The following is a 133,048-nucleotide window of genomic DNA, read 5'->3' as shown; positions in this document are numbered from 1 at the left end:
TTGAGTAACTGAATAAGGAAAAAAATATGGATCCCAACTTTAGCCTGTACTTTGGGGAGATATTTGTTTAAATTGCTATCAGTTATCCGGCAGCTCCTCAAAGGCATATCTCCGTTACTTATCTGCATCAACGACATTTCTATATCACCATGACCTACCTAGGTTCCCATCCGTGAGATAATGTTAATAAAATCAAATACATGCACGAGGGCAAAAATGAGAGAGAATAATTGAATAAAAATCAAATACAATACAAAAGAAAAATGAATGAAGTTACAATTTTGCTGGATATACTGAATTTAATCTTAGTGGTATGAAATTAAAGCCATCTGCCAAGAAATTAGATCCTTTGGCAGTTTTTTTCCAGCACCGGGCAATGGAAAATGGGTTTTACCCACGGTGTAATGCAACTGTGACTATTTCCAATTCATTACACACTTCTCCTGAAATTCAGCCAAATGCTTATGGCCAAGATACTTGCTCGTGAGTCTGATAGTGCCAGAAAGGTAGGTAATGATGTCAATCTACATTCAACGTGATTTTTTAGCATTCTAAACATATATTTTAACATTTAGCATTCTAAACATATATTGGAGAGTCGGTATGTGAAGGAGGACTCTCTCTAACTTCTACAGGTGCACAGTAGAGCATGCTGACCGGTTGCATCATGGCTTGGTTTGGCAACCTGAGCGCCCAGAAGCGGAAAAGACTACAAAAAGTAGTAAACACTGCCCAGTCCATCATCGGCTCTGATCTCCCTTCCATCGAGGGAATCTATTGCGGTCGCTGCCTCAAAAAGGCTGGCAGTATCATCAAGGACCCACATCATCCTGGCCACACACTCATCTCCCCACTACCTTCAGGTAGAAGGTACAGGAGCCTGAAGACTGCAACGTCCAGGTTCAGAAACAACTTCTTCCCCACAGCCATTGAACTCAACTCAAACAAAACTCTGAACATTAATTGCCCATTATCTGTTTATTTGCACTTTATCTGTTTTATTTATTCATGTGTGTATATATTTATACAATGATATATGGACACACTGACCTGTTCCGTATTCATGCCTTCTATAATTCTGTTGTGCTGAAGCAAAGCAAGAATTTCATTGTCCTATCTGGGACACGACAATAAACTCTCTTGAATCTTGAATCTATTTGGACATCTTCTTACAACAACTGCCATTTGACAAACACAAACAAAACAGTTCTCCATAACATAGCACATTTGCTTGGAATGTTATCTAAAGAACCACATTACAATCCGGAATCTTCTTCTGGACTATTTGGAGGCATTTTTTTTTAGGCTGAGGTTGTCACACATTTGAAAGACACTCTTCTGCTACAGTTTACTGCCATACCTCAAGAAACAATGTATTCCCAAAATTAGGTTTATGAAGGTAATGTGCAGGTAAACTGATACTGCAGGTAAATCTCAATGCATGGTCTGCTTTGCATGGGGAAGTCATTTTCAGCTCCTGGCCTCAGGATCTTTCCAAGCAATGACCAAATACTAGATCTCTATATACGGCAATATCAGAAAGGTCATCGATGCTCCTGGGAGACATCCTGGGAGACATCCTCTAGTTTACTTTAAGTGAGGAGAATGTAGTTGCATGTGTCCATGGATATGCTAGCAATTCCATTTCAGCTAAATCCAGGTGTCATCTATTGCAAGAAAGCGAGGAATGAGAGATGGACTATGTACAGATGACAGAAGGGTGGACAACACACTGGATATCATCATCAGTGTTCTGGAAGTGGGAGCTAAGGGGAGTTAAATGGTTAGCAACAAACCTAATGTGTTCACTTATGCCCTACTGGGAAGAATCTGCAATCATAACCCAGTCCAACCTAATGTGACCAGTTTCACATATGTTACAATTGGTTGATTCTTACCCGACCTTCAAATTGACCTAACAAACTGGTCAATTCCATAAGGTTACGTGGGATATCTTGAGTTGGAGATCCTCTGATATTTTTGCCAATGATAGCCACTATTGGCAAAGATAGCATAATTAAAAAATTAAAAGCACCAGTAAAAATAAAACAGCTAGCCATGCATTTCATTTACGAGTTACAAAACCAACTCCTGCCATCTCCTCCCCACCTAAACACAAACCACAGCTTCCAATATTAGGTTGATTGTGCATACACTATATTCCAGACTCTGAATGTAAGTGAGTTAGGACAAGGCAAATGCACCATTGAATGGAAAATTGAGGAGACTGGTACATAAGAGATAGCAACAGAAGAAGCAAAAGGTCTTTACAAACCTAGTTTGCCAAATATCATAACAATCACTTAAATACTTTCTCCAGTGACAATGTTCTCCTCAAATAACTTGCAATGCTTTGTCTAGAAAATCCATTCATTAAGTGATATGATGAAAGGGATTGAAAAGTGCAATGTTTAGCAATTAATCGCCAGTTGGAAGAGCTAAATATGCTATGCAATAGTGGGAATACATTGTTCTTTGCCTGTGAAATTTGTTCTATTGCAGGCCAAAGTTCAAGGCTATCATTTTGCTGCATTTATTATTTTTCACTAAGAATAATTTATAGGTAGAATTGATTTCAATTACTTATCATTAAGAAGTTGGGACAAGTATACTGAAAATATACTAAACCTGTATCTCCACATTTAGAGCAAGAACAAAACTCTAATTATTTGGAAAAAATGGATGGGTTAGATAGAAGAGAAATTCATTTAATTCAAATTCTGCAACTGAAGAATCATGCACATGAATGTACTAAGTCTGCTTCGATTAAAACCATCTTATCTCGTCATGGCACACAAATTTCACTCAACAATTAGGCAATTTTTATGTGAAATTCACAGCTCTTAGATTCAGCTCATCAAAGGTGCTCAATGGCAACTTCAGGAGAACTCCCTCATTTATATAAGAATGATTCTACTTTAATTCAATGTTTCTGTGAATTTGTATTTTGATTCTGTTAGTATACATATGCTAAACTATGATTGGGATTGGTATTTGATATCGGTTTATTATTGCCACATGTACTGTGACACAGTGAAAAGCTTTGTTTGCATGCTATCCAGTCAAATCATACTACACACATGTAGTATGAATCAAGCCATACACAGTATAATAGGTAATGCAAGGAGAAAGATAACCAGTGTGCAGAATATAGTGTGACAACATTATAGCGTTACAGTGAAAAAGTCTAAGGTGGGCTTTTAGATTCACAGGGCAAAATCTTGCAAATACAAAACAAGCTTTCATGTCGAACCATGTTACCATTATTAATGAACTCAATGAGTTCATCACTCACAAACATTAATAAGAGTCGTTTTCCAATAAAATCATGTATAAAAATCACCAGGCTGTTCACAATGACCTGCGCCAATCAAAACTTGTCATTAGAACTGAAATGCACATTTGTTTTAATCCAATTAATGTATAGCTTGTTGTCAGCTTAATGAAGATAGGAAGTTTCACCATTCAGTCCAAACAAAGTAGGCAGCAAAAGAGTCTTAAGTCCCCTGGGTGAGCCGAAGACCCTGATTAGGCCATTCTTCATTCTAATCCAGTTCCTCCAGCTGGCTCCAGGTCATGCACATTTTTCAAGGGCCAATTCAGCAGTGAATCCACTGTCAGTTTGCACAGTACAGTTTCTAAATTGGCCCCGAGAGGTAGGCATCGTTTGTGTCAGAACTGAATCAGGGTGTATGAATTTGTCAAGTTTACATTAACTATGAGCTTGATAGTACAGGCATAGATCCTGTTCCATTCTCTGAGTGACATAATAAATGGAGCACACTATGTTAATTATACAGCTGCTGTAACCAGTGTGACACAACTTCCTAATACTATAATCTAGTTGTAACATCACATAATCAAATTTTACACCAGAACATTTGTTCAAATCAGAAAACCAAAGTAAGCAACTGAAATTCAATCAATGATACCTGGAGGGGACAATTTATTAAATTACCACTATTCCACCACATAAACAGCTCATCCTCATTAAATTTATGAACAAAGCAAAAACTAAATATTGCCTTTGGAAGAAATTAAATACTAACCCACATTATACCAAAACAATTGTCTACAAATAGTCTGAGAGATCAGACTTACTATGCAAATCAAACCAAAATGGAAAGGGTGGAGGGGGGGGATTCAGTGCTTTCATAATTTATGTCTAAACCTCTTGCAAAACTGAAGCAAAAGTGAAATGAAGGCTAATCATAAAATATTTTACAGTATTTGAACAAATAGCAGCAAAGTAGACTGGGGTCTGCATTAGAAAAGAAAGCGGTGACCTCCATTACACAGTTTAACCAGTAGTTGTAAATTTATTTGACACACATCCATAAACTGCCAGACAATACATGAAGTGAAAGATAACAGGGTTTAGTTCAAGTTTATTACTGACTGTAAAAAGAGATCAATTATTCAAAAAGGCTTACAGTCAATTATTCTGAAGATCTTACTGCCAGGTACTGTTAATATTTAAAATGTGGTAAAAATGTCTCATCTTCAGCATATTGTGCTTGTAGCACAAAAACTAAACTATTTGTTGCGGACCAATATACTATCTCAAAATAGTTATATAATATTTATCATACAGTGCCTTCCATAATGTTCAGGACAAAGACCCATCATTTATTTATTTACCTCTGTATTCCACAATTTGAGATTTGTAATAGAAAAAAAAATCACACGTTGTTAAAGTGCACATTGTCAGATTTTATTAAAGGGTATTTTTATACATTTTGGTTTCACCATGTAGAAATTACAGCAGTGTTTATACATAGTCCTCCATTTCAGGGCACCATAATGTTTGGGACACAACAATGTGATGTAATTGAAAGTAGTCATGTTTAGTATTTTGTTGCAGTCCCGCCATCCCAGGGATCAATCTCGTGAACCTACGCTGCACTGCCTCAATCACAAGGATGTCCTTCCTCAAATTAGGAGACCAAAACTGTACACAATACTCCAGATGTGGTCTCACCAGAGCCCTATACAACTGCAGAAGAACCTCTTTATTCCTATACTGAAATCCTCTTGTTATGAAGGCCAACATTCCATTAGCTTTCTTCACTGCGTGCTGTACCTGTAAGCCAACTTTCAGTGACCGGTGTACAAGGACGCCCAAGTCTCGTTGCACCTCTCCCTTATCTAACCTAACCCCATTGAGATAATAATCTGCCCCCTTGTTTTTACCGCCAAAGTGGATAACCTCACATTTATCTATATTATACTGCATCTGCCACGCATCTGCCCACTCACTCAACCTGTCCAAGTCACCCTGCAACCTCCTAACATCCTCTTCACAGTTCACACTGCGACCCAGCTTTGTATCATCCGCAATAAATCATATTTTTTTTTTCTCAGCTGCATGTGATCATTTAGATATTCCTGCCTAGTCTTCCTTATTAACTTTGAACATACAAAACATTGCCATTAGGAAAGAGCTCCAGAAAATCCTGCACCCACTCAAGCCATCCTCCCCCCCTTCCCTCCGACATCGACTCGGAGCGATTGCAGCTCCCTTTTTTTTGTTAACATCCTTTGGGTGTTTATTTTTTAATTTACCCCTTACCATTTCTGTACTTTTTCGATAGCTACCATGACCCATTTAATGTCATCCTTCGCCCTGCTCCTGGTCTCGGCCCGCACTGATTTGCCGGATATTCTGTGTGTGTGTTTGTTTGTTTGGCGGAGTCTGAGGGGAGAAGTGCCGGCACCAAGAGCGAGCGAACGAAAGCAAAGATCATAGAACGGCATAGGTGACATTTCGGGTCGAGACCCTTCTTCAGACTGACAGTCGAAGGAAAGGGAAACGGGAGTTATAGGCATATCTTCCATTCGTTTAGCCTTAGGACTGTCTATATCTCTTGTTCCTCTTTCCCCTGACTCAGTCTGAAGAAGGGTCTCGACCCGAAATGTCACCTATTCCGCTCTACGATCATTGCTTTCGTCCGTCTGTCCGCGCGTTCGCTCGCCCTTAGAATAAGTAGCGCAGGATAAAGCTGCGAATTCACGCACAGGATGTGTTTGCAAGAGAGAGAGATCTCACGACACTTGCACATCTCCGTTTATTCCCCCTTCACAGGAATGTTGCATTTATTTTGTAGGTCAAACACAGTTTTCTAAAAACAAAGTGTCTGAAGAAGGGTCCCGACCCGAAACGCCACCCATTCCTTCTCTCCAGAGATGCTGCCTGTCCCGCTGAGTTACTCCAGCATTTTGTGTCTACCTTCTTTCTAAAAACAAACCCTGGTCCTGCAATGTATTAAAACACACAAAAAAAAATTTACGTTTTTGTATCATTCGGGTCCCCCCCTCCACCCGTCCCTGGAAATTAGTGTTTATTTTTTTGTAATAAAGGAGGGAGAAGGGTGAAATCGCTCAGTAACGAGTCATGGCAGCTATCGAAAAAGTCGACCCGAAATATCACCTATTTCTTCTCTCCAGAGATGCTGCCTGATCCGCTGAGTTACTCCAGCCTTTTGTGTCTGTCTTCGGTTTAAACCAGCATCTGCAGTTCCCCCCTGTACAAGGTATGTGCCGTTTTAACTGAAGTCGGGTCGGGTCAAAGATAGGGTCGGGTTTACTGAAATGGCGGAAGTTACGCTCCGTTGCGCACTACACGTCAGTCCATTGGATTTTGCAGGGGTGGTCTATCTTGCTCTGCTCTAGGATCTTTGGTATAAACACAGCTGTAATTTTTACATGGTGAAACCAAAATGTATAAAAATACCCTTTAATAAAATCTGACAATGTGTACTTTAACCACATGTAATTTTTTCTATTACAATGAAATTATGGCTAATGCAATGTGCTTCTGAAGCAATTCACAACCAAGGTATTGTCGTATACTGATGTAAAAATATGGCAGAGGGTTCAAGGTACAGAATTATATCTGTTATATAAATTTTCAACAATATAAGCGATTGTTTAAAAAAAAATTACCATTATTTTCCAATTCATATGGCTTGATCACACTTTCTTGGTGGTCTAATCTATTGAGTGCATCTTAACATCATAAAATAGTCATGCAATCTATCTGCATATCCTCACTGAGAATAAAGGAACATTAGACTTGACCACTGGACATCTTAGCTTTGAATAGAAAATGGTTATAAAGCAGTGGCAATTTCAGTTGACTTCACATAATTATCAATTATAGCATGCTATTATATCTATTGAACAGATCCTAAAATTAAAAATGCCTATTGAGATATGACTGTATCGTAAAAGAACTTGGAAGTCATTAAATGGTAAAACATTAATTGATAATCATCATTTCAGATTGTTCATAGATTCAATTCAATCAAATAACCCTTCGGCATCTCATTAAGCACAATTTTGAGTTTTAGTTTAGCACATCTCACATGCAATTCCAAAATAATTACAGACTCCTTAGATGCAGTGAGAATACAGTATTATGTTGCACTGGTTTTACCTTTATTTTAGAGTATAGGATTAGTCATTTAATGGACCAGCTGTTGTGAAATTCACCACACACAGTACATATTGGCACAAGGATATATCGGAATAAGTCCTGGAAGCATGAAAAGGCTCTTTAAAAGGCTCCTCAGTTTTCACTGGGGAGATAATTGTTGGGGTGACAAAACCTTCAGGGATTTTTTTTTATTTGTTCACTTCTTTGGAGCTGAGTGTCAACAGCAAGGCCATCATTTATTAGCTTTTCATAATTGCCCTCGGGAAGCTGGTGGTGAGCTGCCATCTTGAATCAGGGAATGCTGTTGGACAGTGTTCAGGATTTTATTTCAGTAACAGTGAAGGACCGGAGAAAGATTTCTCAGAGTGATGGTGTTCCTAGTATCTGCTGATCATGTTTCTTTTTGGCGGCAGAGGTTATGATTTGGGTGGCTGCTGTCAGAGTAAGCTAGGCAAGTAACTGCAAACCAGCCACTGTGCACCAATGGCAGAGAGAATAAATGTTTGGATGATTGATGGGGGACCAATCAGGAACAAAACTTTGAACAACAAGTTGAGCTAGTTGGTAACTGTTGGAGCTGCATCATCCAAGCAAGAGAAGAATATTACTTAACACTCCTGAATTATGCCTTGCAGGATATGATGCATGACACACTTCCATGGTATTTACATGATGGTTCAATTGAGTTACGGTTTAAAGTGACCCCAGAATGTTGATGAGAAGATTCAGTAACAGGAAGCCCACTAAATTGCAAGGAAATTAGACTTCTTCTTGATGGAGACAGTAAATGCCTGGCACTTTCCAAGTATGAATGTAGCAGTAGCTATGTTTGGATGTTGTTTAGATGTTGCTGTGTGCAGGAATGGAATGTTTAAATGGGTGAGAAGTTCCAAATGGGACTCATGCAAAACTGTTGGTGCTGGTTTGTTTGAAGAAAACTAAAATTGAAGAGATTATTCAAAATATCCTACACTTATTTATTGTTTATGTCTGAGGATCTCTAAAGCAGATATAGAACAAGGTATTAATTCAATAACTTGACAATATTCTGAAGATACATTTTGCACCAAAATAAAAGGTAGAATATTTTTCACCAATTTCAAAATTACAAGGGGCTGTAGATAGACTGCAAAAACCACAAAACAATGCAATGCGGAAATCTGATTTCCAGGTGCATATCATTAAAAAGGGCAGTTCAAGTAATTGAGGGAGTTTTGCATTAAATCAAATTGACTAGATAGTTGACTTGCTACAAGAACCTAGCTGAGATGCAATTGAACTATTGTGTAGTCTTTTGGAAGGATATAGAAACTTTGAACCTATGGATTGTAGTTACAAAGATAATGAAGAAATTGGACATAGCAAAATTACAAGAGATACCATGTTTTAAGGTGATCTAATAGAATTTAGAATATAAACACTGGATGGTAATAATCAGATAAACTGTAATAGAGTGATTCTAGTGATTGATGGGATCATATAATGACTCCAGGACAGAAAATCACGTACAAAATATAAAGGGATTTGGAAAAACTCTCAATGGACAGACAGAAATGCTAGAATTTAAAATTTTCTGCTATAAATTATTCTATGAACGGCTATAAATTATTTTAAAATGTGTTTCCCAAAAGAGCAATATTAAAAGATTATGGGAACAAACAGGAAATTGGGATTAGAATTCGAATAGGCTTGTGCATGTGAAATCACTATTGCTGAAGCACTGATAGAATGACGCGCTTATTCATTAGCTGCTCTTTCTAATACAAAATCATATTAAAATGTGTCTATTTTCCTTGATTGCAAATTGAGAAAAGGCTAGCATTTATATCATGGCTTCTATGTTCAAATCACAGCAAACCCAATTTGCTTCAGGCCTAAAGAAACTTGTTATTATAAGAAACTTGGCAGACAATTTGTACACAGCAAACTCCCACAACTAATAATCTGAAAAATGGATAGTGTTCTTTTTTAAATCAATGCTGCACAAGATATATGCATTGGTCAGATCACTAGACACAACTCCCCTGTTCTATTCCACAGTAGGAACTTCTACATCCACCTCGAAGACAATCAGGGTTTTAGTTTACCCTCATCTGTCGCACCATGGAGCACTAACCCTGCAGCAATGTGTTGGAATTGATTCTTATGCCTGTCCCACTATCCTTAAGGGCCTGTCCCACCTAGGCGATTTTTCAGCGGACTGCCGGAGAGTGTCAAGTTCGCGGCACTCGCCTGAAAAACCGGGAACTGGAACGCGACTGTCAGTGGAGCACACATACACACACACAGACAAACACATCGCAATGGCGGGGGTGCAGGGAAAGCGGGGGGAGCGCTGTCTGAAATTTACACGGTGCAAAGCCAAGGTGATACAGACACACATCGGCGATGAACAGGAAGGTTAAGACGGCACAGTGTACGGTAAAGGGCCTGTCCCACTTACGTGTCCTTGGCACGCAAATTACACAACCTCGTGGTCGCGTTGAGCCGAGACGGTCGAGCGAAGGTCGGGCGCGATTACATGCGTCCGCACAGCCGTCCGGAGCGCGTGATGTCATTTGAAGATGGACACAAAGCTGGAGTAACGCAGCGGGGCCGGCAGCATCTCTGAAGAGAAGGAATGGGTGACGTTTCGTGTCGAGACCCTTCTTCAGACTGATAAGAAAGGTCTTGATCCGAAACGTCACACATTGCTTCTCTCCAGAGATGCTGCCGGTCCCGCTGAGTTACTCCTGCATTTTGTGTCTATCTTCAATTTTCTTGGCCCCGCTCTGGGAGTAGAAGTGGGGGGCGGATCCGGACCGCAACGGACGTGAGCTCCAGGCCGAGTTCGGCGATCGTTTGCCTGCTTCTGCTGCTGTTAAAGGTGAGACGTTGCGTCGCGCCAGGGTCTTGGGCCTGTCCCACTTTGGCCGTCAGTTCCGCGACAGGCCGTTGGCGTGCGAAGATTTCATTCACTGCAAGAATTGTCGCGCACAACTACATACCCCTCCGCGCTTCTAAGTGGGACCAGCCCCGCGCGGCCATACGGTGCCCGTACGCCTCAAGCGACCACGAGGTCGCGTAATTTGCGAGCCAAGGACGCGTAAGTGGGACAGGCCCTTAAGTCCTTTAAAGAAGGGGGAGGGGGGGAGGGGAGAAGGGGGGAGAAGGGGGGGAAGGAGTGGAGACACTTTTAAGAAGTCAGACAACTTTTAATAAGCCAGAGATACACAGCTGAGAAGTTCGGCAGGCATTTAACATTACCGGTCGATTCTCCTTGGTTCTGAAAACTCGTGCCTACGCTTTTTTTCCCCCAATGAGCCAATGAAAATGCCTGGTCAGCAAAGCTGATTAACTAAAACAATCTACGACTAGCTCGACTACCTATACCTACATGACGACCCCACTACAACTGCACCTACGACTACAAAAGTACTGATTTTCTCCATGGCGACCAATTTTTGGTTGCAGAAAACTTTTCAACGTGTTGAAAATTTTGTGGCGACCATACTGGGCCGCGATTAGTTCCCAGAATGCGGGAACTCCTCGCGACCATGAAGGAGACTCACCAGAGACCACCGGCGACCATGTGGCGATCATGTGCCGTGCGCTGAGTCCCCTGCACTTGCCTAAAAAGTCGCCTAAGTGGGATAGGCCGTTTAGACTTTTACCTTCAACTTTCTGACTCAAATACAAGAGTGTTACCAATTAAATTACATCTGATACAAAATAAATGTGGCCATTTGTTCAATGGTAGAACCTTGTCGTGCTCTCCATTGTTAAAATTGCTCTCGATTCCATACATTCCTGGAAGGTAGAAAAAAAAAATCTGGTTCATTATCTTAATCCTAGCCCTCAAGTCCTCCACCCTCATCCACTACAACATGCAAGCAGTTCATGAACCTGTTAGCACTAAGTATGAGACAATCCATTCTGCTGCCTCCGCTGTCCCCTGGAAGCTACAGATAAGGTCAAAAGATTTTTAAAAAATCTTCAATCTTGTGAAAATATTGTTTTGCAACCTAGATAGTCTTCTTTGCAAAATGCTTGGAATACATGGACACGGGCCTTCTCGTCATTATCGTCCTTCACTATAAATTAACATTTTCAGCCAGATTCACCCTACGAGTTTGTTGGTGCAGTTATTGTCAACCGGGCATCTTCGCCGATGCCACAAGGTACATAAAATCATAAGAATTGATAGAGTTAATGCAGAGTCTTTAACCCAGGCTATGAGAATCAAGAACCAGAGGACATTGGTTTAGCTGAGAGGGAAAGATTTATAGGAACCTGAGGGGCAATATTTTCAGTCAGAGGGTGGTGTGCATTTGGAATGAGCTGCCAGTTCAGGCAAGTACAATAACAACAATTAAAAGACACTTAGATAGATACCTGTTTAAGAAGGAACTGCAGATGCTGGAAAATCGAAGGTACACAAAAATGCTGGAGAAACTCAGCGGGTGCAGCAGCATCTATGGAGCGAAGGAAATAGGCAACATTTCGGGCCGAAACCCTTCTTCAGATACCTGGATAGGAAAAAGTTTAGAGAGATATGTGCCAAATGTGGGCAAATGGGACGCTTAGATGAAGCATCAAAGTCAGCATGGATGAGAAGGGCTGAAGGACCTGCTTCCATGCTGTAAATAGCACATGGAACAGTACAACAGAGGAACGGCCCCTTTGTTCTGCAATGTTGATGCTGAACATGACACCCAGTTAAGCTGATCTCATCTGCCTGTACATGATCCATATCCCTCTATTCCTTGTACTTCCATGTGCCTAACTAAAAGCCTCTTAAACGCCACTATTGTATCTGCCTCCACCACCACCCTTGGCAATGGATTCCAGGCCTTCACCACCTATAGAGCTGCATCATGACTTCCTGACTTGTATTCAATGCCCAAGCAATGAAGGTAAGCATACCATTAGCCTCCTTTACCATTCTATCTACTTGTGCTGCCACCTTTATAGTGAGCTATGAACATGGACTCCAAGATCCCTTGCCACATCAATGCTGTTAAGCTGTATACTCTTTCCTTACATTCAACACCTCACTCTTGCCATTTCTCCACCCATTTCTGATCTATATCCCACTGTATGTTCTGACAGCATACCTCATTGTCTGCAACTCCTCCAACTTTGGTGTTATTAGCAAACCTAATTAGTGTGACTATGACATTAGTACGTGTTGCATTGATGCTTTGTGCCAATATTAGGATAAGATATTTATTCTTTCTAGTGATCTCAAAATACCCCACTTGATTTACAAAAAAAAACATTTTTTTTGTGTGTGTTTATTTCAACTAACCCTATTATTAAAAAATCAAATCAATGATCTCTGCGTGGCCTTCCAGGTACAAATGGGCTGACATGCTATCTTGCAAAAGACTACACTTCAAATAATCAGCTGTGATGTAGTGTGGGATATCCTGACATGAAACACATTACTTAATTATTGCTTCCACACTGGTAATTTAAAACAACAATGTCTTTGGAACAGGGTTAGGCTTTTCAGTCCAAAGATTTCTCTTCACTCCTTTGTCAGCCACTGATACAAAGCCTTTTTCCATGAAATTACCAACTATGAGGAGCAGTGGTTTTATTGTGTCTCCTTGTTCTGAAACTCTTAATGAGGGAATGAGTAATTTCCCATAATAATTCCTTTTATTATTTTAAATTATTATCAATTGGATTAGTTCCTACACTCACTGCCAAGAAATTTAATCTGAATTTATCCAAGCTATTATCCTGACCAAGTTAAATTACTTTAAATATTATTCAGATGACTTCTTGAGGTTTCTTCAAATATGCCTTTCCTAAGGGACACAAAATTAAAAATATTCCAAATTAATTTTGGACAATATTTCAAAGTTAGAAGGAAGGTTTAAAATGTAAATTTATGCCTTGGCACTAGTTCAGTAAATTCATCTTTTGAGAAATAGGGCAGAACAGACGAGGATGATCACAATTTTAGAGACTCGACCACATGTTCTTTGTGCTTCAGCAGTACAAGCTTATTTTCTAGCTCTGATGTTTACACATTTATTTGAATGTTCTCAGAGCAATATGATGTACACTGGTTCATCAACAGATTTGATATTCAATTTTATTTAATTAAAAAATACACATTGCATTTTCACATTTACTATAATAATACTTTAAGTTTGTCAATCTTATTTAAAAAAATACCTTAGATAATTCCAAACCTGTATAAAATGTTTAGTACTTATTTGTTATAGCTAAATTCCACCAGGGATTTCAATCTGAAAGGACTAATAAGCAATTAACGAAAAAAATAAATGATGAAATGATGACACTCAATTCTCCCTAATTCATCTCTAAATGACTAGTACTTCAATAGCATGCAGTCATCTGGTACATTTACCTGGTTTACATAGTATTCAATTTCCCAGAAGCTGCAAAAAGAATCAATGACAGCAGAAAGGCTTTTACTCTGCTAAATAAAATTTAACAGCCGAGAGATGACCGAGTGCATTTCAGTCCAGCCGACTACTACCAGTTATCTTCTTTTAGAAGGGTGATGGATTTTCCTGCAGTATAAGCAATAGGACAAATTCCCCCAACGTATTAAAACTGTAAAACAGTTATGTACTGGGCATTGTGTCTGCACACTTTAGGTGTAAACATGATTTTGCCACATAAACATTCTGCACTTCGAACTCAAAATGAAGCTACAATGCACAAAGCAATTTCACTCATTTTCTAAAATAACTGGAAAATCTATTCATACCAGGTACCAATTTTGTATATTTTCTGGTATGAATTCCTTTATTGCTGGAAAAATTGTAACTGACTAAAAGTGAACTACTTTCTGTTGCTCACTTTGTTCATCGATAATTGAAAATTAATCAATTCACTTATATGTTAGCACACTGTATTACAACAGGCAAAGATTCCAACGGAGCCGAGAGCAAAAACACCTTATGTGCAATACAACTTGATTGTCATGAACAAATAGCACATCTAAAGTTAACTTTGCATCACATAACTTCAGATTAATTACTATAACTTCATAAAGACACAATAAACAGATTGTCAACAATTCTAATATATCTTCACTCGACAGAATAACACATGTCTCTGTAAACAATATTTTCCATTAAGCAAGTTCTTCAGTTTTAAAAAAAAAAGGTAAATTAGTGCCTAAATGGAGATTGACATTTAGAAATTGTCTTCCAGTTTTCAGCGTAAATACCTATGTTGATACAATGATTGGAGTCGGTTATTTCATTTCAAAATGCCTCATGTTTAAAAGCATCCCATATTTAGGTCTAGAAAACCCATGTTCTTAAAGTTCAAGGCAAAAAATTCATTCCAAAAACAGTGATTACACAAAATCACCTCCCTCTCGAAACTTTTTCCTGTAAAGTTCTTATACTCTTCTTTAGTCTTTGTGTGAAGACGTGATGGATCCTTCCACAATAGGTATTTGTAGTTTTCAGCAGCTCTTTTTCAAGTGGATATAAGAGTGAATGGATGGGATCTTCTCCAAAAGGGTACTGTAGAGATATTAAGAAAAACATGACTTAACAATACATAAATTAGTTAATTTAAGTAGCAACTAAATCTCAAGTTAGAAATAAAAATCGAATGTCATTTGATGACTTACTTTTTAGATGCAATCAAATTTTCTCAGGCTTGCAGAAATTCAAAAGTAGCTGACTGGATGTTATGGACATCAGTGAGAAGATAATGTCAATAACAGTTTTTTAATTTATCATTGCTCAACTTATGAACAGTGAAATATTCAAATATAATAATCTTTGTGCCTATACTTCCTAAAAAGTGGAATGAATCTTGCAGTGGCTTCTTGTCACATTGTGGTCCAGTGTGGATATTGCCATAGTTGTCAAGGGTCTAATAGAGGACATACAAATGTATAACTTGACTGAGCAATTGGCTGATGAAAAGCAAGGAAGGACACAAATAGGACAAAGAAAGAGGTGTCGCTGAGCAGCATCTGTTTAAGTGCAGCTAAGAATCAAGGGGCAGAATCCACTAGTGGAAGTTGTATGCAGGCCTCCATAGCATAAACATGAGGAAATAACAGAAGCATACAAAGTTAATAATCGTGGAAGATTTTAATCAACAAAGATTGGTCAAATCAAATTAGAAGTAATGTTGTGGAGGGTTACTTTATGTTGCGTATAAGAGAGGATTGTCAGAATGTTGAGAAATCAATTAGGGAACAGACTATTTTAGATAGAATGAAAATGTTTTTGTTTTATCTCAGATCTATGTAATGAGAGGATTAATTGATGATCTGGCCGTTAAGTGGCCTTCTGAGAATAATAGGTATAATGGAAATAGACATTAAAAGGTATGATAGTATGCCAGCTATCAATACATATCTAACAAATTATAGATACCCCTTTCAGGTAATAATAGGAAGTAATTCAGCAGTGGCCATTAAATAATATTTCATCAAAGGAAAAGGTTTGTAATGTTGCCAGTAAAAACATTAAGCCTGACAAATGAAAACATCTCAGAATTTAGCAAAGGACAACCAAGACATGACTAAAGAATGAGAAAGTAGAATACAAGAACACTAGCAAACAACAGAAAAACAGATTGCATAAACTTCCATAAGAATCTAAAATGTTATGACTGGCTGGGGTAGTGGTGGAGGCAGATACAATAGTGGCATTTAAGAGACTTTTAGATAGGCACATGGATATGCAGAGAATTGAGGGGTATTGATCACGTGCAGGCAGATTAGATTATATTATCTTGGCATCACGTTCACAGACATTGTGGGCCAAAGGGCCTGTTCTAGTGCTGTACTGGTCTATGTTCTCTGTTCTAAGTTAAATTGTCTTCTCCTGTTCGTACTCCCTCTAGCTCTACAAATTGCCATTCTCTAATAATTTCAATCTTCTGTACTTGACTCCGCCATCACATTTTGTATTTAATCTCTGCTGCCATCGGCCCAACACACACTGCCTGAAGAAGGGTCTCGACCCGAAACGTCACCCATTCCTTCTCTTCAGAGATGCTGCCTGGCCCGTTGAGTTACTCCAGCATTTTGTGTCTACCCCAACACACACCTTCCACTTTGCTCCCTTCAGTTTCCTCCACACCCTAAAACTGGTTTTGCTTTTCACTTTTCCCTGCTGACTTGAAAGGTCATCAATCCAAAATGGTAACTACCTTTTTCAAAAGATGCTGCTTGACCTGCTGAATAATCCCAGTTCTAATCAGTTTTACCTGTTGATTCAAAGTGTTTGCCTAAAACAACATTAGGTACACATTAAAAAAACTGCTCATCATGAACAATAAGTAAATTATGGGACTTCTTTCACCACTTGTTTTCCATTCCCAAATTATCCCCAGGACTTCGCCTTTAAGTCTTCAATACCTTCTTCTGACTAAATCTAGGGCGATTTTGGAGTTTGTGACAATAAACTCACAGTGAATATGCATATTGAGGATGCTAATAGATAGATAGATATAATAGATAGATATAATTGATATAATGGGATTAACATCAGTAACTAAGAATTGTATTTGCAAGTCAACAAAAAAAAAGGAAATGCACTTTTTTTTCCCGACATCCCTGATTTCTGTGCTCTTTCCTCCCTTCATTCCATCTCAACTTCAATCTCTGTGCTGATCAAAAGGCTCTTTGGGGCACTAGCCTAGGCCTGGACAGATTCTTCTGCAGCAGATTCACACTGCAATTAAAGACTTGTTATAGGCATCATTGACTGTGTGATTCTTTGAAGTACCATCCTTCCCAATCCTCCATTCCAGACTTTACTCTTGAACCTTTAGGATTTTGAATAAAGCTGATGCTGTGAAAGATGTGATATTTGAGGTTGGGCAAGAAGGAAGTTCTCCAGCCTCCTGACTTAAAGTATGATAAAAACAAATACGCAATATGTATATTTTCCTTATTGATCTGAAGTATTACCATTAGACATTAATGGTCAATATTTAGTAATGGATAACCAGCAGGGCCTGTCCGACCCAATGAGACGATTTTGCTCTCAGTGTCATTTGTCATATTATACTGTGTAGTTTACAGTACACCTGCCCACAACAAGCCTCACGCAAAACACAACCCTTACAATTGATATTCCTAGCCAGGGCCATTGAAATATGAGGACCAGGTCAGATGGTGAAAGTAATATAGGCAGTGGGAAGACATTAGGAACAACAAAGGCTATGATATGCATTTGCATTAAATGTCGCCCTGATGAAATAGCCAACCTTGAAAAATAAAACTTGAGAGATAGGTTCGGGATCAACTGAAACAGTTTTTAAAAAACATCAATAGTGAAATGGTGAATTATGCAATACTCCGAATAGTTGTGTAATCGTAACTCAGGAATGCTTGGAGATGGAGGAGCAAGAATCAAGCTATGAGTAGAGTTTCTATCAACTAACTTGGTTAGAAGTTGATCACAGCATTGACACTGATGTTAGCATCAGAATATATAAAAAACAGGATTTCAAAATAACAGAATTTAAATCTGGCACTCTGCAAAATGATAGTGTGACAGCACTGTGGTTAAATTAATGACTGGTGATTTGGAGGCTTGGACTAGTTTCACAGAGGCACAATATCAAATCTCTCGATGGCACGTGTGGAAATTAAATTCAGTTAAATAATAGGAATTAAAACAAACTGGACATTACTAATAACCACAAAATTATAAGATTGTTGTAAAAACCCACCTGGCTCACTAATGTCCTTAAGGGGAGGAGATCGGCCCAGTTTGGCTTATGTGTGACCCCTGAGCAACCAATGTGACTGACTCTGAAGTACCCTTCAATCTAGCCCAGCTAGCTATTCCGTTCATTAGCTGTAAAAGAGGACAATACATTCTGGCCTTCCTCCCGATGCCCAGACACCAGGCAATGAATAAAGGATAAACTGCTTCTTGTTATTATGATTGGGGAGTTTGTAGTACCCTCACAGTTTTCTCATCTGACGTATTAGATCATACTGCACTATCGGTGTACCCATAATGAATTAATTGTGTTTATAATTAAACCCTCTAACTTATTTTGTATTAGTTAATAATAACTATAGTTTGTGAATACTAACTATTCACTATCCCTTTAGGATAGTGGGCCAAAGGAAATATGTATTTATCAATTACTGACATAAATTCCAAAGGCAACTTAAAACATGAAAAACTTCTCATCACTTCCAATTTCATCATAGAATTTAATGAGAACTTCTGCTGCAATACAAAAAAATACCATAGACACTCAATTGACCTTGCCACCAATGAAGCTGGAGTTAATGATCCCGGTCTAAATAACAATTAATCTTTGAATGATCTCAATTAGACTTTATAGTCTCAAATGGACACAATCTACATTCTGGCAGCAGAAGAATTCATTGCATTTTGCAGGCTGTAATGTTCCTATCGTAATGAAATAGCAATCATGAGCGAGTAGAATCAGTTATATTTGTTACATACACCTTAGCTGATAAATCCATTGCAGGTTATTAGGACAATTGCTCTCCTCATATTTCTATGCTCCTGAAAAAAACTCTTTAATGTTTTAATGTTTCTATTGGACTGACCTTAATGCTAACATCCACAGAATACAAAATAAGACCATCAAGGAAATTGCATTGAGTGATAAAAGCACTTTATATATACAGCTTTATGATACTCACAGGACACTGCAATCAAAGTTTTATAGCAATACACTTCCGCTGTAATCAATACAGTCTCAACTTCTAAATTGGAGATAACTTATCTTTTGTTGTAGCAACTGCTGTCAATGAAAAGGCAACCATTGATTTGCTATTATTTAATTATATAAATTTAAACAGAATTTTAGGGTTTTTATTTTACAGCCTGAAAAGATACTGATTTTCAAAATCTCAGAGCAAGCTTATTCATTTAATAAGTCTCTTGTGATTACTCAGTAAGACTTCAGAATGTGTGTGTGTGGCTTCACTTCTGTGTATCTGATCATCTCAGCATTTTTGAAACAACTTTGAACTGCTAACTGTGCTGTGTATAGAACTTACAGTTATAACCAAAATAAATGTTTATCATGATCACTAATACCAATTATGACTTGGAAATATATATATACTTGGAAATGCTTTAGAAGCTTCCATAATCCTACATGACACAGGTGCCCAAAATTGAGCTCTGTTGAACAACATTGGATATAGGGAAACATGTATATGATCTGCTCAAGTCAATATTTTGACTGAACTTCTACATCAATTCCACTTTAATGTCTTGTCCTCATAAATGCATACTCATTCTAAGCTCCAGAGAATTATAAAAAGCAACATTTTAAAGCAGCTGAAAATTTGAAACAAAAATTGAACTTGTTGGAATTAATCTGCAGGTCAGCTGCCATCAGTGGAGAGAATAAAGAGCCATTTCAGAGAATAAAGAGCCATTCTAATCAAGCCTCTGATCTAACCTATTGTTCTTCAATACCAGTATATCTTTCATTGGCAAGGAGACTAAAAGTATATATGGTATAAATGTACTAATAATCATGTCCATCTCAAAAAAACGCTGCAAAATTGCAGCAAAACATCCTTCCTCTTTTAGTTCAGTTCCTTGGAAATAAAGACCCTTTTCTCTTCTTGCTGTTTACCACAGGTTACAGCAGGGTACATTCCCAAGTGAGACTGTGAACCGAGTTCCCACATGACAGAAGATGCCTACAGCCCTGCAGTAAATGGCAAATCCATCCTCCTAAATGCTTGTTTGTATGTTTATGTCGGGCATTTGTAAGGTGGGGAGGACTTGAACTTGATGTTAACCTTCTGTAATTCATGTGCGTGCAAATCTCAGTACATGTGAGTGGAAAAAATTAATATTCATCATTTCCAAAGTCAATGTTTACACTTCTCCACATATTACTACACCCACTTTTCAGCTTAATTAACTGGCCATATCTTTTGCAGCCACTATATCCTTCTCACAGTTACTTCGTCAGCAAGATTAATTTTTAGCTAAGTTTGAAGCAGGGTCTCATCCTTAAATGTCGCCTTTCCATGTCCTGCTGAGATGTAGCCTGACCCACTGAATTATTCCACCATTTTGTGTTCCACCCAAATTCGAGCATCTGTGGTTTCTTGTGTCTTCATCGTTAGCAAGTTGGATATATCACCAGATCCCTTCATGCTCGTCATTGATGGATATTAAATAACGGACTCAAGCACCAATCTTTGCAGTGTTCCATTTAAAGTTAAACAAGTATTAATTGATGTTCTAGTGTTTAGAAAGGTTAATGGATGGCATTAAACAACTAGTGGAAGGAATAATCTTATTATATAATTATTTATACAAAAGTAAATGAGTACAAAAGGAACTCATAAGTGCTGCACACATGAAGGGGATGGGAGCTTTATGTGTACACAATAGCTTATTACCTGCCAGAGTGCTGGCTTTAATTGATGTAACTTTGCTGAGGACTGAAAAATAAAAAATGTCCCTAAGAGCATTGGACTAATTACAAGGGCCATTACTATTGATTTTTAGAGAAAAATAACTACTGCTACATCATATTTCAATGCTGGAAACCATTGCCTTCCCAGACTTAAAACGTGTAACAGAAGCCAAGTAAATAACATCGTGCAAATGAAAAATGAATTCACAGAGCAACACCAGACCCAGAGGCAGTCGCATTGCATAAATTTCACAAAAATGCTTCATTGCAACTATATTTAAGTATTACACTTATTGTGCATCAATGGATAATATCAAACAGAGAGAATAAAGAGCTTTAATTATCTGAGGCTACATCTTGAAGATGCAGTACTTACATTTTTTATTGCTTTGTACACAGCTCTGAAAGCTGGCTGCTTTTCATCATGGTAGACTCCTCGATTTCCATGAAGAACAAAGATGCCTTCTTCCTCTGCTCCCATACAGTTGCTGCCATACATACAATGGTCTGGGCGATAATTCCATTGGCATGGAAAAATAAAAAGACTTTCTGCAATAGAATAAAGATAATACCAAATTATTGATTGTGGATGATCAGCCATGATCACATTGAATGGTGGTGCAGGCTAGATGGGCCGAATGGTCTACTCCTGCACCTATTGTCTATTGTCTATTGCATTCTACAGGACTTGTCATTGCTATTTTATGTTTTGTTTTTTTAAAGAAATACAAATCTTTCAGATTATTTTTAATTTGATATGTATCAAATATTAAAATATTCTTGTAGCTTATCTGCATTATTTATTTTTGTCATTCAAATTAAAATGCCATAAAAAATTCTCAACTCAAATTTCATGGTAAAAAAATTACATGAACAATAAATGCAGAAGACACAAAGTGCTGAAGTAACTCAGCGGTCAGACAGCGTCTCAGGAGAACATGTACAGTTGTGCAGAACTCGTTGATTTCATTAACTTTGCCTCGAACTTCCACTCTGCCCTCAAATTCACTTGGACTATCTCTGACAACTCTCTCCCCTTTCTTAATCTCCCTGTCTCCATCACAAGAGCAGATCATCGACTGACGTTTACTACAAATCTCCCGATTCCCACAGTTATCGAGACTACTCATCCACCCTGGCTCTTGCAAAGATGCTTTCCCTTGCTCCCAATTTCTCTGTCTCCGCTGCATTTGTTCCAAAGATGAGGCTTACCATTCTAGGCCATCTAAGATGTCTTCTTTCTTTAGTAAACATGGTTTCCATCCTACTGTCATAGATGGATCCCTCACCTTCATCTCCTCTGTGTCCCGGAATTCTGCTCTCGCTCCCCTTCCCCGAGACAGAACAAAGATACTCACCTTTTACCCCACCAGCCACCACATCCTACACATCATTTACCGACACCTCCAACGATCCCATCACCAATCACATCTTCCCATCCCCACCCTTTCTTGCCTTCTGCAGAGACCGCTTCCTCCAAATCTCCTTGGTTCACTCATCCCTTTCCATCCAAACCACCCCCTACAATTTTCCCCTGCAACTGCAAGATATGTAACACCTGTCCCTATACCACCTCCCTCACCTTCATCCAGTGACGACCCCAACAGTCCTTCCAGGGAAGACAGAGGTTCATGTGTCCATTCTCTAACCTTATCCACTGCATCTAATGTTCCCAATGTAGCCTCCTGTACATCATCGCCGACCATTTCGCCAAACACTCACGTTTGGTCCGCCAAGGCCTACTGGATCTCCCAGATGATAACCATTTTAACTCCTCTTCCCATTCACATACTGATCATTCTGTCCTGGACTTCCTCCATTGCCAGAATGAGGCCACAGGCAAACTGGAGGAACATATGGGTAACTTAAGGCCTAACAGTATGAACATTAAATTCTCCAATTTTAGGTAACTCCAAAACCACTCTTCCTTCTACCCCCAATCCCCCCATTCTCCACCTTTCACTCCCCCTGTGCCACACGTGGAATCGCACCTATTTCTCCCCACTCCCTCCCTTTCCAAGTACATTCCTTCCTCTAACCTCAGTTTGCAACTCTTCAATCTTTTGTCTCATACTTTCTGTCTTTTCATCTCTGTCCTTTGTCCAACTATCTGCCTATCAATCACACCTCCCGTTCACCTGTATCCACCCATTACCTGCCAGGCTTTATCTTGCCCCACATCTCTTCCAGCTTTCTTTCTCCACCAACCCCCCCAAAATCAGTCTGAAGAAGGGTCCCATACTGAAATGTCACCTATCCATGTTCTCCAATAATCCCTGACCCGCTGAGTTGCACCAGCACTTAGTGTTTTGCTTTGTAAACCTGCATCTGCCATTCCTTATTTCTAAATGATAGAGAATGTAACCAAGAAAGGGAAACAAGAAATTTACCTGGGTTGTAATAGAAAACAATATTGAGTAAATCTTGGTCTCCCCAGGTGATGTTGAGTTTGTACTTTTTGAAGAGAGGTAGAAGTAAATCTTCCCATTTGAGCCGTGCAGTTGTCATATCATTCTACACAAGAAAAAATACTAATTTTAATACTACAATCAATTGCCCCAGATGAACAGCCGAAGGTAACTTGCAATAGAAACATATATACTTTCAAAGAAAAATACCCATGTCCCCCACACAACTAAAGCACTCTAAAATCAAGTTACAAGAAACAGTCTGAAGAAGATTTCAGTATGAAGGAGGGTTTCGGCCCGAAATTTTGCCTATTTCCTTCGCTCCATAGATGCTGCCTCATCCGCTGAGTTTCTCCAGCATTTTTGTCTGCAAGAAACAGTTGTCCGTTTGCCAACACAGCAAACAAATCTCAGATGGAGATTTTCAGTTGGCTTCATATCAACTGCTGATTATTTAGGACACCAAAAATATCGCAGCCTTTCATCATCAAACACACTATATATTGGTCCAAATGCTTGAAGCACAATTTATACCCAGTTTACACTAGCATGCAAACATCAAACAAGACAGAAGTGTGCATGTATTAGACCATAAACTGTCAGCATAAATTTGGTAAATTCTTTGTTTCAGACAGTTCAGCCGAAAGCAATTCCTCTCTTGGTTAGATTTATAAAGATAAATCCCCCCTCTCACTCTGCTGCATCATATTCTTTTACCCCGCATGTGCTTGTTCAACTTATTCCAAAATGCAAATATGCTACTTATTTCAATTACTCTGAAGAATCACAGTCTACCTAGTTACTAGTCTTCCAGTTACAAAGTATCTCCCTAACTCTCTGGTAACAATTTTCTGGCATTTATTTCCTCAGGGACCCAAATTATGTGATGTCTTGCCCTTCTCTTTTCTGAGAAAATAACTTTTGCTTTTTGGAATTTTATCGCAGGTGAAGACAGACGGACAAACATACACACATATGCACACCAACAGCAGCGGCGGCTGCAATGCGGGTGTGAATAAACCAATTATGTACTCTATTTTTCTATTTCTTTGCACCAGCCTTTATAAGTATCTGCTACTGCATGTATAGCTATTCATTGTTCATTTCTGAATACGATTGGTTCGATCGGGCAATTTTAGGCTCTTACCCCATTATGCAGAAAAATCTCAAAAACTTCAAACTAAGAGGACTCCTAGACAATGGAAGCATTCAAGCAGTAAATATCAGAGCCCTAAAGATGTAAAATCACAACCTAATTAAGCCAACTAGACTTCTGTCCCACATATAATGGTAGCTCTCTTCATTTCTCATGACATGCACTGTAAGGACATCATATTAGGCACAATCATAAACACAGACATTTTTTCAAGTTCATTCTAAATATCAAAACAGAACTTCACTTGAAATTACGGAATGTCTCGACCACAACTGGAAGTACTGTACTATTCAGTTGAAGGATGGTTTTGTGAAACTAAGGATTAATGAAAAACTAAAAGATTGACGGGGTGGATATTTAGAGCGTGGAGTAATATGTGCAATTTTGGTCTCTGTAAAGAATATAATTGTTTTTGACATAGTGGATCAAATATTCACTTGATTAATTCCTGACCCAACGTCCTTGACTTATGACAGGAAAGCTGGTAGGGTGGACCTTTAACAGCTCGAAATATGAGAGTTTCCCTCGTTAGAAAATCTAGGACAGAGTCTATGCTACTTAGTCCAGAGTGGAGAAATACCTTCTTTGTTCACACGGTTGTAAATCTCATACCTGGGGGCCTGTCAATGCTCAGTACTGAGCACAATCTATTAATCTTGGTGATAAGGGAAACAATGGGAATGGAAACTGGGCAGAAGACAGGACGAGGCAGAGGAACAGGATTACTCTTATTGAATGACAAAACAGGTTTAAGGGCTCATATGGTCTACGCCTGCTTCTGCATAATTTTAAAACAAAATTTCCACCCAGACACTGTAATTTTGCAATCAATAGAAGCTGGAAAGCATATAACGTGATGCAGCTATGAAGTAACAATTGCAGGTAAACTATTAGATGCAGTTACACAAAATTGCTGGAGAAACTCAGCGGGTGCAGCAGCATCTATGGAGCGAAGGAAATAGGCGACGTTTCGGGCCGAAACCCTTCTTCAGACCTGTACGACCATACCCTTACCCAGACTCGATTGCCCTCCAACTGTACGACCATACCCTTACCCAGACTCGATTGCCCTCCAACTGTACGACCATACCCTTACCCAGACTCGATTGCCCTCCAACTATTAGATGCAGTTGGTGTTTTGTAAGGCCTACATTCCAAATTGGTTCACACGCTGAATGGCTTTGAGTTTAGATAGGCTAGATAGTCAGAACCCTTTTCACAGGGTGGAAATGACAAAGGCTAGAAGACATACTTTAAGGTGAGAAGGGTAAGATTTAAAGGAGATGTGCAGGGCAAGTTTTTTTTTTACACAGAATGTGGTGGCAGCCTTGATAGTGCTGCCAAGGGTGGCTGTGGGGGCAGATGGAATAGTGGCATTTAAGAGGCTTGAAGATAGGCACATGGATATGCAGGGAATGGATGACTATGGACCATGTGCAGGCAGGTGAGATTAGTTTATCATGGCAACATGTTCGGCACAAACATTATGGGCCGAAGAGCCTGTTCCTGTGTTGTACCGTTCTATTTTCTAGATGTGTCTCCAATTCCAAGAGCAGTGGTTGTTAAAGTTTTAGCTTTGAAAGGGATAATCAAATATAACAAAGTCAACATGCAATTCTTCAGAATATCTAACTGTCCATTTTTGCTGATCCTACCATTCAGGGCACTTAAAATTATCCAAAACAAATGCCCAAACCACTATGCTAATAAAAATGCTGATGCAAATATGACAACTTTTACAATGTCTTTTGATACATGATATTTCATATATAAAAAAATGAAGTACATGTTATTGGAATGAATTTGGTAAACCACAAGTGAATATGAAAAATATTCCCTGATACACCACATAGATTTCATCACAAAAATGATGAATGAACTCCTAATTATACATAGCAGGCTTAAGTTTCAGCAGTGCTGAGCAACAAATCTAAATCAACAGAAAATAACTGTTGCAATGCTGCAGTCAGTTTCCCCGTCGTTATAAGCAATCATTTATTCTACTTTAAGTATGTTTTAGTGTGAAAGCAAGCCAATTTAAAACTAGAAGCTTGTGACAGATTACTCAACAACTAGTTTTTTTCCCCACATTTAAATTGAAACCCAAGCTTTTTTGCATTAAAGCCCAATAGCGCCATCATATGGTTAAAGCGACAATTACTAACAACCTGCAGAATATACTTTCAAGATTTTAGATTGCAGGTATTAATTAAGAAAATGTCTTCTGCGGCATGATTCTCTAATTTAATCATGAACTATATTACTCTCCTGTAAGCGAATTAATATCAGCTGGTATTTCAAATAGTCTGTTGTTTAAATTATTATAATGTTGTGCCCCAAATGGAATTGCAAAGACTTAACCCGAGCTAAAAAAGGTCAAAAAGAAAACAAGGATATTGGCAAGTGCAATATCATTTAGGTTTACCTATCTTAATCATTACTCTGTGATTGCTGCGGGAAAGTGGGAGGGTGTGTGGATATTAGATTAAAACTGGAAGGCTTTGCACTATTAAATATATTTCACACTGCACCTCCAACTTCCTGACGCTTATTGACACAAAAACATTTGAAAGATGTTTCTAAACAAAGATTCATACAGTCAACTGAAGCCAAGAATTAGGTTCAGTGCATAAATTTTATTGATCAGCTGTATTTGGGCGATTGATTATGTACTTCATTAAATTAAAACTTTACAATATATGATTTATATCTCATTCATAAAAATCAACTAAATCATTCAATACCACAATAATTAATGCAATAACAAACTGTGGACTAACAGTGATTTAATAGATCTCATGCTTCACTATCATTAACTCCAAATATATCAATTTGTGCTTCCTACACTCTTCAAAGGACATTAGGATAGATCAAACACAATATACATAAAATATTGAGACACAAGGAACTGCAGATGCCAGAATCTTGCAAAGAAGACACAGAGCTGGAATAACTCATCATCTGAAGAACGGTCCCGATCTGAAACGCCACCTATCCATGTCCTCCAGAGATAATGCCTGACCTGCCGCGTTACTCCAGCATGTTGTGTACGATGCATAAAATATTGCAGAATACAACCAAAAGAGCCCATATGTGCTTACTTTAAAATATTTTTTTCGAATTCGGGTCATGTTCATCAACATTACTCCAGAGTTGACTCCAGTTTTCCCATAATATGGATGCCTGGCAAAGCGGTTGTACCAGCCGATTCGCAGTTCCTCGTGTTCTGGGGCCATTCCCCCAATTTGAGTTTGATTAAAATCTTCAAAAAAAGCCCATATGTCATCCATGGGACTAAGGAAAAGAACATCAGTGTCCACGTACAGCAAGGAATCCACGTTCTTCAGGATCAACTTAAAAAAAACAAGTACACACGAGGAAAAACCATTAGGCAAAGCAGATGTAGTTTAATTAGCATAGCATGGATCTACACCCAAACTGATTGCTCAAGATACCTCTATTTGGAACAGATCACGCTGTGCAGTCAATATTTTCAGTTCCAAGTGTTTTAATACCAAGTAAGTTTACGTATTTTTACAATGTAATCACCCCATCATTTTTTTAGAAAGGATCATCTCATGATTATCACACTGGTGTCTCTGGATGCGTCAGAAGTAAATTGATTGATGGGATTACATTAAAATTGCAATTCAACTTCAAAATTACATGGGTGCAAAGTACCTTAGCCCTGAAAAGAATATGAATGGGGATCGTTTTGATCATTAAATTGATAAGCAAGTTATTTTGAGTTATCTAGTTGTTGCGATGGATTATAATTTAAACCATGCATTCCGAATGTATCATCACTTCTAAGCTCGTCTCCCAGGACAGAAAATGACCTGCATTGACTCCAGTGCTCTGGCCTCCAAAGTGGCTGAGAAGACCATTAAGGTACTCTCAGACTCAGCCACATGTGGTGTTTGGTTGGGCAGATGGGAAGATAGTTCCCAGTTTCCAAGATGGGAAGATAGCTCCCAAGAAAGTAGAAGTTTTCTCTAATTTACACTGTGCTCCCAACAAATGGATTCAAAGTTCTCGCCATTCCAAATGCTCAGAGTAATTTTTGAGCATTCATGGACCAATAACACCCACAGGTCGAACAGGACCTTAAACATTTTCTCAGAATGTTTTGAGACCACTCTTGAAATGAATTGTTTCATTTATTCGCCTGATAAATTCTTATCATGTAGATGTTTGGTGAATTGTGACTGTTTCAAGGGTCAGGCATGCAAGTAATGCGGGCTGCCCATTGGAGCCTACTGAATAGGATTACAGCCTTGATACTAGAGACATTAAGCTGATAAAGAAAAACAATGGCATTGGTCTGCTGATCCTACCTGCCATGGGCAGCCATTGCCGCCCATGCATACAGGGGACCAGGGTTAATTGCACTCTAAAGACTAAGTGAAGATACTGGGTTTGGGTTTTCAATTTCAAACCATGTTTCCTCAGGCAGCCAAAAGTTTGCCCACTGAAGGCTATGGCAAATTTCATTCATTCCTGCCTTTGTTGAGAGGTGACTTTCAAGATATGGTTCACTATTTCTAGGGTTGTACTGTGGATCTTTATATTGTGCTGGGGTATGGCGCTTAGGGCAAGTGTAATTTTTTTTTTCCTTTGGGGGCACCCGGCCTTTGTCATTAACCTGTTTTGGCCTAAACCCTCAATGGACCCTGGAGATCTTGGCTTTAGTCAATCCTAACACACTGAATAATCTATATGTCGTGAAAACAGAGAATTGCTCTACCTGCCTTCTTTCCACATAATCTATTCCACTCATAAACTGTTCAAGGATTTTCTGTTGGATCTTAGCCTGCAGATTCTTCTGGAAATAACTTTAACCCTATCCCACCCCTTCCCCAACACGTACTCCCAACTTCCTCTTAAATAATTCTTACAGGTAAGAAGAGTCTCTGTGAAGCACAGGGTTTGAAGAGTTTCTTCCACACTGCTGCTGTATCTCCTGGAAATGTTATTGGATAGATGGTGTGGCTGAATTTCTGATGAAATTCTTTCTTCCAGTTTTCCAGCTGTATATAATAAAAAAATATTAACAGGATATTCCACGTACCCTTTCACAACAAGTGCTGCACAGTAAATAACCCAAGGGAATCACAATGTATTGGGGCAATTTTTACTGCCAATTTCAGCTTCTGATTCATGTGGATAGGATACAAGATAGATTCTAAGTACCTTTTCATTCGAGTATAAATAGAAAAGATCTCAGGGTCACTGTCAACTCCCAGCACAAAAAGACTGGTAATTCTGAGTATAGGTGCTTCTGCGTTACAGCCGTTCAGGTAATGAAAAATTCATCCTTACAGAATTCACAAATCACTACCAAAAATTTTGAGATATGGAATATGTACACTTTCACGGAATTTATGTGAAAAAAATAAACACATTTTTGTAACTTGAGTTTCTGGATGCATACACAGATGATGTGGCTTTGAGTTATGGAAAATTGCGATACAGACCATCTTCTAGGAGAAAAACCCCTCACTCCCCCCGTACACTTGTATATAAAATGTTTACTCAAACTAGAAATAAGGACAAATATACAGATGATATAACTAAAAATTAAAATAATTGCCATGAAAAAATTCAATACCACATCACTTACTATAATTCTTTACAAATCTATTGAGAATACAAGTGTAAATATCAAAGTAGGTACTTACTGAGCTATTGAACTTATCATGGAGTTCATCCTCGGCAAATATGTGGAAATGAAGTGGTTTTTGACTAAACAAAACTGCAGATTTTAGCATAGTTAGGGTTTCTTCCAGTCTCTCTCCACAAGCTACCACAGCCAGATGCATCGTCCCTGGAGAATTTTCCAATGAGCCTCTAGATCTCAGCCTTCCTACTTCATACCTATAAAATTAATCATACCAATATCTTGTTTAAACTATTTCTAACCATTACAAAAAATCAAGGTATTCTTAAATTCATTTGTAGTTTAATGCATCTATTGGTAAAGAGAATGTTTTACCTCAGTACAATGATGAGAAATGTGTTTCCAAATTTCATTGAAAACACAATGTTTTTACTGCTGGGCAATAGAACGTTGAACTGGGATCTCACTGCAGAATCCATCCAATTTCATTTGATTTAAATTGCTTAAAATTCAGATTCCATACAGGCCAGAAGATTGCTACCCATATGGTAAAAGTGAAAATAACCCAGATAATACCTTTTTATAAAATCGTAACTGTGGAAACTGAGAGGAAACAGGAACACCTGAAGAAAAGCCAAGAGGTCACAGACGGAACTTGCGAACTCCCCACAGACAGCAGCCAAGGTCAGGATTGATCCTGGGATTCTGGCGCTGTGAGCTCCTGGCCAATGTATATGTTGCACTTTTCCTTACACCTTACATCAAATGATCTACACGTCTTAATGCCTTGTATAATCCCTTCTCCAAAGTAGTGTTTCAAGGATGGATTGTTCTGCTGTGTTAGACATTTATGCAACACCTTTAATCTATAAAAGAAGGTGTGTTATTATACAAAATTTGACCTAATTTCATAAGGCGATATTAGGATAGATGACGGGAAGATTGATCAGTCGGGCCATATGCAACATTTTTAAATGCCACAAAAAGCAAAAGAAAAAGCAGCTGTAATGAAAGACCATTCACCTGAAACATTAATTTTGTTTCCCTCTTCTCAAATGTTGCTGGACTGCTATTTCCAGAATTTTCTGTTTTATAATCAATAATTATAAAGGAGGTAGCCGCATGAATAGCACCAATTCTCTTTAATAATGGAGTAGGCACATGAGTGCCTGACACAAGGCATTTTCATACAACCAGAACTGCAGAATGGATTATCACCAAAAATTAATAATGAAGGAAAAATTGGAATAAAGATACTAGAAATATCAAAACCCAAACCAAGAGTGTTTCCATACATATTTTTTAAAAGTGCTGATCCTGTAGAAAATTAGTCTGGGGAATTAACAATACGAAATCAAAGAGATAGTAGATGTATTTCATGTAAATTGCGCCACTCTTTACCAGAGAGGATGCAAGTGACATACAAGATAAAGCTGTAAATCAGAAAGGAGGAACTTACAACCACCGGGAAAATTGTACTTATTCTAGTATCTTGAAGTGTCTAGTCAGATCCTTGGTGCATTCATTTTAATTTTCCAGGGAGAACTAGATTTGGGGAGGGTTCCATTAGATTGGAAAACAGCATTTGGGAGACAAAAAGCAGGACACTACAGGCCAGTTTCCTTGACACTTGTCATAGTGAAATGTTAGTAAATATTGTTAAAGATGTTACAGCTAAAATGCAGAGATGAAGCAAAGCCAACTGCTCTTAAAATCGAGCTATAGAAAAATTAAAGCCAATTCAAATCAAGCAGAAACATGTACACCGGTCAGCATCATGGTGCAATGGAGGATAAATATAATTATTGGATGTCTTGCTAGTCCATGTAGATAACATCCATCACCCTGCGCCAGTGAGTCCTCTTCCTGTCACCTCTTCAAAAAATGTAATCAAATTTACAAGATTCAATTTCCCATGCATAAGGCCATGCTGACTATCCCGATTCAGTCCTTGTCTTTCCATATGTAGATCCTGTCCCTCAGAGACCCCTCTAGTGATGTTCCCACCAATTATGTTAGGTTCCCCCACTTATCCTTGCAGTCCTTTATAAATAAAGGCACACTATTAGCCACACTGCAGTTTTCCAGTACCTCAGTCGTGGCTAAACCGGGGCCCCTGTAATTTCTTCCCTCACTTCCCATAATGTCCTTAAATACTCTTGGTCAGGCCCTGGGTATTTATCCACCCTAATATGCTTTAAGACTACCAGTACCTCCTCTTTTGTAATATTCTCTGGGATAGTCAGGGATGAGCATGCTGGTAGCCCTGCAGCACATTCACATCCTGCGATTAAAACAGACCAGGCAGACAACTTGCTCTCATGCTTCAAATATCAATTTTCCTACTTATCTGGATTTGTGTAACAACAGTCGGTTTATACCTCCACTGCATGTTTTTTCTTCATAATACAATTAGCCCCAAGTCACCTGGGTCTTTTCAATACCTTTTCAATTCCTTCCAATACCTTCCATTCTAACTCTGTACCAGTCATAATTGAAACACTAGACACAAAAAGCTGGAGTAACTCAACGAGACAGGCAGCATCTCTGGAGAGAAGGAATGGAATGCTGAAGAAGGGTCTCAACCCGAAACGTCACCCATTCCTTCTCTCCAGAGATGCTGCCTGTTCCGCTGAGTTACTCTAGCTTTTTGTGTCTATCTTCAGTTTAAACCAGCATCTGCAGTTCCTTCTTACATAAATGAAACACAACTCCTTTGTTTTCCTTTGCACCTTGTACACTACTGTTAACTGATCAACTGATTTATTTTTGCTGTTTTATTCCCTTGGCTGAAAACAATTCTTCCTTAAGTAGAAGTTCATCTGCAACTGTAGAATTTTCACTAGGTGATTGGTTTGGCATTTTTTGATAAACGTAAAATATCAGTAATAAAAAAGCAGACTACAACTGATGCTGGGAATCAGTAATGAAACAGAAAATGCTTGGGATACTCAGATCATACAGTACCTGTGAATTTTTAGCTTAACAGCCTTCCATTAGAACAAAATGAAGTTTCAGCTTGTACTGAGATGGAGGATAGAAAAAAAGATTGATAATAAACAGGAAAGATTGAAAGGATTGATGTGCAAGATAAATGAGATGTAGAAAAACGTGTGGATGTGTAAAATGATCATAACAGAATTATTATCAACAGCAGCTCCACAACTATTAAACAATATTAAGCCTTGAGGCTGTACAAGACTTAATTGAACGATGAGATGCGATTCCATGTTTCGTTACATCCGAGCAGCAAACAAAGGACAGAGGTCAATGTACACGGAGGATGGTAAATTAAAGTGATGGGTGACCAGAAGCTGAAAGTCACATTTTACTGACTGAATAAAGGAGCTCAATAAGTGATCACCCAAACCTTATTTAGTCCCCTCACTGTCCGAGAATTCACACTACGAGTAACAAAAACAGTATGCCAAGTTGAAAGCATTACTAAAACAGCATTTAACATGGAAAGAGGGATTGCCAACCCATGGGGCAAGAAGAATTAGTATCTCTAGGTCTGTCTGCGGGGAAACAAAGGAATGCCAATTACTAAGAATAGTTCCTTTTAAGTAACAGTGAGGGGAGGATGTGCTTGGTAGCGGCATCATACCAGAAGTGTCAGAGGAGCGAATGGAAAGCAAAGACTTGGGTTGAGAGGCAAAATGTTGGAAACAGGAACATGAGATTCAGTGAATCTGTCAATCATAGTAGGAATGAAGCGTTAACCGGGACTGTCTTCCCAAATTAAAACAAAGAATGCTGGAAATACTTATCAGGTCAGCGGAAATATAGTGGATATCGGTTGCTGGACTATCTCCAGAAATAGAAGGCGTGGAATGGGAAGAGTTAAGAGATGAACCTTGCAAAATCAAAGAATAAGTGGAAGTATAAAGGAAAGGTCACCATTTTATTCTGATCTATAGTGATTAGCATTGATACAGTTAGCAAACTCCTGGAACAATAAACATTCCACATAACCCTACACAGATTAATTAAGTCTCATACCAGGTTCCTACTGAACATATTTTATTTGGTGGAAGTGAGTAGAATGAAAATAAGTGGTTCCACTTACAGAAAAGGCTTAAGTATACAAAGAAATCCTTTGTCGAAGCATTAACTCAATTTCTCTCTCCACTGACGATGCCTAGTCTACTGAGTGTTTCCATAATTTTCTGCTTTCATTTCAGATTTCCTGCATCAGTAGTTCTTTGCTTTTCAAACAAAACAAAGATCGTAAAATCAAGAGAGGAATTGGAGGACATACTGACAAGATTTTTATGTACACTGATCAGATAACAAATCAATGTGAGCAATGTGGTTATCAATTGTGGGAAAGAAACAAAACTGATCCTGAGCATCAGATGACTGATTTACGAAGCTTTAAGAAACATGAAGTTTACCGGCCAAAGGCAATGCTTAACATGACTTCACTTCTAACGATTCACTAATACCGTAAAATTGCTTGGAAAAATGAACGAAGATGAAAGATGATATATTTCTGCTTCTGGATAACTAGGATTCCACAGATTCCAAAGGTTACCCCATTCATTTGCTTTTCATTACCCCCACAATATATGTGGATTCCCTAGGGCATCGTTGGAACAAGAGGTAAAACCATGCCCTCTGCCAGTTTAGCAAGGTGGCTTTATATTGAAAAGCAGTTATCTAGCATACTCCAGCAACCAACACTTTTGAGGAAACATGGAGACAGTGCTGTAGAATGCCCAGGCTGAGGTAACTAGCATGAATGTTTAAGGTGGAACCAATCAAATCTGATGAAAGCTGGATAACTCATCTTTTAAAAACACAAAGAAAACTGCAGATGCTGGAATCATGAGCTGGAGTGCTGGAAGAACCAAGCGGATCAAGTGCGGATAAGACAAAGTGCTGGAAGAACCTAGCGGATCAGGTACCAGCCATGGAGGGAATTGACAAGTCTATGTTTTGGGTCAGTACTCTTCGTCAGACTGACCCCGCTTTGTTCACCCAGCACTTAGTGTTTTGGTCAAGATTCCAGCATCTGCAGCTCCTTGTATCTCCAACATTTTAAAGCCCTGTCCCGCGGTATGAGTTCATTCCAAGAGTTCTCCCGAGTTTGCCCTGATTCGAACTCGGAGATTTACGGTAATGGCCACTCGTCGGTACTCGGGGCTCTCGTGGACATTTTTCATCATGTTGAAAATTCTTCACGAGTCTTACCGTGCTTACCTGCCGTTAGCGAGTGTTCCCGAGTACCTGCCGTTAGCGCTAAGAGACGTCCACGAACTCCGACGTACCGATACGTTCATTCTCCGTGCTTACCACGAGTTTGATTTTTTTTTAAACTCGGGAGAGCTCTTGGAATAAACTCGTACCGTGGGACAGGGCTTTTAGTGTAATTTGGAGTTGTGCAAAAAAAATTTCCACAATAACAATTACCCAAATGAGGTAGAGTTAAGAGAAAAAGTACATGGCAGCACCTCCATGAAGGGGAGTGAAAGAACTGATTGGTTCAGGAGCCTGATAGTAGCGGGAAAGAAGTCTGGACGTCTGGACTTTCAAGCTCCTGTATCTTCTCACAGAAGGTGAAAGAGGGAAAATAGAATGGCCAAGGTGGCAGGCATCCTTGATTGGATACACTGCGAAAATGGACTGGATGGAAGGAAGTGATTATTCAGTGATTTGCCTGGGCTGTGTTCACCACTCTCTGCAGGTTCAGGTGGTCTAGAGCAATACCAGGCTGAGATGCTTATGGTCAATACTATCTGTGAAAGTTCAAGAGAAATCCTCGTGGACATGTTGAATCTTATAGACACCTCTAACAAAGTAAATAACTTGATACACTTTCTTGATCACCCTTGAAGCTCTCGATCTCCAAAACAGTTCCTTCAATGTGGACAGGATTGTGTTCAACCCCTTACTTCCTTAGGTCAATGACCTAGGTTGTACCTTCGGAGCTGTTTATGACTGATGCAATCGTGTATAATTTTAACTATTACGAACAAGACCAATATAAAATAGAATTGTACTTTCTGTCTCTCTGTTAGGTATTTTCTTTTGTCTTGTTGACTTAAGGGTTAGGTTGTTGTCCTGACACCATGACACAAGATTCTTGATCTCTTTCCTACACTGTGTCTCATCATTGTTGTTGATCCTGCCAACAATAGTGCTATTATCGGCGAACTTAATTATCAAGTTGCCGTTATACTTACCCACATAGCCATGGCTGTACAGGAGCAGGGTAAGTGATTGACCACAAAACTCTGAGAACACAAGGGTTGAGCGTCTAAGAATGAGCTTATTCAGTATTATAGGGTGGAAGGCTGAGCTACAGTCAATTAATAGCAGCCCAACATAGGTGCTCCATTCTGACATTACCATACCATCTTGAAATTAGAAGAATTCTACCTCGTCCTTTATCCCTTTAAAACCTGGATATATTAAACCCACATCTGGTTAATATCGGCTGAAGAAAAGAACATCTGTGAATCTATAAAATGACAATTCAGCCTACCTAAATGCAGATTCCCAAAAGCAGTTCACTGCACAAACACCAGTGGGCAGCATCCAATATGGATTCCAGAAAGACACAGACACATCCTTACACCTAATTGAATAAAAACAAAGTAGTCTATATGTATATATAATAACTACCTTTTCTCTATTAAAGTACAATAAAATAACCAACTATTAAGAAAACATAACAAATGCTGTTCAATTCAATCTACTTATGTATTGCCAATAAAAAAAACTAATAAGAAAAAGTTAATGAGACAATACATACCTGAAATTGATGTTTAAAAATAACAAAGAAACTTAAATATGTTAAATGCAATTAAATTATGACATGTAGGTAAAAATTAAGTATAACAATGCCATAACATGGCTCTTTACATTCAGTTTAAAGGTAAATATTGCACACTGCCACAAAACAGTTTAAAAAAATTACGGGGAATTCAATTTAATGTAATTTTAGTAACATTGGTGTCAGTCTGCAATGTATCCATTTTATTACCAGTTCCAAATTTAAATTATCTACATTATCCCAGATACTGCTTAGAACAGAATCTGGTTGATATATTAACAACGCTTTAAAGTGTCTTAAATCAGGTGATACAAAACTACAATGTATTGGAAAGTTAAAAAATTCATCAAAATTATACTTTCTGGTAAGTACTCGGTTATTGGATTTAACGTTTAATATAAACTCTAAGACATGAGAAGTGAATTGGATGTTAATGAACCAGCTCAGACAAGGATAAAGGCTCTTGGAAGGTCAACTAGAATGTGAATTATGGCAAATTACAACAGGAGGGCTCGCAAGGCAAATGGAAGGGAAAAGGAAGTGTGAGTTGCGGGGACTCCACTATTAAAAAAAAGGTGAAATCTTTTGTTTTCAAACCACCTTGAGAAAATATAGATAGAGTGGACATGGAAAAAATGTTTCCAGTAATGGGGGATTCTAGAAGCAGAGAGCACAGCCTCAGAATAAAAATAAGTATCTTCAGAATGGAGATGAGGAGGAATTTCTTTATCCTGAGGGTGGTGAATCTATGAAATTTGTTGCCACAGACGGCAGTGGAGGCCAAGACATTGGGTATTTTTAAAGCAAAGATCGATAGGCTCTTAATTAAATAGTGTCAACGGTTATGAGGAAAAGGTAGGAGATTGGGGTTGAGAGGGAAAAATAGATCAGCCATAATCGAATGACAGAGTAAACTCGAAGGGCTGAATGGTCTAATTCTGCTCCTATGTTTTATGGTTATGGTCTAATATTGAAGATGAGGACAGAGAGGATATAATTATATTCGTTGTTAGGAATAACCAAATGGGTAAAAGCAGGCAAGGGGTCTCATCTGGAGAAGACCAGGAGTTAAAAATTAATTTAAAAGAACAGATTTCAAAGGTTATAATCCCTGGATCACCATTAGAATTATACATAATTTCACAAGGGGATAAGCGATAATGGTATGAATAAATCTAATGAATATGCTCCTTTGTCTTTGGACAGACTTGATTTTAGAATGGCATTGCTTTTGATATCAAATTAGAACAGGAAGCATTGAACAGCAATACTTAATAACCCATTACCTATTTCAGAAAGCACAGTTGATAATGAACCGTATAATGTGGTTTCATTGATACCACCGTGTGAATTGTTTCATCGATAGGACCAAAAAAAGACAAATTTCCAGGCAATGCAGTTCTTTTGACCTAATCCTAAATAACTCAGTGAATGGAAATCCCAGTGGATAGTAGGATCCTGGTCTTATAGACCATGAATCGCTGTTTTTAGATGGGTGCAGTCCAATGATCATTGAATACAGACTGTTTTATCAACCTGACCAGGGAGTTCAAACTTCTTAAGGGGCTGTCCCACTTGGGTGACCTAATCCGCGAGTTAAGAAGAGTGTCTTCGACCTTCAAGCTCGAGGGCACTCACCTGGAAAACCTTGAGCTGGATCGACCGTCCGTTTTGAAACCGCGGACTGGGTCGACCGATTGCACACACACACACACACACCGCAAAGGCAGGGGCCAGGGAAAGCGGGGGAGCGCTGTCTGAAATCCACACCCACGATGAAGAGGAAGATAAGCAGCTGCCACAGTATATAGTAAGTCTTTTAGAGAGTGCGGAGGGGGAGGGAAGAAGGGGAGAGAAGGGGAGAGATGGGGAGAGAAGGGGAGAGAGGTGGGGGAGAAGGAGTGGAGACACTTTTAAGAAGTATAATAAAGTTTAGCGGGCATTTTACCTACTAGTCGGTTTTCCTGGGTCCTGGAAACTCCAATGAGCCAATCAAAATGCCCGGTCAGCGAAGGAGATGCCTACGGCTGCCCTCGACTGCCTGTAACGAAATAGCGATCCCACTCCACTGCACTACGAGTCAAAAAGAACCATGCCGACCAAATTTTTCAACATGCTGAAACATTTTCCGCGACCTAGCTGAGGCCACGAGTATTCAGGAACTTCCCTTGAGCATGACGGAGAGTTCCAGCGACCTCATGACAATGCTGCGAGTTTGAAAGTCGAAGACACGCTTCTAAACTCGCAGATTAGGTCGCCCAAGTGGGACAGCCCCTTTAAGCTTCATAAGTGAAGTGCACATGAGAAGATTGCCCAATGAAAAATTCTACCATCCTGTCTTTTGGTTTAGACGTCCTCATGTACATGAGACAAAATCTAAACACACTATTTTTAATTAATAAATACCAATGAATTCAAAAATCCTGAAAGACTCAATAAATAAAAAACTAACAGAAGAAATCACCAGATGAATAAGAACTATTTTTTCATACATTAAGATTGCCAGGTATCTTATAAGCCTAATAGGCAATCATTAGTTAACTTTCTCATAAACAAAAATACAAATAGTTCTGCTGTAACTCAATAGTTACGTTCCTAAGAAACATTGCGTTACAGAAAATTATGTTATAAAAATGATGGGGAAAGGGGGGTTAGGTGCTAGAGAGTTTCAGACTTCGAAAAACAGCTATTTTTATTAAAAGTTTTTTTTTTAATAACAGCAAGATTATTTTTGTTACTGCTGGCTAAAAAATGTAAAGGCTGTAGAGCACTGTTCATTGTTTTGCACAAATGTCAATAGAAGCGATTGTTTGTCAATGTGAATGGCCACCTGCCCTTAAGGTACAGTTGTGTTCTTCAGAGACAAAGATGACTTAATACTATGGGGAGGTCACAGGGAAACATGTTTTTTACAAGACAGCTTTTATCTGCTTACCAATTTCCAAAGTAACTGTTGAATGGTTCCCTGGTACCCGGTCAAAATCATGTTCTAACCAGCAAGGCCCTTGTAATAAAAAGAATTCATCGAATGCGCTATACTCAACTTGTGCTGTGTATACATGCGATGTGTTTTACACAGCAAAAGCATTACCAGTGGCAGGCAATGAAGAACAAGTACCATGGGTGACCTATCTCTTTATCCAATGCACAATAAAATGATTGTCAATCTCCATCAGGTAAGATCAAACCTAGAGTGGCCACAATGTATATAGCTCTGATACGCATGAAAGGAACCCTCAAATAATGAGATTTCAATGAAATTTAATCATTAATGTAAAAACAGTGAGGATCTGAAGGAATACACAGGTACAGCATAAAATATAGTCCACTGCTTAATTAATCAATTGTACATCTATCTATATAATTAAAAGTCTCATCTTGACCACTTCCTTTCTGCACTGTATATTGATTTTAGAAAAATCGCTACCCTGTATTGCTGTGATTTTTGGCCATCTTACTCACCGTCCTCCTCCGCTGAGCCAGTCCCGAGGATTTTTCCCATCGATGAAAAGTAAAAAAGTTATGTGTGTTTAAAAAACCTTGAGATCAGCTGATTGGTCCTCTCGCCTGTCATTCACCGTTATGATGGTAACGCCCCTTCCGAGGGGGGCAGGACTATAAAACCCCGGATGCCTGGACGTTAGTCAGCCACTTTGCAAGATCGCAAGGGAGAGGCCACGACTGTCATTCTAAGCTGTGAATCAACTGAACTGTGAGTCTGCAATGTACTTGCAATAAATTATTTGTTAGCCCTTCATGACAATGCCATGGGTTGTTTGGCCTGCTGCCCTGCCTGTGCAATGCTTAATTGGAAATTAAATAAAATTAACTGCCAATGCCATGAGTTGTTTGGCCTGCTGCCCTGCATGTGCTTGAAACTGCAATGCTTTATTAGGTCCGACTGTGTTTGGAAGGAACAAATGCTTTATTAGGTCCGACTGTGTTTGGAAGGAATAAATGCTTTATTAGGTCCGATGGTGTTTAGTGCAAAAGTCCCGCTGATTTCGTGACTTCCGCTTAGTGGACAGGTCGCGCTGATTGCGTAATTTCTGATGAGTGCAGAAGTCACGTGGTTTGCTTAATTTCCGGTAATTGCAGAGGTCATGCTGAATGCGGAAGTGCCGCTGACTGCGGAAGCCCCACAGTGGAGAGGCCGCGCTCAGCCGTGTGAGTAGATTCGCGAAAGTTTGCTGTCATATATATGGTGTGTGAGTCAGTGTGTGTGAGTGTGTGTGTATGTGAGTGTGTGTGTCTGTGTAAGTGTGTGTGTGTGTGTGTGTATATGTGTGTATGTGTGTGTGTGAGTGTATGTGTGTGCGTATGTGTGTGTGTGTGAGTGTGAGTGTGTGAGTATGTGTGAGTGTGAGTGTGAGTGAGTGTATGTGAGTGTATGTGTGTGTGTGTGTGAGGTGGAGGGTGTGTGTATATGTGTGCGAATGTGTGTGTATGTGTGTATATTGGAATTGGTGGAGTGGTGGAATATTGCGTTGGGGGATCAGCCCTCCCTTGTGAAGCTGGGACGCAACGGGTCGCACTTAGTATAGTATTTTATATAGGGAATCCATCCTTAAACTGGTTTCATCCGCAGCAGAGAAAAACGCACACACACATACACTCACACATACACTCACATGGAAAACTAATTTTCATTGACCTATCAGGGATACTTGACAATAAACTCACTTGAACTTGAACTAATTCCCTGCAGTACCACCAATTCCACCTCAGCTCTGCTCATCAATACCATAGCAACACCTGGACATAATTTCTTCCCAATTTTAAATCTGATTGCTAAGATATAATGCTTCAATCTTGAATTGCTTTATGTAATTGTCCATGCTATTATTCCATCGTTTTACACTTTATCTATAATATTAAAAATAAATTAAAAGAAGAAATATGCTAAGAATGATATCCCGATTGTCCAATCCACCAAGTTGGGCTCTTTCACTTTTTTAAAATCTGAACTTTCTCTGTCACTTTCTCTGTCAGAACTGTGTTCTGCGCTCTGTTTTTTCCTCTTTTGCACTACCTGTCATACGTTTATGGTATGCTTTGATAGCACAGCAAGCAAAACAAAGTTTCCCACCTTTTGTTGGCACACATGGCAATAATAAACCTATATTAGTAAAAAACAAAATGTTTCACTTGTTGTAAGTCAAACAGCTAGATTCAAATAAAGATTATGCAGCATTTTATCAAAAACAGCATTACTATTTTGCCTAAGGGTACACATTTCCTGTTCTGTTTTACTTGCAATTATCACTTAAGTAGACAACGTATACAAAGAGCTCTTATAACATTAAAATAATAATTACTAATTTGATTAAGAATCACCAACAAATCTCCAAATTGCTCAACGAGAAAAATATTTGAATTAGGTGACCATTAACTTAATTGTTCTCAAAACCATTACTAGAGTTAAATTGGATATAATACATAAACTGATACAGATATTACAATCTCTGCAACCATTCAGCAGTTTTGGCAGGCCAAAAATATGCATTCTGTTCTTGCTCTGCCCGGGAAGAAGGGTGAGAGTAGAAGTACGGGAAATAATTGAAGACGGAGGACAGAGTTCCTATGGTCCTGACCTTTCACCTCATTGGCCTCTGCCTACCATTGTTCTTCTTTTGTAATTCTGCTTACTCCAACAAGATTCCACCATCAAATACATATATACCTCCCCTCGCAACATTTAGAACCACTTACTCTGCAATTCCCGGGTCTGCTCTAATGTCCCACCTACCACTCCTCATCATATGGGCCTTTTCTGAGCAACTAGAGATGTTAGGCAGAGGATCCCCGTGTTAGAACCATCAGGTCATGGAAATTTGCCCTTATAGACTGACAAACAGGAGCTTGCGGCCTCTGCTGGAGACTGACTTCGGGAGCTCCAACTGCGGAGGCCTGCAGACTTAACATCGTGGAGCTGGCGATCCCTGTCGGGGATCGACCTTGGAGCTCCAACTGCGGGAGCCTATGGACTTTAACATCATGGAGCTCATGGTCCCTGGTTAGAGACCGACTTTGGGAGCAGGAGCTTCGACCGCCCCGACGCGGGAGCTTCGACCGCCCCGACGCGGGAGCTTCGATCGCCCCGACGCGGGGGCTTCAATCACCAGCTGCGGGTGCTTCAATTGCCCCGACTGCGGATAGTTCAATTGCCCCAACCAAGTGAGAATAAAGAGGAAGAAGATTCAACTTTATTGCCTTCCATCACAGTGAGGAATGTGGGAAATCCGCTATGGTGGATGTTTATGTTAACTTTTATGTAGTTGTGTGTCTTGTTGCTTTTTTTTAGTATAGCTGTATGGTAATTCGAGTTTCACTGTACCTTAATTGGTGTGCAGTTTTGGTCCCCTAATTTGAGGAAGGACATTCTTGCTATTGAGGGAGTGCAGCGTAGGTTTACAAGTTTAATTCCCGGGATGGCGGGACTGTCATATGCTGAGAGAATGGAGCAGCTGAGCTTGTACACTCTGGAGTTCAGAAGGATGAGAGGGTATCTCATTGAAACATATAAGATTGTTAAGGGTTTGGACACGCTAGAGGCAGGAAACATGTTCCCGATGTTGGGGGAGTCCAGAACCAGGGGCCACAGTTTAAGAACAAGGAGTAAGCCATTTAGAACGGAGACGAGGAAACACTTTTTCTCACAGAGAGTTGTGAGTCTGTGGAATTCTCTGCCTCAAAGAGCAGTGGTGGCAGGCTCTCTGGATGCTTTCAAGAGAGAGCTAGATAGGGCTCTTAAAAATAGCAGAGTCAGGGGATATGTGAAGAAGGCAGGAACGGGGTACTGATTGGGGATGATCAGCCACGATCATATTGAATGGCGGTGCTGGCTCGAAGGGCCGAATGGCCTACTCCTGCACCTATTGTCTATTGTCTACGTGACAATATACAGATCTTTGAATTCAACAATATCCTTTGCCTGCTCACTGAACCGATCTTATTCCTCTGTCAGTCTGAAAAAGGATCCCGACCAGAAACATCAACTGTCCATTCCTTCCACAGATGATGATTCCACAGTTCCTCCAACACTTCATATTTCAATCCCTTTGCAGTGTCCTTATGGTTTTTACATAACTTCCTAGCATTTCTGTGCATTCCGCAATGTCAGCAACAATATACCTGCTGATAGTTTTGTTTATAATTGTGTTTTGCACTAATATATGACTTTTTTTGCACAATAATTTTTCTTTTTACAGTCTTGTGTAGTTCATGTATAATTTGTATTTGTGATTCTGAGTCCATATATTTGTTATGCTGCTGCAGGCAAGATTTACAATTACCTGTACCTCACGATACTTGTGCTTATGCAAATAAACTCAACTTGACTCCACTTCTGTGTCTTAATCAAAGCCACTTGTATAAATCAATTGTCTGGCTCGAAAACTCTACTTCCCTTCCACGGATTCTGCATTTCCTGATTATTTGTAGCATTTTCTAAATGAGTGAAAAGTCTAAGGATGTGCAAAAACAAGAAGCTGGTGGAACTGCTGCCTCAAAGAGCCAGAGACCCAGCTTTAATCCAGACCTCGGGTGCTGTCCATATAGAGTTTGCATGTTCCCCCTGTGATGACGTGGGTTTCCTCCAGGCGCTCCAATTTCTTCTCTATCCCCAAAATGTGCAGGTTAGCAGGTTAATTGCTTGCAGCAGCATGTGCAAGATGGATGAGAAAATGGGATACCATAGAACTAGTGTGAACAGGTGATGGATGGTCGGTGTGGACCTTTTTCCATGCTGTATCTCTAAACTAAGCAATTGTAGTGGCATTAGGGACATTAGGTATTTTTGGATACATGAGTCAAGTGGATGCTTAAAATCAGACCACAGAAACAGGCGCTTTGGTCCAACTCATCCATGCCGACCAAAATGCACCATCTAAGCTTGTCCCATTTGCCTGCATTTGGCCCACATAACACTCTAAAGCATTGAATCATGCCATGCAATGTAGTGTAACCCGGAATGTTCACAAGGACACGTTTGTCTGCAAGTGATCAATACAGTAATAGATTGAGGAGATTCAGTTTGGCGACAAATACTCTTTTAAACTTCTACATGTAGAGAGTATGTTGACTGCTTGTATAATGGTATGGTTCGGCAACTCGAACGTCCAGGAACAAGGCAGATGGATAGTGGCTAGTCACCACAGATATTGACCTCCCCACAATCGAAGGGATCTTATTGGAAGCAATGTCTCAAAAACGCAGCCAGTATCATCAAGGACCCAGACCACTTTGGCCACAATCATCTTTCATTCCTACCATTTGGAAGAAGGCATAAGAGTCTGAAAGCTGTCAACTCCAGGTTCAATAACAGGTTCTTCCCAACTGCCATCAGGCTCTTGAACACTACAAAACACTCTTTTCAACTTATAACTTTTTTACTTGTGTTTGACTTGATTGTACACATGTGTATTGTTATCACGCATGCAAAAACTTTTCACTGTACCTCGTACATATGACAATAATAAATCTAAACTATGAACTGTCTTGGTTGCACGAGAGACTTCAATGTTTTTGCACTAATGTTGCACTAATGGTTTTTAATTTATTGATTTCTTAAAAATTATGCTTCCTGTGAGTACCGTGTTTACAAGCCTGTTATTCTGCTGCAAGTAAGAATTTCATTGTTCAGTACATGTAACATGGAGCCATAGTCACACAGCATGGAAACAGGCTCTTCGGCCCAACATGTCCATGCTAACCAAGATGCTTCATCTACACTAGTCTCAACTGCCTGTGTTTGTCCCATATCATCCTAAACCCGTTCCTATCCATGTCCCTGTCCAAAACTATTTTAAATGCTGTCATAGCACCTGCCTCAACTACCTCCTCTGTTAGCTCATTCCATATACCCACCACCATCTCTGTAAAATAATGCCCCTCAGGTTCCTGTTAAATCTTTCCTCTCTCACTTTAAACCCACGGTCTCTGGTTCGTAATTCCCTCATAATAATCATAATCATACTTTATTAGCCAATTATGATTTGCAACATACGAGGAATTTGATTTTTGCAATATACGAGGAATTTGATTTGCCATAGTCATATCAATAAAAAGCAACAAGACACACAAAATACATTTTAACATACACATCCACCACAGTGACTCCTCCATATTCCTCACTGTGATGGAAGGAGAAAAGAAAAGTTCAATATCTTCCCTTCTTAGTTCTCCCGCGGTCAGGGGCCTTGAACCTTATGTTGATGGGACGATCTTGGCTCCCGTAGCCGGAAGTCGGGTCCTCCGCATCAGGGCGATCAAGCTCCCGCAACGGGAGGATCTTAGCTCCCCGAGCCGGGCGATCGGACCCCGAGTCGGGGCTTGTCGAACCTCCAGTGACTTTGGAGCTTCCCGACATCAGTCTCTACCCAAGACTGCGAGCTCCTCAATGTTGGAATCCGCAGGCTGCGTTGGAGCATCGATCCCAGGCAAGGGATCGCAGGCTCCGATGGTAAGTCCACGGCCCCACGGTGGGGCTCAAAGTCAGCCTCGAGCAAGGCCGCCAGCTCCATGATGTTAGGCCGCAGAGTGACCGGAGATACGATCCGGAAAACATCTCTGGCAAGGTACGAGATTGAAAAAAGTTTCCCCCGTTCCCCTCCCCCACATAAAACAAACCAGAGAACGTTAACACAAATTTTTCAAAACACCCTAAAAATAACAAAAAAGAAAAGACCGTTGGCGAGGTTGCCATCGCTGACAGCACCACCTGCCACTCCGAGTAAAAGGCAAATTAAACACTCTTGGCACTCTCTTGACATTGTCAAACCAGTGTAGGAAGGAACTGCAGATGCTGGTTTCAACCGAAGATAGACACAACATTCTGGAGTAACTCAGCAGGACAGGCAGCATCTCTGAAGACAAGGAATAGGTGCCTTTTCCGGGTCTCGACCCTTCTTTAGACTGAAAATAGGTCTCGACCCGAAACTTTACCTATTCCTTTTCTCCAGAGATGCTGCCTGTCCCGCTGAGTTACTCCAGAACGTTGTGTCGAGAGACAAGACTTTGCCTTCCATCACAGTGAGGAGGAGATTCACTGTGATGGATGTTTGTGTAAATTGTGTTGGTGTGTGTCTTGGTTCTTTTCTTGTATGACTGCAGATACCAAATTTCGTTTGAACCTCATGTGAGGTTCAAATGACAAATAAATGGTATTGTATTGTATATTGTGTCTATCTATTGCCAAGCCATTGACAGCGGGACCCTTGACAGCAGCGGGGCTGTTTGGCCTTCCAGCCGTCAGGAGGCGCTGCCGCCGCGGCCCGCACCTCCCCCACCATTTTAAACAGTCGGTTTTACCTGCTCGACGAGTACGCCTCGCGATCCCGGTCTCTCCCGCGCGGAGCCGATGCTCCCCGAGCCTCTTCTGCTACTTCTTCCTCCTCCGCGCCGGCGATTTGGTTGAAGACGTAGAGGAGGAGCAGGAGGACGAAGGCCGAGCAGAGCAGGGCGGCGCGGAGGTGGCGCCGCATCCCGCCCGACCGCCTTCCCGCCACTGCCCGCCGGCCGTTCACCGGGAGCTCGAGCCGGCTCCCCTCACCTCGGTGCTCGGTTCAAATCAGTTCACCTCCCCCTTCAACCGTTGCAAAACATGCCTCTGGCTCCTTCCATTTTATATATACATATATTTAAAAATCTCCCTGGCAGAGACACATTTATTTTTTTTAAAAGGGAAAGGTTCAATGGCAGCCCCGCCCACATTGTTTCCCCCACCGTCCGTCGACCACGGTGACGCGGGTGGGCGGCTCCTCCGCGAGCGCGGGCCGGTTGCGCCGGCAACGGCCTGTCTCGTGCACGCGCACGCGCACGCGGGCTTCCCAGCCCCGCCAACGGCCGGCAGAGTGTCGTTGACTCAGGATCCGTCTCCGCAGGCGCTGCCCGACCTGCTGAGTAGTCGTGTAGTGTAGAGATACAGCGCGGAAACATGCCCTGCGGCCCACCGACCAGCGATTCCCTGTGCACTTATGCCCCTGTCCCACTTAGGAAACCTCTGGAGACTTTGCGCCCCACCCAAGGTTTCCGTGCGGTTCCCGGAGGTTGCAGGTGGTGGAAGCAGGTAGGGAGACTTACAAAAACCTCCGGGTACCGCACGGAAACCTTGGCGTGGGGCGCAAAGTCTCCAGAGGTTTCCGTTCAGGTTTCCTAAGTGGGACAGGGGCATTACACTATCCTACACGCACTAGGGCCAATCTCCGCTTACGCCAAGTCAATTAACCTACGGACCTGTACGTCTTTGGAGTGTGGGAGGAAACCAAAGATCTCGGAGAAAACTCACGTGGAGAACGTACCAGCTCCATACAGACAGCACCCTTAGTCGGGATCTAACCCGGGTCTCCGGTGCTGTAAGGCAGCATTTCCGCCACCGTGCCACCCACCATGGTGGTGAGTTTTGTTGAAGGAGTGGATCTGGTGTAGAATGAAGTAAAGTTTGGGGTCCATTGCAGAGATCTGGTGAAGGGCGGAAGAAGGATCACAAACTGAAAGGTCACCTTTCTTTCTCCAGAGATGCTACCTGACCCGCTGAGTTACTCCAGCATTTTGTGTCTATCTTTGATGAAGTGAAGTTGGGGTCCATTGCAGATTTGGTGAAGTAAAGTTAGGGTCCATTGCAAGTATGTTGAGTAGTGGCAATTTTCTATTTAATGTGCAAAAACAGAAGTCTCGACCCGAAACGTCCTCTATTCTTTCGCTCCAAAGATGCTGCCTTACCTGCTGATTTCTCAAGCTTTTTTGTCTACCTTCACATTGTTGTAATGCCATTTTGGGCATTAGTACACCTTGAAAGGTTTTAGGGTATAAGAAACTTGCGAGAAGGTGGTACTCTTAGACATAGCAATAATGGCTAATGTACCATTTGCTTTCCTAATCGCCTGTGACACAATGTGTTTAACTTTAATCGAGACACAAGAGACTCAATATTCCAACATCAACAAAGTGCTGGAGGAACTCAGCAGATCAGGCAACATCTGTGATGTGCAATGGACCGACATTTTGGGTTGAGAACCTTCAGGCTGATCAGGGCAGTGGAAGGGCCCTGACCTGGAACACTGTCCATTTTTCTCTGCAGATTTTCCCTGACCTGCTGAGTTTCTCCCAGCATTTTGTTTATGTTCTTAGCTTTAAGTGACTTGTGTATAAGAATGACTTTTATGTTTCCCAATCTCTCGCCAATTAAGAGAAAACACTGCATTTCACTTTTGTGGCCTTGCATTTTTCCATATGGTACTCTATCTGTCACTTTATTCCCAATCAATTAGCTTAGCTTGTTAAGGACATGGAGCCTTCATCACTATCGTAAAACTTTGTTTGCCCAGTATACACTGGAGTTTTTTGGTGCCAGACAGCAGATTTCCCACACTATTAAAAAATATCTCAACTCCCAACGTAATTTCAATTCACCTCTTGTTTAATAGACAATAAGTGCAGGAGCAGGCCATTCAGCCCTTCGAGCCAGCACCGCCATTCAATGTGATTATGGCTGATCATCCACAATCAGTACCCTGGTCCTGCTTTCTCATATCCCCTGACTCCTCTATCTTTAAGAGCTCTATCTAACTCCCTCTTGAAAGCATCCAGAGAACCGGCCTCCACCGCCTTCTGAAGCAGAGAATTCCACAGAATTCGCCTACTTTTCTACTTTTAATCCCTTCATCTAGAATTTTAAAATTATACTAAATCTTCCACCAAACTTGCTGGTTTTAATGAGAATGTGAAAAATAGAACCCGAGGCATTTCAATGGAACATGTAAATGGGCCCAGGTGTTTGAAGGGAGCACAGAAAACAATTGACTTTCAGGGGAGAGGTGAAACCAATCTGTTTCTTGTCTTCAGTAGACTAGGAACTCATTAGTAACAACCTGCCAACCAGATGTACAACTTCATTGATATGCTGAAAGTTAGTCTATTGATTATGTTGTTAAGAATACAGGCAAAACGATTGAGGTATTTACTGTAAGAAAATATTAGCTGCATAATTTAATTGTGTGATCATGTCACAAACAGATTTTTTGAGGAGGTAATAAAGAACATAAATGAAGGCAAAGCAGTAAATTTTGCCTACATGAACTTCAGTAAGGCTTTTGACAAGGCCTATTTCTGTGCTATGTGATTCTATGATTATACAGTGTGCAAGAACAACTTAACTTAAGAGAATGTTGAGACAACATTATTTAAATGAAAAGCTTTATCTGATAGGTTTTGTTTTTAGCATATCTCTAAAAGCAGCAATATGTCCCTGGTATGGGGATGAGGAGAGGCCACAATAAGCTAAACATACAATGCTAGTTATATTCAGATAAGGAAGTGAGGGAACCTGTTCCAATAGCTTCAGACAGATAAGAGAGGCAAGTCACTTAAAGCAAGCCACTGGAGTGATCTTCGCAGGAAAAAATAGTTTCAACACGAACTCACGAGTAAGGCCAGAGATGAAGAGGGTACACAATCCCTTGTTTAATCAAGGAGAGGTCACCTTTGGTATGTTTATTATTGATCAGTTAGGGATCAGACAGCCAAAATAGTAATGAACCAACGGAATACTGACAGACCTTTCAAAATAGTTTATATAGGTTAGTGTGTGAAGGTTGAGGGCTTAGCAGATAATCAAGGGCTCATCGATCGGTAAATCATCAATGCCAGCCGTGGTTTTATAGCTTAATCATCTCAAAACAATGAAGTCCAAGACAAAGACCGTTGCTGCTTGTATCTAACATTGAGGCAGCTTGTTCTCACTGCTTTACTGACCAATCCAACCCTAGCAAATCAATGCATTTTACATATTGTATGCTATACTGGTTTGTATTATTATAACGTGATAAATAAGGAAATTGTTATTTCTCAATTAACCAATAAATTGATTTACTACACACGGTGCCACCTTGCCGACCATTTGTATCAAACTTTAAGATAAGGATCTTTGGGGTATTTTAGAGCTCTGAATTTTTTGGAGGGAGTGGTTGTGAAGATAGGGGTATATTATGTTTGGAGCTACTGTTAAGCTCATCTGTATTTTTCTTTTATGGAAGGGTAAGCAGCTCAGTTTCCTGTCTTGGCTCAATTCACCTTGGTTTGTTTGTCTGCACATAACATTGCTCTCTTGTGGACTTCCCTAGTAACCACACATTGTGTAGCCCATCTCTACACTTTTTCCCTGTACTACTGCTATTTTTATTTTTAGTCTAAAAGTAATTTTATTTTCTACACTTTTAGATATTTAAATGATACTAGTACTAAGGATGAGGAATATTCAGGGTGTTTGGCTGCCAATTCTCTGCTCCCATTCCTCTTTACTCCCATTTCCCTCACAACCCCATTTTCCTGTCTTCTCCTCATAAACTTTGCCACCCTTACTAAACAAGAACCAGCGATTCCGGCCGAGCTTACCCCCACTCCGTCAAAATTGTTCATAGGACCTACGGCCTGGGTCCCTTCCCGAGAGCCGGCCCCACGCAACATGAGCCGCCTTTCCGAGATGCCCAGTGTGCCGTTCCGTGACGCTGAGAGGTGCGTATTGTATAGGCTGCTCCTGCACACTCTACTCTTCCTCGTCCTCCGTCCTGACAAGCCCTGACGGTCCGTGTTACCGCTTGACGGCGGGAGCAGTTCCCAGTGGAGGTCTCTATAAGGGAGTCGTCCCCCTTTACATCGGGGACCTGGGGTGGAGAGTGTTGCACATGTCTGTGGCCTGTAACAGGTACTTGAGCCGGTTCACGTACTCGTCCGCCGCCTGTCACTTCTGCGGCGAGGAAGAGACCGTGTTCCATATGTACGTGTAGCGTGAGAGGTTGCAGCCCCTGTTCGACTATCTGAAGGGGCTGCTCCTCAAGTATTGGCTACATTTTAGCCCCATGCTCCTGATATTTGGGCACCAGGTACAGAGGAGGGAGGGTCGGGAGGGAGGGTCTCCTTGTCGGTCTGCTCCTGGGCCTGGTCAAGATGGCCATTCGCGGGTCCAGGTAGCGGGTAGTCGACGGCCGCACTGGGGTCGACGGCCGCACCGGGGTTGGCTGCCTGCCCCTTTTCCGGGCCAATGTCCGTGCCCGCGTGTTCCCTCTCCAGGGACACGGGGACTTTGGAGAACTTCCGTGGACACTGGTCGCTGCGGGAGGTCGAGTGTATTGATAAAGTTGGCGATATATTAATCTGATGACCGTTTATTTGTAAACTGTCAATATAGGCAGCCTTTGATCGTGTTCATATGTTTATTTTTATTTTCTGAATAAAAGCATTTGTATAATTAAAAAAGGCCAAAATTCCACTCAGAAACTGGTCTCGTTTTGCTGAAGATAAATACAAACTGCTGGAGTAACTCGGCGGGTCAGGCAGCATCTCTGGAGAAAAAGGATGTGTGAGGTTCCGGGTCGGGACCCTTTTTCAGACTGAAAGTACAGCATCAGCCAGCTCCTTTCTACACTTCTCATTTTGCTGAGCCGTCAATTTTCACAGCTTAAACATTGACCTGTAGCACTTAACTTTTTCCACAGCAGCCTTCAAACATAAACACGTGGGCCATCTGTCCAAAAGCAAACGCTCGATTACCCAAAAGTGCCAGCTTATCTACTGGGTCTGTGACCAGACCATCCGTGACTATGCCAAGGCACAAAATTTGAGTAAAACTATACGTGGCATTTCATTATTTCCCTGAGACACACCGTTGCATAGTTTGATGGGTTCAGGCTGAATGACAAAGAAAGTGCGTCTCCCGTTTTCAGCGGCAGGTCGGGTTCACCAACAGCAAAGCCAGCCTCTTCCTTTGTACAAAGCACCTCTTCACTTTCCCACCACCGACACTCGAGCCGCCGAGGTAGTGCCAGGAGGGGCCGATAACATCCTGGGACATTCAGTTGCAGTGCAGGGATTCTAAACCTGCAACCCTGTAGTCCATCTCTCACCAAAGCTTCTTGGTACCATGAAGTTAGCTTGTTGCTGGGATACTGGATGCTGTTACCGGGCATTGGAAGAACAACCTTAAGTTAAATACAAAAACACCAGTTTAAATTTAATCTAAAAAAAAACATTGAAAAGCAACCTCTTAATTTATACTTTAACATGAGAAGCATGTTACAGAATACTATGGTAGATAAAATGCTGGAGAAACTCAGTGGGTGAGGCAGCATCTATGCAGCGAAGGAATAGGCGACATTTCGGGTCGAGACCCTTCTTCAGACTGATGTGGGGGGGGGCGGGAAATAGAAAGGAAGAGGCGGAGACAGTAGGCTGTGGGAGAGCTGGGAAGGGGAGGGGAAGGAGGGAGAATGCAAGGACTACCTGAAATTGGAGGTCAATGTTCATACCGCTGTACTATGTTGTGCTGCTGCAAGTAAGAATTTGACATATGACAATAAAACACTCTTGACTCGAGTTAAAATCTGTATTAATACAATTAATGGTTTTCGGTAAAAAACATGAAACTGCCAATGCTGGTTGACCAAGGAAAGATGAGTGTGGGAGTAACTTAGCGGGTCAAGCAGCATCCTTGGAGAACAAGGATAGGTAACGTTTCGGGTTGGGATCCTTCGTCAAGATTTTCTGTCTAAGTTAAAATTGACCCTAACTATTCTACAGCCAACACACTTCTGAAGTCCAGTGACTATTTTATACACAAACTCAACATCTTTACGCAGCATGAAGGTTATGATCAATGAATAGGTACTGTCTGTTAATCCAAAACTTCCTTTGCGTCTGTTGTCCCCCAAACATCATGTTAATGATCAGGTCATGTGCTGTTTTAATGATCACAACTATTGGAGAACGCACCATCATTTCTTTGAGTGATGCTGTGAAACCTTTTAACCTTCCTGAGGGTGCAGAGATAATTTGAATATCATAATTAAATTGAAGAGCTTTAAATTAGATGCGCATATGCTGAAATTAGCTCAAGCTCACAGCTTTCCAATTTAGGAGCAAGATAAGGCGTGACTGAGCCAAGGTTTATACCAATGAAAGACAAAATGCTGGACTACTTCAGCGGGTCAGGCAGCATCCCCGGACAACATGGAAAGGTGATGTTTCAAGCCGGGATCCTTCTTCAGAATTAATACTAAAATAATTTTAGACATTTAGATGAACACTAACTTGGCTGCACTGTTACATTGATGAAAATCCTGGAATAAAACTCATACTTTTTCATTTTCCTAAAATCAATTAACCATCTTCTTCCTTCAATAATGATTAATATTGTACATTACTTAAACATAATCCAGAAAATATGCACACATTTCTCCAGAAAGCCCTTCAATGATGAATGGAAAAAACTTATGATAAAGCTGTGCGCTGCTGCCCTGCCAGCAGTTGTCTGTCTTTTCACCGTTTTATTTTTATTTTTAGTTAGTTAAAGTGTTTTGTTTGGAGGTCTTGACTTTTTTGTGTGGGGGGTGGGGGGGGAGGGGAAGGGGAAGGGGGAAACTACCTTTCAGGGTCCCTACCTGGTCGGTGAGGCAGCTTTTCTCCGGGCTGCAGCTTCGCCCCGTCCTCGCGGCCTACCAGCGGGCCTGGAGCGGCGTTTCCTGTCGCGGACCGCCCAGAACCTCGGCTTCGGCGGCAGCACAGCGCTGGAGCGCTATCGCGGAGCGGGCGATGCCTTGCCCGGGTCGCTGCGCTGGAGCTCCGGTGAGCTGGACCGGCGAAAAAACATCGCGGAGCTGCGGGTCTGAGGAGCGACCAGCTGCGGGCGGCGGCGTTGAACTTTACACCGGGAGCCTGGGATCTCGCGATGAGATCGCCAGTAGTGGAGCTCCAAACGGCACGGCCTTGTCGGCTTCGGAAGCCGCGGCCTCCAGTACGGAAGCGGCCGTTCCAGGGTTCCCAAGCCGCTGAGACGACTCTCCCGACGCCGGAGCAACATCACCTGGTGAGAACGGCCTGGAACATCGGGCCTCTGTAGAGGCAACTGTGGAGGCCTCAATAGGCCCGACTATGAGTGGACATGGGGATGGGACTGGAATCTGTGCCTTCCCTCATAATGGGAACCATTGTGGGGGGATGTTCTTTATGTTTAAATGTCTTTATTACTGTTATGTCTGTATTCTTTCTTTATGTGCTGCATGGCAAGAAGCATTTCACTACACCTAGGTGTATGTGACAATAAAATAACCATTGAACCATTGAGATATAATCCTTGTGTTTAAGAAGGAACTGCAGATGCTGGAAAATCGAAGGTACACAAAAAAGCTGGAGAAACTCAGCGGGTGCAGCAGCATCTATGGAGCGAAGGAAATAGGCAACGTTTCGGGCCTAAACACTTCTTCAGACTGATATAATCCTTACCTGGTTAATGGAGTAATTTCCTGATTCCACATCTTTGGCTGTCACAACATGCACCTATTGGTTGGAAACAATTCAAATGTTAATTTTTCTGAAAGACGTTCTTCGAAAATGTATGATAACAATAGACACTTTTTCTTACAGCAATTCAACCTACACACATCTACATGCACACACACATATGTACTATGTGTGTGTGTGTGTGTGTGTAATTATACACACATGATTCTTATTAGTTGTGGGCTAGGATTTATAACCAACACACTTGACCAAAGATCCACAATCCTGAGGTGGGGAACTCATTCTTTGAGGAAGTAAATAGCAGCATAGACAAAGGAGAGTCAGTGGATGTTGTTTACTTGTATTTTTAGAAGGCAGCTTGCCAAATACAAATTAGATCTGCAATGTCTTGGTTTATTTCCAATGGTGGAATGCTGCTGCTCTCGTCTTCAAGTAGTAATCCTACAATAATTGGATCAGCATTGTATTGAGTTGTTGGTGTTAATCACTGTGTTCCCCAGATCAAGAACAACTCAAATCTGCAAACAACAGGCAAATTTTAAAAATAATTCTGCAGAATAAAAATCATGAAACGTGGACTAAAATGCTATTTTAAATACATTCCAGGTCCTCGGGACATTCCTAAGTGTTTTTGATCTGATTAAGCATTTTGAAGGGTAATGATTTTAACATGGGATAAGCAACACCTACTTTGACCATATCAAGGGCCCACTAATTGCAAGCTGAGCCAGCAATCCATTGGTTTCAGCTCATTTATCAAAGGATAAAGGCAAGTGAAATTCTCCTTGACTATACATGTTATAGTCTAGTCTTATAGGGGTGGCACAGTGGTGCAGCGGTAGAGCTGCAGCCTTACAGCGCCAGAGACCCGGGTTTGATCCTGACTACGGGTGCTGTCTGTACGGAGTTTGTACATTCTTCCTGTGACCGCGAGGGTTTTCTCTAGATGCTCCAGTTTCCTTGCACATTTCAAAGACATATAGGTTTGCAGGTTAATTGCTTGTATTAAAACAACTGGTAAATGTCTATAATGTGTAGGATAGTGCTAGTGCATGAGGTGATCATTGGTCAGCATGCACTCAGTGTGTTGAAGGGCCGGTTTCCACGCTGTATCTCTAAAGTCTAAAGTAAAAGTCTAAAGTCGTGGGATTATTATCTTCATCTGAGGGACTAGACAATGCCTCTAATGATTTATCAGCATCTGCATTAAACTGAAGGAATAACTCAGAATAAGGAACTGCAAATGCTGGTTTACAAAATAAGATGCAAGTGCTGGAGTAACCCCCCACCTCCAACCACAATCTTTCTGAAGAAGGGTCCAGACCCAAAACGTCACCTATCCATGCTCACCGGAGATCATGCCCGACCCGCTGATATACTCCAGCACTTTGTGTCTTTTTTCATCTGCCTCTGGCAGATTTACATGAATGCAATCAAATTGTCATCAGAGCCAAATCTACTGTAGATTAAATTAGTTATTAGATAGCACTCATTGACAGTAGTAAACCATTGCCAATTAAATCCGCTCACAACATAAGGGCGTCACAGAAGCAGAAGGCCGCCAATTTACACCTTTCAATAAGACCATTCTTCTCAGTTCAGCAGCATATAAACACAATGTTATAACACACTGCAGATGTCCATGGATATGAAGCCAAAATATGCATAATCATGTTTACTAGATATGGATGTTGGAATCAACTAACTATTGTAAAAAGCAACATTTTGAACCAAGAATGACCCATTACTTCAGCAAAAAGCAGACAGGAGGAACTCAGCGGGTCAGGCAGCATCTGTGGAGGGAAATGGACCTACAACATTTCAGGTCAGGACCCTTCTTCCGACCTCAAACATTGTCTATTAATTTCCCTTAATTTACAGATCGAGCACAGAAACAGGCCCTTCTGTCACCCGAGCCCGCACCGACCAGTGATCACCCGGTACCATAGCACTATCCTACAAACTAGGGACAATTTACAATTTTACCGAAGCCAATAAATCTGTAAAAGTGCATGTCTTTGGAGCGTGGGAGGAAACTTGAGCACCCAGAGAAAACCCATGCGATTGGAGAGCTTACAAACGCTGCACAGACAGCACCTGTAGTTGGGGTCGAACTCGGATCTCTGGCGCTGTAACTTTAGCGCTGCGCCACTGCGCCGCACTGACCCTCCACAAATGGTGCCTGACCTGCTGAGTTATTCCAGCAGTCTGTTTTTTTGCTCAAGATTCCAGCATCTCCTGTGGCCTGCTAGTTCATTTAATTCCTGAGGAAATCATCAAATTTTCACCGCTGGTTTGCTTGATTTTGTCTGGACAAAGAAATTTGAAATTAAAAAGCAAAAATTATTGTTTTTTACAATGAAAAGACCGTTTATTCTTGCGAGAGTTATGGAGAATCAGACAAACCAGTGGTGGGAGTATACGCACAGCATACAACAAGCAAGTTCTATGTAGTGATAATCAATAACTATGTGATTCGTAAAAAGCTACATTTTCATCAAGCATCCTTGTACTCCTTCAGAAAGGAGTCAATGTTTATCCATTCTTAAAGGATTGAGAGAATTGATAGAACATCCAGGTTCAGGAAAAGCTTCTTCCTTACAGCCATCAGGCTATTAAACATACAGCCGCCAAATAAGCTCAGAACTACATAGACTTGGGGGCATTGGTTTTGTCTTTTTGCACTATTGTTTGCAAGTATGTGAGTGTGTATATATTATTATGTTTACATATTCTGTTGTGCTGCAGCAAGTCAGAATTTCATTGTTCTACCTGGAACATATGGCAATAAAACACACCTGACTCTTGAATCTAGATGTCTCCTGCAGAGCAGTGCGGCAGAAAAGAATGTACTAGGATTTTTCAAATCATCAAATTAACTTACCTGATTGTTTCGAGATAAAAGGTCTTGCTCAGGTTTATCACAGGTGACCAAGTCTCCCTCCACAACATGCATATCATAGGTTTTCAAGCGGAAGGTTGCGGCTTCGTTCCAGATCTTACTGCAATACGAGTGCACGTACAGAATGCGCATGTAGTGTGGTAAACTGAGCCAAGCCCGTGTGCAGCCTTCCTGGCTGTTGCCATAGCGATTTAATGCGCGGAGCACCAGTCGCTCCCTGGTTTTGTACTCTGGCATCAGGGCAAGAGTTGCTTTGGCATCCTCTGAAGGAAAGAAAACACTGATGATGTCAAGGACTCTGCAGGGCCTCAAGTGCGGCACAGTGGCGCAGCGGTAGAGTTGCTGCCGTAAAGCGCTTGCAACGCTGGAGACCGGGTTAGATTCTGACTACGGGTGCTGTCTGTATGGAGTTTGTACGTTCTCCCCATGACCTGTATGGGTTTTCTCCCGAGATTTCCTCCCACACTCCAAAGACGTGCAGGTATGCAGGTAAATTGGCTTGGTAAATTTGAAAATCGTCCCTAATGTGTGCAGGATAGTGTTAATTTGCAGGGACCGCTGGTCGGCGCAGACTCCTGGTGGGCAGAAGGGCCTGTTTCCGCACTGTATCTTTAAAACTAAAATTAAAGTGAGGGAGTATATTCTCGTTGTGGTTAAACATTTGTGAAGGAAACAGGTACAATCGCTGGAGATCTTCAAGTATTAATCCTGCTCTTGCTGTAGAGAATATACTGTATCTTGTTTTACCTGAGCATTCAGGAACAAAAATAAAGTGTTTTTCACAATCCCAGGACATACCAAGCACTTCACAGACAATGAAGTACAGTATCACTCTTAATGTATGACAATAGACAGAAGACAATAGGTGCTGGAGTAGTCCATTCGGCCCTTCCCTAAACATAAGCCTTTCCCTAAACAGCAGTATCTAACACAGATAATCCACTTAATATAGACACATGATAGCAGATGCTAGTTTACACCGAAGATTGACACAAAATGCTGGCGTAACTCAGCGTCTCTGGAGAAGAAGGAATAGGTGACGTATCGGGTCGGGACCTTCATACCTTCACCTGCATGAAGTATTTTGAGACCTTAAGATGGAATTCACATCAATGCATTTACAGCGGGGCGAAAAACCACTTCAATCAATGGAGAACATGGACAGGCAATGTTCTCCAGAGATGCTGTCTGACCGGCTGAGATATTCCAACACTTTGTATCTTTTTTTGGTAAACCAGCACCTGCAGTTCCTTGTGTCTACACTTATTTGCTTAACACGAAGAAAATAAATTCTAAAATTTAAAAATATATTTTTTTGATTGTGGCTATTGGCACTTACCTGTATTAATAAAATGTCTTTTGGCCTTATTAACAGGATCATTTCCTTCTTCTGGAGTAAAGAATAAATGCAGAGCTTTCACCTAAGTGCAGATATAAAGGAGTTCAGTGACTAACGGTCTTCACATCAGCAACAATGGCGTTTCAAATGTGACTCACATCATAACATCCTTCCCAAAAGTGCAATATGACATTAGCCGAAGAGAAAGATATCAAGATGGGTAACTAGGCACTTTTAAACATTTTAATGCTAACTGCCTTCCCAATATCCTAGTGGATCAACACCTCAGTGCATTAAAAGGCTCTGTAGAAATGGAAGTTTTCTTTAACCTCCAAGCCTGCTACCATCTTGGGCAGCAAGGTGGTGCTGCAGGTAGAGTTGCTGTCTCATGACTCCAGAGGCCTGGGTTGGCATCTCATTGTGTTCAGTTAGCCTGCTCTACCCTGTGACTGTGTGGATTTCCCCTGGGTGCTCCAGTTTATTCCCACAACCCAAAGACGTGTTTGACATTTGGTTTAACTGGCTTACATTAAATTATCCCTGTAGTTAAGAGAAACAGGTTTCAGGGAAATATTTGATAGAGAGGAGATTGCTCCGAGAGCCAGCATAGGCCCGATAGGCCGAACCGCCTTAGAGAGGCATAGTCACACAGCATGGAAACAGACCCTTTGGCCCAATCTGCCCACACCAACTAACATGTCCCATCTACACTAGTCCCACCTGCCAGTGTTTGGCCTATATCCCTCTAAATGTATCCTATCCATGTACCTGTCTAAATGTTTTTTAAACATTGAGATAAAACCTGCCTCAACTACCTCCTCCAGTCGGCTCGTTTCATACACCCATCACTCTTTGTGTAAAAAAGTTACCCCTCAGGTTCCTATTAAATCTTTCCCTCCTCGCCTTAAACCTATGTCCTCTGGTTCTCGATTCCCCTACTCTGTTTACCCAATGTATTCCTCTCATGATTTGTACATTTCTATATGATCACCCCTCCTCCTCCTGCACTCCAAGGAATAGAGTCCTAGCTCGCTCTACACTGTGTGTTTACCTTCTGTGTAGTAAGGAGATCTAAATAGTTATAATTTACTGTGCAAGAAGAAAACCAGCTACAAGTTGCCTTCATTAAATTCATTTCCTTCAACATCAGCCAGTGATTAAGTGGTGGAAACATCATGTATTAATAATATCAAATGGTTGCATCTCAAGTAAAGAAATTCTAGATTTGAAAATATTTTGCTTTACCATTCCTCTCAAATCTCCTTTATTAGATTTCAATCTCTATGTAAAATCACAAGGATATTCAAAGGCAAGGTAGTAAATGTAGGATCCATTGATCAGGCAAAAAAAAGTGTGCTACAATCATTTGGCTCAAATGCTCAAAACCTATTTATAATCTACACAATCTTCCTCTTGTCCCATTTATCTGCATTTCGCAATATAACTCTCCACTGCTTTCATTTCAAAGTGACAATTCAGCTTCTCTTTAAATGAACCCTGTATAATTTTATCTAATAAGTTCAGAGCTGTAAAAATATTTATGCTCTGAATATTCTGTATCAATTCTGCAGAGTCTGAAGAAGGGTCTCGACCCGACACGTCATCTATTCCTTCTCTCCAGAGGTGCTGCCAGACCCGCTGAGTTACTCCAGCATTTTGTGCCGATCTTCGGTGTAAACCAGCATCTGCAGTTCCTTCCTACACTACAGAGGTAAGGTGCAGATTATATCCAATTTCAAGGACATTAACAGGACACACAATAACAATCACGAATCGCCCAGATATCGGGTTAAAATTTAACCCGAGGATCCAGGCCAATTTTTGTTGCTAAGAAATGGTATAGTAACAGCACAAAGTCCTCAAGCTCACAGCTCTGTGTGATCACTATGCACCAGAAGGAATTAAAAATGCTCGCTTTGAAAAAGTCTTACCAAATTCTGCTTGAGAAGAGCCAAACCAATTTGATCAGCTTGAACATTCAGTCCCAGGCCAAACCGCTGAGGCCCATAGTAGTTTACAAAACCTTTCTCCTGCAATGGAAATAATTCATTGTCGGTACTAATCTGATTAGAATGAATGAGAGATATCAAAATTCTATACATAACAATTTATTATTCAATTAAATAGACGTTGCTTTTTAATCATGAGAGTCTCACTCAAGAACCAACTAGAATTTCCCACTTGAACAGGGAAAATAATTTAACTTTTCTTTAGCTAATGATATAACAAATCCAGACAGTCTGTGCCTGCTACAAAGGATGGTAAACAATAGCATAATCTGCAGATGCTGGTTTACACAAAAGGACACAAAGTGCTCGAGTAACTCAGCAGATTAGGCCACATCTCGGGAGAACATGGATGGGTGACATTTAGGGTTGGGAACCTTCTTCAAACTTCAGTAGCATACTCATATCACACTACAGGAGGATCTAATAACTCAAGGCGGTACTTTCTAGTCCATCTTATGGAGGTAATAATAGGTTGGACATCTTCAAGAGTTGATAAAATGCCAGGCCTAAACAAAATATATCCTGGGTTCTGAACCAAGCAAGGGGATAACAGTGTAGGAAGGAACTGCAGATACTAGTTTACACCAAAGATAGACACAAAATGCTGGAGTAACTCAGTGGGTCAGGCAGCATCTCTCGAGAAAAGGAATAGGTGACTAAAGTCAATTGGTGCAAGAATTACAGGTGAGATGATGAAAGATAATATCAACAAGTGATGGGAATCGTTAATTCACTGCCTGGGTGGTGAGGTGAGCTCACTTGATTTGAAAGTACCCAGAGGATCACTTGAAGAGTCATTATCTGCAAAGCTATGAAACAATTGCCGAGGAGTAAATTAACTTAAAATAAGAAAGGATGGAATGGGCCAAATGCTTACATTTTAATGATTCTGATCTTTTGAACATTGCATTTGCATAAAGTATGCATTGCATCAATTGGCATTTCAGACCTATCATTGTCTGTCAACCAAGCTGACCCAAGGACAAAGGTGGAGGATGAAATCCTTACCAGACATTAACTTACAGTCTGAAGAAGGGTCCCGACCGTAAAACGTCACCCATCCTTTTTCTCCAGAGATGCTGCCTCACCCACAAGCACTTTGGTACAAACCAGCATCTGCAGTTCTTTGTTTCTATAACTTACATACCATGCAGGGCTGAGTCAATAATATTATCTTCCCCTTCTATTCCCTTACAGTTCAGGATGTTTATCCTCAATGCAACAAAGGCCACAGTCTTCAATGGGACTTTACCTTGACATTCTCAATGGCACCAAACACCCTTTCAGCAAGACTTGCTTCAGGATCATCTTTCAGATGCTTGCTGACATTTCTTACGATGATACTAAAATGGTTTCCTTTTAGTTGTCCTACTCGCAAGTGCTGAGTTGTAGTTCGCAGATTATAGATCTTCAAATCCTTGTTTTGGATGGACGACTGCTTTGCTTTTAACCTTGGCAGGGAACAAAGTGAGTGTGAATAACGACAGTGAATCAGGCTACCTGTACATACATTATACTTTTTTAAAAACCATACCGAACACTTTAGTATTTTGCATGTTTGTATTTATATATATAGCATGGAAACAAGCCCTATGGCCATCAAGTCCACGCAGTTCTAGATTAGACGACTTTCTCATCCGCTCCATACACACTAGGGTCAATTTTACAGAGGTCAATTAACCTACAAACCCGCACGTCTTTGGGAGGTGCATGAATGAATGAATGAATGAATGCTTTATTGTCACATGTAGGAGGAAACCGGAGCACCCGGAGGATCACAGGAGGATTGTGCAAACTCTGCACAGACAATACGTGAGGCAAGGATCGAACCTGGGTCTCTGGTACTGCTAGGCGGCAGCTCTTGAAATCCATTGAGTCAGGAGCTACGTGACAATGTCTCACTCCAGGGACCTGAACAAATAATCAGGTTGCGGTACTGAGGACAACTGCAATGATGGAGGGTCAATGGTTCCTCAAATAAGCCGTTAAACCAAGTCCAAGTCACATTTTCTGGTCATTTATCTCATGGGGTTTATAGGAACTTGCTTTGACCACAGTAAATCCTCTGGAACTTTATAACCTCAGGCCAGGTTTGGATTTGTGCATTTCAGTGCAGAAAAGGCAGCATGCAACAGGGAGAGCATTTCACTGTGCACACGTGACAATAAAGAACCATTGAAGTTACAAACAGCTTTTAAACCAACAAAATGAAGCTCAACGTGGAGCATGGTAAAGAGAGGAGGGCACATAATTGAACATTTTTATTGCGAGAACAGAGAGATCATATTGATAATGCGATGTTATTTTATTTACTGCTATTTATTAATTCTTTGAGATAATGCATGAACAGCTGAACAAACAACATGTGGGCTACTCAATTTACTTGTACGGTTTTTTTTTTTTAAACAATCAACCCATGCACAAAGGTGTAGGTGTGTGCCCTTCCATACAGCAGTCCCAACTTAATACTAGATAGCAGCAGCATCCTGTTCCAGTAACATCTTGATTGGGCACGAAATACTTGGTCACAGAGGGTTTTATAATACAGTTAGTAAATTACCTGTGGGTTGGTTTGTGGCAGAAGTCTGTAATTATTTGAATGTATAATGGCAGATACAACTTCGATTTCAACAGATACAACATCTGAATAACAAGTTGCCTTTGGCAATGCACGACGCACTGAAATGCGTAATGAATAACCTAACTAATTCCCAGTGACAGCCATAGAAGCAAAGATTCATACAGTGGAAACAGGCCCATCGGCCCAACATGCCCATACCGACCAACATGTCCTATCTACACTGGTCCCACCTGCCTGCATTTGGCCCATATCCCTAAACCTATCCTATCCATGTACCTGTCTAAATATTTATTAAATGTTGCAATAGTACCTGCCTCAACTACCTCCTTCACCCCTTAGGTTCCCATTAAGCGTCTCCCCCTTCACCTCAATCCTATGTTCTCTGATTCTCAATTCCCCTACTCTGGACAAGAGACTCTGAGCATCAACCTGATCTATTCCTCTCATGATTTTATACACCACTATAAGATCATCCCTCATCCTCCTGCGCTCCAAGAAATAAAGCCCTGGAGTCGCAGCCATAGAGTTGCTCCCTTATGGCACCAGAGACCCGTGTTTGATCCTGACTGCAGGCACTATCTGTACGGATTTTGTACGTTCTCCCCGTGACTGCATGGGTTTTCTCTGGGTGCTCTGGTTTCTGCCCACACTCCAAAGATGTACAGGTCTGTAGGTTAATTGGCTTCAGTAAAAATTGTTAATTTTCCGCAGTGTGTGGGATAGTGCAGAGGAATCGCTGGTCGGGGCGGACTCGGTGGGCCAAAGGGCCTGTTTCCGTGCTGTGTCTCTAAACCTATCAGTAAATCCAAGGGGAATAAATGCTAGCCTTTCCAGGGCTCCCAATATAATGATTGAAATGATTAATGAATCATCACAATGTTAAAGTTACAAACATTGGCAACAGTACACTTTGTGCAAGGTTCCCGCTTCACACGATAGGAGGACAAACCAAGCATGTCCAAGCTAAAGGCTGCGTGATCTCAACTGTCCAGGTTATCCGACTGATTAACAAGAGTACTAGTACTGTGTACAAGTGGTACTGTGTGACATCAGCTACTGACACCTTGGGAAGAGGCATCAGGCTTGTGTTAGGAGAACATAGAAACATAGAAAATAGGTGCAGGAGTAGGCCATTCGGCCCTTCGAGCCTGCACCGCCATTCAATATGATCATAGCTGATCATCCAACTCAGTATCCTGTACCTGCCTTCTCTCCATACCCCCTGATCCCCTTAGCCACAAGGGCCACATCTAACTCCCTCTTAAATATAGCCAATGAACTGGCCTCAACTACCTTTTGTGGCAGAGAATTCCAGAGATTCACCACTCTCTGTGTGAAAAATGTTTTTCTCATCTCGGTCCTAAAAGATTTCCCCCTTATCCTTAAACTGTGACCCCTTGTTCTGGACTTCCCCAACATCGGTAACAATCGTCCTGCATCTAGCCTGTCCAACCCCTTAAGAATGTTGTAAGTTTCTATAAGATCCCCCCTCAATCTTCTAAATTCTAGCGAGTACAAGCCAAGTCTATCCAGTCTTTCTTCATATGAAAGTCCTGACATTCCAGGAATCAGTCTGGTGAACCTTCTCTGTACTCCCTCTATGGCAAGAATGTCTTTCCTCAGATTAGGAGACCAAAACTGTACGCAATACTCCAGGTGTGGTCTCACCAAGACCCTGTACAGCTGCAGTAGAACCTCCCTGCTCCTATACTGAAATCCTTTTGCTATGAATGCTAACATACCATTCGCTTTCTTCACTGCCTGCTGCAGCATGTCACTGTCCCTCAGTGATACTTCTGATCTTTTGAAGGAAGACTCTGCACTGTTGGGACACCCTCAAAGCTCATGCTCACAGATCTCACCTCTACACTGCTCTATTGTAGTTGAGCCATTACACACTGGTGGGCAACTCAGGATGGGCAGTAATGGATACCCCGGGAAGTAATGTCGTACATTAAGGTTAAAAACTCCTGCAAGAGGGAGGAATGCGAGACAGTGAGAGGTTTGCACTGTGTTTACAAGTTGTGATGTCAAAGTGCCAGCAATGTGTGTGGGCTTGGAGTGGTGGGAAGGTGTGGAGTAACAGATCAATGTTAGCAATAGGTCTTCAGTTCATCACTGGGCCAGTATCAAGGGCATGGCATAGTGAGTAGAATACAAGGTTAGCTGTGCCGATGAGGTTTAGTTTAGAGATGCATGTGGAAACAGGCCCTTCGGCCCACTGAGTCTGCACCGACCAACAATCACCCAAACACTTGTTCTATGTTATCCCAGTTTCGTAACCTACACACTAGGGGCAATTTTACAGAAGCCAATTTATCTACGAACCTGCACAGGGAGAACATGCAAACTCCATTCAGACAGCACCCGTAGTTAGGATCGAACGCGGGTCTATGGTGCTGTAAGGCAGCAACTGTGCCGCCCTTTCATATGTTCAAACCCATCGGCCAAATCCTGAGCTTCCTCTGGCTCTGAATCCAGCTTCTTTCAGATCAAGCCCTTGTGTAAACTGCAACAGATATCTCCTTCCACAGCCATCTCAGCATTTTCCCAGTGGACTCCCTAGAGATTGCCTAAACCATGAGAGATTTAATAGGAACCAGAGGGGTAACTTTTTTTGCACGAAGGATGGCGGGTGTACGGAACAAGCTGCTGGAGGAGGTAGTTGAGGCAGGTACTATCACAACGTTTAAGAAACATTTGGACAGGTACATGGATAGGACAGGTTTTGAGGGATATGGGCCAAACGCAAGCAGGTGGGACTGGTGTAGATGGGACATGTTGGTCGGTGTGGACAAGTTGGGCCGAAGGGCCTGTTTCCACACTGTATTACTCTATGCTACTGTGGCTCACGGCAGACTGTAATGGTGCCTTTACACCCCTGAATAACGTAGCCAATTTTATATGTTGCTACTGAAGAGCTCATTCAGAGACCGTTTGGATTTTATTTCTTCTTTTGTTCATTAAAAAAAGTAAATGGTTAACAAATGCCGACTCAGAGCCCGACTCCCTAATTTGTGTTTCAGTCAAGGTTGTTTTAGCTCTATATGCAAATTGGTGTATCAATTTCCAGAGGCCAATGTACTTAACAGAAGTTACACAAAGGCCTGTTTTGTTATATTAACTATTGGCTTGGGGTCAAGGAAAGAGCGTTCACGTCGCGGCCCTGTTTCCACCAACCTTTCCACCACCACGCACAAGAAGCGACAAGACAGACACCATTATATGCAGATGCCAAGAAATGTGTTCAGCTCTGGGTGAACAACTTCTAATCGTGGGTACACAAAAAAGCTGGAGAAACTCAGCGGGTGCAGCAGCATCTATGGGGCGAAGGAAATAGGCAAAGTTTCGGCCCGAAACGTTGCCTATTTCCTTCGCTCCATAGATGCTGCTGCACCTGCTGAGTTTCTCCAGCTTTTTTGTGTACCTTTGATTTTCCAGCATCTGCAGTTCCTTCTTAAAAACTTCTAATTTGAAAATATTTGAAATAATTTAATTGCCACACAACCAAGGTCGGTGGTATTTGGGTTGCCAGCAGCGGTACAATAATAAAGAACACAACCACAATAAAAAATTTACACAAACATCCACCACAGCATTCATCACTGTGGTGGAAGGCACAGAGCTTGGCCAGTCCTCCTCCATTTTCCCCCGTGGTCGGGACCACCACCCTCCACAGCCGTTGCTGCGGGCGTCCAGATGGTAAGGGACAAAGTCAAAGTCAAGGTGAGTCCAGGATCATGTATGGACTCGATAAGAAGAACTATTGGCTTGATTGAATATTGCCACATTCCTCTCAGTTAAAAGCAGATGCAAAGTGTCTGGAGCCACAGGGAGATGCATCATTATTCATGACAAGCCCACAAATTGCCACAGGTATTCTTCCTGCTGGAGTCATAGATTGTTACAGCATGGAAACAGGCCCATCGGCCCAACTTGCCCTCCAGCCAATATGCCCCAGCTACACTAGTCCCATCTGCCAGCATTGGTCCATATCCCTCCAAACCTATCCTATCCATGCACCTGTCTAACTGCTTCTTAAATATTGGGATAGTCCCTGCTTCAACTACCTCCTGTGGCAGCTTGTTGCATTCATTCACCACCCTTTGTGTGAAAAAGTTACTCCCTCAGATTCCTATTAAATATTTTCTCCTTCACCTTAGACCTTTGTCCTCTGTCCTCGATTCTCCTACTCTGGGCAAGAAACTGTGCATCTACCCGATCTTTTCCTCTCAATATCTTATACACCTCTATAAGATCACCACTCATCCTCCTGTGTTCCAAGCAATAGAGACCCAGCCTACTCGACCTCTGCCTATAGCTCAGACCCTCTAGCCCTAGCAACATCCTCGTAAATCTTCTCTGTACCCTTTCCAGTTTGACAACATATTTCCTATAACATGGTGCCCAGAATTGAACGTAATACTCTAAATGTGGCCTCACCATGCCTCATATAACTGCAACATGACCTCCCAACTGCTGTACTCAATACTGTGGCTGATGAAGGCCAATGCGTCAAAATCCTTTTTGACCACATTGAGCCTTTTCTCCTGTGCTATGTTTCACCAGCAGCAGCTGTGTTAGAAACATAGAAACATAGAAAATAGGTGCTGGAGTAGGCCATTCGGCCCTTCGAGCCTGCACTGCCATTCAATATGATCATGGCTGATCATCCAACTCAGTATCCTGTACCTGCCTTCTCTCCATACCCTCTGATCCCTTTAGCCACAAGGGCCACATCTAACTCTCTCTTAAATATAGCAAATGAACTGGCCTCAACTACCTTCTGTGGCAGAGAATTCCAGAGATTCAACACTCTCTGTGTGAAAAATGTTTTTCTAATCTCGGTCCTAAAAGATTTCCCCCTTATCCTTAAACTGTGACCCCTTGTTCTGGACTTCCCCAACATCGGGAACAATCTTCCTGCATCTAGCCTGTCCAACGCCTTAAGAATTTTGTAAGTTTCTATAAGATTCCCCCCTCAATCTTCTAAATTGTAGCGAGTACAAGCCGAGTCTATCCAGTCTTTCTTCATATGAAAGTCCTGACATCCCTGGAATCAGTCTGGTGAACCTTCTCTGTACTCCCTCTATGACAAGAATGTCTTTCCTCAGATTAGGAGACCAAAACTGTATGCAATTCTCCAGGTGTGGTCTCACCAAGACCCTGTACAACTGCAGTAGAACCTCCCTGCTCCTATACTCAAATCCTTTTGCTATGAATGCTAACATACCATTCGCTTTCTTCACTGCCTGCTGCACCTGCATGCCTACTTTCAATGACTGGTGTGCCATGACGCCCAGGTCTCGTTGCACCTCCCCTTTTCCCAATCGGCCACCATTCAGATGTTCTGCATCTCACAGTTCCAGCGTGTGTTCTCCCCCCCTCTCTAGTTCTCTGTTCGATGCTCCTCCATTGAGATCAGCTATAATTTACAATACATTCAGTTCTTATCTCAGAAGGCACCAAAACAACTGTTTGGGTGAGATAACTCTGTCCAACAGCAGTTGTATCATTAATGAAGATAACTGACCATCTGCAGTTGTATCATCAATGAAGATAAGTGCGCCAGTACCTTCTGCAGCCATACATGCCCAGGCCATAACACAATGTGAGATTTGTAAGAGAAATAATCACATATGGTTAAAGTGCACACTGTCAGATTTCAATAAAGGCCATTTTTATACATTTTGGTTTCACCATGTAGAAATTACAGCTGTGTTTATACATAGTCCCCCCATTTCAGGGCACCATAATGTTTGGGAGACAGCAATGTCATGTAAATGAAAGTAGTCATGTTTAGTATTTTGTTACATATCCTTTGCATGCAATGACTGCTCTGTCAGGCCTGTATTGCAGCCATCTTTAACTTATGCTTGTTTTGGGGGCTAGTCCCCTTCAGTTTTCGCTTCAGCATATAAAAGGCATGCTTAATTGAGTTCAGAGCGGGTGATTGACTTGGCAACTCAAGAATTTACCATTTTTAGCTTTGAAAAACTCCTTTGTTGCTTTAGCAGTATGATAGGGATCATTGTCTTGCTGCAGAATGAACCGCCAGCCAATGAGTTTTGAGGCATTTGTTTGAACTTGAGCAGATAGGATGTGTCTATACACTTCAGAATTCATTATGCTACTACCATCAACAGTTGTATCATCAATGAAGATAAGTGAACCAGTACCTTCAGCAGCCATACATGCCCAGGCCATAACACCCCCACCACCGTGTTTCACAGATGATGTGGTATGCTTTGGATCTTGGGCCTCTCTCCTCCATTCTCTCCTCCGTACTTTGCTCTTGCAATCACTCTGATATAAGTTAATCTTCATCTCAACTGTCCACAAGATCTATTTCCAGAACTGTGGTTGCTCTTTTAAGTACTTCTTGGCAAACTGTAACCTGGCCATTCTATTTATGCGGCTAACCAGTGGTTTGCATCTTGCAGTGTAGCCTCTGTATATCTGTTCATGAAGTCTTCTGCAGACAGTGGTTATTGACAAATCCACACATGACTCCTGGAGAGTGTTTCTGATCTGTCGGACAGGTGTTTGGGGGGTTTCCTTTATTATAGAGAGAATTCATCTGTCATCAGCTGTGGTGGTCTTCCTTGGCCTGCCAGTCCCTTTGCGATTAGTAAGCTCACCAGTGCTCTCTTTCTTCTGAATGATGTTAGAAACAGTTGATGCAGTAAGCCTAAGGTTTGGCTGATGTTTCTAACATTTTTATTCGTGTTTCTCAGTCTCATAATGGCTTCTTTGACTTTCATTGGCATAACTTTGGTCCTCATGTTGATAAACAGCAATAAAAGTTTCCAAAGGTGATGGAAAGACTGGAGGAAATACTAGGTGCTGTGAGCTGCATGAAGGAGGCAATTAAACACACCTGAGCAATTACAAATGCCTGTGAAGCCATGTGTCCCAAACATTACGGTGCCCTGAAATGGGGGCTATGTATAAACACAGCTGTAATTTCTACAAGGTGAAAACAAACTGTTTAAAAATAACGTTTAATAAAATCTGACAATTGCACTTTAGTCACATGTGATTTTGACTATTACAAATCTTAAATTGTGGAGTACAGAAGCAAATAAATAAATGATGGGTCTTTGTCCCAAACATTATGAAGGGCACTATATCCAAGCAAGCACTTTGTCAATTGTCATGTTACTCTTCCACAATAGGTGACATTTTGGGTCTGAAGAAGGGTCCCGAACTGAAACGACACCTACCCTTGTTCTCCACAGATGCCGTCTGACCTATTGTTATTCCAGCCCTTTGTGGCCTTAGCAATGATGGATGTGCAGGTCTTGGCACTCATTAGAAGCATAATTGTCTGGCTCAACCATGTCCCATTGAACACGTCAAGGGGACGTCAGCCATTGTTTTCTCCTGAATTGTCCCTGCAGTCTGGTCCCCACCATCTGATGATTGAGAAGCTCCGACTGTCCCTCCATCTCCTTCTGCCAACCATGGGTGGGCAATAAACGGTGCCCATTCTAACTTGAGCAAACTTTTTTAAAAGCGCGTGATTTTGATCTTACTTGTCGATCGTCACGTTCTTCACGACCATGGTCTGGGAAGTGTCGGCCTTCTTGTCTTTGATGCCTGCGTAGCTGAAGTCGGACGGCAGCACGCCAAGTTGAGAGGCCAGGCTAGCGACTGCATCCAGGGTCTCCATGTTCACCTTGTGCAGGGTGAATGCTTCAAAATACGTTCAGAACGGATTGAAAGCCCAACCACATCAACAATAGTCAAGGGCCCTAGTTACCACCCACCCCCGTCCCGCAACCTTGGTTCTCTCTCCTTCATGTCCGTCCATCTCAAATAAACGGAGAGGATTATTTGTTAAATCACAACGTTTAAAGGAGATGTGCGGGGCAATTTTTATTTGCACACAGAAGCTGGTGAGTACCTGGAATGTGCTGCCAGGGGTGGTGGTGGAGGCAGATACGATAGTGGCGTTTAAGAAACTGTTGGATAGGTGCATGATTATACAGGGAATGGAGGTGTATGGATTAAGTGCAGGTAGATGAGAGTTGGTCTTGGTATGTTCAGCATGGACATTGTGGTCTAAGGGCCTTTCCCTGTGCTGTACCTGTTATGGTCTATGTTCACAACTGAGAACATTCATCATTCCTGACGTGCAGAGCGCTGGTCTTTCAGGATGAAACAGCCTCACCACAGTGTGTTGCTCATTAGACAGTTGTTTCCATTCTGGACACCCACGTCCATTAGCAACACGCCAACAGTGACTACACTGTCTGAATATCCCACTAGCTGCGAGAGGGTCGCAAAGCATTCGAGGTTGTGGAAAGTACAACGTCAGTGCAAGACTTCCTCCGACCTAGCAACATGGAATCCAGCCCTTCAGCACAAGAAGTCCATGCCGATTTTCAGCCACCCTTCCCCAGCCTTCTTCACCTCTTCCACCATAGCACAAAACATTGACCTCTAATCAAATACATTAACCTCTACAAAATATATTAGAAAATAAATAAATTAAGCTCAAGAAAATACTGCCTTTCCTTACCTCACCTTCTAAATGTCCAAACATGAAAGTTCCTCAATCTTCCCCACTCCCCCAATAACTGTGGCACATTGTTGAAGAGCATGTAGTGGTTTTGCTACCTGTATACGGTGTTGATGGTCCCTGGTATTCATGGGCAGCTCGTTTCCTGCTGCCGTTAATCTTGTCTCGAAACCTCACGGTAATCACCGCGTCGCGCCGGCTCCCGTCCCCTTGCCCGGAAAAGCTTTTGGTTTCCAGCAGCTTCCCAAAATACCTGCTGACAAAATGATGGACGGCCTTCCGGTGTTCCTTGTTTCCATCGGGCTGAAAGGAAAACTTGGAACTTGTGTCCCTCGAATCCAAGAAGCGGAACAGCCCATCGGTTTCTCCCTCGGACACCAGCTGACGGAGCTCGGAGTACTGAGGGTCAAGCCTGACTCGTATTTCAGCGCTGCTGGTGACGGTCTTCAGGAAGGGATATCTCTGCCGAACGGCCTTGTGGACGGATGCCCTCTGCCCTTTCTCTTGGAAAGTCACAAGTAAAAGTGTGGCCTCCTCCTTCCCCTCCATAGCCAGACTTCCCCCTTTCGCTGAGCTTGCAAACTGTTCCAGTGACTCGGCTATCGAGCATCCCAGAAGCATCTCTAAGCTACGTCCCTTCACTTCGACTGAAGGGGAATTGAGGGAAGACTCAGACAGCTCAGGATCAGTGTTGTGGCTGGCATCGCTGGGTATAACAGTGGCAACCGCTGATTCACCCACGCCAGCCCGTTCAGAGTCATTCGCTGGCGATCTTTCCCGTTTCTTTGGCCTTTTGCTTGGGGTCGGCCGGGGCTGGGGCTGGAGTTGGAGTTGGCTGCTGTCAATGGTGCAAGTATCCCGCTCACAATCAACGTCGTTCACCAGCCTTCCACACATGTCGATCTCCGTCACCACAAAATCGCTGGGCGAGTTCTTGATCGTCCCACGGAAACCAACGTGATCACTGACCCAACACCAGACGGTCTCCATGTCATACCTAGGAGGAAAGCAAAAGCACGACATCGGATCAACAGGCCATGGAGAAGCAGCCAGGTACAGGAGGCAATGGGTTTGCATGTGTACAGAAAGCAATAACTGCACAAGGTATTCATGGTAAATCACTACAATACAGCCAACCTTCAATTTAACGGATCTCTTCATAATGGATTTCGGTTATAGCGGACGGACCAACCGAGCCTGCATTTCAGCCGCCCACGGGCCACTACCATTGACTCCGCCGACTCTCGCCCCTTCCCCACCCACCAGCAGGTCGGGGCCGCCAACGCACCTGGATTCCAGGCCTAGTTCCGGACCGAGAGCCTGTGGCAGGGTCTCGACCCGAATCGTCACCTATCCATGTTCTCTAGAAATGCTGCCTGACCTGCAGAGTTACTCCAGCACATTGTGTCCCTTTTGAGATTGACCAGCAACTGCACTTGTTTCTATTCTACTATTTAGAACAAAGAAGAACGAAGGGAAAGGAGAAGACTTTTGCCTTCCATCACAGTGAGGAGGTGTTGGAGATTCACTGTGATGGATGTTTGTGTTAAGTGTGTTAAGTGTGGGTCTTGGTTTTTTTTGTAATGGTATTTTGTTCAAACCAAGCTGTTTGAATGACAATAAAAGGCATTCTATTCTATTCTATTTATACAATGAGAATCCCATACTTGGTGATAGCAGATTATCAGCATTAACGGACACCACCCCCCTCCCCGTGCTCCGTTATAGCGAGGTTTCACTGGAAAACCCATTTGGCTCCTTTTCATCTCTCATCTTTGTCACATACTTCACTCATCTGCCAATCCCAACACCCCTCTCCCCCACACTCCCTTACCTATATCCTATGACTTGCCAGGATTTGTTCCACCTTGACTTCTCTTTTCCAGCTTTCTCTGCCCTACTACAATCGCTGAAGAAGGATCTCGATCCAAAACATCGCCTATCCATGTTCTGTAAGTTTTCCTCCCTACAGAAGATTGTATATTTTGGAACTCAATGCAAGAGAAAGTGGCAGAATCAGATCTAATGACTATGTTGAGGCATTTAGAGAGGTACTCAAGGTGCACAGTAGAGAGCATACAGCAACTTGAACGTCCAGGAGCGGTAAAGACTGCAGAAAGTTGTGACCACTGCCCAGTCCATCACTGGCTCTGACCTCCCCACCATCGAAGGGATCTATCGCAATCACTGCCTCAAAAAGGCTGCCAACATCATCAGACCCATACCATCCTGGTCACACACTCATCTCTCTGTTGCCATCTGGAAGACGGTACAGGAGCCTGAAATCTGTAACATCCAGGTTCAGGAACAGGTTCTTCCCCACAGCCATCAAGCTATTAAACAGGACAACAAATAAGCTCTGAACAATAACAGTCTATTATTATTATTGCACTATATCAGTTTATTTATTGTGTATATATGGTCTACAGTCTATAGACACACTGAACTTTTATCTTCCGTTTTGTATTATGTTTACATATTCTGTTGTGCTGCAGCAAGTAAGAATTTCATTGTCCTATCTGCGACACATGACAATAAAACTCTCTTGACGTCTCTTGACTCTTAAGGAAGGATACAGACAAAACGGAGGTAAACAGGATTAGTGCGGATGGGCAAAACTGCGATGGTTTTGTGGTATTTTCTTGCCATGTGCACCAAAGCACATAGAAATTCTTTCTTTGCATACAGTTCAGTGACAACCTTGTTATACATTAGGCACAATCATACTAAGTATAAGAGTGTAAAGACAGTAGACCATACACAAGAGTTGAGTATGGTCAACTGAAGGGAATGCACATTAGTCAGAAAATTGTATTAGGTAAACTGTTGGGACTGAAGGCAGATAAATCCCCAGGGCCAGATGGTCTGCATCCCAGAATACTCAAGGAGGTGGCCCTGGAAATTGTGGATGCATCTGTGATCATTTTCCAATGTTCTTTCGACTGGATCATTTCCTGTGGACTGGAAGGTAGCCAATGTAACTCCCACTTTTTAAGAAAGGATGGAGAGAGAAAACAGGGAATTATAGACCAGTTTGCCTCACATCGGTGGTGGGGAAGATGCTGGAGTCAATTATTAAAGATGTTATAGCAGTGCATTTGGAAAGCAGTGATGGGGTTGGTCAAAGTCAGCATGGCTTTATGAAGGGGAAATCATGACTACTCTTTTGGAATTTTTTGAGGATGTAACAAGTAGAATGTTTAAGAGAGAGCCAGTGGATGTGGTGTATCTGGACTTTCAAAAAGCCTTTGACAAGGTCCCACACAAGAGATTAGTGTGCAAAATTAGAGCACATGGTATTGGGGGTAGGGTATTGACATGGATAGAGAACTGGTTGGCAGACAGGAAGCAAAGAGTAGGAATTAATGGGTCCTTTTCAGAATGGCTGGCAGTGACTAGTGGGGTGCTGCAAGGCTCGGTGCTGGGACCCCAGTTGTTTACAATATATATTAACGATTTAGACAAGGGACTTAAATGTAACATCTCTAAGTTTGCAGATGACACAAAGCTGGGTGCCAGTGTGAGCTGCGAGGAGGATGCTATGAGGCTACAGGGTGACTTGGATAGGTTGGGTGAGTGAGCAGAAACATGGCAGATGCAGTATAATGTGGATAAATATGACGTTATCCACTTTGGTGGCAAGAACAGGAAGGCAAATTATTATCTGAATGCTGTCAGATTAGGAGAAGGGGAGGTGCAACGAGACCTGGGTGTGCTTGTACATCAGTCACTGAAACTAAGCATGCAGGTACAGCAGGCAGTGAAGAAAGCCAATGGCATGTTGGCCTTCATTGCGAGAGGATTTGAGTTTAGGAGCAAGGAGGTCCTACTGCAGTTATACAGGGCCCTGGTGAGACCGCACCTGGAGTATTGTGTACAATTTTGGTGTCCTAATTTGAGGAAGGCCAATTCACTGGATGTTTTCAAGAAAGGGTTAGATTTAGCTCATAGGGCTAAGGGAATCAAGGGATATCGGGAAAAAGCCGGAATGGGGTACTGATTTTGGATGATCTGCCATGATCTTATTGAATATATTTTTCCCACAGAGAGTTGTGAGTGTGGAATTCCCTGCCTCAGTGGAGACCGGTTCTCTGAATACTTTCAAGAGAGAGCTAGATAGGGCTCTTTAAGATAGCTGAGGGGATATGGGGAGAAGGCAGGAACGAGGTACTGATTGGGGATGATCAGCCATGATCACATCGAATGGCCTACTCCTGCACCTATTGTCTATTGATTGGCTCAAAGTAGGCCATTGGCTCAAAGGGCCGAATGGCCTACTTCTGCACCTATTTTCTGTTTCTATCTTGTATCCTTCAAGACCAAAACTTTTTTTGTGTTAAATTCTTAGCTGGCCATAAAGACCTGTTGGCCTGGTGGCAGCACTGGTTCAGAGTTGCAGGGGTCAGTCTGGCCAGGTGATTATCAGCATGAACATGATGATGAAGTCCATCCCTGCTCCTGCCACCCAATCCTACCTCTGCTTTTAACAGCAACCTCTCTGCAGCTCAGGATTTCCCCCACAAATGTGTTGCATCACACAGGGGGGCAACATGGACTCGTGGAATGTGTGTTGCCATTTCCATTGGGGACGGGACTGTGCAGTAATTAGTTGTGTGAATAAAAAAGGCTGGTGAAATTGTGTAACAAGGTTAAAATCTTAGATTTACATAGCATCTTCAACACAGCAAAACAGGCTTCACTGAAGGAATGTCAAATTATGAAACCAAGCTACAAGGATATAATGCAGAGGAATGTTGCCAGGCCTCGAGGGCAGAGGTATCGGGAGAGGTTGAGCAGGCTGACTGGAGCGCAGGAGAATGAGGGGTAATCTTATAGAGGTGCACAAATCATGAGAGGAATAGATGGGGTAAATGCAGTCTTTTAACCAGAGTAAGGGAATCACAAATCAGATAACTTAGGTTTAAGCTGAAGGGGAAATATTTAATCGTTTTCATCAGTCTGAAGAAGGGTCCCAACACAAAACGTCACCCATTCCTTCCCTCCAGATATGCTGCCTGTGCCGCTGAATGTCTAAGATTTAATAGGACCTTGAGGGGTAACTTTTTTACGAGCTGCCGAGTGGGTGTATGGAACGAGCTGCCAGAGGAGGTAGTTGAGGCATGGACTGTCACAGCGTTTAAGAAATATTTAGACATAGCTAGGACAGGTTAAGAGGGATGTGGGTCAAATGCAGGCAGGTGGGACTAGTGCAGATGGGACATGTTGACCGGTGTGTGCAAGTTGGGCCGAAAGGTCCGTTTCCACGCTGCATGTCTCTACGACAAGGGGGGGGGGGGGGGTGAACTATTTTAGGAATAGACTTACATGAGGTGCCCCAGTCGGAGGAATGAGTAAATGTGCTACACGCCTCCCCCCTTGTTCCAACTATTGTGGGTCCAAGCCACACTCTGTGGAAGCCGGCTCCTCCATCATGGCAAACACAGGGGGAGAGTTCCGTTTCCTGCTCCTTATCCCCGTTACATTGGTTGAGATTGAGCGAATCGCCGGCTGGAGCGTCATCGGAAACTGCTACATTGCGAATGGCAACAAGAAGCAGCTGCAGATACAGGAGAGGCTGGGGCAAAGATCTGGGGACCCGGGCAATGGTCGCCTTGCTAGAGGATCTTTGATGGTCACGGTGCTGGATAAAGGTGGTGCTGGAGGCACTCCGTAGCTAAGGCTAAGCCTGGGAATCCGGGACACACACACACACACACACACACAATGCTGGAGGCACTCCGTAGCCAAGGCTAAGCCTGGGAACCCGGGACACACACACACACACACACACTATGCTGGAGGCACTCAGTAGCTCAGGCTAAGCCTGGGAACCCGGGACACACACACACACACACAATGCTGGAGGCACTCAGTAGCTCAGGCAGCAGTTGCAGACGTGGGAGAGTGGGCTGAGCCCGGGACCCGAGCAATGTACACAGTGCTGGAGGCACTCAGCGGCTCTGGCAGCGTCCTTGCAGCCTATTAATTTTCTCCAGAGATGCTGCCTGAACCGCTGAGTTACATCAGTTTCTTGCAAAGATCCTAGATCTTTGGTTTCTTGTGTCTATCCTTGGACAGGCGACGTTTGGGGTCGCGACCCTTGTTCAATCTGATGGAGGGAACGCAGGAAAATAGGGGAGGGACCGCGCCCGGTAGAAACAAGGAACAAGCAAAGTGGAGGCATCGACGATGTTATATACTGGAAAATAGACTGATTATGTAAGAGGACACAAGGAACTGTAGATGCTGGTTTAACAAAAAAAATCGCAAAATGCTGGAGTAAGTGCAGGTTGAGGGGAGTCTTGATAGAATAAAAAGAACCTTTCCCCCAGGGTGGAAATGTGCAACACTAGAGGGCAGAGCCAAAGATCTTTGGGCAGAGCTATAGGGTGATTTCACGAAAGGTCACTGGGTCATAGATCCTCACCCACGTGACCGCAAAATCCAATCGGGGATTATCGCGTTTGCTCGCTGCATTTCATCAAAACTAAGTGATTATTGATGTTTTGATGAAATGAGCAAACGCGATAATTCCCGATATTTTCGATCTTTATATCTGCACGGCCAACAACTTCCGCTGGTATTTTCCCTTCAGCTCTCTCTTGTCTTTACCTTCGTTTTTCTTTATCTTCTGGACTCTAAAGCAGGATAACCGTGTCTCGCGGTCACCCCGACTGGCACAGTTATTTACAACTCAAATACGGGCCGTTTTCGCGGTTTTTAACAGGTTTGAAAGTTCGCGTTTCTAGCATCAATAACATGTACTGGAAGTGACGTTTGTACCCCAGTTGGATTTTGCGGTCACGTGGGAGAGGATCTATGACCCAGTGACCTTTCGTGAAATCACCCTATAGTGGGTTCTGGTTCATATACAGGCTCTTGAGATCAGTTTGACCTTGTATCGTGTTCGGCACAGACATTGTGGGTCAAAGGGCCCGTTCCTGGGCTGTAATGTTCTGTTCCAATGGGTCTCCACCTCGCCTCCAGCACTGACATAGAAAATGAAGTGAATTTAGTCTTTAGGTACAGCGTGGAAACAGGCCCTTCGGCCCACCGAGTCCACGCTGTCCAGCATCTTCATACACTAGCACTATCTTACACACTAGGGAACATTTACACTTTCTACCAAAGCCAATTAACCTACAAACTTGTACGTCTTTGGAGTGTGGGAGAAAATCGGAGCACCCAGGGAAACCCACACGGTACAGAGAGTACCCGTAGTCGGGATCAAAGATCCTATAGCGTCCGCTATAGGATCTTTGGTCAGGATCCAAGCCGGGTCTCTGACGCTGTAAGGCAGCAACTCTACCACTGCGCATGCTATAAAACTGATTATTCATCAAAAGTAAGGTAATTTTTGGCGATTATTTTAACCTAAATAACCAAATAAATGAAGAGCACTGCTGTTGGCTCGTGGCTTGGTTCGGCAATTTGAGCGCCCTGGAGAGGAAAAGACTACAAAAAGTAGTAAACACTGCCCAGTCCATCATCGGCTCTGACCTTCCTTCCATCGAGGGGATTTATCGCAGTCGCTGCCTCAAAAAGGCTGGCAGTATCATCAAAGACCCACACCATCCTGGCCACACACTCATCTCCCTGCTACCTTCAGGTAGAAGGTACAGGAGCCTGAAGACTGCAACAACCAGGTTCAGGAATAGCTACTTCCCCTCAGCCATCAGGCTATTAAACCTGGCTCGGACAAAACTCTGATTATTAGCAACCACTTTCTGTTATTTGCACTACCAGTTTATTTATTCATGTGTGTATATATTTATATCATGGTATATGGACACATTTATCTGTTTTGTAGTAAATGCCTACTATTTTCTGTGTGCTTAAGCAAAGCAAGAATTTCATTGTCCTATACAGGGACACATGACAATAAACTCACTTGAACTTAATAATAATAATAATACATTTTATTTATGGGCGCCTTTCAAGAGTCTCAAGGACACCTTACAAAAATTGAGCATGTATAGGAAAAACATGTAAGGGGAATGAAATAAATAGTAGAGACATGACTAGTACACAAAGTAAAGACAGAATTCAATACAAAACACAGCATGAGGCAATTAATGCACAGATGAAAAGGGACGGGGACGTGGGGCTAAGGATAGGCAGAGGTGAAGAGATGGGTCTTGAGGCGGGACTGGAAGATGGGGAGGGACACGGAATTGCGGATCAGTTGGGGGAGGGAGTTCCAGAGCCTGGGAGCTGCCCTGGAGAAGGCTCTGTCCCCAAAACTGCGGAGGTTGGACTTGTGGATGGAGAGGAGACCGGCTGATGTGGATCTGAGGGACCGTGAGGGTTGGTAGGGGGAGAGGAGGTCAATGAGATATGTGGGGGCCAGATGGTGGAGGGCTTTGTAGGTGAGGACCAGGATTTTGTAGGTGATCCGGTGGGAGATGGGAAGCCAGTGAAGTTTTTTGAGGACTGGAGTGATGTGATGCCAGGATTTGGTGTGGGTGATGAGTCGGGCGGCTGCGTTCTGGACCAGTTGGAGTCGGTTGATGTAGGTGGAGCTGATGCCAAGGAGAAGTGAGTTGCAATAGTCCAGTCGGGAGGAGATGAAGGCATGGATGAGTCTTTCAGCAGCAGGCGGTGTGAGAGAGGGTCTGAGTTTGGCGATGTTGCGGAGATGAAAGAAGGAGGTTTTAATGACATGGCGGATGTGAGGCTCAAGGGAGAGGGTGGAATCAAAGATCACGCCAAGGTTGCGGGCCTGGGGAGATGGGGAGACAGTGGTGCCGTCGATGGTGAGAGTGGGGTTATTGATTTTGCTGAGTGTGGCTTTGGAGCCTATGAGGAGGAATTCTGTCTTATCGCTGTTGAGTTTGAGGAACTTGAACTTGAACTTGTTGATCAGTAATACAGAGTTGGTCCGGGCTTTCCCTGTGCAGATTGATGAAATATTACAATGAAACGATCCAGTTCCCAGTTCTGACGACGGGCTTTGTTTTGACCTGAAACATTAACTCTTCTACTCTCAGCTGATATATTTAAGGTGGATTCTTCATTACTACGGTTGTCAGAGTTTATGGGGAGGAGGCAGGAGAATGGGGTTCAGAGGGAGATATAGATCAGACATGGTTGAATGGCGGAGTACACTTGAGAGGCCGAATGGCCTAATTCTCCTCCTATCACTTACGATATTTCTACAAATGCTGCCTGACCAACCGAGTGTTGACAGTATTTTATGTTTTTAGTTCAAATTTCCAACACCTGCAGTTTTTTTTTTGCTGGTTCAAACAAGTGTGTAGGAGCCATTAAGCTTAAGTCAGTATTATTATCATGTCTAATATTTTCAGTTCTAGTTTTTATCTGCCTGTACTTTTGTAGGTGGGATTTGATGTATAGTAGGGGTGTGTTCTTTTGTTAGAGGAGTCTGGCGCAGACTCTCAGATTAGAATTTTTCAGTTTGGTGTCGGAGAATGAGGGGAAAGTTTTCTATCCTGATCCCAATACACACATGTTACGAGACAATATCTTCTATTTATCTATCTATACTATTACTAAAACTCTCATCTTGACCACTTACGGTCTGCGTTGTATTTAAATTTGCGCAAAAACGATCCCCCATAGCGCCACGATTTTTCACCACCTTACTCACCATTCTCCTCTGCTGCAAGTCAGATAAGTTTTGTTCCGATCGGTAAAATAGTACAAAAGGTATGAAGGTTTTAAGGTTTAAAAATCATTAAAAAATGCCCCTTCAGGAACCCGCTGTCAATAACGCAGCGAGGATAATATAAAGCTGAAGGGGCGCAGTGTGTTGAGCGGCTCGCGGAGGGTCAGCAGTTCACGGAGAATCAGCAGCTCAAGGGGTGTGCAGCCTGTGGGCTGCGTCTGCGACGGCCAGCCAGAAGGTGCTGAGTTGAATTATATTTAAGAGGGAGTGCTATATTTAAGAGGGAGTTAGATGTGGCCCTTGTGGCTAAAGGGATCAGGGGGTATGGAGAGAAGGCAGGTACAGGATACTAAGTTGGATGATCAGCCATGATCATATTGAATGGCGGTGCAGGCTCGAAGGGCCGAATGGCCTATTCCTGCACCTATTTTCTGTTTCTATGAACTGTAAGCCTCTGTGAGTGAAGCTGGAGTGGGACCGGGATCGGCTGCGTGAGGCCGAAAGCTGAAGGTGCAGAGTGAACAGAGTGCAAGCCCCTTCTTAAAATGGGCTTTAAAATGGTTGAGTTGAAAGGTAAGAAAGACTGTGTTGCTTGTTATTTTTCTTTACTAGCAGTCATTGAAATAGATTGAACATCCTAAACCTCAAAACCAATGAGGCCATTTTCCTTGGCTATGTTTGCTCAACAAACATTAAGAATAAGCACTAAGTTAGCTGGTGATTTAATACTGTAATCACATTGCAATACAGATCACAGTTTACTGGCTGTGAAACGCTGAGACATTTATACACAAATGTATTATGGTGCTGTTCATACTAACAAAAATAATGTATGTGTGAATACATCAGTTCCTTGATTACTTTAACAACCAGATTTTCCGGCTTTTAAGTTAACAAACAGGCCACAAGTCAAATAACTTGGCTTCTCCACTATATTAATCGCCAGCGGCCTGTTGATGCATCAACAGGGGCAACGCCCAACAAGCTGCTTAATCTTTTAATCTGTCACAAAATACAGTGCCCTCCATAATGTTTGAGACAAAGACCCATCATTTATTTATTTGCCTCTGTTCTCTACAATTTGAGATTTATAATAGAAAAAATCCCATGTGGTTAAAGTGCACTTTGTCAGATTTTAATTAAGGCCATTTTTATGCATTTTGGTTTCATCATGTAGAAATTACAGCAGTGTTTCTTCATAAATCCACACCTGACTCATGAAGAGTGTTTCTGATCTGTCGGACAGGTGTTTGGGGGTTTTCCTTTACTATAGAGATAATTCTTCTGTCATTGGCTGTGGAGGTCTTCCTTGGCCTGCCAGTCCCCTTGTGATTAGTAATCTCACCGGTGCTCTCTTTCTTCTTAATGATGTTCCAAACAGTTGATTTTGGTAAGCCTAAGGTTTGGCTGATGTCTCTAACTGTTTTATTCTTGTTTCTCAGTCTCATGATAGCTTCTTTGCCTTTCATTGGCACAACTTTGGTCCTCATGTTGATAAACAGCAATAAAAGTTTCCAAAGGTGATGGAAAGACTGGAGGAAAGACTAGGTGCCGAGAGCTCTCTGATACCTGCATTAAGGAGGCAATTAAACACACCTGAGCCATTACAAACATCCATGAAGCCATGTCCCAAACATTATGGTGCCCTGAAATGTATAATCACAGCTGTAATTTCTACATGGTGAAACCAGAATGTATAAAAATACCGTTTAATAAAATCTGACAATGTTCACTTTAACCACATGTGTTTTTTTTTAATATTACAAATCTCAAATTGTGGAGTACAGAGGCAAATATATAAATGATGGGTCTTTGTCCCTAACATTATGGAGGACACTATAAGACATTGCAGTTCAAAATGACTTCCTCTGTGGTTGTACATTCTTGATGTTATAAAAAGAACTGAATTAACTATTTAAATGAAGCACATCACACACTAGCACAGTGGCAGAACCAACAGAGCTGTTGTCTCAAGGCTCCAACAACCCATCATTAATTCTGTCCTCAAGTGATGTCTGTGTGGAGCTTGCACGTTCTCCCTGTGAATCTGTGCGTTTCTTCTCAATGCTCTAGTTTCCTCTCTCATTGCATGATTATATGCAGGCTGATAGGTGATTTGCCCACTATATGTTGGCCTCAATGTAAAAGGTAGAACTTTAATGCAAGAGCTGAAGTCTTTCTCTACTTTGCCTGAGAGACCTCAGGACAAGGTCATTGAGAATATTCTTGTAAATATACATGTAAAATAGAGCAGACAATTTCTATAAATGAAACTCCAAATATCCACACAACCAGAGGGGTGGCACAGTGGCGCAGAGGTAGCTATATAAACTGGAGTGCATAATCCTAAAACAGCTACAAAAAACTGGGGCAGCACAGTGGCAGAGTTGCTGCCTCACAGCACCAGAGATTTAGGTTCGATCCTGACTTCGGGTGCTGTCTGTACAGAGTTTGTACGTTCTCTCTGTGACTGTGTGGGTTTTCTCCGGGTACTCTGGTTCCCTCCCACATTCCAAAGATGCGCAGGTTGGAGGGTGCGGTGCATCGTTGGTCAGCACGGACTCGGTGGGCTAAAGGACCTGTTTACACTCTGTATCTCTAAACATGTGACCATTTGTATCTAGTTTTCAAAGTATTAACAAGAGGCACATTTAATTTCAACCTGATTTCTTTATCCAGGTATTAGTCATTTTGAATTACATTTGAGTTCTGCTTTTAAGATTCATTACCATAAAGAAAGCCACACTCACACACAAACTTAATATTTTACAGTTAGCAAAAGTGCAAAACAGCCAACTTAGAAAATAACTGGATCATTTCATTCCTCCCCTGGAAAGAAAAACCCAGTTATTTTGTTCTACCTCTCTCTTCTGTAACTATAGGTTATTTCAAGATTTAAAAAAATCAATACTCACAAACAGTAGAGAGCTTTTAATTACACACAAAGACGACCCACATTTTAGGTCTCAGAGCTGGTGATTCATTTTGTGAAGAGTAAAGGTAGAACACTCAGCAGCAATACCAGCGTCATTATAAAAATGCATTCAGCCTTTTTAGGAGTTTGCGCAATGTTTTTTTCCCCAATAGACACATGCAGAAATGAGATGATACAGTAAAACTGTTCACATAGTAGAAATTCAAAATATCTCAGCTTTTAAGTTTTTCTACAGAAGAATATTAAGAGCCACGATTTCACTTTCACCGTTTATTTTTACACAGATGCTGAGATCGGCAACCACTCCCTTCCATTTCTGTCACCAGAATTTTGTGCTGCATTGATATTCACTGATTTAATGTGCTGCATTGATATTCACTGATTTAATGTGCTGCTTTTTTTCTTGTATCTTACTTAAAAAGAGCGATGAAAATAATTATTTTTCCTTGGGTTGGATGATTAGGTGAGACTTTATGAAAAGATTTGAGTTCCACAGGAATGTCTACTCTTAGTAAAAAAAAGTTTGCAATTCACTATTCTAACAGTGATCGACTACAGTTGTGAAGAATTAGAGGCAACATTATAGTGTTAGCACTAAAGCAAAAAAAAAAAAAACTTTTTTCTTGACAACCACACGCTCTACAAAACAATTAATCATTCCAGCATTACTAAAAATACTTCTCAATCTCCCGCAATGCTGCAGAAATTCACTAATGTGTACCAATACATAAAGATATCAAAAAGGGAAAAAAATAAATATTGCCTAGAATACCAACTTTTTGTTTCCAAGCCTGAGGAATTCAGGAATCTCGTTTAAAGTTGATTATGAACTCCAAGTGCTTCTGACCAGTTGACATTAATATCACAATGATAATTTCCTAGCCCAAGCACTGGGCATCGGTTTTCACAATAGCTCTGGAAAAAATTAGTTATATACAAAATCCATCAGCGCATAATGTGCCATCCAAATCCTTCACAATGATCTGCAGTATATTTATAAACATGCAAACTGCAACACAATGGATCAATCAAGAAAATATGAGCAACTATTTTCGACCAGTCTTGTTCCTGTTCTTCTTTGAAAAGAAATGCAAGCAGGAATATCCATTCAACAAAACATATTTGTGAAAGGAAATGAGGGACAATCAATGATTTTGTCTCTGCACCCAAGGTTCTGACACAAAAACACAGGGTTGCTACTTTATAAATAAAAGCTAACGTTAATTGTAAGGGGTGAAGTTTTCAATCAAATTGTAAGTTTAAAAGAAAAATGAACAGAAAACTTGGTTAAGTCAAATCAAAGAAACTATGTTGAAAATATAGTTTTGCTCTCAAGGCTTAATTTCTTCTTTTTTGGGAGGAACGCACCCTTCCATTTCTAGAACTTCTGGCCAGCCTTCATATTTATTTGTGTCTTTATTATTCTTTATATGCTGTAGGGGAAAAAAGATTTGTATTAGAACATGTAGAATGGTTGTTTCATTGGAAGAAAACAGGCATGAGCCACAATTATACATTCCAACCAGGTTTACAGCACCTTACGAGGTTTGTCGTCAATGCCTACTATGTTCTGTTGTGCTGAAGCAAAGCAAGAATTTCATTGTCCTATCAGGGACACATGACAATAAACTCTCTTGACTCTTGAGTTCCTTGGCCACAACAGCACCATACAGAATTTTTCCAGCTTCAACCAACTTATCTTTCTACTCACAAGCCACAAATTTTGTACATTCGTGTTTTAGATTTTTTACAGTAAGGACATGGAGGATTTGGAGAACGTGTAAAAGAGGTTTACCAGAATGCTGCCTGGATTGGAGGGTGTTAGCTATAAGCAGAGGTTGGACAAACTTGGATTGTTTTCTCCAGAGGTTGGGGGGTAAACTGATAAAAGTGTACAAAATTATGAGGGGTATAGATAGGGTATTTAGTCCGAATCTATTTCCTAGTTTGGAAGAGGAAAGTTTAAAATAACTGCGGGATAATGTTTATATTACAGATAGGTAGGTGCCTCAAACGTGCTGCCAGAGGAATGGGGGATTGGGGGCTGGCAGGGATTTAGAAGCAGAAAAGATAATAGGTTGACACATGAATATGCAGAGGGTGGAGGGATTTGGAACTTGTGCAGGTAAAAGGAATTAGATTAATTTGTTGTCATGTTCGGCACATACATTGTGAGGCGACGGGCCTGGTCCTGTGCCATACTGCTCTACGTCCCACATAGTTTTAACATAGCATGGAACCAGGACCTTCAACCCACCGAGTCCACGTCAACCATCTATTATTCGTTCACACTAGTTCTTTGTTATGCCAGTTTCACTCCCTACACACTTGAGGCAATTTACAGAGGCCAATTAACCTACAAACCTGCACGTCTTTGGGATGTGAGAGGAAACCCTCGTGGTCACAGAAAGAACGTGCAAACTCCGCACAGACAGCACCCAAGGTCAGGATCAAACCCGGGTCTCTGGTGCGGTGAGGCTGCAGCTGCGCCACCCGTAGCATCAATAGTATGTATTTCTAGTCCAAATATTTCAATCCTTCCAACACTACAGTTGGCCATGACTGCCTGTGACTACTGCATAAGAAATAAAGTACTGATTAATTTTCTGCTACTGGTAGAACATTGTAAAGCTTTTATGGCCATAGTTTCACACGTTCTTAGGGTTGCACTCACTGGAGAGAAAATAATTTGAGCAAAATACCATAAAGTTGAGCAATCCACCACAGTCAAGGTTTATTGTTTAACCTTTGGAACTGAATTTGTTTATCATGACCTTTAACTGCTTACGATTATGATTAAAAACACAATTAAAGCTACCATGGATTAAAGCTTTTGTATGGAAGGATCATCTAGTACATTAATTCACTCAAAACTGTTCGAGGTTGCTAAATACGGTCAGGATTAATCATCGAATAAAGCCAAGTTGTGTCAGTTATCAAAGCACTTTACCAAATGGAACACCACCATAGTCAATTAGATAGGTTCTTGATTAGTAAGGGTGTCAATGCGATCTGACCGGTGCTTTGTAAAACATCAGCATTAGGCTTTCAACTCATTAATTTCAATACATTCTTCCAAAAAATCTGCTTCTTTCCGCAAACTCAAAAAAAACAAAACATCTGGAATGATAGTGATATTTATTTTTTATAGAAATATTTTGTCCCGATAATAAAAGTAACAGCATTGCTAAACTTCAATTTTTGGGAAGCGCTATGAATTTGAATCCTATTAAATAATTCATAGTTAACAAGTTCAGAGCAAAATATTCAAGAAGCCAGTCTTTCCATCCTACAGCCTCAGCAGAAACTATCACAACAGCTGCTTGTTCACTTAATATAGCTTTCGCAGCAGTAGAGCTGCTCTTTATATATATATATATAATATAGCTTTCCCAGCAGCTCTAATATTGACATGTATTTGCAACAAGAAAAGGCCAAACAGTATTGTTGTAAGTCAAGGGAGAAGCATGTTTACAGCATCAACACCTATTATACCTGCTCAAAAGGACTCTTTGATTGAATCCCCTTTGCACCGACGAAAATCCAGTTGTCTCGGAAGCTGAGGTTGGAAATAGATGCGCTCCCCAATTCACTTAACAGTTTGCGTGCATTATCATCAAGTCTGCAGCAAAACAAGGCAATTTGAAACAAAATTACAGCAATCTGCTTCTCACCATGTATCTTTATCGCCCATACAATGCTTAGTTTAACACTACCTCACAGCTTGGTTGCCACTCTTTGGGAGACACCGTACAAGTCTTGCTTGTAGATGTACAGTTTGATTTCTTGTGAAATGGCTGAATTTTGTCCAGTAGCACCTGGACTACTGTTGACATTCTGTGCGGCACGTTGCAGACAAAGAAAACTATGTGGCACCATTGTCAGCAAGTAGCCTCCTGCAACCGAGACAATATTTTGTCAACAAGATATGTTCAGGAACAGTAATGGAGTCCAGGATACGGTCTCAAGTTACCACTCTGTATTTATGACTTGCATGATTATTCTGTAAGGCAACACACCCAATCAGGCATGTGGAGACACAAGAGACTGCTGATGCAGGAAGTTGGAGTGAAAAAAACAAACTGCTGGAGGAACTGCAGAGATACTGCCTGGCCTGCTAGCTTCCTCCAGCAGTGTGCTTTTTGCTACAGGAGTAACTGGATTCGAAGTGCCGTGGTTGCAATCCAGTACCATTCATTCCTGTTTATCTCAGTTCTGAAGAAAGGGCAGCACAGTGGCGCAGCGGTAGAGTTGCTGCCTTACAGTGGCATTAACCCGGGTTCGATCCTGACTACGGGTTCTGTCTGTACAGAGTTTGTATGTTCTCTCTGTGACTGTGTGGGTTTTCACTGGGTGCTCCGGTTTCCTCCCACACTCCAAAGGTGTGCAGGTTTGTAGGTTAGTTGGCTTCAGTAAATTGTCCCTTGCATATAGGATCGTGTTAGTATACTGGGCGATCGCTGACCGGCGTGGACTCGGTGGGCCAAAGGGCCCCTTTCCACGCTGTATCTCTAAAGTCTAAAGGTGGTTGAACTAACATGGTACCCACATCTCCCTCCACACAAATTGCTTGTTCTGCTGAAATATTCTCCAACAACTTCTACATCTATAATAAGAAATATTAATTTATAATTTCTATCATGACTTCAACCTAAACACATTATCATCTTTATTCCTCATTAATTTTTCCCACCCAGTTTCCAATTACAAGCTATTCACTGTCATTTCACTATGAAAGAAGTTTGGCTTTCGGCTATAATCTTAATTTATACACTCACGTCATCTAAATTTAACAAGTTGAATTGATTTTCGCAGTTTGTAAACCATGCCAGAGGCCAATTACAAAATTTAAAATTTAAATATATATATATATATGCACATTATAATGTTGTATTTAATTAAAAACTTTCCAACCTAGGGTTACTTTGGGAGCTGATTTTTCTTCCCCATACCAGATCAACTTCAAATGAGAACACTAAGTAAACTGATAAACAATTCTCCGACTGATTCATCAGGAGTTAATGATTGTTTACTAACTTGGTTGCAGCATCGTCATACGTAGCCATAAAAACTATTGTTCCTTCCTTTAAGGCTTTCAGAAATTCATTGAAAGGCTTTACATCTGTGGGGAACACAAAAGTAAATTTACTACACTCAGGTCAATTATTAACTTAAGCTGTGGTTACCTATACTGAACCATGTATTTAAAGCATGACATTTATAACTTGTGGTATTGTTCTCAAAATAGTAACTGCCACCAGTCAGATTATAGAAAATTATATGTGTACAGTCATAATGAGGGAAGGAAATTTTTATTTCCTTGTAACTATTTAATTAATGGCCATCAACAAAACCTTGAGTATTCTGATGTGCCTGACGGAAATGGGGGGGGGGAAGTGATACGTGGATTAGTACAGCACCAAAACTGATCATACTTACGTCAGGAATTGGTTCGAGATGGGGTTGGAGGGGAGTGATGAAGTGCCTAGATCAGGAAATTAGTGAAATAGTGTAATTGTGCAATGAAACCAAATGTTTATTTCACATGGTGCTACATTAAAATGAGTATCAGAAACATCGCATTAGAATTGTTTCCTATACTACAATCTGTTTTTTTTCCCCCATACAGTGTACAAAGGAAGAAATCCTGCGAATTTCTTTCCAACCGACACTCTCCTATTTTGGAAATATATTGCATTTGTTTTTTATTATAACTGAGAAAATTCCTGTAACGCTCCATTTAATGGGAATACCTTCACACAAATAATAGTAGTTAAAGGAAGCCTTCACCAGCATCTTCTAAAGGCTCAAGCTGTAAATAAAGAAAATGCCCGCAAAATGTTTCTCTTCTCAACCCTTGCACTGATATCTTGGCCCTCATTTCTTGATGGCATCAACTCTAACTGCAACACACAGCCACTCCAAGATTTACCATTGTGCTGCTTGATGTTTTCATAGACAATCAGCTCTGAGAAGATTCAAAGCTTGTTAGTGTAACAATAATACAAATCAATTTGTATACTTCACAACTAAAAGCAGAAATCTCGACCCAACATGTCCATGCCAACCAAGATGCCCATTCTATGCAAGTCCCATGTGCCCTTGCTTGAACCCCCCTCTAAAGTCTTTCCTGTACCCGTGCAATGACTTAAATGTTGTTATAGTTCTTGCCTCTACCACTTCCTCCAGTAGCTCGCTCCATATCCAAACTCCAGGACCGAAGAATTTAATCTCCAAACTAGGAATCAGCCCCCATCTCTGCCACTGGATCCGCGACTTTCTGACCCATTGACCAGCATCAGTTAGGAGGGGCGTTACCACCTCCTCAATAATAATTCTCAACCCCGTTGGCCTGCAAGGTTGTGTTCTCAATCCCCTACCATTCTCCCTATACTCCCTGGGTTGTGCGGCCAAATTCAGCTCTAACTCCATCTAGAAGTTTGTAGATTACACCACTGTGGTGAGATGGATCACGAACAATGATGAGACAGAGCACAGAAAAGAGAAAGAGAACAGTAATATGGTGTCAGGTCATCAACCTCTCCCTCAATATTAGCAAGGCAAAGGAACTGATTATTGACTTTACCAAGCGTGGTGGAATAAATCCCCAATCAGCATCAATGGTGTCAAAGAGAAAATGGTTGAGAGCTTCAGGTTCCTTGGCATTAACATTTCCAATGATCTGTCATGGACCAACCACAAGGTGACACACCAACGCCTCTACTTTCTTAGGAGACTGTGGAAATTCGGTATATCTCCAATGACTCTTATAAACTTCCACAGATGCACCGTACTGTCGGGTTGCATCACAGCTTGGTCTGGGAACATCTTTGTCCCAGACAGCAAGAAATTGCAGAGTTGAAGATGTAGCCCGGTCCATCACACAGACCAAACCTATCAAGCTCTGTTGAGGGTAGGTATTTTGTAGATTCATATGGAAAACGTTGCTGCAGCAGGACCAGAGCAACTAAATATATTCATGTCAGAAGACAAGTATTTCAAAGACTCAGCAAGTTTAGTGTGATTCATGAGTTACCAGGCAAACCATAAAACCTAACAACATTGAACCTTTCCAAAGATCCTCATGAATATCTTATCACTGAAGATTATAAACCAACAGGTATACTCAAATCTAAAAATATGTTATAAAAGTACTAAATCTGTACCTGCACCCCAAAGGTCAAAAACTTTAGTGTCCAATAATTCACCAGTTCTACCTGAAAGAAGCAGAAGAGTGAATGAGCTTAAGTGTAAAATACCAACATTTAATGATTATTGAGAGTAAACCACCAAATATTTAGAATCCTGGGTTAACAAAATTAACAATGGTTAATCATTCTTAAATACATTTTAAAAAAATAGATTTTAGTCTTATCTTTGACAAGACAAAAAAGTCATTTTAAAATATTTTCTTGCCTGCTAAATATTGAGTCCCCTAATGCCATTCATGGTACAGCACACTTGTACCTGTACGTTCCATGTAAATGATACCCATCAATTATATACAAGCCCTGCTGATGTTGCTTCCCCATACAAAGTACAAAATAATTAAGAAAATACTGATATCAAAAAAATAATTACATTTTCAGGAATTTGAGTAACTGATCTTGAGAAATGTAAGAAACCGCTGAAAGAAGCATTGTGTCAAAGGAGGCAATCAAGAACTAGATCAAATTGGATAAGATGATTCACTCACCGTTTACTGTGGCAATGTTTATGCCACGACCAACGTTGTTTTTCACGCCGCTCATTATTCTACAAGAGTGAATAATTGCATCATATTTCAGTCATAGTGTAGTAACAGACTAACCAACATATCCGATCTACACTAGTCTCACTTTCCTGCGTCTGAACCATACCCTCAAAATCTATCATATCCATGTACCTGTCTAAATGCTTCATAAACGTTGCAATAGTACCTTCCTCAACTACCTCCACCGACAGCTCGGTCTAAACATCCACCACCCTTTGTGGTGAAAAAGTTACCCCTCAGATTCCTATAAAATCTTTCCCCCTTCATCTTAAACCTCTGCCCTCTGGTTCGTTAAAGCTTTGGTTTCAAGTTATTTATTTAAAGATATTGTGTAATGATATGACAAACCTTAGATGTAATGTGTGTCAATGTAAACCTCAAAATGATTCAGCGTTAATTGCATTTATCTGCTAATGCCTCGATAATTACTTTGTGCAAGGGTATATCATTTGTACCTTGCTCCGGATGCCGCAAGTTTAGAAACCACCGGATTTTCTGCACAACATAATTTTGTGAAGAAATTCTTATCAAAAGTAGTGAAGCACAGCTTGCACCACCAAAGTCAGTGCGGAAAACAGAGTAAAGAGGATGACTGCATTATTAAACACAAGTTCTCACTTGCAAATAAAGTTGACTTGCATTTTAACTGAACGCAGATTAAATTGACAAATTGCTGAAGTAACTCAGCGGGCCAGGCAGCATCTCAGGAGACTGAATCTGAAACGTCACCCATCTTTTTTCTCCACTGATGCTGCCTGACCCGCTGAGTTACTCCAGCACTATGTGTCTATCTCTAGAGAACATGGACAGGTGAGATTTCGATAGCGTGGCATTTTATCATCTGAAGGGTCCCAACCCGAAATGCTGCCTATCAATGTTCTCCAGAGATGCTGCCTGACTTGCTGAGTTGCCCCAGCACTTAGTTTTATTTCGTAAACCAGCATCAGCAGTTCCATGTGTCTAATGATTACATTAAAACAAATTCATACTTAAACAGAGTATCTCATTTTAGATAAAACCTCAAAATTAAATAAGATATGTTCAATTACATCTTACTTATCCAGTTTATTTTAATCTGTCATGTGAATACACAATGTTATTCCTTGCCTAATCAAATCAATTAGATCTCCAGATCCCTATATCAAGTTGCTTTATCAAACAGGGTAAAGGTAGGCTTTGCTGAGGAAAGATGGAAATATGTTCATCCATAATTAACACTAAATGACATCCCACATTCAGCAACCTTTCTTGGTGTTCTGCTTAACATTTGTTCATGATAAACAGCTTTAAAATACTGAATCATTAATCATTTATTTAATTGTCTGTGTCTGGTAGGGTTCCCAAAAAAAAAATTCCTTAAATAATGAGACCAATGATTTGCACAATACACGTACCGATATGACCTTACCAGTATGTTGTACAATTATAACTACACTTCCCTATTTCTAAACTCCAACTCTCATGATATAGACCAATCCACCATTTGCCTTCCCAAAATCCTGCTGCATCAGCCTTTTACAATTTGTGCTCCAGTTAATGTCCATCCCTCCGTACTTCACTCATCTGCAACTGAATGTAACACAGGAGGAGAAATATATCAATACTTACATTTTATCTTCAATACAAATTTTGGGTCCAACCACGTTTGCTGCTCCACTGGCCATTTTGAATGCAAAATGATTCTCAGGGCAGGGCTTTGCGAGGCCACATTTGTACTTTGGTGACTTTGTTGCTAAGATAAAATGTTAAGATTTATTTGACTAAAAGAAACCTTCTCATCCACACATACTATTCAATAAATAATCGCGTAGAAAAAAAATCCAGAAATACGACAAAATGACTGACTTTATACTTTAGAGATTAGATTAGATTAGATTAGATTAAATTTTATTAATCCCCTTATTCAGCTCGGAAACAGTTCCTTCGGACTACCCACCAGCTCAGGGCCTGGCAGACATTGACGCAGGGACAACAACCTGGCTGCTCAACACCCGACTTGAGATCTAACTATTCCTTTGGTATATTTATGTTTCATTCACAAGAAGAAGAAGACCAGGTCTGCGCCGACCAGCAATCATCATGTACACTAGAATTATCCTACACACGAGGGGCAATTTTTTTATGAAGCCAATTAACCTACAATTCTGTACGTCTTTGACGTGTTGGAGGAAACCGGATTCCCTGGAGAAAACCCACACTGTCACAGAGAGAAAATACAAACTCTGTACAGACTGCACCCATAGTCATGATCGAATCAGGGCCTCTGACGCTGTAAGGCAGCAACTCTACCGTTGTGCCACTGTGCTGCCACAAACAGACATGCTGTTACAATGTTTTTGCTCCATTTTCTCAAGTCGCAGATAAACCTCAAAATGACGTTAGCAAAGTGGGGCATAAATTTGTTTTACATTTTATGTCTAGCAGAATTATATTTGAGGTGGCAAAAGCTGGGCAAAAAGTTCAACACAGAAAGTGCTTGATACTTAAGTAACAGAAAATCAAAGTTGAATCAATAGATGATTACATTCACCATTTACCAAAATAACTAAATCACCATTTACCAAAATAACTAACTCACCATTTACCAAAATAATTAAATCACCCTATACTTATAGGGCAGCACGGTGGCTCAACGGTAGTTGCTGCCTCACAGCAATTACAGTGCCAGAGACCGGGTTCGATCCCGACTACGTGTGCTGTCTGTACAGAGTTTGTACGTTCTCGCCATGTCTGCGTGGGTTTTCTCCGAGATCTTCAGTTTCGTCTGACACTCCAAAGACGTACGGGTTTGTAGGTTAATTGGCTTTGGTAAAGATTGTAAATTATCCCTAGTGTGCGTAGGATAGCGTTAGTGTGCGGGGATTGCTGGTTGGTGTGGACTCGGTGGGCCGAAGGGCCCGTTTCCATGCTGCATTTCTAAACTAAACTAAATAAAGTTAATATAGGATGTACAGTGGCTTGCAAAAGTATTCATATCCCTTGAACTTTTCCACATTTTGTCACGTTACAACCACAAACGTAAATGTATTTTATTGGGATTTTATGTGATAGACCAACACAAAGCGGTGCATAATTGTGAAGTGGAAGGAAAATGATACATGGTTTTTAAATTTTTTTACAAATAAAAAACTGAAAAGTGTGGCGTGCAAAAGTATTCAGCCCCCCTGAGTCAATACTTTGTAGAACCACCTTTCGCTGCAATTACAGCTGCAAGTCTTTTGGGGTATGTCTCTACCAGCTTTGCACATCTAGAGACTGAAATTTTTGCCCATTCTTCTTTGCAAAATAGCTCAAGCTCAGTCAGATTGGATGGAGAGCGTCTGTGAACAGCAATTTTCAAGTCTTGCCAGAGATTCTCAATTGGATTTAGGTCTGGACTTTGACTGGGCCATTCTAACACATGAATATGCTTTGATCTAAACCATTTCATTGTAGCTCTGGCTGTATGTTTAGGGTCGTTGTCCTGCTGGAAGGTGAACCTCCGCCCCAGTCTCAAGTCTTTTGCAGACTCTAACAGGTTTTCTTCCAAGATTGCCCTGTATTTGGGTCCATCCATCTTCCCATCAACTCTGACCAGCTTCCCTGTCCCTGCTGAAGAAAAGCATCCCCACAGCATGATGCTGCCACCACCATGTTTCACAGTGGGGATGGTGTGTTCAGGGTGATGTGCAGTGTTAGTTTTCCGCCACACATAGCGTTTTGCATTTAGGCCAAAAACTTCAATTTTGGTCTCATCTGACCAGAGCACATTCCTCCACATGTTTGCTGTGTCCCCCACATGGCTTGTGGCAAACTGCAAACGGGACTTCTTATGGCTTTTTTTCAACAATGGCTTTCATCTTGCCACTCTTCCATAAAGGCCCGATTTATGGAGTGCACGACTAATAGTTGTCCTGTGGACAGATTCTCCCACCTGAGCTGTGGATCTCTGCAGCTCCTCCAGAGTTACCATGGGACTCTTGGCTGCTTCTCTGATCAATGCTCTCCTTGCCCGACCTGTCAGTTTAGGTGGACGGCCATGTCTTGGTAGGTTTGCAGTTGTGCCATACTCTTTCCATTTTCGGATGATGGATTGAACAGTGCTCCGTGAGATGTTCAAAGCTTGGGATATTTTTTTATAACCTAACCCTGCTTTAAACTTCTCCACAACTTTATCCCTGACCTGTCTGGTGTGTTCCTTGGGCTTCATGATGCTGTTTGTTCACTAATGTTCTCTAACAGACCTCTGAGGCCTTCACAAAACAGCTGTATTTATACTGAGATTAGATTACACACAAGTGGACTCTATTTACTAATTAGGTGACTTCTGAAGGCAATTGGTTGCACTGGATTTTATTTAGGGGTATCAGAGTAAAGGGGGTGGAATACCCCCCACGTCACACTTTTCAGTTTTTTATTTGTAAAAAAATTTGAAAACCATGTATCATTTTCCTTCCACTTCACAATTATGCGCCACTTTGTGTTGGTCTATCACATAAAATCCCAATAAAATACATTTACGTTTGTGGTTGTAATGTGACAAAATGTGGAAAAGTTTAAGGGGTATGAATACTTTTGCAAGCCACTGTATATATTTTGAAGCCTTTGAGTGTCCAATCCTAAACAATCATACACTCAAAACACATTCTGACTCTGAAAGAGGATGCAAATTTGAAATACAGCACTCAATGTGCCATTGTTGCGCCATAGGGCACTCAAACATTTACCATTGGTGCGCATAATTGCAACTATAGATAGTTCCATTTCCCCTGAAAATTAATGAGTTTAATATAAATTCATCAATCACTGTGATTGACTAAAGTTTTGAACCTTCATTTCACACATCTGAAGACTTACTTCGTACTTGCGCATCATCTTGTGATCTGGCTGCAAAATAAAATCATCGGTCTGTTGTTAGTAAACAACTCAAGTGCTTTGCAGTAATTTGATGCAAGCACACATTTGACAAACATGTCAATCGTGAAGTTCGAATATTTTCAGATTTTAAATGCATCATGATGAAGGCTTCCATTAAAGGCGCATGAAAAGCATGTACATTTGGGTCTTGTTTATTAAAACCATTATCTCTTGTGAAATTAGATGAACATGTATTAGGGTCAATTCGCAATATTTTGGATATGATTACTTCTTTCTACACAGTAATTTCATTCTCAAACCCATCTCCAAACTCTTGAATCTAGGTGTCAGCTCCCACCCCCTCTGCAACTGGATCCTCGACTTCCTGACCCATAGACCACTATCAGTGACGATAGGCGACAAAATATCCTCATGGTAATAATGCTCCACTAGGATGCATTCTCAGCCTCTTACTTCACTCTTTATTCTTATGACTGCGCAGCCAAATGCTGCTCTAACTCCATTTGTAAATTATCAAAATGACACCACCGTTGTGGGCCGGATCTCAAACAATGACGAAATGGAGTACAGGAAGGAGACGGAAAACTTAGAAACATGCTGTCAAGGCAACAACCTTATCGGTCTGAAGAAGGGTCGCAACCCAAAACGTCACCCTATCCTTCTCTCCAGAGATGCTGCCTGTCCCGCTGAGTTACTCCAGCATTTTGTGTCAACCTTTGATTTAAATCAGCATCTGTACACAATGTCTCCTTGAAGGTCAGCATGACAAAGGAGCTGGTTACTGACCTCAGGGAATGAGGAGAATCAAGAACCATTTCGATTACTGTCATTCCCTTTTCTCCCCTCTCAGGCAGAAAACACACAACCTTGAAAGCATGTGCCACCTGATTTAGTCCTGATCTTCCAATCTACCTCATCGTTGCCCTTGCACATTTTTACCTACACTTTCGCTGCAGCTCTAGATATATAGCAGTAACAATACATCCTGCACGCTGGTATTTTTCTCTTTGCACCACTCGCTGAATGGTTTGATTGTACTCATGGATAAGCATGATTTGACTGGACAGCACGCAAACAAAATTTCCCACTGCACACATGACAATAACCAAACAAAACTAAACTAATTTCATAGCCTTGCTATTGGATAATTTTAACTTACAAGTAACAGTCCAGTCAACTTATCTAAAAAAAATATCACTAGGAAGTTACAAACACAAGCTGATGTATTAAGAAACATAGCCCACAATGCTTCTTTTGTAATCGTAGTCATGGTTTTTCTTCTACTTTGTGAGAGGGCAAGTACCTTGCTCATAACACTGACAAGCAGTTAAAAGAGCTGCAGATTACTTCCCTTGAAACAAAAGTAATAAAGTTTGATAAAAGAACTGCAAGAAACAAAATGAAAGTCTGATAATAGATTGTTAACTGCAGTCGACACTTGTTTCCGGATACCATCAGGGTTAGCACATTTGATTTCCTGGTGACAGAGTTAACACCACACAGCCCAGACAAATGAAGACTGACAATGAGGAAACATATTAAATAGGAATGAATAAAGAGCCTTGAAGCGAGGAGAAAATTAATTGGCAGGAACAAGGATTTAGTGAATGGGGTAAAGGCTGGTCAGCGCAGACTCGGTGGGCCGAAGGGCCTGTTTCCACACTGTATCTCTAATGTCTAAAGGAAGAGAAGGATAGACAATTGTGCTGATATTATAGATTTTCGTGGAAAATGCAGAAGATATCAGCTATCAGGTGGTGAATCAGAAAACGTTCTTTCACAGGACACACAGAACATGGAATTCGCCACACAAACTATTTTTATACTCAAGTTCATTAATTATTTGAAAAGAGACCGTATAGATACTCGAAAAGGAGAAATAGTGAAGGTAATAACAAGGAACTGCAGTTGCTGGTTTATACCAAAGAAAGACACAAAATGCTAAGGTAACTCAGCAGTTCAGGCAGCTTCTCTGCAGAACATGGATAGGTGATGTTTTGGGTCTGGACCTTTCTTCAGGTGTTGAGAAAGGAAGCTGCAAAAAAGGGCAGAGGCGAGGGGGTTCTTTGACAGGCAGATTGTTGAACAAAGGCCAGAGATGAAAAGACTAGTGCGTGCCCAAAATGGATAAGAGTTTCAAATTATGAAACTCAAAGGTAGAAAAGTTGCCGATTGTATGGCCATTGGAAGGGATGTAGGTGGAGGGGGAGAGGCAGGGGAAAAAACGGTGCAAGGTTAGCCAAAGTTCAGGGGAGGGGAGTGGGGGAAGAAAGGGGGAGCCTTGGGGGAGAAAGGGGAGGGGAAGGGGTTAGTTACTTATGAATTATCATGGTTTGTCGTCTATGGTTAAGGATCAGAATAAATTGATGAAAAGCAAAACTCACACAAATCAAAATGAAATAGCGTCTGTCTGGTGTGCACCCATTATTAACATTATAACAATTTTTGAATATTAATAATTATGCAAGCCATTTTCTTGTATAATAATGAATAACTTATATCTATGTTTATGTCATTTCTATGTCAAAACTTTGTGCTGCATTTTATTCTGGAAACGTAACATTTCAAGTTACTAAGGCATGTGGTCAAATACTTACCAAATATTGATTTGAAATTTCCATCTATTTTGATTTCAAATATTTGGAATGCGAGATAACCCATCAGCAAAAACAGTACAATGACTACCCCAAATTTTATTGGACCTGAAAGATCAAATGGTAGAAAAGTCTGTTAATAGAGTTATTCAGCACGTAAACAGGCCCTTTGGCCCAACTTGCCCATGCCAACCAAGATGCCCCATCTACAGTAGTCCCATCTGCCCGCGTATGACCCATATCTCTGTAACCCTATCCTATCCATGTACCAAATGTCTTTTAACTGTTAAAATTAAAGCTGGACGCTCTCCTCCGTTGGGATCAGACTCTCCGCTTTCCTTTTGGCGTCATCTCCGACTCCGGGCCAGGCCGCTTTCGGTCCCTCTGAAAATTGTGTCCGGTTGGAGATCTTCGCCGGCCACCCACAGCGTCCCTCAGTTCCAGTAAAGACGCGATGGCGCAGGAAGGAGCGGACCGTCCCGAGGAGTGACAGGAGACCAATACGCACGGTGCGGAGAGGAGGTCGATCTGCGCACGCGCGGTTTTTACGATTTTTAAACCTCGTTAACTTTTGCAATATACCACCGATCGGAACGAAACATGTTGCACTCGGAGCACGGGGAGTGCGCTGATGAAAAATCGTAGCGCTATCGCATACCGTTTCTGCGCAAATAGAAAAAACGCGCAAACCAGGAGAGCACAAGATCAGAGTTTTAGTTATTTATAGATATCAATATCAATTTACTCAGTTGAGAAGTACCCTAGGTTGCTAAGGGAGGCCTGACTATAATCTTAAAAATTTACATAACTTTGTGGCTGGAAAGCTACAAATGTTGCGCCCTTGTTCAAAAAGAGCTGTGGGAATAAATCCAATCCTACAGGTGATGAGAAAAGAGCTAGAAACAATAATCAGGGACAGAATTATCTGTCATGTGGACAAATATAGATAAACTAGAGAAAGCTAAGTTTGTCAAATGGCAAGGAGAGATACACAAAGTGCTGGAATAACACAGCGGGTCAGGCAGCATCTCTGGAGAACATGGATAGGTGATGTTTCGGGTCGAGACCCTTCTTCAGACTGAGAGACAGAGCAGTTCCTTCCTACACATCTCATGATTTGGATTTCTGTGTAATAGGCACATTTCCAAATATGCAGATAACACAAAACTTAGGTGTGCAGTGAACTATGAAGAGGTTGGCAGTCGACCAAGGAAGCATAGTCAGACTGATGAAACACATGGATAAGTGGCTGACGAAATTTAGTACTAAGAATTGTGTCACATTTTGGTACAAATAATAAATAATAAATTAGAGGGTACAATTCTAAAAATTTTATAAATCTAAGATTTACGAGGATGTTGCCAGGGCTAGAGAGATTTACAAGGATGTTACCAGGACTAGAGGGTGTGAGCTATAGGGAGATGTTAAGTAGGCTAGGTCTCTGCTCCATGGATGAAGGATGAAGGGAGATCTTATAGGGGTATACAAAATCATGAGAGAACTAGATCGGGTAGATGCACAGAGTCTTTTACCCAGAGTAGGGGAATCGAGGACCAGAGGACATAGGTTCAAGCTAAAGGGGAAAAGATTTAATAGGAATCCGAGGGGTAACTTTTTCCACACAGAGGGTGGTGGGTGTATGGAACAAGCTGGCAGAGGAGGAAGTTGAGGCTTGGACTATCCCATCGTTTAAGAAACAGTTGGACAGGTACACGGTTTGACAGGTACATAGGACAGGTTAGGAGGGTTATGGACCAAGCGCAGGCAAGTGGGGCGAGGGTAGCTGGAACATTGTTGGCCGGTGTGAGCGAGTTGGGCCGAAGGGCCTGTTTCCACACTGTATCACACCATGACTCTAAAAGGAGTACAAACATAAAATAATTCATTGAGAGTACCAGGGCAGATAGATTGATAAATGACCACTGTAAATCCTGAATCTCATAAGGGGAAAGAGAGCAAAACCAAGAAAGTCATAATGAATCTTCAAAAGAACCAAAAGTGACACGAGGAAAACCTTTTTGCACAGGGTAATGCATTGTTAGTGGATGAAGATTCAACTGCAACATTTACAAAGGAGCTGGATAAATATTGGAAAGGAAAATTTGGTTTTGTAAAGTTATGAAAGGGGGCTGGGATTTGGAAAAGAATGGAACCATTTTTTTTTAAAGTAGATCCGGTCGGGATTTGACAGGTCAAATTACTATCGTCCATACTGTAATCATTCTACCATTTTGTGATTAGCCCCGTTTCAAACAGGCTAATTTTCAGATGTAATCACATTTATAGTAAGATCCACTAAAGATTATGATTGTAATACAAAAATCTTATAATTTAAATGATACCATCAGCATTTTTGAATTGATTATTTAATTAAAAGGTGTAATATTTTCAAATCAGATCAAATGCACTTTTTTTTAAAGTTGAGTGTTGTATGCAAATCTGAATAGATTGGGTGAAAATTCTGTTATTTATTCAGTACAGGCCCACCACCGATTTTCCAGCAATTGGTGGTCTGGCGCCTCCTTAAATCGAGACAAAATTACGAGAGCCCACTTGAAATCTCCCCGTCCTGGAAGTCCCCTCGAAAATGTGGCCCCTAGGCTAGGCAAGGCAGCCAATTTCTACCACATCGGGGCTTCCACGGCCGATCGGTGGGTTGAATTTGCAACCTGCGGCCGGGGCTCTGGAACTCCAGCCCAGCTGGAGCCAGCACATCTGTCCCCATAGCCGACTTCCTTGGCCGGCTTTGCAGGCTGGTTTCTCGGCCCCCGTAGCAGCCTAGTTGGGCCGTTCCGGTACCGTTGCACCCCTCTCGGAGGCAGTGACCTCTGTTGGTCCAGTAAAGTGGATACATGAGCAAAGCCAAGAGTGCCAGAAAATCAGTGGTGGAACTGTAATGAGTAAATATTAAATCTAAGTGCAAGATTATAAAACTATATTAATTAATTAAGACGGGGTTAAAATATAAAACACAGCAGAAAAGCCAGTTACCACCTTTTTGGGTTGAATATCAATTAATGTCCGATTTTACTTCAACAAGTACTTCAATATGTACTTCAATAAACAAGATGACATTATATTCTAAATTACTGCAATTAGTGCTCATATATGGGTTTGTTTTCCCCAGAACCAATGTAGAGCGGAAATGCACATCCTTGCTAAACACCAACCTTTCCTAACAATTTCCCCGTTAAATAAAACCATTAAGACCAGGATAAATTGCACTCCATTTATGCCGAGTCCCTTGTGATGAATGTTCGCAAATCTCCATCATGATTCATTTTATCTTCAATTTGCAGAATATTCATGTTGAAAAATCGAACATGTTCCCAGCTATAATATCTTGCTGACAGCAATCGTTTCCAAGTCCAGGTGAAAAGACAAATGTCTTATTTCCTGTGCCAATAATTACATGCTTAAAGCCAAACCACAAAATCAGCATGACTAACACAGCAGATTGTCGACTTAATGTAAATTCACAAGAATAAATTGTCAAATTTAGCTCCAAATTAAATTTTATACAGTTAACGCAGTAATGCAAACGGTGTCAAAAGTCTAATCAATAAAGCTGGTTGTATCTTACCTGCTATTCTCATTATTCCAACTTTAATATAAATCACCAAGCTTCAATATCTGCAAAAAGAAAATTGTTAATTTTAATAAAACAATGTTTTTTTAAAAATTACAGGTTTTTAAATAAAATTCCGATGAATGATTGTGATATTTATATTTCCAGAGTCCAAAGTGGGGCCGGTACAAAGGTGCAGCAGTAGAGTTGCTGCTTTACAACGCCAGAGACCTGGGTTCAATCCTGACTGCAGGTGCTGCCTGCATGAAGTTTGAATGTTCTCCCTGTGACCACGTGGGTTTTATCTGGGTGCTCCGGATTGCTCTCTCATTACGAAGACATGCAGGTATGTAGGTTCACAAAAATGCTGGAGAAACTCAGCGGGTGCAGCAGCATCTATGGAGCGAAGGAAATAGGCGACGTTTCGGGCCGAAACCCTTCTTCAAACAGTTTGAAGAAGGGTTTTGGCCCGAAACGTCGCCTATTTCCTTCGCTCCATAGATGCTGCTGCACCCGCTGAGTTTCTCCAGCATTTTTGTGTACCTTCGATCTTCCAGCATCTGCAGTTCCTTCTTGAACAGGTATGTAGGTTAACCGGCTTCTGTACGGCTAGTGTGTAGTACAGAACTTGTGTACGGGTGATAGCTGGTCGGTGAGCCAAAGAGCCCGTTTCCACACTGTATCTATAAAACTAAAACTTGTTTCCTTATCGCCATACTGGAAATATCCACTCAAATGAATGGGGATTAGTTTTAATTGGAGAGAAACATTGCACAGCTTATGAAAAGGAATCCCAGTAATAATTCCCATTTCCCAGATCTATGGTGGGCTGTTCAAGGCCCATTGGAACCACCGGCCGTCCAGTCAGCAGAATTCTGCACTACATTTATTTATTTTGAGAAAATCAATCAAATGGTAAACCCCACCAAGGTTGAAAAAGGCAAGAGAATAAAGACGGCAAATTGAACTGCGTATAGAATACATAAAGTGGTGAAAGGGATCCATAATTAAAAAGGAAGATAGACACAAAAAGCTGGAGTAACTCAGCGGAACACGTAGCATCTCCGGAGAGAAGGGATGGGTGATGTTTTGGGTCGAGACCCTTCTTTAGAATAAACTTCAGGCCCTTCTTGACCCGAAACGTCACCCATTCCTTCTCTCCAGGGATGCTGCTTGTCCCGCTAAGTTACTCCAGCTTTTTGTGTCTATCTTTGATTTAAACCAGCATCTGCAGTTCCTTCCTACACATAATTAAAAAGGTATAAATGAATGCATCTCAAGTCTCGCGGAGACAATACTTGAGATCTTATTTGTAATAGAGAAATGTATAACCAACAGGAATGCAACCAATGGCTTCTGGAACGCACAATCAGAAAACGGAGTGAAAAAGAAATCTCATTAGCGATTCTAATTGGTTTTTGTGCATATATGAGCTGATTATTTTGGAGTTAACTTTCATTGAGGCATTACCTACATGAAAAGCTTTCTCGGCTAACACGTTGTGAATATCGGAAACAATCCAATTTGGACACAAGAAACTGCAGCTGCTGGAATCTTGAGCACAACACAAAGCGCTGGGGGAACTCAGCAGGTCATGCAGCATCTGTGGAGGGAATGCGCAGATCTTTTCTTTTTTTAGTTTAGAGATACAGCATGGATACAGATCAGTGAGCCCTGCACGCTAACACTTTCCTACGTGACGTGATGTTTTGGATCAGGACCTTTCTTCTGACTCTCATAATCAAATTTGCTGGCCTTGCCTCAGCCGTAAATCTCCCTGATAATCTTCCATCTTAACTCATTACCTTCTACTCCCAATACTCTGATTTTGTGGGACACATCGTAAGCTGTTGTATATTTAAGTACATGTCACATTGGGTTTTTTGTAAAAATACTTCACTTCCATGGTTATCATTTCCTTACATCATAATTGCATGCCATCTTATAATGGAAGAACCAAACTTGTGAACTGGCATTGTAACAAGATCACATTGGCTTTGACTGATTCTGCTTATATACAACATTCTCTTACAATGGCCACACCCACTATAGCCAAACTTTCCAGATCCAATTAACTCATCCTTCTTGTATGATAGCATGGATCGGAAATGCTCCACAATTCTATTTCCTATCCAATTTGGTTTAAAATAGACCACATCAACTTTCATAAGGAATTGGACACCATTTTAAGGGAAATCATGTGCAGGAAATCATAAGATCACAAGCGATAGGAGTAGAATTAGGCTATTCGGCCCATCAAGTCTTCTCCGCCATTCAATCATGGCTGATCTATCTTTCCCTCCTAACCCCATTCTCCTGCCTTCTCCCCATAACCCGTGACACCCGTGGAGTGGAGGAAGAGCAAGGGGGTGGGTCTGATTGGAAGCTCTATCACTGGTCTGACTTGGACATAACAGGCCAAAAGCCCAGATTATCAGACAAGACGCAGAGGCTTCAAGTATGCTCAAAGAAAAAAATGACTGTTTGTGACTAACTACGCCTTTGTTTGATTACCTTAATCACTAATCTAGCAAACCTAGGTTGAAAATTAACAGATAGCACCATCTGGCATTTATAAAAGATCGTAAAGCTTCCAATCTTTTTTGATAATGGAAGTGTGCCTGGTTTACTATCAACAACACTCCCTGGTCCTGGACTTTACCATCAGAAGAAACTTGAAAACCTCAACCCTTTCACCGTCTCAATAAGAGAGAAGGCAGCTGCAGTCGGCAGTGCCGTCTCGTAACTCAACCCTTGAGGTCAGGTGTCACTTTCACAAACACACTCATTCCCTCCGAGGCTAATTAAAATGTCCTTCATGGAGGTGAGGTTTCCAGGACTTCACACAATGCTGCAGTTGTCATCACAAGTTTACCTTCCATTCACCTTTATTGTTTTCCGTGCATGCTGTGTCTTCATGATCTAAATATCGGAGCCCTAATCCTCTTTGGGCATCTAGTATTTCCTAGCTTTTCACCATTTGGAAAAGACTTTGCTCTATCTTATCCCAGTTCTACTTCGAAGACCTCACACCAACAGACAGTCATACCATTTTTCCAAAATGTTGATCACTTGCTAAATCTATTTGTTTTATACTTACATCTGTAAACTCTTTAAAAAAAAATAAAAATCCACATACAGGAGTAGGCACATATGCAGTGTGCAACTGTGTGTTTCTGTGGGAGTCTCAAGGGATCTCATGAGAGCTTCACATTATGGGGAAGGGTTGCATTTCACTGGTTACTGAGGCATTTAATCAAATTAAAGATGCACGACTAACAAAGGGGTTACATTCCAGGAAAATGTTTGCAAGTGAAAAATTAGGAAATGGAAATTACACTCCCTTGTAGTTCAAGTGTTTTGGTCAAAAAACCCAAACAATTAAAATTGCATCCAAATAAGTTTATAAATAATAAAATAACAATCAAGAAATAAATTTGGATCATTTAAACAATTGCCCTTTTGGGTAATCACCAAGTCAGACATGGTCTTGAAGAGGTTTGACAGGGTGGTCACGTTCACTTATGGGAAAAATTAGAATCAGGCATCACTATCTCAAGATAGCAGTTCCCCTATTTAAGCCAAAAAATGGCAGATTTCCTCTCAGGCCAGTGGAAACGGAGACCTTTTGAGGCAGATTCCTGATCAATGAATGAGAATTTACTGAGAGTAGGCAGAAATGTGGAGTTGAGGGGCAAATCACAACCTCAATGCGCAGTAGGGCAGGGTCAAGGGCTGAGTTATCCACTCATCCAGCTTCTATGCTCTGCTGTACGGAGTCAAAAGGCTTTTATTTCATTTGATTATTTGTCTCAACTGCAAATGCTCTCACAAGACTCATTTGTGCATTTTGTAATGATTCCATTCCCTTCAAATTTTTACCAACCTCTTAAAATTCAATTGAAGTCTGAGTGGTTAATTATTTCCCTAATTTCACAGTCATAGAGGCATACAGCATGGAAGCAAGCCCTTTGGCCCAGCTAGCCCATACCGACTAACATGTCCCATTGTATTGTAAAAAACAGACAATTTCAGCTAAAATGGAGTTCCAAATTAGCAGCACAGCATTCCAAACACTTCGAAACCAAGATGTCGTAAGTGATAGGAGCAGAATAAGGCCATTCGGACCATCAAGTGTACTACACCATTCAATCATAGCTGATTTATCTCACCCTCCTAACCCCATTCTCCTGTCATCTCCCCATAACTTCTGACACCTGTACTAATCAAAAATCTATCTATCTCTGCCGCAATAATATCCACTGACTTGGCCTCTACAGCCTTCTGTGGCAAAGAATTCCACAGATTCACCACCCTCTGACTAATGACATTTCTACTCATCTCCTTCCTGAAAGAACGTCCTTTAATTCTGAGGCTATGACCTCTAGTCCCAGATTCTCCCACTAGTCGAAACATCCTCTCCACATCCATTCTATCCAAGCCTTTCACTATTCTGTATGTTTTAATGAGGACCCCCTCATTCTTCTAAACTCCAGCGAGTACAGGCCCAGTGCCGACAAACGCTCATCATAGGTTAATCTACTCATTCCTGGGATCATTCTTGTAAACCTCCTCTGGATCCTCTCCAGAGCCAGCACACCCTTCCTCAAATATGGTGCCCAAAATTGCTCACAATATTGCAAATGCGGTCTTACCAGCGCTTTATAGTGCCTCAGCATTACATCCCTGTTTTTGTGCACAAGCCCTCTTGAAATAAATGCTAGCATTGAGTTTGCTTTCTTTACTGTTCCCCGGACATTGCGTCAGATATCCTTGCACCTGTTCACAGTGCCTGAGAAAGTTTGACTCTTCTCACACCATTCCTGGGAAAGTGTAGCTTTGTTGAGCAAGACACAACAGCAATAGTTGGGTAGACCACCTGCACCCTCTTCCGCTAGTAGTGCGGAAACACTGCAGGCAGGGGGACTTATGATTGGCTCCGGGAGGGGGGTCTGCTCAGATACGAAACGCCATAAAGGATGGTGTCGGGTGCCCTTCCGAGGAGAGAGCCCCAGTCGAACGGTGTCGCGAACGGTGTCAGATCGACACCAGGAACATCCGGCAGCATGCTTTGCTGTGTACTCAAGTTCAAGAGAGCGTTTGCAGATACGTGAGCCTATGTGCCTTATTGGTAGTGTAATAAAATACCTTGTTATTCATACTCTGTTGTCTGAATCTGGTGATTTATCGAACACAACTACACTCGTCCCACCTGCCTCCGTTTGACCCTTATATACCTCTAAACCTGTCCTACCTATGTGCCTATCCAAATGTTTCTTAAATGCTGCGATAGAGTACCTACCTCAACTACCACCTCCGGCCCCTCGTTCCGTACACCCACCATCCTTTGCGTGAAAAAATCACCCCTCGTGTTCCTATTTAAATTTCCCCCATCACCTTAAAAATGTCTTAAGGAATTAGCTGACCACCTTTTATTTCAGATGGTCTGTGGACCATTTCTATTAATGTGATTTCCACCTTTATTATTCTGCATCATGTAACTGCCCATAATCAGCCACTTAGACTAATCCAATCTTGAAATTCCCTATTCCTGCTCAGCATCTAACCTGATATAGACACAAAGTGCTGGAGTAACTCAGCGGGTCATCTCTGGAGAAAAAGGACCCTGTTTCAGGTCGGTACCCTTCATCAGACTGAAAGTAGGCAATGGGTGAGGGTTTAGGTGAAGAGCTGAAGAAAAGACCAGCACAAATGAGGGCCGACAAAAAAATGGCCTCAGGAAGGCAGGTGCCCTGGTAGGCCAATTGTTCAAGAATCTCAAGAGGGGTATAATATGGTGCACTGTGAAACTGGTTAAACAACTAGATGGAGGAAGGGGGCAAGGGGAGAGGGAGGTGTAAGAGATGTTACTTAAAATTAGAGAATTCAACATTCATTCTACTGAATAGTAAACTGCCCAAGTGAAAACTGAGGTGCTGTTCCTCCAATTTGTGCGTGCCCTCTCTCTGGCAATGGAGGAGGCCCAAGACGGAAGGGTCAGTATGGGAATGGAAAGGAGAGTTTAAATGGTTGGCAACCGGGAGATCCCGTAGGCCTCAGCAGACCGAGCACGAGTGTTCAGCGAAACAGTCGCCGAGTCTACGTTTGATGTACAGGAGCCCACATCGGGAACAGCGGATGCAGTAGATGAGGTTAGAGGAGGTGCATGTGAACCTCTGTCTCTGAAAGGACTGTCGGGGTCTCTGGATGGCGTCTAGGGAGGAAATATAAGGACAAGTGTTGCATCTCCTGTGGTCACATTGGCTTTGTGAAGAATTTTGGTTTTACATTGATAAAACACACAGTCCCTATTTCTGGACATTTCCTATTATGCAGAACCAAGAACGTTAACTGTTTTAGTAATATAGAACGAGGTGTACAAGTCATTTGATCATGAATGAGAGTTTTATATGAAGCTCCCTTGGGCCTTACCAAGTGCAGCTAATAATAATAATAATAATAAATTTTATTTATGGGCGCCTTTCAAGAGTCTCAAGGACACCTTACAAAAATTTAGCAGGTAGAGGAAAAACATGTAAGGGGAATGAAATAAATAGTAGAGACATGACTAGTGCACAAAGTAAAGACAGAATTCAATACAAAACACAATACGAGGCAGATGAAAAGGGAGGGGGACGTGGGGCTAAGGATAGGCAGAGGTGAAGAGATGGGTCTTGAGGCGGGACTGGAAGATGGTGAGGGACACGGAATTGCGGATCAGTTGGGGGAGGGAGTTCCAGAGCCTGGGAGCTGCCCTGGAGAAGGCTCTGTCCCCAAAACTGCAGAGGTTGGACTTGTGGATGGAGAGGAGACCGGCTGATGTGGATCTGAGGGACCGTGAGGGTTGGTAGGGGGAGAGGAGGTCAGTGAGATATGGGGGGGCCAGATGGTGGAGGGCTTTGTAGGTGAGGATCAGGATTTTGTAGTTGATCCGGTGGGAGATGGGAAGCCAGTGAAGTTGTTTGAGGACTGGAGTGATGTGATGCCAGGATTTGGTGTGGGTGATGAGTCGGGCGGCTGCGTTCTGGACCAGTTGGAGTCGGTTGATGTAGGTGGAGCTGATGCCAAGGAGAAGTGAGTTGCAGTAGTCCAGTCAGGAGGAGATGAAGGCATGGATGGGTCTTTCAGCAGCGGGAGGTGTGAGAGAGGGTCTGAGTTTGGCGATGTTGCGGAGATGAAAGAAGGAGGTTTTAATGACATGGCGGATGTGAGGCTCAAGGGAGAGGGTGGAATCAAAGATCACGCCAAGGTTGCGGGCCTGTGGAGATGGGGAGACAGTGGTGCCGTCGATGGTGAGAGTGGGGTTATTGATTTTGCTGAGTGTGGCTTTGGAGCCTATAAGGAGGAATTCTGTCTTATCGCTGTTGAGTTTGAGCAGCTAATCAACCAACTAATGATACACGAGGAAATGCCAATGGTTAAAACTGCAACCTGCACCACCACCATTCCATGCTATTTTAGGCACTGTGGATGCCAAAATAAATAGTCTGCAAATCTTAAATTGTTGCTTCAGCATGAGTGAACTAGACCACAAAGGAAAGTTGATACCGATATCCATTGATTTGCAAGACTGTAACATTCTCGGAAAGTGCTTCGTAAAGCAGAAATTTGTGAACCGATTCGGTGTTTCCATTAGTTTCAATGTAAAACCTCAGCTTGCATTCCAGAGCTCAAGAACCTTGGTCACAGAAATGTAAGCACTCCATTCAAAACAAATTGGCACGTATCGTAAAATAGGAATGTAATGTCCTCTTTCGGGGTCTGAGCCAAGTGAATCTCTCTCTCCTGTTCACCCAGCCCTGAGACTTGTGGCACCCACTTCCATCTTCCCTTTACCCCACTCTCAATAACTCCCACCTCCCAATTCTTTTAGGCAGTTGTGAGTTGCGACGCTTACAATCTTTTTAATCACAGTTCTACCAATAAAGATTGTTCTCCACTCAACTGGGATTTCAATTGCCATTTATTGTTAATGTTACCCATGCTTTGTTACAGCGACAGAATCCACATAAATGAAGGGCAGCAACCTGAACAAGCCAGCATGGCAGCACAGTGGTGCATCCAGCAGAGTTGCTACCTCGCAGCGCCAGAGACCTGACTACGGGTGCTGTCTGTGAGGTGTTTGCACGTTCTCCCTGTGACCATGTAGGTTTCCTCTTGCGTTCTCCCATATCTTAAATATGTGTGAGTTTGGAGGTTGAAATTGCCGCTGGTGTGTAGGGATTGGATGAGAATGTGGGATAATGTTGAACTAGTGTGAACGGCTGATCGATGCTAGGCATGGACTCGGTGGGCTGAAGGGCCCATTTCCATGCTGTATCTCTAAACTAAACTATAACTGCATTTTAGCAACAATTCATAAATCGAGGGCAATGTGTAATGTGAATCAGGCAGCGGCAAGCTAACTTACACTGGTGCATCTATTGATCCGATAAGCTTCACTTCCTACAAGGTGTACATGTGCACGTTTGTCTCTCAAAACACAGCAGTCAGGCACCAATACGCGATGCTTACATTTGCACATGCTCAGACACTGGGCTTGAAGGCCAGTAGCAACATTTTCACTGAGGTATACAAGTGTCTCTTACACTCAACACTGACAGGACAGAAGTCCTCTACCAATATGTGCCAACGACACCACACTACCCACTGATAATTCACAGTAAGACCCTTCAAAATGTGGACCACTTCCTAAAGTACAGTATGCACCACTCGGCAAAGGGTGGCATTGATATGTAAGTCACTGCCATCGTTAATATGCCAGCACAGTGTTTGGTGATTGAGGAAGAGGGTACTTGCAGGGCAAGACCTCTGACCTGGCACAAAACTCAGGATCCACTGAGGCAGCTTTGATCCCTGCATCAAAATAAAGACAAAAGCTCAGGCGTAACTCGGCGGGTCAGCAGCATCTCAGGAGAACATTGATAGGTGATGTTTCGGTTCACTCCTGAAACATCCATCCCCCATCCATGTTCCCAGAAATGCTGCCTGATCCGCTGTGGTACTCCAGCATTTTGTGTCTTATTTTGTAAACCAGCATCTGCCGTTCCACCTGTCTTTATCCTCTGCGCATCTATGTTGGAAGAGTGATGAGGGGGGTCTTCTAATGAAAAGATTAACCATTTGCCTGTATTAGTCTTGCAAATAATGTGGTACATTTGTTCACAGAAACGGAATGCAAATTCCAAGCTTTGCTGTCATGCGAGCTTAATGAATGCAAAGTCGAACACAATCATTCACATTGTAGCTTAGCACTTCAAGACCCTGACTTCATATTGGAACTCGTCAATAAAAACAAATTAAGGGCTTCATGGCACTGGATAAATAAAATGTTTTATTAACTGGAGTTACGAATGTTCGGATGATAGTGATATCACTGCATGGGCAAAGTTTATAATTTTTCAGTTGGGAACAAGGAAAACATATTCTTTTTACAGTTAGTATTCTTTTTGTGTCACTTCCAATGGTAATAACTGCTCCAAATCCCAATGCTTGCACAATTTTTGCTTCCAGCTTCTCAGGCTATGTTCTCTCCTTTTTATTCATTATGTTCGCCATTTTTTCAACCAATGGAAAGAATGCCTATAAAAATAGGTTCTAAGCTACACCCTGATGTGTGAGAGGCAAAATGTGCTGGACTCAAGTCATTACTCATTGTACACACACAAAATCCTAACACAACTTTAGGGGTGGCACAGCGGTAGAGTTGCTGCCTTATAGCGCCTTATAGACCCTGGTTCGATCCTGACTACGGGTGCTGTCTGGATGGAGTTTTTACATTCTCCCCATGACCCATGGGGTTTTCCCGGGTACTCCAGTTTCCTCCCACACTCGAAAGATGTGCAGGTTTGTAAGTTAATTGGCTTTTTTGATTACAAAATTGACCTTGGTGTGTAGGGTAATGCTAGTATACGGGGATTGTTGGTTGGCACGGACTCGGTGAGTCGAAGGGCCTGTGTCTACGTTGTATCTTTGAACTAAACTAAACTATAAACTGCTCAAAGTGGCAAGTATTGTGGCTGGGTCTTGCAGCTTTAGTGGCTGACATGAACAAAATTGTGAAGATGTCTAATGTACAAAGAGTGTTGTACTTATTATTGTTATTATTATTGCAATATTATTGTAATAATAAAAGATATTCTCCTCCTCTTTGGTGACTAAACAAAATATAACAGTCACTTGCATAAACTATTGCTTGCAAAATGGAGATTGTAATATGTATTGTCAGTGGGTGCTGGCCATGGCCTCTTAGACCAAAACATTTTAAAAATCAAGAGACAACAAGTTGAAGTGCTGACAAATCCAAGGTATCTGGCAGCACAAGATCAAGCAACGTTACCAGCAAGTCTGGATATGGCAGCACTATGACAATGGTGAGGGTGGGAAACACGAATACAGCCCAGTGTTCCACTAACATTCGACAGAATGGCAGCTTGGTGCAAGACCGCAATATAGGGCACTACAAACAAAAAGCTGGAGTAACTCAGCGAGAGAGCATCTCTGGAGTGAAGGAATGGGTGACATTTCGGGTGGAGACCCATCTTCAGGCCCCCGACTCTCAGTCTGAAGAAGGATCAGTCAAATGGTACGATCCAAAAAAAGAACGTATAGGCCTATTCACAAATCTCTGACATCAGAGTGATGAATGTGATAGAGAAATGAAAATAAATAATTGCTGTCTATTACTGTTTACAACAGGTAAAAGATGTTTTGCCAAGGTCTTTATATGACTTAAATACTTCAGTATATGAAATGATGAGAGGCATAGATAGGGTATATAGTCAAAACCCTTTATCTGAGGATGGATGAACTAAGGCTGCGGATCACCACACACAGACGGATCGCTGACTGCAACGCCATGGTCTTTACTGAAACATGGCTCAACGGCAACATCCCGGACAACGCCATCGAGCTGGAGGGGCGCACTGTCTTCAGGGCCGACAGAACAGCGAAGGACTCCGGTAAGACCAAGGGCGGCGGACTGTGCATCTATGTGAATAACACATGGTGCACGGACGTTGTTAGGATTGGTAGTCACTGCTCTGCTGACCTGGAATACCTGATGTTAAAGTGCAGGCCCTTCTATTTGCCCAGAGAATTTACATCGACTGTTATCACCGCAATCTATGTACCCCCTGACGCTAATGCCAGGCTAGCAATGGAAGAGCTGCAAGCTGCTATCAGCAAACATCTATCTGCTCACCCAGAGGAGGCATTTATTGTTGCGGGTGATTTCAACCGCTCCGACCTTAAAACTGTACTCCCCAGGTTCCATCAGCATGTTTCCTGCCCAACCAGAGGAAACAATATTCTGGACTTAGTTTACACTAATATTACTGAAGCCTACAAAGCCCTCCCCCTCCCCCACCTTGGTCAGTCTGACCACCTCTCTCTGTTCCTGCTCCCCAAATACACACCTCTGATCAGACGTGTGAAACCTACCACGAGGACAGTGAAGGTCTGGCCTGAGGGGGCTGTCTCTGTTTTACAGCAGCAGTTTCAGCAGACAGACTGGAGTCTGTTTGCTACCCAGTCCACCTTCAATTCACAAGTGGACATCAACTCGTACACCTCAACAGTTATGGACTATATAAAATTCTGCACCGATAATGTCACTACCCACAAAGAAATAAAGACCTTCCCTAACCAGAAGCCGTGGATGAGCAGGGAGGTCAGACTCCTACTGAAGGCTCGCGATGCCGCTTTCAGATCTGGCGACGGTGAGGTATACAGCTCATCCAGGGCCAATCTGAAAATCGGAATCAGGAATGCCAAACTCAATCACAAACGGCGGATTGAGGAGCACTTCCAAAACAACTCTGACCCCAGGCGCATGTGGCAAGGAATCAAATCCCTTGCCGATTACCAGAAAGTTAACACCCCTCCCCCAGACAACGCCACCCTTCCTGACGAGCTAAACCATTTCTATGCTCGCTTTGACCGAGATAACAAAACCCCAGCCATCAAAGTTGCTCCACCCCCAAATGAACAACCCCTCAGTCTCTCCACCTCTGCTGTACAAGATGCACTGAGCAAGGTGAATGAGCGCAAAGCTGCCGGCCCCGATGGCATCCCTGGCCGGGTGCTTAGGGCATGTGCTGGACAACTATCCCCAGTCTTTACCGACATTTTCAATCTCTCACTGGCCCAGGGTGTTGTCCCCACTTGCCTCAAGACATCAACCATTGTGCCAGTGCCCAAACAGTCAGCCACAGGGAGCCTCAACGATTTCCGCCCAGTGGCACTCACCCCTGTCATTGCTAAGTGCTTTGAGCGGCTGATCTTGGCTCACCTCAAAGCCAGCCTCCCCCCCACACTGGACCCCCATCAGTTTGCCTACCGGGCCAACAGGTCTACAGAGGACGCCATATCGGCGGCCCTACACTCTGCCCTGACCCACCTGGACAACAACAACTCCTACATCAGGTTGCTGTTCATTGATTTCAGCTCCGCTTTTAACACTGTCATCCCCGCCAGCTTGATCACCAAACTCAGCGGGCTTGGCATCTCCACCTCCCTCTGCAACTGGACACTGGATTTCCTCATCAACAGACCACAGTATGTTAGGGTCAACAACCTCACCTCCACCACTATAACACTGAACACCGGCGTGCCACAGGGCTGTGTGCTCAGTCCTCTCCTCTACTCCCTCTTCACCCACGACTGCATCCCTAAGTACGGATCCAACGCCATCATTAAGTTTGCTGACGACACCACGGTGGTAGGACTGATCAGTGACAACGATGAGTCAGCCTACAGAGAGGAGGTCCAGCACCTGACAACCTGGTGTGCCAACAATAACCTCGTCCTCAACTCCAAGAAGACGAAGGAAATTATTGTCGACTTCAGGAAGGTCAGACATACCCCCATCCATATAAACGGGACTGAGGTGGAGCGCGTCTCCAGCTACAAATTCCTCGGGGTACACATCTCGGAGGATTTGTCCTGGTCCCTCAACACCTCCAAGCTGATCAAAAAGGCACAGCAGTGCCTTTACTTCCTGAGGAGGCTCAAGAAAGCCCACCTGTCCCCCCAGATCCTGACCAACTTCTACCGGTGTACCATTGAGAGCATCCTGACCACCTGCTTCACGGTATGGTACAGCAGCTGCACTGTTGCGGACAGGAAGGCACTACAACGGGTGGTGAAAACCGCGCAGCACATCATCGGTGCCCCGCTCCCTGCCATGGATGCCCTCCACCGAAAACGGTGTCTGAAACGGGCTGGGAAGATCATTAAAGACCCCTCCCACCCCAACCATGGACTGTTTGCCCTCCTCCCATCAGGGAGGCGGTACAGGAGCCTCAGGTCTCGTACCAGTAGGATGAGGAACAGCTTCTACAATCATACCGTCGCATTGCTGAACTCGGAGTCCCGCCGATAGATTCCTCCGGTCCCTCCGTCCCCATTGTTTAATTATTCTGTATTTTTTATTATTCTGTATCCTCTTTTTTTTTTAATTTCTATATTGCACTACTACGGACTGACGCAAAACTGCATTTCGTTGTACCCATACTCAGTATTTGTGCAATGACATTAAAGTTGAATTGAATTGAATTGAATTGAATTGAAAGATCCAATGCTAGAGGGCATAGTTATAAAATGAGAGGTGGAAAGTTTAACGGAGATGTGCAGGGCAAACATACTGCCAGAGGTGGTGGTGGAGGTAGATACGATAGTGGCATTTAAGAGACTTTCAGATAGGCACATTGAAGTACAGAGAATCGAGAGATATGGATCACATTCAGGCAGATAAGAGCATCATGTTCGGAACAAACATTATTGGCTGAGGGGATAAATCCGCAGGGTCGTCCTAGGATGCTACGGAAACAAAGGAGGAGATTGATGGGGCCCTGGTAGGTAGTTTACCAGAACTAATTTACATAGTTTAGTTCAGACTGAAGAAGGGTTGCGACCCTATACGCCACCTTTAGTTTAGTTTAGAGATACAGCAAGGAAACAGGCCCTTCGGCCCACCACGTCCACGCCAACCAGTGATCCCCGTACACTAGCACTATCCTACACACTAGGGACAATTTTACCAAAGCCAATTATCCCACAAACCTGTATGTCATTGGAGTGTGGGAGGAAACTAGGCCTATAGCTACTATATCTACACCCTACATGATTGTGTACACCTTGTGTACAAGTATTCACATACAAGTATTGAATCTTGAATCTCCTTGTATGTGAATACTTGGCCAATAAACTTATTACTCCAGCTTTTTGTGTCATGCCTACTTTGAAGAAGTTCTCCTCTCCCCGCCAAGAGTAAAATGGACAAGGGAGAGCCAGTGGATGTAATGTACCTGGACCTTCAGAAATCTTTTGATAAGATAAGATAAGATAACCTTTAATGTCATTCAGACCGAAGTCTGAACGAAATTGAAGCAGTCATACATACAATACAATACAATAAAAAACAACAATAAACACATATTAACATCCACCACAGTGAGTCCACCCAACATCTCCTCACTGTGATGGAGGTAAAAGTCTTAGGTCTCCAGTCTCTTCCCTCCTCTGTATCTGATAAGGTCCCACATATGAGATTACTGGGCAAAATTAGAGCACATGGTATTAGGGATAGGTATTGACATGGAAACAACGAGTAAGGACATTAACGAGTCCCTTTCAGAATGGCAGGCAGTGACTAGTGGGGTGCCGCAAGGCTCGGCACTGTGTCCGCAGCTATTTACAATACACATTAATGATTTAGATGAAGGAATTAAAAGTAACATTAGCAAATTTGCAGATGACACAAAGCTGGGTGACTGTGAACTGTGACGAGGATGCTTTGAGGATGCAGGGTGACTTAGACAGGTTGGGTGAGTGGGCAGATGCATGGCATATGCAGTATAATGTGGATAGACAATAGGTGCAGGAGTAAGCCATTCGGTCCTTTGAGCCATTCAATGTGATCATGTCTGATCATCCCCAATCAGTACCCCGTTCCTGCCTTCTCCCCATATCCCCTGACTTCGCTATCTTTAAGAGCCCTATCTAGCTCTCTCTTGAAAGTATCCAGAGAACCGGCCTCCACTGTCCTCTGAGGCTTATCCACTTTGAATGCAAGAACAAGAAGGCAGATTATTATCTAAATGGTGTCAGATTAGAAAAAGGTGAAGTACAAGGAGACCTGGGTGTCCTTGTACATCAGTCACTGAAAGTAAGCATGCAAGTACAGCAGGCAGTGAAGAAAACTAATGGCATGTTGGGCTTTATAATGAAAGTAGTTGAATATAGGAGCAAAGAGGTCCTTCTGCAGTTGTACAGGGCCCTTGTGAGACCACACCTGGAATATTGTGTGCAGTTTTGGTCTCCTAATTTGAGGAAGGACATTCTTGCTATTGAGGGAGTGCAGTGTAGGTTCACGAGGTTAATTCCCAGGATGGCGGGACTGTCGTATGGTGAAAGAATGGAGCTACTGGGCTTGTATTCACTGGAATTTCGAATGAGAGGGGATCTTATGAGGGGAAACATAAAATTAAGGGATTGGACACGCTTGATGCCGGAAACATGTTCCCAATGTTGGGGGAAGTCCAAAACCAGGGACCACAGTTCAAGAATAAGGGGTAGGTCATTTAGAACTGCGATGAGGAAACGCATTTTCACACAGAGAGTTGTGAATTTGTGGAATTCTCTGCCTCAGAAGGCAGTGGAGGCCGATTCACTGAATGCATTCAAAAGAGAGTTAGATAGAGCTCTTAGGGCAAGCGGAATCAAGGGATATGGGGAGAAGGTAGGAACGGGGTAATGATTGTGGATAATCAGCCATGATCACATTGAATGGCGGTGCTGGCACGAAGTGCTGAATGGCCTACTCCTGCACCTATTGTCTATGTATCTATGTATGTATCTAACATCTTCTCTCACTGCTCCCCCTCTGTGATTTCTCCTGTTGAGTCTGATGAAGGCCCTGACCCGAAACGTCACCTCTTCCTTTTCTCCAGAGATGCTGTCTGACCCGCTAGGTTACTCCAGCTTTTGATGTCTATCTTTAAATGAGATCTGATGGGGTTTTTTTACATAAAGGGTGGTTGACATCCAGAAGGTGCTGCCACAGGAGGTGGTGTAATCAGATACAATTAAGACGTAGTCAAACAGATACTTAAATAGGCACGGCATTAAAAGTTACAGCATCTCCTGAGAACATGGATTTGGTGGCGTTTAGGGTTGGAAGCCTCCATAAGGCTTCCTATGCACATTCTCCAGAGACACCGCCTGACCCCACTGAGTTACTCCAGCACTTTGCATCTTTTTTTGTTGTTGTAAATCAGCACCTGCAGTTCCTTGTTTCTACTTATTCTACACATACAGTCCAGGTGTGGAACATGGGATTCATATAAATGGGCAACGATTGGCATGGGCATGGTGGGTCGAAGAGTCAATTTCTGTGCTAAGCAACTCTGCGATTATCTTCAAAACTCTGTGATGCAGATCAATAGGTTCTGGAATATATCAGTTTTCAGGTTTATTAATTTCTCCACTAGTATTTCACAAGTTCGCAAGTTATAGAAGTAGTACTAGGCCATTCGGCCCATTAGGATTACTTTGCCATTCAATCATGGCTGATCTCTGCCTCCTAATCCCATTTTCCTGCCTTCTCCCCATAACCCGTGACACCCGTTTTAATCAAGAATCTGTATATCTCTGAATTAATAATATCCACTGACTTGGCCTCCCCTGTATTTCTGGAAGGGTTTTCCATCTATCCTTTTGTGAAGTCACACACAAAATATGTTCACTCTGATATTTCCTGGCTCCCATTATAAATTCACCCATCGCAGCCTGCAAGGAACTAACACTTTCAATTTATTTCTATGTACTTACAGTCTGTTCTGATGCTTTGCTGGTTTATTCTCACACCCAATTTTTTTTTTCTTATCAATTTTTTAAGTCATATTTAGCCAAATGTTAAAACAATTCCAATTCTTAAGCTTTGGCAATTTTACATTTAACACCATCTATAACCTCTCTTTTAAACAAGATTGAACCACTTTGCTTGTTGTTTATGCCTTTGTTATGTTCACGAAAATAAAAACACCTTGCATTTCTTTTAATGTGAGATTGCCTGCCTATTGTCGTACCTTTTAAATATAGTTCTAAATACAGTACGAACCCCAACACTGCCAACCTGCTCCACACACCTTCATAGTTTTCTGTGCCTAGACTGAAAACCGTGGTTTAAGCTTTCACAACATGGTCTTGTAACGTAAAATTTGATCATGTTACCGTCACTGTTTCCAAGAGAATCCTTAGCAACAAAAATAATTAATCATTGAACAAAATGCTAACTACTAGAGGAACAGCAGTCAGGTGGAAGGGAAGCAGACAGCCCTTCCCTTTTTCCCATCCTTGCTCTTTCCTTCATAGAAACATAGAAAATAGGTGCAGGAGTAGGCCATTCGGCCCTTCGAGCCTGCACCGCCATTCAATATGATCATGGCTGATCATCCAACTCAGTATCCTGTACCTGCCTTCTCTCCATACCCCCTGATCCCTTTAGCCACAAGGGCCACATCTAACTCCCTCTTAAATATAGCCAATGGACTGGCCTCAACTACCTTCTGTGGCAGAGAATTCCAGAGATTCACCACTCTCTGTGTGAAAAATGTTTTCCTCATCTCGGTCCTAAAAGATTTCCCCCTTATCCTTAAACTGTGACCCCTTGTTCTGGACTTCCCCAACATCGGGAACAATCTTCCTGCATCTAGCCTGTCCAACCCCTTAAGAATTTTGTAAGTTTCTATAAGATCCCCCCTCAATCTTCTAAATTCTAGCGAGTACAAACCGAGTCTATCCAGTCTTTCTTCATATGAAAGTCCTGACATCCCAGGAATCAGTCTGGTGAACCTTCTCTGTACTCCCTCTATGGCAAGAATGTCCTTCCTCAGATTAGGAGACCAAAACTGTATGCAATACTCCAGGTGTGGTCGCACCAAGACCCTGTACAACTTCCTTTCATCATTCCACATCCCTTGAAAAGAGGAAAGGAAGGGTGGAGAGGAGCAGAAAGAGGGGAGAGAGGAAAGAGAGAGAGAGAGAGAAAAGAATAGATGAGAGGAGAAAGAAGGAGGGGTGAAAATGGGGAACGGACAAAGAGAGAGGGCACCCGGGTAAGGGCTCGAATCACTGATGATTGTGGTCAGAGAGCCCACCTATATGGAGGTCCATGTAACGAGGTAGCTCAGTGATCGTGACGCTTGGACTGGCACACAGACTGGGCAACTTAAGTTGGTAATGATGCAGGGGATGGGTCTCCAGGTCTTGTGTTGAGGAACTAGTTGGGAACAGGATGTCTACCGCTGTGCAACGAGAAAGTTAATTATTGGAGACAAAAGAGATTGCAGAAGCTGGGATCTGTAGCAAAAAAAAACTACTACAGAAACTCAACTGGTCAGGCAGCATCTATGAGGGGAAGCAGATAGCGTTTCAGGTCAGGAGTGATCAATTCCCCTCCACAGATGCTACCTGACTGCCGTTCCTCTAGTAGTTAGCATTTTGTTCAAGGATTGTTCTTGTTGCTTAGGATTCTCTTGGAAAGAGTGACAGTAAAATGATCTAATTTTACATGACAAGACCATGTTGTGAAAGCTTAAACCACAGTGTTCAGTCTACGTACAGAAACTATGAAGGTGTGTGGAGCAGGTTGGTAGTATGGGGGTTCATACTGTATTTGGAACTATATTTAAAAGGTACGACAGTAGGCAGGCAATAACTCACTTTTAAATAAATGCAAGGTGTTTTTTTGTTTCGGTGAACATAACTTGAAGGCATAAACAACAAGCAAAGTGATTCAACCTTGATTAAAAGAAAGGTTATAGATGGTGTTAAATGAAGAATTGCTAAAACTTAAGAATTGGGATTGTTTTAATATTTGGCTAAATATTTTCTCCCCCCCCCCCAACCTTCTCCCCACTTTCCCTTTCATTCTCCCTCTTTCCTTACCTCTTCCCATACTCCTCTCCCCTCCTTTCATTCTCCCTTTCACATCTTCCCTCTTTCCTTCCTCACTCATTCCTTCCCCCTCTCTGTCTCTCCTTCCCTCCATCCTTCTCTCCCTCCCCTTGCTCCTTCCCTCTCTCTCTCTCGCTCCCCTTGCTCCTTCCCTCTCGCTCTCCTTCTCTCTCCTTCCCTCCATCCTTCCCTCCCTCCCATCAGCCGGGGCGACGCCGCTGCCCAAGGCCCGGAGTTCAGGGAGCGGGCGGTGCCGGGCTCTGCTGCCGGCCCGGGAGGTGAGGGCAGAGGGTGAATCGTTACTCACCGACCCGGCTCCGTGCCGCCTCTCCGCTCGATCCGCTGCGCAGTTCCCGTTGCTTCACCCACTCCCTTCCGTATCTTTGCTCCGTCCCTCAGCTCCTCTCATCCCGTCCCTGCCCTGCCTGAGGGAGCCCGATACCGCCTACACCGCCGCCTAGTGACCGTCTACTCGACCCGCCGCTGCCTGCACTGCCGCCTAGTGACCGTCTACTCGACCCGCCGCCGCCTACACTGCCGCCTAGTGACCGTCTACTCGACCCGCCGCTGCCTGCACTGCCGCCTAGTGACCGTCTACTCGACCCGCCGCCGCCTACACTGCCGCCTAGTGACCGTCTACTCGATCCGCCGCCGCCTAGTGACCGTCTACTCGACCCGCCGCCGCCTACACTGCCGCCTAGTGACCGTCTACTCGACCCGCCGCCGCCTACACTGCCGCCTAGTGACCGTCTACTCGACACCGCCGCCTAGTGACCCACCCACCTAGCGACTCGACCCAACCGCCGCCGACACCACCACCTAGTGACCAAAGATACTAGAGGAGCTCTGCTCTATGATCTTTGCGAGTGACCGGCTACTCGACACCGCCACCTAGTGACGGTCTACTCGACACCGCCGCCTACTGGCCGACCTTCAGCCTGCAGCACCGATCAGACAGGTCGGAGAACTGGGAAGGGATGGAGAGAGAGAGGGAAAGCAAGAGTTATTAAAAGTTAGAGAAGTCAATGCTCATACCCTGGGGTGTAAGGTGCCCAAGCAAAATATGAGGTGCTGTTCCCAGTTCTCCAACCACTCTGACTGTCCCCGATTACATTTTATCACTGTTTTGTTGTTACCTTCTCTGAGCTAACAATGATCCTTTTTTTACATTTTCCTATGATGAGTCGTTCTCACATCTTGCACTTCCTTATCTCTGTATCCTTCTCCCCTGACTCCCCTGAAGAAGAGTCTCAACCCAAAACGCCACCCATTCCTTCTATCCAGAGGTGCTGCCAGTCCCACTGAGTTAAAGCCCTGTCCCACTGTACGAGTTCATTCAAGAGCTCTCCCGAGTTTTAAACATAATCAAACTCGTGGTAAGCACGTAGAATGTACGTAGCGGGTACGTCGGAGCTCGGGGACGTCTCTTAGAGGCTCATAACGTTAACGGCAGGTACTCGGGAAACGTGGTAGGCTCGGGAAGACTCGTGAAGATTTTTCAACATGTTGAAAAATGTCCACGAGAGCCCCGAGTACCTGCGAGCGGCCATTACCATAAATCTCCGAGTTCGAATCAGGGCAAACTCGGGAGAACTCTTGAATGAACATACAGTGGGACAGGGCTATTATTCCAGTATTTTGTGTCTACCTCTCTTTTAATCATGGTTGAACCACTTTACTTGTTGTTTATGCTTTCAAATTATGTTCACCTTGCATTTATTTTAATGCATTATTGCCTGCCCACTGTTGTACCTTTAAATATAGTTCCAAATACAGTGCGAACCCCCACACTCCCAACCTGCTCCAAACACCTTCATAGTTTTCTGTGCCTAGACTGAAAACCATGGTTTAAGTTTTCACAACATCGTCTTGTAATGTAAACTTTGACCGTGTTACCATCACTGTTTCCAAGAGACCCCTTAGCAGCAAACCTAATTATCTCATGAGCAAAATGCAGAAACAAAACGACAAAACCTGCAAGTGTGCAGACGGCGGCTGCTGAACGCCTTCTGTGATGTCCAAGCAAGGCTCAGGCTGAACATAGACATAAAATGTCAGAGTAACTCAGTGGGACAGGCAGAATCTCTGGATAGAAGGAATGGGTGATGTTTCGGGTTGAGTCTGAGCAGCTCCCCTCAATGGACTTGCTGAAAAGCCGATGCACTCCCCGCAAACTAGGAATGTTTCAGCAGAAACAAACGATCTGCTGGAGAAAATCTGCGGGTCATGGAACATCTGGTGCTGGCTAGGAATGGCCGAGTCTTCCTATCCCCCCACAGATGCTGCTCGACCCCACGAGTTCTTGCAGCAGATTAATAGTTGCTGTAGATTCCACCATCTTGTGTCTCCAATGTTTCAGCAGGGTTGGTGCATTTAACACTTGCAACAGCCGTGATTAGCTTTTCGAATAACATGAGGGTGGGTGGCAAAGCCAGTGCATTTGCTCCTCCAGATTGTCCTTGAGAAGGTGGTGGTTAGCCACCTTCTTTAGCCACTGTGAAGGCTGCGGGGAGAGAAAGTTCCTTAGACCCGTGGAGTCACATACTTCCATGTCAGAATATTGTGCAACTTGAAGGGGAGCCTGCAGGTGGTGGTGTTCCCCGCCTTCTTGCTTTGGATATGCTGTAGGAGTAACCAAGTCACGTTACAGACCGCAGCACAACTGGGTGCCAAACTAGAAGGGACAAAGGTACACAAGTGAAGGGATGAATGTTTAGTGTGAAGAGACAGCCAATTAAGTGGCCTCCCTTATCTTGGATGGTGGTGAAAGTTTTGTTTATCTGTGCCCATTCAGATAAATGGACATGGATGTCGATGGATCCTTTTACGAGGATGTTGCCAGGACTAGAGGGTCTGAGCTTTAGGCAGAGGTTGAGTAGGCTGGGAGCACAGAATGATGAGGAGTAATCTGATAAGATCATGAGAGGAAAAGATTGGGTAAATGCACAGTCTCTTGCCCAGAGTAGCTGAATTGAGGACCAGAGGCCATAGGTTTAAAGTGAAGGGCAACAGATTTAATAGGAATCTGAGGGGTACCTTTTTCACACAAAGGGTGGTGGATGTATGGAACAAGCTGCCAGAGAAGGTAGTGGAGGCACGAATTATCCCAACATTTAAAAAGCAGTTAGACAGGTTTGGAGGGATATGGACCAAATGCTGGCAGGTGGGACTAGTGTAGCTGGGACATGTTGGCTGATGTGGGCAAGTGACGCCGAAGGGCCTGTTACCACACTGTATCACTCTAGGACTCTATGTATATCAACTATTACCTGCCAACACTTGCTCCACCCTGCAAAAACCTGTTCTCCCAGTTCAACAACACCGAGGCTAATTGCATGGAACACAAATAATAATAATAATAAATTTTATTTATGGGCGCCTTTCAAGAGTCTCAAGGACACCTTACAAAAATTGAGCATGTAGAGGAAAAACATGTAAGGGGAATGAAATAAATAGTAGAGACATGACTAGTACACAAAGTAAAGACAGAATTCAATACAAAACACAGTATGAGGCAAAAGTGCTGGAGTAGTTCCTCAGGTCAGACAGCATTTCTGGAAGACACAGATAGGTGACGTTTCAGGTCGGGATCCTTCTTCAGATGATTGCCTTGCATAGAACAAATCTTTAAGCGTACACAATCAACATGAGATAAACCACATTCACGCCCTGATTTTACAGATAGTAATATAAAGCTTCACTGCTCAATAGTTACAACTCTAAGTTGACCCCAGTGAACTCTCCTTCAACAGACTCTCAATAATTGAATTACCTGCATTAATTGAAAGTAGACAAAAATGCTGGAGAAACTCAGCGGGTGAGGCAGTATCTATAGAGTGAAGGAATAGGTGATGTTTCGGGTCGAGACCCTTCTTCAAACGGACTCTAAAATGTTATCAGCCTCTACTCCACTGCTTTAATTGAAATACTCTTTTCAAATTGTACAAAGCACCACTTTGTTAACCACTTGTTATCCGACCTGAGGAAACGACTTGGGTGGATGAGGGAACACAGTGGGCCAGGCAGCATCATTTCAGGTGCAGGACCTCTTCAGATGGGTGGATTATAGTATAGTATATCTTTATTGTCATTTTCCTGAGTACTCACATACCCAGAGGAAACAAAAAAACGTTGCTCAACCAGTGTCCATTCAGTGTGCAGTAAAAAATAAATAGAAATAAAAATACATATATCATGAACAAATTAAGCACTCTACTCTCTACTAAACATCAACAGGCGTTCTGATCGGCAGCGGCACAACAGTGGCTCTGCTGCAGTGTGTCCAGGTTGGTGGTTGGTGCGCGATACTTTTGCAGGGGGCAAAGTCCGTTTATCAGTCTTATAGCCTGCGGGAAGAAGCTGAGGAGCATCCTGCTGGTTTTGCAGCTAATGCTCTTGTACCTCTTCCCAGATGGCAGGATGGAGAATATGTGATGCGATGGGTGGTAGGGGTCTTTGATGATGGAGATGGCTCTGCTGATACATCTCTTCCTGTATATGTCCAGCAGGAAAGGGAGTAGAGCACCAATAATCCTGCTGGCGGTCTTTACAATCCTGTCTAGTTGGTGCTGTTCGTACGCCTTGCAGCTCCCAAACCAGGAAGTGATGCCGTAGGTTAATGTGCTCTCGATTGTCCCCCTATAAAAAGTTCGTAGGTGTGTAGTGGGGAGACCTGCTTTCCGTAGTCTTCGGAGAGGGTGTAGTCGCTGCTGGGCTCTCTTGACCAGTGCTGTGGTGTTGGTCGTGGACGTCAGGTCATCTGACAGGTGGAGTCCTAGGAACTTCACGCTGCTGACCCTTTCCACATCAGCTCCATCGATGTGCAGAGGTGTATGGTGTTGTTTTCCCGCCCTCCTGAAGTCAACCACCATCTCCTTAGTTTTTCCCACGTTGAGAATGAGGTTGTGGGATTAGCAGTCTTAACTATGTTTCCAGGCAACCACAAAATGGCCTAGTGCGATGAATGAGCCCAAAATAGCTCAGGGACTGTGCCTGCTACACAGCTGAATGTGTCAATTTCATAAGTGTAAAAATGGAGTAAAAAGCAAACTGTTGGAGGAATTAATTGGGTCAGGCAGCATCTGTGGAGGGAAATGAATTGCCGACGTTTCAGGTTACGACCCTTCTTCAGACCGACTCTAAAATGTTATCTGTCCATTTCCATCCACAGATGCTGACTTACCCATTGAGTTTGATACGATAGAACTGTATTTATCCCAGGAGGAAAATGTATCTGCCAACAGTCATAAAAACACAAAACACATGAAACCGGTTATCCCAATCATATTCTCACTCACATATGTGGAGGAGGCTTGAACTCACAACCCTGTGATTCAGAGAAGAAAATGTTACGATTGAGCCATAGCTGTGTGAAGGATGACAAAATCAGCTTTACCAGTAATAAGAAGGAACAGCAGATGCTGGTTTATACTAAAGGTAGACAGACACAAAGTGCTGGAGTAACTCAACGGGTCTATGGAGTAAATGGATAGGTCCCGACCCGAAACGTCACCGATCCATTTTCTTCAGAGATGCTTCCTATTGAATGGCGGTGAATGATCATATTGAATGGCGGTGCAGACTCGAAGGGCCGAATGGCCTACTCCTGCACCTATTTTTTATTTTTTTATGTTCCCTGACCCGCTGAGTTACTTCAGCAATTTGTATCTATCTCAGGTTTACCTGTTCTTAAATTGCTGAGTTGCATACCTTCTCATTCTGTAAACAGTCAATGCAAAGACAGTCTCACGCACAAGTAGTTATTGAAGCACAATTTATTTAATTTGCAAGACCAACATTTAACTATTTGACAATTGAACTAACAGAACCATCTTTGCTTGAACACAGATCATTACAAATACCATCCTCGATTCCATAAGAAACTATAAAAGTTCACAGTATTAACATTTTCAGAATGGAAGGTTGTTCACTGACGCATGGTTGATGGTTGTCGGTAAGGAGAGTCTCTCGCTGTCTTTGAACAATGTGGGGCGGTTTTTGAGGTAGTAAAATGCCCGACTGGTTTTGAGTTCAGCTCCAGCGATATTTTTTACTCAAATGCCTTTCTCTCTTTGTCACATTTACAGATCGACGAGTTTTGTAAGAGTTTCTGGCACAAGTTGAGATTCCAAGATCCCTCCCTCACCACCCCTCCACTACCACTGACAAGTTGTACTTGGTAACGAGTAACAACATTTCCAATAGCAGTCTCAATGAACAGGAATTACAGAAACTTTGCGTTTTACTTGAAAAAACAGCGCGTCATTCAAAAGGCATTCATTAAACATATACATATACGCTGTCAGAAGTAATTTTGAGAGCGTTAGATTCCGAAAATACCAACCTGCAAATCAAACTTTGGTATTAAAGGAACAAGCGGATTATTTTTAAAATCGCATAAATCAAACATGTGTAAAACACAAGGTGCGTACAATATTAATTGATACTTTATTAGCACATGTACTGGTGCAGTGTAATTCTTTGCTTTGCATACAACACACAAAGTATGCAGAGTCATCACGCATAGGGCGGCAACAAAGTTACAAAAAGTATTCAATATAGTCCCGATAGTTCCTCTTCCTTCTCGCCCCCCCCCCCCCAATATTTTTGTGTGCTCCAAATTCTCTTTAATAAATATCGAATTATCATTTCAAGATCATGCTTTCACCCTTCACAATCCTTATACTATTACATCATATTTAAAAAAAATATTTTCTATAACATCTATTATAAAGATAGAAATAACATTACTGCAATAATCTTTCAAAACTAAAATTTTTCCTGACCTTTTTAGTTGTTTGGCCTCATAAATCAGGGTCGGTCCTATAATAGTGTTGTCTTACATTTGTTTTAAAAAGGTATTCTCCTCCTCACCCATAAGAACCAGCTTATTAAATATAAAACTTGCTGGGCAACCTGTGGTGGCCAATTTCAACTGTGGTTTGGTTTGCTTCCATTCAATCTCGCTTTCACTAGGAAGGAGAGAGGGGCACAAGCAACTCTGAAAGCTGAGCAAAAAAAAAGTTTTCTTTCTCATTCATTTTCTGAGATTAGTGTGAATTGGGAAGCTGACCACTACAGGGTATTGTTTATATTATTCACAAAAAAAACATTGGAATCATCAGGTCAGCCCACATCTGTCGGGAAGGGACACACAGCTAACATTTCAGGTCAAAAACCCTTTGCCTGATTTGGGAAGGAAACAATATAAGCTTATTAAGTTGCAGTGGGATGTCTGTGGCAGGGTAAAACTAAGGTGATTATGGGAATTAGATGTAAACAGCATTCCCTGGTCAACGAGTGAATTGGAGCTGTAAGAGAGTGAGAACATCGGGATAGGAACATTGGCGAAAGGAAGTAGAAGTTACAAAATGCAGTGCAGGACAATTGAATTCTATAACCGCAGGTAACTTTATTTCTCTGTGTCTGTTGCTCATCTGTGACATTGGCTCAGTTTATGTGTTTTGTCCACTTTTTTCTCTTCTTTTCTCTGCGAGTGCAGCACATGCCCAGCCTGACCTACCAGACATGTCTTCCTACTCTGCATTTGTAGCTCTTTTATTTTGTTAATGTCTGATGCTGTAATGAAGTCCTGATGCAAGAGGTTTCAAGACAAAACATCAACTATTCCTTTGCTTCTACAGATACCACCTGACCCATTGTGTTCCTCCATCAGTTTTTTTTTTGCTCCAGATCGTAGTATCACAGATATAATCATAAGGGACACAGATTGGGTGAATGCACAGTCTTTTTCCGAGGATAGGGATAGCAAGAACCTAAGGGTATGGGTTGAAGGTGAAAGGGGAAAGATTTAATGGAAATCTAAGGGAGCAATTTTTTCCACACCGATGGTGGTGTGTATATGGAAGGAGCTGTCAAAGGAAGTAGTCAGGACAGATACAATAACAACATTTGAAAGACATTTGGACAGGTACATGGATTTGAAAGGTGTAGATTGATATGGGCCAAATGGAACTTGGTTGAGAAGGGGCATCTTGGTCAGCATGGACAAGTTGGGTGCACAGGCCTGTTTCCTTGCTGTATGACCCATGATTATGGGCGTTGGGCTGAAGGGCCTATTTCCTTGCTGAATGACTATTATTTTCTCATTTCATTTTTGGTTTTCAGCACCTGCAGTTTTTGTTTGGATTTTTATGATTTATATATAGAAAATGCAAAATGTATCATAGGGCAAGGTTACTTTTCCCAAGAAACTTTCAAAGCTCACTGTCTGAGCTGCTGCCACTGTGCCACCAACATGAGTGCGAGTTATTACTTAGTCAATGGTGGTTCATCTTGACTCCGAGGGAGAACATTTTATCAGAGTCTCTGGTTAGGAGGAGCATTTCAATGATATTATGTTGTCAGATAGCTCCCAATACAGCCAGTTCATTTTATTTTGCCATTGCATTGGGAATGTTAATTGAAAATGAGACATATTACAGGCTTGTTCGACGGTCAATGGTTCACTAAACTATAACAACAGATTGAAGATGGATATAAAAGCACAATATTGGGGATTAATCAGATTTGGAATGCCAAAAAATATCAAGTGCCATCATCAAAAATAGCTTAAAGTGGGTCACATTTACAATAGTGTATTCTGCAAAATATTCTGTAGATGATAAAAGTCAATGTGCTTTATGGTATTGGACTTAAATATGACAACTATCTTAAACAACGGAGAAACGTATATTGCATTAATATTTAAGTGAAGGGAATTATTTCGAGAAGCTTGCACTCCAGCGGGGCAATCTCAGAGGAAATCCCATTTGCCCAGAAACTATTACATAGATAAATGAGTCTGCTGTGGATGGAAGCGAAAGCTGGAGCTGACAGGAGGCGGTGCTGAGAAAATGTTTGAAGGCTTGCGATAAAGTTAAAAAAAAATTTAAATATATGTATGAAACCTGAGCTGCAATTCCATTATTTACCGACTACCTATTGATTGATTTCCAAGCCGAGAAGCATATCATAAACAATTCAAAAACATTTCAAGTGCTGTTTTGCATGCGAAGATAGGACTAACAAAAGATAGGATTCGACAATAACATAGACAAGTTTAGGAATATAGGATGATCGGCAAACTGGGTATATCAAAGATGAATTGAGCATGTGAATCTGATCTTTAGGTTCCATGGGAAGGCTGACAAGTGAAAAATCTGTTTCATCTTTCTGGAAACCTGAACAATGTATCGATGTATAGGACGCGCCTCAATAAACTATTCAGTCAGCATATAATGTAATGGTCCAGATCACACCAGATAAAAAGTTGCCTAGGACAGTGACGCATAGTGATATCATTTGTGTTGCCTGTTACATTGCTGGATTCCTATTTAAATCCAATAGAAATGAATATGAAGAAGATTGTATAAAGGGCAATTGATTGGCTACTAACTGCTTTGGACTAATGCCAAGACAATTTTAAACTCCAATAAATCTCTACGTGTAGCAAAATCACAGGTAAATAAATGCAATGACAGACAAGGTAGAAACAAGAACCAATTTCCCAACGTCAGACACAGTTGTTTTCAATAAACAAACTACAATTATAATTAAGGCAAACATCACAGTCCAAAAAGTCTATGCATTCTTTGGTCACAATTCTAGTGAGAAATCAGTGCAACAAATGCAAACCCTGTATAAAAACAGCTGAAATTGCACACTATCATTTCACGAAGCAGTGGTGCAGGGATTCTGCCAAAGTTGTGATAGAACAATTTACATGGAGTTATTTTTTTGGCTTTGCAGTGATTCTTTTTTTGTTGGTCTTAATCAAAATGAAAAGAGTCTTTTTCATCATGAGTTGAAAATAACGTGGTAGATTTTTATCTTCATTTCTGGACAGTAATCTGGTAGAGTAGAGCCTATTGCCCATCCAAATGGCAAATAAATATGAGTTCTATAGTGGGTAACTGCTGTTATAAACCAGATTAAGTCAAGCAAAGAAACCAAAATTTAACCTGCAAATTGAGCATATTGTATTTTTCCACAGTTCAAACAAATAGTGAATTTAAGAGATATAAATTCAGATTAATTTTGTGAGCAGCCAAATGGCAAATATTGAAAAATCACAGATATATTGCCTGTGTTTTTACTAAGCATTGATGATTTAGATGGGAACCATTTTGCAACAAGTGTAAGCGAAGCCACACCGCAGACTTACGAATTGTAGAGTTTGTCCTGAAAATAAGATGCCCTAAGAAATGATTGTAGCTACACGAACACGTCACACAGCAAAAATAATTATATTTTCACTCTTTATTAGCAGCAGCACAAATATATCTTGCTTGTAAAATGCAATAATGCTGGA

At 42.0% G+C, this 133,048-nt stretch overlaps 4 protein-coding genes across 6 annotated transcripts in view; all 4 read right to left on the bottom strand.

Annotated features, from left to right (window-relative positions):
* Window positions 1-13,508: 13,508 nt before the first annotated feature.
* On the bottom strand, window positions 13,509-47,527 carry gxylt1 (glucoside xylosyltransferase 1). Of its 2 annotated transcripts, XM_033037670.1 has the most exons (8): window positions 47,104-47,527; window positions 36,502-36,594; window positions 30,073-30,268; window positions 29,290-29,421; window positions 27,493-27,744; window positions 23,218-23,341; window positions 21,204-21,376; window positions 13,509-14,940 (listed from the first exon to the last, which is right to left on the bottom strand). In XM_033037670.1, the coding sequence occupies exons 1-8, from the start codon at window positions 47,274-47,276 to the stop codon at window positions 14,779-14,781; spliced, it is 1,305 nt and encodes a 434-aa protein (XP_032893561.1). In that variant the 5' UTR covers window positions 47,277-47,527; the 3' UTR covers window positions 13,509-14,778. The 2 variants fall into 2 exon arrangements, with proteins under 2 accessions (XP_032893561.1, XP_032893562.1); XM_033037671.1 differs by lacking the exon at window positions 36,502-36,594.
* A 4,238-nt stretch (window positions 47,528-51,765) lies between these two features.
* On the bottom strand, window positions 51,766-77,921 carry pus7l (pseudouridine synthase 7 like). The gene is made up of 9 exons (XM_033037669.1): window positions 77,767-77,921; window positions 72,540-73,438; window positions 71,453-71,612; window positions 62,586-62,784; window positions 61,256-61,354; window positions 59,325-59,406; window positions 57,968-58,248; window positions 55,066-55,119; window positions 51,766-52,766 (listed from the first exon to the last, which is right to left on the bottom strand). Coding segments are annotated over exons 1-9 (2,127 nt in total). The 5' UTR covers window positions 77,769-77,921; the 3' UTR covers window positions 51,766-52,415.
* A 6,798-nt stretch (window positions 77,922-84,719) lies between these two features.
* On the bottom strand, window positions 84,720-123,225 carry fam3c (FAM3 metabolism regulating signaling molecule C). 2 transcript variants are annotated; one of them, XM_033037667.1, is made up of 10 exons: window positions 123,044-123,225; window positions 103,792-103,841; window positions 100,212-100,316; window positions 97,594-97,623; window positions 94,366-94,489; window positions 92,701-92,759; window positions 92,171-92,221; window positions 90,042-90,126; window positions 88,500-88,626; window positions 84,720-86,437 (listed from the first exon to the last, which is right to left on the bottom strand). In XM_033037667.1, the coding sequence occupies exons 2-10, from the start codon at window positions 103,802-103,804 to the stop codon at window positions 86,336-86,338; spliced, it is 696 nt and encodes a 231-aa protein (XP_032893558.1). In that variant the 5' UTR covers window positions 103,805-103,841; window positions 123,044-123,225; the 3' UTR covers window positions 84,720-86,335. The 2 variants fall into 2 exon arrangements, with proteins under 2 accessions (XP_032893558.1, XP_032893559.1); XM_033037668.1 differs by lacking the exon at window positions 97,594-97,623 and having other exon boundaries at window positions 123,044-123,138.
* Window positions 123,226-128,494: 5,269 nt separating this feature from the next.
* LOC116983823 (sortilin-like) overlaps window positions 128,495-133,048 on the bottom strand; it is a 103,555-nt gene continuing 99,001 nt past the window's right edge. The window contains exon 21 of the mRNA XM_033037666.1: window positions 128,495-133,048. This exon is cut by the window's right edge and continues 176 nt beyond it. The gene's annotated coding sequence lies outside the window, so the exon portion shown is untranslated.

This window comes from Amblyraja radiata, chromosome 19, assembly GCF_010909765.2.
Source record: "Amblyraja radiata isolate CabotCenter1 chromosome 19, sAmbRad1.1.pri, whole genome shotgun sequence".
NCBI lineage: Eukaryota > Metazoa > Chordata > Chondrichthyes > Rajiformes > Rajidae > Amblyraja > Amblyraja radiata.
The sequence above is the reverse complement of the archived record's forward strand: the minus strand, read 5'-3'. Positions and strand labels throughout refer to the sequence as shown.

Bases quoted from the DNA above. Each gene is read 5' to 3' on its own strand.
- gxylt1 (XM_033037670.1), bottom strand. From the start codon at position 47,276: ATGCGGCGCCACCTCCGCGCCGCCCTGCTCTGCTCGGCCTTCGTCCTC. The intron at 29,422-30,072 runs GTAAGTACCTAC...TATTATATACAG, and splicing joins ATGATAAGTTCAATAGCTCA to CTGGAAAACTGGAAGAAAGA. The intron at 23,342-27,492 runs GTAAGCACATAT...TTTCTTGTGTAG, and splicing joins TTCGAAAAAAATATTTTAAA to AATGATATGACAACTGCACG.
- pus7l (XM_033037669.1), bottom strand. The intron at 71,613-72,539 runs GTAGCAAAACCA...CGTATTTTGAAG, and splicing joins ACCATCAACACCGTATACAG to CATTCACCCTGCACAAGGTG. The intron at 61,355-62,585 runs GTAAAGTCCCAT...TTTCCATTGCAG, and splicing joins GTGCCATTGAGAATGTCAAG to GAGAAAGGTTTTGTAAACTA.
- fam3c (XM_033037667.1), bottom strand. The intron at 97,624-100,211 runs GTAAGTATTTGA...TTTATTTTGCAG, and splicing joins AAATTTCAAATCAATATTTG to CCAGATCACAAGATGATGCG. The intron at 90,127-92,170 runs GTACAGATTTAG...TGTTCCCCACAG, and splicing joins TTTTGACCTTTGGGGTGCAG to ATGTAAAGCCTTTCAATGAA.